This window comes from Megalops cyprinoides, chromosome 21 (assembly GCF_013368585.1).
Source record: "Megalops cyprinoides isolate fMegCyp1 chromosome 21, fMegCyp1.pri, whole genome shotgun sequence".
In the NCBI taxonomy this organism is placed as follows: Eukaryota; Metazoa; Chordata; class Actinopteri; order Elopiformes; family Megalopidae; genus Megalops; species Megalops cyprinoides.
The window spans coordinates 20,906,196-21,050,374 of record NC_050603.1 but is presented as its reverse complement, the minus strand read 5'-3'; the positions used below and the strand labels follow the sequence as shown (position 1 = coordinate 21,050,374).

General features: G+C 39.2%; 1 protein-coding gene across 1 annotated transcript; it reads right to left on the bottom strand.

The window, feature by feature from the left end:
* Positions 1-33,877: 33,877 nt before the first annotated feature.
* Positions 33,878-118,431, bottom strand: khdrbs3 (KH domain containing, RNA binding, signal transduction associated 3). Its single transcript, XM_036515940.1, has 9 exons — positions 118,076-118,431; positions 74,173-74,291; positions 65,293-65,409; positions 60,313-60,459; positions 58,931-59,070; positions 56,903-57,089; positions 47,558-47,640; positions 37,018-37,076; positions 33,878-34,750 (listed from the first exon to the last, which is right to left on the bottom strand). Exons 1-9 carry the CDS (start codon positions 118,164-118,166, stop codon positions 34,659-34,661), a joined length of 1,035 nt encoding a protein of 344 aa, XP_036371833.1. The 5' UTR covers positions 118,167-118,431; the 3' UTR covers positions 33,878-34,658.
* Positions 118,432-144,179: the final 25,748 nt, after the last annotated feature.

The following is a 144,179-nucleotide window of genomic DNA, read 5'->3' as shown; positions in this document are numbered from 1 at the left end:
GCAGAACAATCAGTGATTTAAAAGGCAGTGTTGGCATGACATGTTAGGCATTTAAAACTGTTCAAACATTTCCAGATTGTAATGAAAAGCACTCTCTACTGTAAATGTCGTTTGTTGTTACTGGTGCCAGTGGTGGCTGGTGAGCTGGAAACGGGGGAGGCTTAAACATTACCTTTAAATCTATCATTGCTTTCAACCTGTTCCCCTATATCTTCCTTGATTAACAATAAAACAAATAATTCACAGAATAATTGACACCAATCGCGTAAATGGAGTAAATGATTATGCTCGCGAAACAGCGCAGATTGTCTATAGTTTGTGTGCTTGCTAAAGCTACAACATGAGATTGTTTAATCAACAAGGATGGCATTTATCGATTTAAATTACATTAAATGCTCATGACACATCACAGCTTTTGTGAGGTATGTGTTCTAAATGTTATTGTTCATTTCACTCAACCTAACATAAAAGTTTATTCTCAGTAATTCAAATCGATCTAACTAAATTTAGCTCCGTTTTGTAATTTGAATTTTGTAACACAAGAAACATTTAAGAGAAAACTTTGGGATTACTTGACACATAATTGTTCAAATTGCCATCCTTGTTAATTAAACAACCTCATACTGTAGCTTTCGCAATAGCGCACAAACTACAGACAATCTGCGCTGTTTCGCGAGCATATCCATTTACTCTATTTACGCATTGGTGTCAATTATTCTGTGAATTATTTGTTTTATTGTTAGGAGGATAAAGGGGGACAGGCCGAAAGTAATGTTTCAGCCTCCCCTGTGTCCAGCTCACCAGTGGTGTTCATTCCAAGGCTCAATTCCAATGAAATATCCTGAGTGACACATTTTCAGAACTCAAACAACTATTATGACATCTGAAAAGGCAACAAAACTAAGATCAGTGTGTTGTCTTGGACCACTGACCCCGAATCTTCTAAAGTTGACCGTCACTCTTAACTCCTGCCTAGCGACCATGTTTCCCTGCAATCAGTTAATCCACTGCTTGCACTGGTCAGGGGAGAGAGGCAGGTGGCACACTATTGCCTTCAATGACTGCCCTAGGTCACATATATAAAAAAAAAAAATCAGGAGAAATCTCATCCCCCTTTTTTTTCAGATCCTGACACGTACATTTATATTAATGATGAGTCATGCCTCACAGTTGTGTCACCTGCTCATTAAAATTTCCTCCTTGACGCCAATGTAATGACATTTGACAAGATGAGTCACTAAATTGACAGGAACCCAGGAGGTGACCTTAAGCTCTGTTTTGGTTTTAAGAGCTCATGCTCTGACAAACATTAGGCCAAAACAGGACAGGCAAACAAAGGAGGCTAACAGTGCAGCTCAGCATCAGCTGAAAGGATTCTGCTGCACCCTAAAGCTACGACAGCAGCCCTGACAGGAAGTAGCCAGAGAGTACTTTTTAAATCTCTCTCTAATCCCTTTTACATGAGAAGTGTACCCTAGACCTTACCCCTCCAGGGTATGTGTGTGTGAGAGAGTGTATGTGTGTGTGTGTGTGTGTTTGAGGGGCGCTTTTAAATTCTACAAGAGGATGGGTAGGTAGCTGCTCAAAGCGATTGCACAAAATATACACAAGATCCGCAACTTCCCTGTGGATGACTAGCTGGACACCTATAAAGAATAAGCCTCAGCGGCAGCTGTGCATTTTAATGCTTTGCAGGGCCCAGCTTTCTTATAATGCCTACCCAGTGCTGCTCTTCTGCAGCCTGTTAGATCAGTGACCCCTCTTTATGACTAATTGATTTTGTCGCTGATCAAGCGTAGTGGTCCAACAGTGTGATGTCCAGCTGAATAATGTTAACCACAACCTGGCATGTCACTGGTGTTCTTGGAGCCCAATACTAATTGAGTTAGCAGTACAGTGTACAGAACAGTGCAATGTGAAGTATGGAGCCCCCGAGACACGCCTGTCATTAATTCGGTTGGAGTAGCAAAGTTAAGAACAATCTAATTCGGCACATCATATTCATCTGCCAAACGGTGAGATGGTAATCAGATGATTGATCGAGGACCATTTCATTCCTGACACAGGCTGACAAAGATGCAGCTGGCTGCACGTTGAATTTGATGGCTGAATGAAGCACGGGTATCAGGTTTCAAAACCGGCAACATGCATTCGGCGGACACACTCAGATGGATGTTATGGTAACGGGATACTCTGAAGCAACGTTTGTTTAGCCAAAGTCCGCGTTCAAGGTGATGCGCGTGGCTGTCGGTCGATAAACAGAGTGTGCATTTAATGTCTGACCCGATTTAGATTTGGCATCTGCGTCCCTAATTAGCATTTCCTCTTTATTCAGGGTCAGTTCGAACTCGTGCAGATCTTGAATGAGTCATCAACTCGACTTCCCTGGTGCTTCTTGAAAAACAAGACGAGGCACATATGAGGTTCCAGACTGGCCAAATGAGTCATAAATAATGCTAGTACAGATCAGTGGTGTTCCAGCTGGCGTTATGTCACGTCAATGCAGTGATAACACTGGGAATTAAAGCCCCACCAACAAACATGGCAGCATGGGGCCAACAACCCACATACTGCCCACATTCCCACCCCCCTCCCACATCCCTACACTGCCCAAAACCACCTCCACAACTCCTGGTGCAATGAGGTAAGACCACATGGAATAGTGGCAGTCAGAAGGCAGTCAGTTGTCGCATATAATTCTGCCTCTAAGACTTTACAATATCAAAATTTAATTACTGACAGAGGGCATCATCATTCTCAGTGAAGCATCTGTTTGTTTTGCTATGTGTAATTAATGCCATGGCAGCAGAGATTGGAAGATCTGTATGTATCTGTAGAGCAAGACAGTGAGACAGGCCGTAGAGTGAGATGGGCCCTGTAATAGAACATGACAGCCTAGCTCGTCAGACCATTTCAGAGAGGGGACCTGGAGGATCTACTGTGCTGTTGATCCAAGAAGGGCTGTTTTTCAGCTAAATGGAAGTTGCTTTGCCTTCAGATGGAATGGGTGTCTGTCTAACAGGGTGACAAAAAAGGGATTACCAAATCCAAAACATGACATGGGCCTCGTCAGGGCCACGCAAGTTGTGATCAAGGTGTTCTCAGCAACAAAAATAAGATTCTTTAGTCCATGGTCCTCAGTTCCCTACCATGAATCTTAAACATTATATACCCCACACACTTAGCTCTGGCTATCAAAATTTTTCCAAATTAGCATTAGATAACCTTAATAAATTGTAATAAAACTGTCCGGAGCACTGATGACTGGTCACGTTGTTTTGAATCTTGATTTTTGAGGAGAAAAAAAATAATACCTGCTGCCAGTAATGAAATATGAGGGCAGACGAAAAACAAAAATGTGAAAATATTGCTTCATAAAGCACGATTGCTCTAGCCCATTCAGCAGACTTCCAAAAGAACCATTATTTACTCAGGAGCAAAATGGAAGATGTCAGGGTGAATTATTTTTAGCATATTTCATGTAATAGAATAAGGCCCCGTGGGGGAAAAGTGTGTCTAGTATTATGTTTAAATAAAAAAGAATCAATAACCAATCTACGAAGAAAAGGCATCAGTTTCAACATGGAGAAAGGTTATCATAAAACAGGGCGCCGTAATGAAGGGTCTTTCAGAAACGGGGATTGCAAAGGGATGGAATTGGGACGAGAGAGAGGGTATAAAATGACCCCAAAATCACATGCCACCAGAGCCGGACAGAGGGGACAAAAATCTATTGGAACCTTATTAACAGAGCAGAAAATCAAAAATGGAGGCTTCGGCGATGATATTATTTGTGTGTAGGTCCCTCTATATGAAATCAATCACAGGTTGCCCTTGCCACCTTTTGAATTTTAACATAAATGGCCACACTTGTCTGTTTTTGTAACATGTGGTACATTTTGGACTTAAAGACGTGTTCCATCTCCACCCATTAGGGACCCTCATCATAAATTTATAACGTGGTAAAGCATATAATATTAATTGAATAATTAATCAATGGCTGTGACATGAATAAACCTTGAATGGTATTTAGGTGGTTTTACATAAACAGTCTCTCACTCTGAAAACATTTTATGGGAGTTTGCAGACGCTCCCTAAACAGCAGGTGTGTAAGATTAGATAATGTACAATAGAAAGCAGTGCCTCTCAATATTTTACATATAAAGTGCCTTAAAAACGAGTCACAATCAATTACACCTTAAAGCCCTAATAACCTTCTAATAATTTCATAACATCTGAATAACATTTTAATCGACTGATTCAAAGGAACGGAATGCAATGAAGATCACACCAAGAGAATGGTATATTTGACTAGCTGACAACAGCGATGCAGTCATATAACCATACAGGTGCACTACTGCTCTTACGATTTCTGCTGCCGCTATAATAATAATCATAAACATCATTATCAGTGTAATCATTATGAACACCTTCATCATCATCATAAAAATACAAAGCATGCAGTTAGGCGATCCTTGATGTGTAGTCTTAGCTACATGTAGAATAATTCACATAAAAGGATAGAAATCAAAGACCCATAACTCAACCTTGATGACATTGCTTTATCATGTCACTTAGCTAGTTTGGTTGTATAAGCTTGAGAGTACATCATAGACTGAATTACGTTACCTTGATGCTTGTAATGTATCATTCAGTGCAAGGTAAATCTCAACAGGGAATCAAAAGTTAATCATAGTTAATCATAGTTGTTCATGGCCTTTGTCTCAGTTTATAGAGTGACCATCACCATATTTGGTGTTAACAATTAAGTTAATGCAAGCTTAAGGCCAGTACTCAGCAGTCATTTTAGTCAATGGATCTGGATTCTTAAGTATTTGCATATTGTAAACATCATGTGTTTGAAACCTGATAAATGGTGTTAGTCACAGCCAATATGAATACATACACAGCAGCTACAGATAAAATCTACCCATTTCACCACATGCATTATTGAAGAACAACTATCCTTTTGTTGAACTGAAATGTTTTTCCTTCCATTGAATTTATGAGGTTAGTCATCTTGCGTGTATGTCATATTACCAGTGTAGAATTAAATCTTAAAATAAAATGGTGTTTTCAGGGTGCAGTTGACAGTGGCCATTTTTTGCCTTTTATTTGACAGGCGCCCTCATTTAGGGCAAAAAATTTGCATGTCAGCCGGCGCAGACTGCTGGAGGATATTTGTTTTTGTTGTTTTGACCATTTTTGTGAACATTTGTCAGTTAAGTGGCAACTTCTGTATTTATATTATGCTGCTGCTCCTTTTCTTTCACACATGTCCTTTGAGCACAAAAACACCCACACACAAAATGTTTGCAATCTAATGCTTGTGCGTGTGAGGAACTTTGCTCTGAAGCCGTCCTTCTGCATATTAACGCATGAGCTTTCTTTTACTACTGCAGGCCACTCCAAGCAGACCACGCAAAGGTCAAATGATATGTGGAAAGAGAACAATCCTATTGGTGACAAAGTTACAAAGTGACCAGGAAGCATTTGGGTTGTACCACCAAGAAGCACAGGCAAAACCTCTCATAAGTGTTATTGCAGTTAAAACTGCATGCTGGGCAATATGCTAATATCAGACGGTCTGAGGAAACACTTGAATGAATATTCATCAATGATAAATATGCTGATCATAATATATATTTGCAAATAATTTATGAATGAAGCACTAAAGGTTTTATATTTTTCCCCTGGGTCCCCTGAAAAAAGCACCCTTGAGGCTTCTATCAAATGAACCATTTCTATATGATTCTTTGTAGAACCATTAGGGATGATATACATGAGATGTGGAATGGAACCCTTAAAGGTTCACTATTGATGCATCTGTTCTTTGACTGAATCTGGTGCAAACAGTTTCCTTCATGTTCTTTTCTTTAACGACATCCTGGGTGATTCTAAAGAGTGACTCTGAGAAAGAACTCCAGGATTATGTTGTATTGAAATGTACAAATCAGGCACACGAGGACCTTTACCATTGGTTTGTAAGGGCATTTCTTACACTTTTACACTTACACTGAGATTCACTATCTTTTGACACTCTCTTTTTTCCACAATGCATAACAATACTTTCAAGTTCTAATTAAATTCATTAGAATAAAGATGTTAAAAGACAGCTTTAAACTAAACTGAAGCAGTCCTTGGTATTGTCTCTAAAGGACAAATGTCTGTTTAGCAAAGACCCCCCTCTAGCCACTGCAGTAAGTGTGAGAGAACCCTTCCAGACAGAGGGAAAAGGAAGGACAAAGAAAAAAAAGACCCCCGTTCCTCTGGGACGCTGAAATCCTAACACATATAGAGGGTCGATCCACTGAAAAAGTGTACTTTAATTCAGTGTTCTCTGCCTTCAAAACCTTTTGTACACTTGACTTGAATCACCCCGATACTGTAATGCTGAAAAGAGGCATGTCCACAAGGTATATTTGTCACAAAACAACAGGTTCCCTGAAGTACTGTGTTTTAGGTTACAGGGTGTGTTTTCATTTATTCCACTTTTTCCCTATTTTCACTGATGGTCAAACTTGTAATGTTTTGTAGAAAATGGGAAAAAAATGAGCAAAAACAAATTACATAACTTTAAGGACACATGACAATGTGTTAGAAATCAGGCTCTGATTGCTGCTGTGCAGAGGCTGTCTCTTAGTGACATAGATACTGTGTGAATGGCCTTTGGTTGAAGACTAGTCAAAATTAGCACAATTTTTCTCACTGGTCACAGACAACGTGTCAAATTTTTCTTTCTCATTCTTTTAAAATGCTCCTTAAATATAAAACTGAAAAATTACAGTATTTCCCAACACAGCAGGGATGCCCATTTTCGTAATTAAGATATGACTATGAATTAAATAAATCTGTCCCCTCTTGAATCTGAATGCAAAGTTGATTAAAAAATAATTGCTTTGAAAGACAGTTATTCGGTTATTAGTAACGAGACTGATGTTCAAGCTGAAAAAAGTGACTCTGGGATATTAAAACCACAACGTTGTCCTGGAACTTTCCACAGACCTTGTATGCCTATTTTTTTCAATGGAAGCTTCTAAAATTTATCTTAGATTTCGTCTACTGCAGTATGCTTCTTCAAAAACATGTTGGGATTCGTAAAGAGTAAAATAACTATGAATAAACTATGATCATGCTGTTCTGTTTCCTATCAAAATAAAACACTTATTGTAAAATATATAGATAAACAAAGCTGTAAAAAGGAAATTTGTGGTATTCACTTTTTTGCAAGCATGTTCCTTTCAATGATTCATTGACTTTGATCAGAAAACAGCAACCTGCAGTGTCCCTTCAGATGCAGTCCTGTCTCCTCCCCATATCACAGTCATGTTGGCCAAAGCTAATCCCTCACTTTACCGGAATGAAACTGTCCAGGAGGTGAAAAGCTGGAGTGCTCTCAGGCCTGCATCACCACAGAGGATACAGGAGAAGACTGTGGCCTTGCTACAACCTTGACCGCAATAAACCTAATATACTGTTCTTGGTTGTACTCTGGGGCAACTTTGTGTCAATGCAAGTCCTCTATGTCCTTTGCCATTACAGCACACAGAGGGCCCAATGGCAAAAATGAAATGTCAAATTAAGACAGGAAAGTACAGCTGAAAAACAGAGGTCATTGAAAGTTAGTACTCACTGCATGGCACATACAGTGCAAAATGTGGATGAGTAAACTTACTGTGTATTGTGTATTGTCTGACACTGTATTGTTAGAGTAATGGGTGACGGCTGCATTCTCTTTAAACTGATTCTGGAAAGCTAGGAACACACATTACTGTCAACTACTGACAGCTAAATACAAGTATATAAGCTAAATACATGTAAAAGTGTGGGTTTTGTTTAAGGACCAAACAGTAAATACAGTACAAATACAGTGAGTGCGTGTGTGTGTAGGTGTGTGTGCGTGTATGCGTGCGCATGTGTGTGTTTAAAAAAGTAATTCAAAACAAATCTGAGACCTACAAAACAAGAGGAGACATACATCAGTTCTTCCAAATGTGAATGCGCAGGTCATATGGAGTGTCTGAAATGACAAGTCATTGAACAAAGGCCCTTGTTGGGCCTGTGGCCCTATGACAGCAGTGTGTTGAAAATCAGCTCATAGTACCACCCTCAAATTTTCAAGTCCGTCTTGGTGTTTCAAACTTGGCCCCTGTGTTTGCGTTAGTAGAGACTCATGCAAAATCATTAAGCAAATGATATAAAGCAAATGATATAAAAATGTTTATATATGGAGTTATGTATAAAATCATTATATAAATGTAAAAGATTATGTGAGTATAGATCATGTGCATTGAATTCCACTGAAATGTAGCATATATACCCTCACATCAAAATGATTAACATCTTTCTTTAGCATGCATGAGCATTTGGCCTATTTTTTATAGTTTTAATTATAATGGAGAGCACAGTACATCGTGTGTGAAGCACTCAGTTCTTGGCTTTTGGGAACTGGGAGGAAGGGAGGATGAGGGTGTGGCCATCTGCTCTCCAATTAGAGTGCAGGCACATTACTTTTAATGGTTATAACAATTTGAGTTGAAATGACATGATGTGACGTGGAATTTACAGACATGAGGCTAGCTGTCATCTATTTGTCTGCATTTCTTTCCACAGCTGTCGCATATTTACTTTAGGTAGTAGAAAGAAGTTAATGTCTTCACACTTTCACTTGTTCATTTGTTTCTGATAACTCAATTATTAATGTTCTTGAATTGTAATAGAGATCATCATGATTATCTTTGTCTTTCAAACTTAGCATGAACACTGCTGATGTGTTTCAAGAGCGTTTGCCATTACATGCTACAAGGGGAAAAAAGAAATACCACGCATTCAGCTAACTTAGAAATCATTAAAGAGAGTTAACAGCTAATGATATTGAGAAAGATAAATTGGCTTATAGGCTCACTGTAGAATGAGGCCACAATGAATAATCACCACAGAAATACAGAAAAGAAAAAAGAACTGGCTTCTCTGCAATACATGTGAATAACATAATGTGTGTTGGTGGTACATAATTGACCACAGAACAATTATTGCCACTCATACAATTCTTCATGCTATCTTTTGTTGCTTTACATGTAACACATTTAGAAATGGAGTGAGAGTGAGATCCATCATATCCCTTGTTCTGCATGTGCTTTTCATTGGACGGCATTAAAGCATTAGTCATTTTAACCAGACAAAAACCATATATACCCATACATACCCATATATACAACCAGATTTGATCATATGGATGTACTGCAGACCTTTACAAACTTAGAAAGTGAAGATTACAGCCTCTGTTGCTTCTTAAAAAACATTTTTTTTTTAACTTTAATCATATGATAAAAATGTAAGTCCATTTGGGTTTTCAGGATGATTGCATCACTTGGGTGTTTTTCTGCAGTTGCTTGGAACAATTAAAATACTATTTTCTGCGGTGTTTGAAAAGGTGTTTTAATCACTGTGTTTTGAACTACATGGAAACAAAACATTATTTTCTGTTGTATTTGTAAGAGTGTATTAGTCATTTAAATTATGTGGATGCTTGTTACATTTTTTGCATTGGAAAAAAGTGGGTTTATTAACAGAATTAAGGGAGTGATTAATGTTTTAAATGGATTCTCTCTCTTTAAGTGTGTGCAGAATATATTATTGCAGAGTTGTTTTCCATTTAAATTTATTCCACTTAACGGAAATTGTAAAATACAGTATAACAACACCGTGGCACATTCTGACCTTTGTTTTTTGTGGTTATTTTTTTCTACTTTTGTCAAAATGTCAATGTAATGATGCTGGAATACAGCATATCTACATGGTTAGGACGCATTTCAAGCTGAGGAGAATCGCAGCTGTTAGAGGACAGGTATGGGTACTCCGGCTGACCTGGGAACAGGGCGACATCGCCCCCGCAGTGATGATCCCGGGCCATTTAGATGAGGTGTGGATAATGGCGAAGATTCTTCCACTGAAGGATGAGTCAATGTGGCATGAAGAGAGAAAAGAGTTTCCACCCCATTTCCTCTTCTGATTACCCCCACCACACACGGCTTCTTAATAGCTTGTTGTGTGCCATAAATCTCATTTTACTACTCCTGCATCACAGCCGTATTACAGTATATGCCTTACATATTAAAACCCAGGGGTGCTTTTGGTTCGCGGGCCTAAAGCGTGAAGATGTTGCACCAGCACTCCTACCATCCACAATGGCAGTCCACCGCAAGTCCACTCCAGTGTTTTGGTTTGGCGTGAAGGTCCTGACACTGGATGTTCTATTGAAAAGCACATAACTGCTGCAAACAGCCGCACAAAAGGGCAAAGTGGGTTAACATGTCACCCACATTCATATCTGAATATAATGTATGTAAAAGTCTTCCGCTGCATTTCTGTATGCTGTATTTCTCTTTCTGTCTCTCTCCCTCTCTCTCTCTCTCACACACACACACACACAGACAGACATAGACACACACAGACATACACACACGCACAGTAAGTCAAAATACATTTCCTTGTTGTCCGCAGTAAACAATTCCTGGAAAGCTACAGTGTTTTGTAAGCAAAGATCAGCCCCTGCTACAGCTAATCACAACATCCCAGCATCCAAAAGCCAGATGGATTGCCTCCAAACCGCTGCCAGAGCCTCTAAACCTCTCTGTTCTCTGCAATCACCCCTGTCTAATTGGCTACAGTTCTCGTATTAATGGGACCTCTACTGTCCCAAGCTTGGCTGGGAGTATGCCTCAAGGAATGATTCTTGACATCCTTCTTGCAATTTTATACCTGAATACATCTCTGTGCTGATGACTGTGTGTGTAGCATCTGTGCTACTGTGTATCAGCCAGAGCCTATGAATAAATTAAGCGCAGTTTTCTATAGTACTAAATTCCACAAAGGCCCAAACGTTTTCTTCTTTAAGTGATTCCATGACATTCATTTTATTACTGCTTCTACCGTAATAAAAGGGTGACTGGGCTATTTTAGAAGACACAGCACAGGCTGCCCTTTGCAATGTGCATTCAAATAAAAGAAATGTGCATAATGCAACTTACAATTAACCCTATTTGTTCTTTGGCACAGCTGTCTTTTGCAGTTTTGTTGAACAGTTTGTGTTTTAACTGTGAAGGCACGTGCAGACTTGCAGGGAGCTGAAAGTGAATCAGAAATTAAGTCTCAAATTTGCCCCAGCAGGACCAGTTCTAAAATCGCAGATACAATAGCTTTAATGTGACTGCTAAGTGAACTTGACGTGCTCTGCCTCGCTTGTGAGTCTCGGCTGGAGATAAATGTTCTATATTAAGCTGAAGTTGGTGATCACATATATCATAATCCAGTGCCCCTTTCAAAAAATAAATAGCATTTCTCAGGATGGTCAAGACAATTTTCAGGCGGCGGTTTTCTTGGCAACGGTAGCATAGTATCACAGGTAGAAGACCATTAATACAAATGGCCTTCAAATCACGGGCAAAAGTGTAATATATGGCTCATAGACCTAAAGCGGCAGTTGATTATTGATGTTTGGCATGACATATAAATGTATACAACAAATGGAACCAATTTCATCATTGTACAAATGTACATATTTCTATTTGAATAAGCTGGTTGCGTTGATTTTTCAAAGGTCATTTTTAAAACTTCAGCTTTCATTGGTTAGATGAAACAACAACAGATTGGCCAGGTAGAAGTGGTTTCTGTAAAAAAAAAAACCATGAACAGTACTTTCTTGGTGGCTTCTTTATCCTCCTTAGATGGTTTAAAGGACTTGCTGAACTCCATTTTGCCCCTGTGGAAATTAGTTTGTCAATGATTCTACTCTATAAGCACAGATCAACAATTTTTAACCATTGTTGACAAATATATGTGGTGTATTATATTAGTATTTTTTGGTTATGTTTGAAAAGAAACTGAAACTATGATTTTATGCCATTACACCTCCCTCACAACAAACATACATGAACTTGCCTGTTTTCATTTGGAAAATATTGTGCGTAGATGTTTGATTTGTTCATTTGAAAGGTGAATTTGCAAATATAAGTTGTAAAGAATGATCTACTGAAGGCAAAATCACACTTGCATTAGGATCACGAAGGCACGTTTCTCAATAGCACAAGCTGGTGATGGTAAAGGTGAAGATTGTTGCAGCAATAACCCATCTGAAGCAACATCTTTGAACAATGTTCAGTGGTTTTTAACATTCCGAAGCCCCACACACCACAGTGAAATCTCATTGCAGGCAAACACAGATGGCATTTTAGGTACTCAAAGCTTATATGAATAGGTGTGGAAAAGGTTACTATATAACCTTCAGCAGCGATAGGCAACTTCACCAGTCTTTACTGGCTTTATTATTAGCTTACTATAATCCTTGAGTTGGACTTGAGTCAGGCTCGGCACCAGGACAAAATACAGAGGGCTGCAACTGCAATCCACAGGGGTGCACAACAAGTCATAAATACTATCCAGACAGATACTATGCAACTGGGGGTGCACTGAGGTCCTTCTGGGGGTGCAATGCACCCCTAAGCACCCCCATAGTGCTGGGCCTGACTGGAGTAGTTACTGTGTGTACAGTGGTGTTGAATTAGATTATTATAACTCATTTCTTTACTCTGCTTATTATTTTGACATTAACACTGTTTGAGATTCATGAATATACAGTAACTGTCAGGTGGTATAGTTAAGATTTTGGTTGCACTCTCAACATAATGTTCCTATTTTATTTTAAATCTGCAAGAAATCACCCATTGTCAGGATTACTGACTTGGATATTTTTATTGCAGTCTATTAACTTAAGCATTGCCTCTGGGTTTACCTGCTTTACCTGAAATTTGTGTAGTTACGCATGTGAAAGTTGGAAATGTCTTTGTGGATCAATAAAATGCATCACAATTATTCAATTAAGTCATATCTCCTTTTCCAAAAAATTCAAATCATTGAAATGATGCAAAACTAATATAGAGCATTTCCCTCATACACTTTGAAACACTTGGAAAACATCCTGCTTGCACACAGGAACATATTAGAGTTGTAAATGCTCCTAACAATCTTTTCAGATTCCAGTGAGCTTATGTTAATTCTCTGAGGAAGGACATGACACTAATGCATGCTAAATGGTGAATGGCACAATATTAGCATTCAATCACTTCGGACACAAACCTTGGGCAGCCCGTGACGACTTCTTGTTTGTACTGAATGTTTGGGCCCACATCTGTTTAAGCATTGATGTGAACACAACATGGGACCTTGGAATCACGCTCATATTGGAAGAGGAAACTGCTGACAAAGGAATAACCTTGGGCCAAACCTCTCTATGGCTTATGCAATGAAAAAAAGAGGTTTTAGCTGTGGGTTGCAGCTGTGTGCGTGCCCCAATGAATACACAGTGCAACAAAGCACCTGTCCAATCATTGTCCTTCATTTTTGAGCTGATGAATTACACAGCTACTAAAAATAATATAGATGCTTGGCGCCTTCAAGCTTTGAAGTTCAATTTTACTTTTATTTTTTCATGAACTATACAGTACAGTTTTATTTTTTTTATTTAATAATGCACAGAAAATCTGCAATATTCATTTACAAGGTTATTTTTAAAAAAATAGTTTTCGTAACTGCACAGCAAAAAAAAAAAGTACAGTTGCATTTTGTTTGCCTTTTTCATCCCTCTGTTTTTTTTCTGTCGTATCTCTCTCTCTTTCTCTCATCGTATATAAAATTCAATTATTTCCATTCGCAAAAGTGCATGCTGCAGTTTCTAAATCGAAGATGTCTCTATTGAGCAATATTTTCATTTTTATAATCCTTTTAACATAACAGCCATACCTAAAGAAATTGAAAAAGGAAAACTAAGAGGCATGATTTCCATATTTTTAAATTATTTATCAATCCTCATTTACAATTTGTTTTCTTCCTCAAGGCACTATAAGATTGTGTTAAGACTGTCAAATGCATTAGCAGTCTTATGCAGTCCTTTTATCCTTGTGTACTTTTTTTTAGTACTAATGTTTTACCATTTTAATTCCAAGATTATATTTCATTGTATACTAAAATACAGATTAAATCTGGCTCCAGGATATTTTCTCTGTGACTTTGAATCAGTTATGGCCTCGTCTGTGAAGAAGAATATTTCATTCTCTTGCTCCAGTTGGTGATCTCTCGGCAGACTTTTAAAATCTCATTTTGAACAAAACATGGAATTAAGTGCCTAATTAGCGCCTAATCCAATAATTATCACAACATGTAATTAACAACACACTAGACAAGACATGGTTCAAGACAAGGTCTATGATGTAATAAAACAGATAAAAATAAGAAAAGAATAAATATTAAACTATTGACAAAAGCATTGACAAAACAGAGAAAGATACAGAAAACATTTTGATTGAAATTAAAGAATGACATGAGAGATGTCTATTGGCATTTAGGTTATATTATAGCTCGTAACCAGTTGAAGAAGGGCAGTCAGCAAAGAGAGGACTGCAATAGTAAAAACCAAAAACAGGACCAAATGCCAGACAAGAAGGGATGTTTGTAAATCATCTTATTAGGAAAGGGTAAATTCTGTGAATATTACATGAAATAAAGTAGTGTTCATGAATCAAAGTATATGATGAGAGAATGACAGGCAGGTTTCACATGACCCAGGATTTTTAGTGGAAAGGGATTAAAGCAATAAAAATGGATAACGTCAATAGAAAGGGATAGACCAACACAAATGGATGGGTTTATAACTAAATGCATCTAGGAGGAAATATTCACTTGCTGAAAAAAAAACTTCAGTGCAATCACAAAGAGAAAACAGAAATAACTGCATCATCTCCACAGAACTGAGGAAAGAGGACCTGCGGTGGGGAGCGATAAGAGCACCCATAGAGTGGGCGTAGAGAAACTGAAGTGGATCGAAAACAGAGCCTTGGGGTACTCCGGCAGAGGACGGGTAATGACCTCTCCAAATAACAGATAAGTGCACTCAGCGGGGTAAGAGGAGCATCAAACATAACTTTTACCAAAAGATTCCCAAATCAGCAGGAGTAGAAAGAAGAGCTGAGTGGCCTATTATATCAAAAGCAGCAGAGAGACTTGGAGGAATCAACAGAGAAAAATGAAAAAAGTAGTCTGAATAGAAAGGAGAGTTACGTATAGTGCAGTGCGTGACAAGCAAGAGGAATAAAACAGACTGGAGAGGATCCAGTGGAAAATTCCAAGAAAGAAACAGGGGGTTAGTGAAGGACAGCTTATTTAAGATTTTGGATGGGATGAGAAGTAAAGAAACCGGGCGGTAATTTTCGATTTTGAGGCTTGAAGATGCAAATTTTTGTGGGAAGAGATGCAGTGCAAACCAGTTTGAAAGCAAACCCGCAACCCACCTGAAATGAGGGGATGTGCTAACGAAAGAAGAAATTAAAGGCACACGATCAGTGCAAATGGCTTGGAAAAGATGAGCGGGTGTTAAGGCCCTTAAGACAGGTGGTAGGTTTATGGCCCTGAACTAAAGAGCAGAGCACAGAATCAGAAAGATGAGGGGAGACACTAAAAACAGGAGGGGACAAGCAGTCAGTCAGTCCAAGATGCAGGAAAGGTTTGTCTGTTACAAATCATTCACCTCAGCCCTGCAGAGGGGGGTTCACAGCACGGCCTTAAACTCATACATCGTACATAGACCTTTGTCTGTCATGTCATTTACATTTTTCACATTTTTTTTTACTTTTTTCACCTTCAACACATTTCCATGCCTCTATCTGCATTACAAATAGCATGTTCTTTTGAAAACAAATGTTAAATGATTGCTTTAGGGGAATGGTGATCCAATAACTCATCAAAAAAACCAGTCAAATGTTTGGACACACCTGATTTTTTACACAAATATAAACGGTGAAGTTGATGCCCATGTGTGAATTTCTTTCCAAAACAAAAAAAATAATAATTTAAAATATAAAATATATTATATATTATATATAAATATAATAAAAATATCTTTGGCTACTTTGAAGAATATAAAATATATGATCACTGGTCACTGCATAATTCCATTTGTGTTATTTTGTAGTTTTTATGTCTTTACTCTTATCCAAAAATGTGGAAAATAGTAAAAATAAAGAAAAACCTTTATATGAGTAGGTGTGTCCAGCTTTTTGACTGGTATTGTAGATATAGTTGAATGTTTGGATCTCTTTCTTTCGGATTTCTTTTCAGCAGAATGTACCAAGGATTTTATATTAAACAGGAAATCCCCTTGACAAGTAACCATGAAACTCCACACAAAGTATAACAGCTTTGTATTTGTACTATCAATACATATGAGAATGTAGAATAGCACTTGTCAATCTTAATTTCCAATAGCACTGTGAGGCTCATCCCAAAATGCCCTTTCAATGTGTAGAAATCATGTACCAGTTGACATGTTTATTTTGCATTTATTGGTGTAAGTAACTCATTTAAAATGTCCTCAAGAATCACTTTTCAGATTAACTCATGTATCTCAGTAAGGAACTGAGGCATTATTATTATTATTATTATTATTATTATTATTATTATTATTATTATTATTATATCTTTTTTTGTTTCGGTAGGTGGGTGGGTGGCAGGGTGTCCAGCTGTTTGTTTTGGATAGTCTTTTTTTGAATGTTTTCTCTTAAACCACCATGCATTTTATAAATGCAACATGTCATTTTGTCATGCAAATCATCATGTTACTCATGCAAAAATAACATAACTGTCAAAAAAGACTCACTACACATCCAAAGGCACAGCCAGTAAAATATATGCTGAATAAGACCAATCTACAGGCACTGAGCTTATATACAATTCAAACATTGAAGTCGAGATATATCCGTACACATCCTTGGCAAGCTATTATAATCCTCAAGAGACCATAAACATGATTAAAGACTAATTATGAGGAGGAGGATGGGATTAATTGCTATAGCTTTTTTTAATTAATAAATGCTAATGCTGTTGAATTTCATTCTGCAGTAGTGAGCTACTGTATGTGATTCTTAACAGGACATTCATACCAGCCCCTTTGAAAGATTATAGCATACTGTGTTGGAAACCATTGTTTTTAACATTGTGAATGTTTATGTGTAGTATATGAGAGTGCAGTGTTCTGTAACATGACACCTGGACACGGGTTCATTTCTGGCAAAGTCTGGTACAGGCCCTTTCAACCTGTAAGTCACCAAATGTCTTGAATGAGGAAGTAAAGTAAAATAACTTTATAGCTTTCACATCCAGTTAAATCAATGAATTTTTACCCTTGTTCTAAAAATATGGCGAAATTTGGCAAATATGTGAATACCTGGACTGTTGTTTTGTACAATGAGGTCGACAATGATTTTTTTTTAACGTTTGTTTTTGGTGGTGACACACATGTGTATACACAAATACATCTGTATTTGAACTCTGCATAAGAGACAAATAATGTTTACAATAAATTAATTAAGGTTGTGTGTTGATCCTATAAACTAGTTTCAAAGACATCATCTTGTTGTCAAGTTAAGGCAATCAAAGGAAGCAGACATTTTTTTGTGTTTAACCTTTATTTCCCAGCACATGGCTCTGCAGTCTCTTAAAGACCCCACACTTAAGGTTGTACAATCTTTGCATGTACCCTTGAACTCAGTACTTGACCTGTTTCATTGTTTTAACCATGTCAGTTGCAATCTCAGAATAAATGTATAATAGAATATAGAATAGAATATATAAAGGGAGCCCTAAAAGCATGGATGTCTGCTGAGAACATAAAAAATGAAACATAATTTTTATTTTTTACATGAAGTTTTGTTTTGACTAAAATATGAAGAAAAGACAGCCTCTTAACTATGTATATATTTGAATTCCAGGTTTATCCTTGTCAGGGTCAGTGCAAAATAGACCACTCTGGTTAGGAATCCTGGCGTCAGCTGTTGCATTCAACCCACTGCAGATTTAAACAGGAGGAATTAACCATCAAAAGGAATCATGAAATGTGCTTTGTGTCCTACTACGGCATTGAAAAATTCCATTCAATTGTAATGCCACTTCAGAGGCCAACAGTGGAAGGCCTCCTCTGAGAATGGCACTGTTATTTGAGTGCCTTTTTAGTGCTGTGATGGTTGCCCCGAGCAGAATGGCACTTGATGTCACATTACTCGTCACTTGTGCTCAAGGCTAAAAGCAATTTTGTGCTCAAAACAAAATAGTTTTTTTCTTGGTTTGAAACAAAAGGCTCACTGCTATCTATTATATGCTGATAGACAGATTTGGAGACCTTGCATAACTTGAGTACTGTAGTGAGATACAAGAGCACATTTAACTGCAACACAGGAGTGAAACATGTAATCGTGTTGATGGTGGGACTATCAGTCAAAACGTACTAATAGCATGCCTCTTGTTTAATGCAAAAGGAACCCCTAGTCCCTAAAAAGATCAAATTATTCATTTAAAGTTTAATAAGAGAAGAATAATTTTAAGTCAAATTTTAAGTCAATTTTGTGTACCCGGACTATAAAGGCAGATAGCATCAATATAATGGCATTCAGAATGGTTATGCTTTGTTTAGAATTTTAAAAGCCCCAGCTAGTGAAGCCCCTGTGGTAAAAGAGAATGGGTGAATCTGTGTATATTTAATGTTTGACCCAGAGAAGAAGGTGAGGCAACCACACTTAAATTCATCAGAAATCTGACTAAAACTGTACAACATGTGTCTGTCGCTGTCATGTCGACCTCATTGTACAAAACAACAGCCCAGGTATTCACAAGACCACAACAGTAAACAAACTATAACAGTCAAACTCCACTGAACATTAGTCACCTTTAGGGCCTGTTTCTCCTGGCAGAACTGGGCTGACCCACTGTACCTTCTGACCAATAACCTCACACACACATTTCCTCATGAAAACATTTGGGCCACTAAACTTTCTAAAACTGAGGGCCTGGGAAAATCAGAGGCAGCTCACAGAGCGTAGTGGGTTTGGCCAGCATTGGCCATTCAACCTTTTTCATGGATGAGTTTTCTCATTGAAGCCATTTATCCATGGCTCAGAATTGATTAACTCAGCCTGGATTGTGCATCAACATTTAGATAAGCACTGAACTCCCTGAAGTGTTTCTCTACAAGTCATAAAATACAATAATAAATGTCAGATTCAAGCATCTGAGATGAGACTCACATCAACAACTTTCCTGCTTTCTATGGACTGGGTAAAAGGTGCTCTTTGATGACAAATTGGGCAAAATTTGTATAGTGCTATACAATACAATACAATGTATATTGTGAAGTAAATTCCACTTACACAGAAAAACCCACACTGACTTACCGAACTATAATGAACAGAGGTCTCAGATAACATTATGGATGCATATTTTATTGCTAAACTTACTGGGTGATCATAATGAATGCAGGAATAAGAGATGTGACAGTTTGCAATGCACATATCACATCTGTACATCTTCAATCACAAAAAATCTCAGGACTCTGCTGGATTATGCTGGTGGGGGTTGTTGGAATTTTATGACTGGTTATGACCGCATGGGCCATCACTGAAAGAAACCCTGTGCTGGCTCAGCTAGTGAGCACAGCTGATGAAAGCAGAATATGCTACATGTAAAATAAGTAATGTAGTGTTCTGCTTCTGTAGGGTAATTTTGGTGGACACTGTCATTTTTGTACAGGGGGTAAAATGTAATGTGCAGCAGAACTATCAAATAACTCCCCAAGTAGCAGTGACTACTGGTACAGCATCTCAAGCATCACAGTTTCCCTGAAGGTGAGTCATTCACTGCACAAGCTTTTAATTTTACGTATTTATTTCTTCACCAAAGGTGGTCAAGCGGAAACTAACGTGACCGAGCAATTTGTCTGGTTGGGTTTCGGAATCGGCCTCATCGCCGAGTTACACATATCGCTCGTCGATCTGCTGCTCGTCTCCGTCGGCTTTCCCTCTCGTCCGCGTCTGGCTGTCACCTTGTGGCCGACCAGCTGCACCACTGCCAAGGCTGTCCTCCCTCTCCCGCGGAGGCCAGGCCCCAGGCACCAATTAGGATATAGCGCAGCCAACGAGCATGTATGACTTACTCCGGGGATCATAGCATGACACTAATGTGGCTGTACAGCCGCTGACGAGGAGGGCAGGGGGAAGTGCAACCTTTGGGGCGATGCCAATAAGTGTTTTCAGAATGAACACGACTCTTGTCGACTTTTATTGCCGAAGCTACGGAGGCTCGCAGGACGCTCGGAGGCGAGAGTCACATTACTCACCGTCTCGCTTTCTCTCTGTTATCGCTAAAGCCCTCTCTCTCTGTCCTTATTACCAGTCACTTTTGTCCCTTTTTCATGAAATTAATATTTCAGAACCAGTCCGGACACTAATGTAATGTCATATCCTTCGCATTCATGTATAAAAGGAAGTGCACGGCACACTCGCCGACATTCCCCTGTGTGTTTTTTACTGAGTGCCGTTTGTGTTCATCTACCTGATGTAAATTTCTCTTTACACAATGCTCGAGCAAAGCAGAGTGTTGAGAAATATATCGAACTGGCATACTGACAAAAGTGATTTTTATGTTCGAATTCCGGTGTGAACAAGGGCAAGTTGACTTCCCAATGAGGAAGGATGAACTGCAGAAAACTGCAGAAAATTCACAAAATTCACAATTCACATGCTTAAAGTTAATCATCAGATTGAGTTCATGGACAGGAAAGCTTCCTCACTGTTAATGCATTTCACGCTTATCGATAGATATTGCCTGATTAACTTGGAAGAAAAGGAGCAACCAATGTAGGACAAAATTGCAGAAGCTAAGTTTTTATTTTGGTTGTGTAGATTTGAGTTTGTGTAGTGTTTGTGTAAATTTGTGTTCAAGATACAAGGCTTGATTGCTTTGCAGGGGTGTCAAATAAATGTGTTTGTTGTAGCTGGAATACAGAGTTCCTGTTTAAAGAATTAGATTAATTGAAGCCTTATGGCATTTTCGATTTAAACCTTTTAAATGGCCTTTTCTGTTTTTGTGCTTTTATATTATATATTATATTATATTTTATATTTTATATTATATATTAATGAATAATGGCTTAGCAGAGGAAACAGTCCAGTTTGTTACGGGTTTGGGTGGAAACCCGACCTCATGTAGCATTAGGTGTTAAAGCTTATGAATGAATGCCTTCATCCTTTTGTTTGTTTGATGAGATATCTGTAAAAAAAAAAAATGTAATGGTTTTTGAAACTTGAATTAGACTGACTTTGGTCAGCTTGGCATCATTGTGAGTTGCCTGACAGTTAAAATGAATAGCATAGTCTTCAGCTCCTTTCCTCTCCTCCAGTAGAGTTTGTGTCAGGGGATTTGTGGCATTTTTTTCTTCACTGTTTGGTAAAGAAAAAATTATTTTTTGAAAGACCCGTTATGTTTCTGGGGGCTCCAACAAACCGTTTACAGTTCCTGATCTGCTATTCTGCCCTAACTGCCACTATGTATCTACATTACAGGGTCACAGTTATATTTTGGCACTTACTTATATTGCTCTTCAATCTTACAGTCCTAAGCAACCTACTCACCCTTCCAAGAAGGAGAAGCATGTGTGTTGTAAACCCATTACATTATCTTATGCAGTACCCAGTACATTAGTGTACACATTAGTAAAGCAGTGTGTCCTGGAAAGACTTGTCAGAACGCAGACATGCTCTTATTTGAATTTGAAGGGGTTTCTTGTGGAACATACTTTTCTGGTTTGTTTCATTGTTTCATTGTTTGTTTCATTTCTTCATTGTTTCAGAACTGGGGGGGGTGAATTTGAGAATTGACAGTATTGCCTTCTGAGATCATATTGTCAAGTCTAATCTTCAAAATGGAGTTAGGAGGGCATGACTGTACAATATATGAGAAGTTCTTCTGTGTGAGTTAATTTGAACTAAGAATTACTCAAAGTTTGAGCCTTGGAAAAAAAAAACAAGACATTGGCTTTCATATTTATTCCTTGTAATATATCATGATTTTTTCTCATACTGCAACCTACATCATTTTCCACCTGCTTTCATAGGACTTTCAAGTTCACCCTTGATAATTTGAGTCATATTTCAGAGGGCATCAAACCATGGTTTTAGGTTTTTTAGAGAATAATCCCCATCATTTCACATTTCATGGAGCCTTTAACATATGATTGTCCAATAAAGCCACATTGGGGGGGGGGGGTAGCCAACCCAATGTCTATACTGAGGCACAGCAATTTACACTCACATTTAGAATTTAATTATCTTGGGCAAAAAAAATTATTGTCATTTCCTGTGGCAAACAGCTAGATTAATCCAATGCTAATTTTAGTGTTCCTTGTTAAGACGCTGGTCGTCTTGAAAGTTCAGGGGGAGAGCCAAGTAGAAGGTAACCCTGAGAAGTTGTGTTCCCCCAAGTGATTCATTAAATGAGGATCACAATGTTCCTGTGAGCATCGGGCGACAGACAGGCTGGTACAATAACACACCCCCCCGGGATCTCCAGGCACATAGCTATGTGACAAATTAAAAGGCAAAAAAAGGCATATTGGTATGGAGTCGTGCAGGAGTAACCACTCTCTGTTTAATTACCTCACACTTTCATCCATTCGAAACTTCCATCCGATTGCTGCCAGTAGACCAGTACAGGTCTGTCCTTTTGAGGCAAATGGAGCAATTATTTAATTAAAGTATTTTTTACTCTTTACATTTGACTACCAAATTGACCCTCTGTCTTTTCCTTTTTTTAAACCCAAAACCAGGGCAATATGTTTCACGTAATAGCACAGTAAAGCAATCTGAGCACAGGCCATGGGGTTGTTCAATGATTACCAGCTTAGTTGGGGGGAGGGGGGTATGGAGTGGACTTTGATATGACCTTCAGATATCGCATATCTTGGACACACAATCTTTCAACCTATCCCTCTGCCCCGGTGGTCGTCGGATCAGAATGTTAGCCTTTTTTGTGAGTTTTTTTGTGTTTGCAAAAAACAGCATGTGGTGGTTTTCTAGTTTCTAGTTTTTTAGTTTATCAAGCTTAAATTGCCCCCCCCCCCACCCACCCCCAAAAAAAAGGTTCAGTGATTTTGACACAATTGCTATTTGCAGTTGAGCGGTTCGCTGCTATGTGTACAACTGTGAGGAATGATACAGACAATAGAAGTGTGATTGTTGAGCAGGTCTATTTAGTAATACACATCTGGCCTGGCAATGATAGGAGTTTCACTACATTTCCCAGTCTCAGGGACCAGCTTTGATTTGCTGAGTTACCAGCTAATTACACAGTGGCCATTAACCAGAAACCAACTGAGAATTAGACTGAACTCTCAGCATTCATAATCCTGATTTAAATTTCTCTGAATTAGATACGTCTCATGACTGACACGTTACTTAATTAAAAATGTCCGCAAAGCATGGACATTAATATCCAAGTAGATTTACATTTGTGTATGAAAAAAAACTAATTTCCATTGCATTTATCTGTTAGCTGCTCTCTACCAGTAAGCTTTAGATATTTTAATGATCTGGGTAAACAGAGGACTGTTATTTTCAACCTGTCTCACTCTGACACCCATGAGAGCATCACATGCCAGCTTCATTGACCTTAAAGAATTTAAATTGGGCTGGGTATCCAATTTAAATACACACATTTATTAATGCTTATTGAGCACTGTTGAGATGAGCTTTGCTGCTGGACCGATCTGTTGTCTAAAACTCTTCTGTAGAGTCTTTTACTGTCATAAATTTACTTTTATCGCATCGAGCCAAAAAGGCCAGAGGAAAGGCAGTGTTTTAGTGTGAGGGGTAAAGTTTCAAATGTCAAGCTGGGGAGTTAAACGAACCAAATGCCAGTGGTAAGGTCAGGACTCACTGAAAAGATTCTGTGTACAGTAATGGCAGGTTAAGCATTGCATTTATTTAACCTGTAACTGCACCGCAAACTTTCACAATCAGTGCAAGGGTGAGCGATGGGTTGTAATATGTCAAGTATTTTTAACATGAGCTATAAGTAAGGTTAGTATTAAAGTATTAAGTATTCATAGAAAGTAAATAGAAAAAAATATGAACTTCTTTAGCATGAGGTCTCCTGAATACGTTTTTTGCAGTCCATTTGTTTATTTTTTGTTTTTAAATGGGTTTCAGATCACTTGTGCAACCATTAGAGGAATGCATCAAGTGTAGATTTTAATGCATCATACAGCTAAATATGATTTCCTTTTCAATGTTTGTGGATTTCTGGATTCCATAGATTCCAGCCATACTGCAGAAGTCTTGTGTTTCAAATATACCATGAGAGGAGCTCATCAGAAATCATGCCTGACAACACTGATTGTGATAAATTCACCCACAGCTCTCATTTCCAGATATGTGGGATTTAAAACAGTTTTTGCTATTAAAGAACAGCTTGATTACAAAGAGTGTAGGATTTATAATAGTTACAAACATTTTAACACCTAATGGAGCACAGTTGTAACACAATTACATTATTTGCCATAGATGATGATGTAGTGCTTAAATAGCCTAATCCCTGTATAGACGTGAGTTCTGAGAATTATAGTTGTTTGCGGATGCTACCCTGAGTTGACTTGTGGAACCAACTGTCTCTTATCCCATAATAAATAAACCCTGGAGAAGATCACACACCCATGAATGACCCCTTGCCATTTCAGCAATTTGGCATATCACCTGCCTTCTCCCTCACTGGCCTCTATGAGGGCATGACATGAGTGGGTGTGCCCAGCTAATGCCTGCCAGTTACTGCTCTCCATCTACAGGCTATCCTCAGATCCCTTTTGAGTCAGATGTGAGCTGCACCAATACTGTTCCCCGTACATCACATCAGGACCCATTCCCAATAAAGCATTTTACTTTCAGAAGTTTGTCAGTTTGAGCTAAAGAATATAGCTCTGAGGCTTTAGTCACAAACTCAAAAGAAAAAAAAAAGTGAACTAACACCTTTTCTTTCTTAGCTTGTTAAAAGAAACTTTCCTATATCAGTAACATGAACATTTTTTTGTCTTACCTGATTTCTGACTAAAAAGAGAGAGGAGAAAACACCTCTAACCTTGTTATAGGGGGCTATGCCTGTAGTGTAGGCTTATATTTCTACTGTCCTTGAAATGGAAAGCACCAGAAAGTCTCAAAGTTCAAACTCTGTCAAACAGGCTGTTGCAGGTCTTTACCAGCGCCACTGTCAAAATTCAACCTGTGAAAAGGCCAACTTAACCACATCAGTGCAATGGAAATTAATACTACTACTTAATAGTAGGAGTTTAATAGGTGAGTTTTGTGTTTCTGTTCTCCCCTGTGCTCAGATAAGCATCTGGTCAGCAGGAGTGTTGATGGGAACCAAACAATGCATGCTTAGCGTGTGATAAGACAAAGCAGCCATTGTGGGGTCTGTATGCCACTTGCATTCATTATGCTGCCTATCGTGAATCCAAAACTGGGGTAACGCCGCTCATTCCTGTTCTCTGACGGAACATATAGAACAGGAAGAGCACAGTGCCGTGTGCTTCTAAGAACTGCCTCATTGTGTGAAGAAGAGTCATTTGAGGACCTCTGTTTTTTGGTATACATTGTCATCTCTCAAGCTTAATTAAACATCTGGCTCCTGATACCCGCAGAGTAGACTTCAGCACTGTACGCTCAAGGAGTCACAACAAAATTATTTTCGCTCTGCTGGAAAAGCAGATATCCTGGCAAAGGATGTTTTCATTTACTTAATGCCAGCATAACATAAATTGACCATTGGCTATGGATAAACGTTAGCACCCTTCAGGTGCAGCATCTAAACCTGGCAGTAGCAGGCTCTCTTGTGTACACAGTCAAAAAGCAAGCATTGTTTCAGCCTGGAATTCATGGATTATTCATACCGTTGAGAATTAAATGCAGGAAAGAGTGCCGTGAGTGGATTGGCAGCTGTGCTGTGTTACAGTGAGAGCAAACCCAAGGGCTAAATGAACACCTGCCTGCATCCTTCTTAGGATTTGGCATCTCCTGGCACTAACATGGTAAGGGTAGATCTGAGCACCATCATCCAGATTGAAAAATTTGGATGTAATTCCTGCAAAGTTGGTGGGAAAATATGATCTGATAATTCCATCTTTACAGCCAGAAAAGCAGCACTTTTTCAAAGACTTGGTTAGAATGTTGGATTCTATCACAATGTAGAATGCGTCGTTCAAAAGTAGATGGAGAATTTGTTAGATGTTCATGGAAAATGCTTGACTAGCTACCTAGCGTGTTGCATCTCAACTCTGTGACTATGATCGCAACATGAAAAGCATTGTGTTTGAGCTTACAGACTGCATTCAATCTATAAGCACTTATATGTTCTTAAACCTGAGTAATGAACCTCACGTCATTTTACATTTGTGGCCTAGGGGAAACATTCTGCTGAAGCTGTTGATGAAGCAAACAAACAACAATAGCAAAAAAATTGTTAGAAATGAAATAAATGCAATGCTGCCTATAGCACTGTTATATATTGATTTTGGGTGAAATGGTGACCAATGCCATTGGCCTTTTGCTTTTAAGCTTTCTCTACTTAATATCTAAATGATTCAAAATGGCCACCTCTCGTTGAGAGCCAGCTGGAGCTACAATGGAGCTACGAATGGAATGGAATACAGTGAGATTGTTTGATTTTACATTACAGAGAACGCTTGCTTGAAAGCAAACAGCGTGGGTCCCCAGAATAAGGTGCGTGGGTTGATTTATGCTTTTATGGCTGTCCCAAATGTTTCCCTTTTGTCCTGCACACCAAGATTTGGTGCAATTTTTGGGGTTGTTGAAGAGGCAGCAATAATTTTCTTTTGTCAATGGAAATAAAATGTCTGGTTGTCCTTTACGAAAAACACCATGCGCTGACCTTTCACTTCTGCTATTGAATATTTGGTGTTGTATTGAAAGGCTGCTTGTAGGCTTCATGTGTTCCCATCAACACCAACAAAAAAAAATTAAAGATTTTCTGAATCCCTGACAGCTTCTTGCTGTGCCTTTGTGGACTTATGTGTGACCGCCTGCTATGGACACATAATTGGGTCTTATTTTTTTCCACAATAAAATGGCTGTAGACCCTGGCTGTGCACCCCTCTAACCTTATATTTTGTTGTATTATGTTATTTTTTTTGCATGGGTTGTTTTTTTATTTGACAATATTATTATTATCATTACATTTCCCTAAAACATACATTTCATACCAGGTTAACTGTAAAAAAATAAATGCATTGGAACAGAGACGCCATCAATGAAGAAGTTCTGAAAGCAATCACCTGCTTTTTTGGTTGTCATCCACAATTTAATTTTTAAGAGCTCAACCTAATGTTAATGATGGCTGATTGTTGTAACTTTGAACATGAGAAATTTGTTCATTTCCTGTTGGAGCTCTAGTATATAATTATGACTTCAGAATGTGATAAGGTGCATACTGGAAATGTCATGAGTCATTCAGTCCAAGGAGTTTTTGTATTGGAGATTCTGATGAAAATTAGAAGGGTAATTGCATGGCATGGGCTCAGTAAACTATATACTCTTCTAAACAGGGCAATAAGACTTTCAATTAAGATGATCAATAAAGATCAATAAAGGTGGATTAAGATTTTAAAAGACTGGTCAAGACAGACTTTTTAATATACAGCTTTATTCAGAAATAGCATGTCCATTTTCCATTCCACTTTGTTTATACAGTTTGAATTCCAGATTTAAAGCAGCTACATGGTGTTCAATAGCTACCAATCATGTATACATGCATCATGGAGGAGAATATGTAGCAGCATAGCTCTGAATTATGAAGGAATGAAGGAATGAAGTCCATCCATGAACTGTTACTAGAGATTCCAGCCTGGTCAGGTAGCAGGATTCCATGTTGACAGGTAAGCAACTGCAAACCAACATATTTCACCATCTTTAATCTGATGGCATGCTACTGTTGTTTTTAACTCATCTTGGAAATGTTGGGATTGGGTTTCTACAAAATAAAATAAAAACAATTAATCCAGTGTGAGGCCAGGGTTTTTTTTTTTTATATTTGTGTCTGATTGGTCATTCTAAGTGCAAAGACAGAAATTCACACAATTCTATGCCGAGTATTAAAAGTAATGAATCCTTGACACCAACAACAAATTCTCAGAATCATCAGGAAAAATATCTCTTCTGAAGCAGGTGCACTGACATTTTATTGATATAAATGTCATAAGTAACTCATTATGCTGAAAAACATTTGTCATCAGCAGGGTTGATCAGAACAGAATTGATTATGAAAATCACACATTGACGTGTGTGTGTGCGTGTGTGTGTGTGTGACCATCACTGGATACAATACGGCTCATGCATCTGCGACTTATGCTGTACAGATACTGTCTTGCGGGATTCTGATCCTTTCCTTTTGTATGGCCCAGACAAGTCTGTTCACTGGTCTCTGAGCCATGGATGCCACATGCTATCCCCTTCTCATCCCAGAAACGTTCACTAGGCCTCAGGGTTGGACAATAGGGCGTGTGTGGCATAACTGTCACTTTCCCCTCCTGAGAGAAAGCCACCGTTGCATTAGCAGCAGTAAGGCCTGCATCGCCCTGCTGGGATGTTGGTGCATGAGGATGAGCCTGCAGGAAGGGCAGCAAGTGGAGGCCCCAGGACTTTATCAATGTAGCCTTCTGCTAAGAATCACTGCAAGTGAAGCGCTGTAGTGTATGTTCATGTATAGACCATATAACTTAGACCTCCACATTAATTAAACTGTTCTACACAACAATTTGCATATTTCTTCATATAGTATACATTCAGGGTGATTCATTGAACCAGCTGTCAGTTTTTTTTTTTATTTCCCACTACAGAGGATGACATTATCTCTAAATGCTTTTGTCTGATCCATTGCTCTACTGATACTAATAGGATGGATGATGATGACATCAAAGTCCCCACCCCTCCCCTCCATTTTCATGCTATAAAGCGAGTAATGTTTGTGACCAGTTAATTTCTGAGGATTAATTAATGCGTAGAACTTACACGCTGCCAATCTTTTATACCTTTTACCCTCCATGCCCACATTAACTGATATACCAGATAAAAGCAATTAAGATAACGTTAGTGTTGCGTTATTCCTCTTTTAACATTTCAACCATTTTAATTGAAAATACCTGTCCTTGCTAATACTGTACTGTGATGATGAACACAGTTCTCTTATTTTCTTAATTAGAACAATCAGCTATACTGTCAACAGTAATCGTCTGATGGAATGGAAAAAGCCCTTTTCATGTTTTAGCTGGTAAACTATGGCCTACTGTAGCTGTGATGAAGTACTTGTGATGCGTTCATACTGCTGCTACATTGTGTTAATAACATGAACAAACCAGGCACATCTGGCTCAAAAGCAGAGAGAAACGCCTTTGAGCTGAGGACTTCTGTGGCTGCAAATGTGGCAGTAGTTGAGACAGCACTGAGGGGCTGGGGACAAGTCACAGACCACATGTGTGATATGGGCAACTGTGGCCAAAAGACACCATTTTAAAAGGAACATCTATTTCCTTGTAAATAGTACAAAGTGAGTTGCCGTTGGACAGGGCAAAAAAGGAAAATGAGAGAAATGGCTTGCCACTACCGAATGTCATGTTACAGGATCAATAAAGTGTTTTTAAAACAACACTTCAAGGCACTTCAAGATGGTAACGGGATTTCTTGTGGTCTTTGCACAAGTGATACTGCCCATTCTATGAGAAATTAATTAGCATAGTTTTGCCAGAAGTATAATTTCCGATTACATTCCAACGCACATGTGCCAGTTTATGAAGCTCCAATCATTATATGCACTGTTTTCAGCTTGATTCAAGTAAACCATAATTCTGGCTATTCTGTAGCTCTGTTTTTGTGCTTTTTCTTTTTTTTTTACCTCCTGTGATACAGTATGTATCTGATATGTATGCGTAACATGTCAGCCATATTAACCTCATTAAGATGTTCTGGATAAGCCTGTCCATCAAATTCATAAATAGATAATCATGAATAAATCAATTAAATATATATTGCATGTATCTTGTGGTACTTTGCACCATGGTAACAAGGTGAGGGGTCATTTCTGAGATCTATGAGATTGAGTCCAGGAGTGAGCCGATTATCACTATCTACATGTTGCCTGTACTTTCCACTGCAACAATAATGACAGTAAACCAGCATATTAAATTTCCCAAATTTGAAAGGGCAATGTAACCAACCAAGTTTATTACTTTTTTATCATTGGCTTCCCCCAGACATATCATTGACATTTGACAGACTTTTCATTTTCTGACTGCAGTTTCATTAGTTATTTTTTCCTAAATTTACCCCTAACTACAACAATCTGTAGCAGCAGTGTTGATTTTACCTTGATGAACTGCCAAATCATATTATAGTATATCAAGTGGCATGAGAAGTTAGCTATTGTTATGAACCCAGATAGGCTCTTTATGAAATATAGAATGCCACTTGATATGTTACATTATGAATGATTTTCTAGATGGTTGTTATTACAGTACTATTTACAGGTGTGCTTAAATAGCAAAATGCAGTCTTAAAGGAACCTGACATTCAAGAGGGTGAAAAAAACAAGGTTTCTTATTAAGACTGAGCAAAAGAAAGGCATAAAAAAGGCATTGGACATTGTGGCATAACCTTTCAAATGCAAGAACATTGAGTATGCCTGATTAAAATGGAAGACATACTTAATAACCATCATCACCACTCAAACACTATACCCACCCATGTCAACATCAATGTTGAAATCACTTGCATGCAGGCACAGTACATAGCGTCTCCATGTACATACTGTAACATCTGATTTTTTTGCTAAGGACAATATGTTTTATTGACAATATGCTATTATTGTTCTCAATGAGGCTTCCCTGACACAATGAGTTATGTGCCAGATTACAATGACCCAAAAGCAAAGGTTACTCTCAGTGGGTTTTGTCTGCTTTAGATTGTTCCAATTAGCTCAGCTGTACTTTCACAAACCTGTTTCTAAGATCTATAGGGAATAAATCTTTCCCTTTTTTGGAGACACAGGAGGCATCTGTGGTCTTCTTGGGAATAACTGATTTCTAACATTGATTTAATGTTGGGAAATGCCAGATATTTCCTACTTGTGCAGGCTGTGTGTGACTAAACCCCAGTAAGACCACTGGGGAAAACCTTGTCTGTATGACTAGTCTGGCATACACTGGTGACCCTGTAAGGGAAAGAAAAACAAAACACTATTACCAGTAGTTGGAGGAATGAACAATGGTATCGCACACATGGTAACAATTTTTTAACATGCTTCTGTTGTAGATACATTTTGTGCAGTACCCTTTGAAGTAAATGGATTTTGTTGAAAGTGATCAATAAATCACTATCTCCTGGGTAACAATAGATACTCATTTGCTACATTTCAAAATGATGTCAGCTGGCAGGCCCTGCAGCGGTTCAGATGGCAGAGGCCTTTCTTTTCCTACAATGCCCTGTTACAGTAAATCGCTTTAGCAGGAAGGGGGCAAGCTCCACCGCCTGGCAGAGATACCCCAGAGAGAGCAGACTGAAGGAGGGTAGATTACGGCCGCGCTCCACGGAGACACCGTCCTTCCATCTGGAGAGAAGCTGGACGGCTTTCTCAAAGCTTCAGTCATTGATTGAGCAGCTCTGAACAGCTTTTCGTGTCTTTGTGCAGCCCCTACAGTTACAGTTTAAATGATTTTAGCCAGGCCAGTGTTCATTTGTATGTCAGGGTGGCTATGTTAAACAAACAGCGTGTCAGCGAATGTACAGACTTGTTCCTTATAAAGATATTTTCAGAGGTACCGAGGAGGCAGTGTCACTGCCCACTGGCAATCAGATTTCCCTAACAACAGCCTTTGCACATTAGCAATCCTGACTGACAAGAATGAGGATACAAATTTGCATGTTTTCTGGTTTTACTCTGATGTGGTAATGAGATGTGGCAAGCTGTAAAACTCACCTTAACTAATTAGTTTCACTCAATGGGTTTATTATGGATACTTCAGAGCAGCCAATGAAATCACTATTTGTGACTCAGAATTCCCACCCAGGATCACTTCTGATTGGATGCCGGAAGATTACTATGTCTTTTTCGTATCCCCACAGAACCGCTTTGCTTCTATGCCTAATTTAATGTGCCATGTTCGCTGCACAACGGCTTTTTTTCTCTATATGTGTCAAACATACCTCCTAGAGGAGCCAAGAAGAGAAGCAGAGCCAAGAGAGAAGCTCAGTCCCAGAGTCATCGCTAAGGTCCTACAACAGAAAAGCAACACAATTCAATGTGAACCACAATGGCCAGTACACAATCACTGCCAGCAAAGGTAACATCGTTTCTGTCAGATAGGACACTATCTTTTGGCACTTGTTATATTTAAACAAGTAATATGTTTAGCAATATCTCATAAGAATCATATGAGAACATGAGAAAAAAATGGCTATTTATGGTTCTTTTTACTTTTTAAGAAATTAATCTAACACCAGTATTGCCCCTCTACCCCTTTTTACGCCTCAAACATCAACATTTTTATCAAAGTTTAGAAAATTTACTTTTAATAGAGAGAAAGATAAATATATTATTAAGCTACTTTGGTTTTAAAGTTTAAGAACTGGTTTATGTCAATGTATATTAGGCGTGATTAAAATGGTTACTTGATTTATTTACCTTGTTGGAATGGAAGCCTTTTTTAACAGCTAGTGGCATCCTCTTTCGGGTGATGTAACCGTCATTTAGATTCTCTTTAATGCACAGAGCGTGGACAGGCTTGTTAACAGACTGGGAAAGTCTCACATGACCAAAAGGGAAAGAAAGGAAAGAACAAAAACGACAAACAACAAAAAACAACTCAACTGTACTATTGGGAAAAATCCATTATTAACATGAAATACTACTTACAGTCATTACAATTATTTTGATACTATTTTATGTGCATAATTCATCTTTTTGTACATACACACACAGTGAACGCAACTTCTGTGTCTTCTAGTGAATTGCTGTGATTTCCAAATTAATGGCAAGTAATGAAATGTTACAAAATAAAACGTCCTTCTGTGATACAGCTGAAAAGAAGCTATAATAATGCTGAAAAACTGAAGCTAGAATAGAACTCTTGATGAGTTGCCGTCTATATATGCAAATATGAATATTGAAGTTGAAGCAAAGTTCTACCCACTGAATACCACTGAAAGCAAATCTGTATTGTTTTCAAATGAACAATTGCCCATTAGCTAAAGCATAATGCACATAATTAATTAGAAAATAACATTAAAAAAATACTACTACTCAGGTCTGATTAAGCCAGGTCAATTATACATACCTATATAGCACATTGTCAGAACTGCATGCCAGGAGTGGTCAATGATACAATTTGAACACTACATGCTGTTAATAAACTGACATAGTGGAACAGGGAAGGCCCAGAATCTTGTTTGGGCAAGGTCCCAGTGCTTGGTTAAGCACTGATGATGGTTAGATTGTGTATTTGGAAAAAAAATCCTCTATTCCTCTTTAATTTGTATTTAATTCAGTTTTAAACTATCATTGCTTTTTGTGTTAAATAAGGTTAGTACAATTTGTTAATGAAATTCATTGCTTTATAGGAGAACTTTTAAGCGCTTTTTAAACTACACAATGTTATTTTTCATCAAAATTGAACAAGCACAGTGATGAGAGTTGTGATTCAGTGAAATGTATGCTTTTGGGGTTTAACTGCACCAAATAACTTTTTTGTACAACTTTTTGGGGTATTTTTAGTTTAGATTATTGCAGTTTTATAATATGCACAGCATACAATTATTGCCTCAAACACAAAGATTTCTTTCAAAAAGTTTATTTAGCATCACCCAAGAGGAAAATATTAAAGGGCTTACATAAGCTGATGATATCAATATTAATAATATACTACTTCTATTATCAGGTAGGAATCCTTGCTTGTTTTTTATTTTCTTTCTTGTTTCAAGGCCATGTGCTAAATGCCCAGAAACCAAATACAATTTTTGGAGCTTTTTAGCACTAGCAACCTTGTCTAGGGATAACACTTAAGGAGCTGAGCATGAAACGCCTATCACATTCTACAGTCTCCTCAACAGTTTTAGAACCACAGTGTACTTTCTTAAAAGGAAATTGCGATCAAACAAAATTGGGCGTTTAGAGCAAGCGAAGATTATTTCAAAGGAAAAAAATCTGTATTCTGCAATGTTTACATGGCATGCTTCTATAAGCCCTTTAATGCTAAAGAACTTTTAGTTACAAAAAAGGAAGGAATACAACATTATCTGTATCACGATTTTCTGTCTTCTGTTTCATTATGGTTGATTTACAAGGGACACAGGTATACCAATCACCCTTCAGAAATAGTACATACTTTACCCCCACCCCTTTACCCAGCAATAGAAATGAAATACTATACTAATTAGCTAACATTTAAAAGAAACAAAAGCCCTCCATCTAATATATCTGGCTTAGCAGTTTCAAATACTAGTTTATAAGGAAAAGGTAATTTACCTAGATTACAGACTTTAGGTTCTCCTGTAGATGGTGTCATTACATGTTACTGGTTTCTTCCACAGTTTTCACTGCTATGCTTAAACCAACATCACAACTGTATCAAGGTTTTTGTCCGACTTGCTTTTTTGTCATCTAAAAAGGAGGGATTGTCCATAGAAAATCCATAATCTTGGGACATAGGACACGGTGGCGTTTGTATAAACAGTTCAGTATCTGGAGTATGGCTGTTCCCTGTACACTCCTTTGGTTGTTCTTGCCGGCGGTGCTTTGTGTCGCTTGTTAGTCCACTCTTCCTGGCCTGAAAAGATAAAAAACAAACATACAAATAAGAGATATGGGTGGGGATGGCATTTCTTTTCAACTACGGCCTGCTGCCATTTGAACATGACCTAAACTTGACTCAAATAAATTTTAAAGGTTTTGTCACTGTCGTCTGTGGAGTGTACGTTAAGCATCGCATCATTCATTGTGTGGGGGTTTCTGGAGCTGGGAACATCCTTGTGTGGCATCTGATGCTTTGATTCTCCCTCCGCAAAGCAATTACCACAAGTTGAAGTTCAAACGGAAAGTTAACCAAGCCGCTGATCCTTCACCTGGAAGGGAGGCATTTATATAATTGAAATGGAACATCAAACGGCACTTGAAAAGAGACTGCTTGGTGTCTCCCGGCAAAAGGTCACAATCACCATTAGCCAAAATCAGCGTTCATTCAACCTCATCAATGTCAATGTGCAAGAGCCCGCATTGATCGCTTCTTTTGTCTGATCTCCTGCCAGTACAGACCCGTCCCCAGAGCTGGATCTTGTAAGTAGGTTTTTGAGGGGAAGAACATCTGTTTTTTTTCCCCTCTTTCTTTGTTTCTTTCTTTCTTTCTAAATGCTCTTTCTGCTGGTAGTCTATTACAAATCCCTTTTTTTGTTTAATTAAACCTGTCAACCTTTCACTATCTGTCACTTTAAAGAAAGGCTTGACCAAGGTAACCTTGCATTCGCGTTAGGAGAAGTGCATCAACATTCATTAGACCTTGTGTTTCGTTTGAAGTGTCAAGCAGTTTTTCTCGAACTTCCACAGGGCACCTCCACTCATACATTGGTGCAGTGGGTGCATTCACACTATTTCTTTACACTCAAATGCGACTATCCAGTACTAATAATACATAAAAATGCAGTTTGTATACACTAATAAGATGCATCACACCATTATTCAACTGCAAATGTTCAAAACTTCTCTCAGTTTTTGGGGAGTTAGTAGTACATGGACGTACAGTAGACAAACACAGACAGACATTTAAAATGATTTTCAATTTCGGAAGTGGAAGTTAAGTGTTCCCCTGTAGGAATTAGAACATGTCTGTTAGAGTCTGTATGATAATAAATAGAATATCTAAACCTTTGACATTGACCATTTCATTTTTTGACCTCTGCTTATAATTAGGGGGCAGACTTACTTAAAGTGAGCATTTTATAATTTGGCACTGATATACCCTGAATATAATCAACTCAAGAGGCTAGAGCCTCTGGCTGTTGTTAATTGGCTGTCATTGAATGTTTAATACCACACATGCAAGCAGCCTCTTGACTCTGAGAAAATGTCATCATCCTTTTAAAGCCATTTTGAAAATGCACTGTATAACTTAAGACACTATCAGTCCTTACTGACATTTTTCACTCATAGCTGAGGAGAAATGTATTCAGGTTGACATTGACAATCATAGGATTTTGTAATAGAATCAGTATAACACTGAAAAGCAACTTGAACTTTCAGAGTAACAGGTTCAACAGGAAAATGCATTCAGTTACCATATTGCAGATCAATCAGACATAGCAGGATTTCAGCTCTTCTAGACAAACTGGACTGTTTTTAAGAAATCAATTTTGACTAGACAGGAAAGACTGGGAATTTATCAATATCTCATCTGAGACACTTTAACCAAGTGCATCTTCCCCTGCATGTTACAAGCACTACTGGAGGTGTTTGTGAAGTAATAAGCACTTTTAAATGGTCTTTGTATTCCAATAAATTCAGTTATTTGGAAGAAAATGAAGGCATAGGCCACTATTTATGTAAACTACATTAAAATACACAATTGCAAGGGATTATTTTCAGGTTATCAGTATTGAGACCATGGAGTGTAGCTCAGGATTACTGACAGTATTGAATGTTTCACAATATACATTTAATACATCATATTATATTATATTATATTATATATATATACAAGCCCTGCTCTTCACCACTTATATTTTATTTTTCTAATATAAGTAAAGAGCAGGGGCAGGGCTTGTAAACCAAAGAATACTAGATTGATTCTATTATAGGCTATTACTATACTATAGTAAAAATTAGTTACATCATTCTGGATATTTCATTTATTTTTAAATTTTATTTAATCATGTATATTCAAATAAGAGCCAGTTTTCTTATACAATGACAACTGGAGAGTTTCGGGATAGTGTAGCTGCCAAGTAAACTAGATAGTTTGCTAAGCCAAACAACAAATCAAATGAGTTATTTTACACTCTACAATAGAAATGTACTTCGCATAAACCAGGTCACTGAACTCACCGTATGGCTCATAGGAGTCCTCACTTATGCCGTGTCCATATTCATAATAATCCTCTGAGCTGTGGAGAGGGGAAAAAAAGAACTCTTAGAACTCTCCTTTGTGTTAAATGGCCAAAGAAGTGAAATATTTTAATATTACACTTAGTAAATTACAGCAAAAGGAGATGAGAGTTAATGCCAAATAGAAAAAGACAATTTTGGGATGTGTCTCGGATGTTATGCTACATTACTGCGCTGATTTCCTGAAGGTAATGTGGGCTAACGATTACGCCAGACTGTTGTGCAGTAAAATGAAAGTGATCCACACTGGGAGAAGAGTCATTTCTCTTTCAGCAGCAATTTATATTTCACATTATTGAGTCACAGACGCGCTGGGAGACCGAGCAACTCAGGTGTACAGCAGCAATAAGAAGTTTCTCTGTTGTCTGATATGGTAAAACAAATACCTGATTATCTTTATGATATACCACGATGTCATTACTTTTCTTCTGGGTGAGAAATGTTGGAAATGTCTTCTTGAAAAATATATTACATATATATAATCTTTTTTCATTACTCTGATTGCATCATAATCTGGCTCTGCCACCCTAACCCCATGACCCCAGTTTCATTGAACTGGCACAGCTGAAGACAGAGGAGCTCATGCTCTGCATCTGCTGGTGGCACCCCAACGTCCAATCATTGTTACATCACCGCTAGATCACGAAGCACGACCCGAGGCAAGGTTTTGGGGTGCGTTCCATTAGTTATACGCCTGCAATAATAAAGGGAGCATCTCCATACACACATGATGGCTCCTTCCTGTTTGATACATTCCCAGGACTGCAGAATACTATATCGTAACCCCTGAGATATGAGGGATGACAGTGTTTATCAAAAACAATAATAAAAAAAAGGGGGGGGGGGGGTGTCCTACGTTTTGGTTGTGGGTCCCTTCGTGGCCTGCTGACAAAACAATCCAGTCCTGGCATCATTCAGCATTACCGCTATCATTCAGCCCAGAGTGGCAATTTATCGTAAAGCTGTCATCATGCCCGCGCGACCTATTGCAGCTGAGCCCATTCCTTTAGCTGTCAATCTTTTCTCCGATGGGAATGTTTCTCTCTCTCTCTCTCACTCTCTCCCCTTCCCTCTATCTGCTATCACTCTGTATAGAAGTCCGACCAGAAAAAAAAAGATAGCAGTGGGCAAAAGCACAGGAGCTTGTTAAATTAGTTCCCAGGGCTGCCTTGGCTGCGTTCATTACGTCTTCATTGGAGATTGGAAACCACTGCATGAGCCAACAGCAGTAAGACAATAAAGATGAAGAATTGGTTTAGATTAAATAACTTGAAGCTAAAAAACTTTTTTGCAAGAGATAGTAAAAATGTTCTTTTTCAGGAAAGTGTTATTTTAATTACATTTGTAATTGTTACAAGTACCACTGATTGTGGCTAAACTCAAAAAACAGGGTTAATACAGTCTTTTCCTGGAAAGCTGTGTTTATTGATATTCTTACGCCTGCTTCACATTACAGGGTTATCCCTGATTTGGCTCCTAATTGTTCTTCTAAGTTTTCTGTGACTTCTGTGACAAGAAAAAAGGGATAAAAAACTAGGGAAAATGTCACTTTTTCAGGAAAGCAAAAATAATGCTTTGCTGACCCGGCTGTTTTGTATCATTATTGTAAATCCAGCTGAAAACGACACGATAAGCAGCCGAACAAATGAGATTTAACAGCCGTGCTCCTCTGCTCAGAATGGCGCTCTTGATTTGTATGTGGATACTGGCGCTCCCCGCACAGGGATGCTGTCATTGTTATTCTGTGAGTGAAGTTCCAATCAGCCTCGCAGAAGAGGCACTTTCGAGAGTCTGCTGTTGGCCTCCAGTCAGAAACTTGCCTGTGACACTCAACTCATTGTGACTGGTGAGGAAAATCTGACAACCTGCATGAGCTGATGTACCTATGCTATGCTAGCTATGTCGTGCTCCGTATGCCACAACAACACTGACAGGGTAAATGGAACTAGGCCAGAACAGTTTTGCGCCGCTGGTGTCCATAAAAGAGAAGCACAAGTTAAAGACTGTATTATGTATGTATTGTAGAAATCTGACCTGTCCTGCCATTACCATCCCAAATTCGATCACCCAAATATTAAATGACTTCTGACACAGAGTGATGAAGTTCTTTCATATCTTTAGTCATTATGGGTGAGGTAATATGATGCAGGTTAACACTGCTTTAATGGATCACAGTTAAATATAATGTTAATAGTGCAATTTAAGGTAATGCTGCTTTTATAGACCATTGCTTGGCTCTACATTCACTTGGCATGATGTTTTTGCTCTTAAGGATTATTTTTAGGCGCTAATTACTTTTACTGTTATGCTTTATTGTAGCACTGACTTTCATCTTTATGCCAATTTACTGAAATTTTGGCTGTTCAGTGCCTATTATTGTTGTTATTGCTCCTGTGATATTTATTTAATGCATCATGCTATATTAACCTTGTAAGTCGCTCTGGATTAGAGTGTCTGCCAAATGAATGAAGAAATAAATAAACAAGTGAAACAATTACTCAGTGTTTTGCCACTGGTTTAAACACGAAAAAATAATCTGAGCCTAAAAAGTACAAAGAAGTGTTCCAGTCTCAAAGCCTTCCCAGTGGAAATTTAGACACTGAGGGCCGCAGAGGGATCTCAGGACTGCATCACATCATGTGGGGACAGAGAGAAGGATTTCGAATGCTGTTAGGAACTTCTAATTTCTGCTGTGACACTTTGTCGATATCCCTGCCCTGCTCCTCACAACCCCCCCCCCCCCACCCCCCAATCCTCTCTGCTCGATTACCCTGGTCAGTAACACCTTAGGAACAACCCGTGGGGGCAGGGTTCCAGGTGAAATGAACCATGGGAAAATGCTCTTTACTCAAATACAGCCACACACCCCCCAATTACTATAGTTAAATGAAACATTAGGGTGGCTGGTCAACCAAGCACAGCAAAGCACAAAACAGTACAAATGAACCCCTTACTCATAGGGATGAGGCCTCGGAGGAAAAGACCTACAATTTGTCACTTGATTTATATGTATTCATAATCACAAACGTTCTGCCATTACCTTTCCTTAACAGCTAATGATGGTGCTAGGAGATGCAGAGACCAGTGTGCTATGTACTGGGTAATTATTGTCTGTTACTTACTTTTTGAACCCCTGAGTGCCTCAGAAAAGACAGATTTGAGACTGTTTGCAGCCGGTGATATTACAATATTGAATTAAGCATGAATTAACTTTTCATAATGAGTTCGAATAAATAAAAAAAGAAAGAATCTGACAACTAGAGCTGATGCGTGTACAAGATAAACGCATTACTGATCTATCACTCACAATGGCCGCGGCGTATGCCGTTATAACAAGATTTGCGCACGTGCGCTAGCATAAAATGAGATAGCCAGTGCATTTTAAATCCCGCCAGAAACACAAACCTGCCATACTGGCAGCGGCACACTGGCTTTCTAAATAGGTCAGCCTTTGATTTGACATTCATTACCAAGTCATTGCTCTGTTCTCTCTCTCTCTCTCTCTCTCCCTTGGCACTCAGCTGGCGAAGACAAAGCGAACAATAATCTTTTTAACAATTGGTCCAGACCTTGAAAAATAAACGTCGCACCTATTTGAATAACCTTGTCTCGCAATAAGGAATCTGATTCCAAACCCACTTTCCTAAGCATGTTAACTCTCGGAAGCATCTGTCACGGCCATGAATGGCTGCTCTTAAGTACCTTCGTTGTCATCCTGGTACTATTAAACAGATGGCAGTGCTAAATCTGAATGATGTACTACATGTCCCAGGTGGACTTTGTTTTCTTATACCCTCATTACTCTTCAGCTCCTCTGTGATAAATCTCAGCAAGCAGGGAGAACATTAAGAAAGGTTGCAGAGACATCGGCATCCCAGCTTTGTTCCATTAGTGAGGACATCCTCTCAAAATCTTAAGGCTCTGAAACATTTTCAGATTTGTGGTCTGTTGCTCTCGCTCTCGCTCGCTCGCTCTCTCTCTCTCGCTCTCGCTCTCTCTCTCTCTCTCTCTCTCTCTCTCTCTCTCTCTCTGCATTTTTTGACCACGGTTTAATATTTTAACGACACTCCCTCACTGTGCATTTCTATGTTTTGCTATGAGTTGAATATGGCAGGATCACCACAGAACCCAGCTGTGATGTCACAAAGGGAGGGGAGGGGGGAAAATGGATTTGCCAGCATTAACAACAGTGAAATGTGTTGCTTTTTCCAATCACTGTGTCTTATTTCCTAAAAAGGAGACAATGAGTTTTCCTGCCATAGAAATTAGTGTGTTAAAAAGGGATACTCATCCATTATCTTGAATTCACTGAATTCGTACTGAAATTCATTCAGAACTTTTCACCAGTTTGTCAAGGTGCACTGACAGCCAAGAGTCTCACCTCAATGCTGCTGCAGTTCTGTGAAGACAGTTTGATTTATCGATTGCATTTCAAATGAAAGGGTCGTAGGATTGGTTTTTCCATTGTTATGAGCCACTCTCTGGCTCTTGGATGACTCTGAGGAACAAACACCAATACAGCTGAGAGGCCACCAGTGTCATGTCTTCCCACTGCATCTAAACACAAGCAACTGAAGTGCCTTTTTCATTACAAAAGAATGAGGACTAATCAGATGAGGGCATTTTTGGCAGTGCGCATTTTGCCATGAAGAGCTGGTAAATAAATGCTGGCACCAATAACAAAGGAAGAACTCATTCTGTGGAAGATTCAAGTCCCATCATGCAACAGTCCACTACCAGGCCTCAGGGAGTGCCCTGTTCCATCCGTCCCGAGAGAAGCCACAAAGGAGACATGTGCGAGCACTATGCTAATTACTTTTGCTTTCACAGCTACACCAGTCATCTGTCTAAGGGGCGAACAGTTCAATACTCAATTAATGGATGTGAAAGGGGTAAAAGCTCAAAGATCATGCTGAGGTGAGGGCACAGATTGGCAAGATACTAATGGCATGTACTAGCAGTGTGGCGGCTCTGGTGTGGCAAGCATCGGTCCAGTGGAGAGCACTGCCAAACTGCCTACAGTGTGTGAATGATCTAGAATGGTCTCACAGTTACCTTTTGAACTGCCTCTGATCGAGGTAGCAAACACTTTCCTCACAAAACACTCACATTCAGCCCCAGATTCAACCTAAATGCAGAATGCTTTGTCCTGAAGGTTAAATAATAGATTTCAGCAGGTGTACTTTTTTTCCCCATCTCTTACCAAACTAACAAATCTGTGAAAGCACAGCCGTAAGAAAAAAGTAATGTGTTACTCAGGATGAAGGACAAAGCATTTTCCAGACAAAGAATGTGGTGGTAAGATGGAGATTTGTCATGTCTCAACCCAAGAGGAGGACCTGCTATCAATATTAAACACAAGATAGCGTATTAAACTAAAGATATTATACTAAAATGACTAAATCATTAATTTAGAATGTGGTTGCACTGCATGCCTTTACCGACTGATCCACTTGGGAACCCCATGTTCGTCCATTCCTTCACTTATAATAGTACTTACCTGTAACTATCATGAGCTTAACTGACACTCATACAGTTGCTTACTTTTCAGTGGTTTTTTCACTGGGTGCACTTTAATTATAGCCAAGGTATTAAAAGGAATATTTAAATCTCACTGAGAATGATATTCCTTGTATCAATGTATATTATTCCCTCCTTTGGCCCCCTGATGCTGAAAACATAACGAAATGTGAGACATAAGTATTTCCTAGGCTCCTACTGCTGTCATTGGGGTTTGCACTATTGAGGCAAGTTCTGATAGTTGATCTTCCATATGTGCAGGCAGTCCCAGTGACAGTGGCACACAGAGAACTGGCACAGGAAGGGACCGGGTGAGGAGGGGTCTCAGAGGTGTCAGAATGAAATAATACTTGGATCATAACAGACTGCGGGCACCAAGCCCACAGGCGACCTTTCACATGTCCAGCAAGAGAAAGATTCACGTGTCATATTCTCCGCACATCTTCCGGGACTCATCCAATCTCCTGACAGACAGTAAAAATTAGAACTCTCCACCTCTCCAGCATACTGTTTCAGTGCCTGACCTTAGCAAATCCTTAGTCCACCAGTTATGTCCTGGTTCTCTTAGGATACTTCCACATTTATGGAAATAGTGACTTTCAATCTGCCCTCTGTTATAGTAGAATTTTTCCAAATGCAGTATATTATTTTTGTATGTTGCACAAAGCATACACTATGAGCTCCATCTCACAGACTGACCAGCTTCCATTTTTGCACTACCGATCGACGATTATATATCGAGAAATTGGATGCTCCTCACAGCCAAATTTCTGTTCCCTTAATGTTTGCTTTCTAAGTCACATAAAAGGTACACAACTGATAGCTTTGTTCCCTGTGGTCATAACCACCAAGTCTTTCCTGTCCCCAGCTCTACATTATTATTGAGTAAAGGACCACAGTGAATCATCTAAGACTGGATACTCTTCATTTCCATGTTCATTGTAATTTGACTCTGAAACCACTATTGCATCAACAAACCCTTAAGCACAGCATCCACCTGTGCTGTCACTCCTGTAATAGGCATCCATTGTTGGCATGCAATGTTCTGGTAAGGTTTATGCATTACATATCGTGTTCCACAGGGCTCTGTCCTTGGACCTATGAATTCTCAGTTAATATTGAGTGTTGTTTAAAAAATATTGAGTATAACTTTGGTATAATTTTACACAGTTTACTCTTTTTGTCACTCTAATCTACATCACCCCATAAACATGAAAAGAGTATCCAGTACGATTCTCAGAGGTATATACATCAACTCTCAGAACTTAATATTGAAATGATCCATACTGTCATCTCCATTTACAGTTGCAATATCTACAGCATTACATATCTGAAAATGATCACTTTTGCAGAACATGTTCAATAGAGTACAGCATAGTCCATCATTTGATTCTGCAAAACCTTTTTTTTACTTTAACAGTAGACTGCCAAAAATCCTTTCAGGATTCAGTCCAATAATAATCTGATGTATTATTGATTACACAAGACATTATTGAAAATAGAAGTATTGTAAATCATATCATAAAAAGATCTTACAGCTTATAATATATTAACAACCACTCATGAATTGAGGAAAATGTTAATATGATTACAGCGACATCATATATACATTCACTGGGTTGCTATAGGGATTAGTGTTCATATCACATTGCTGTAAATGCTACCGATGTCTAATTCTTCTTTTGTTTCATGATTGTAATGAACAAGTGTCCTCCTGAGCCTAATGATGAGAAACATGATATGATAAAAACATAAAAAAGGAGAAGCAGAACAAGGAAAACAACAGTGGAAAAAAAAGAAAAAAAGCCCTCCTTGCTTGCGGGTCACAGGTGTGACATCATGGTGGAGACATGGCAAATTACTGCGCTTGCTGTCCCTTAGCTACTGGACTGCTACTGGATGTCACGCATTCTGAGCTCAAAAAGGGTGGCTTCCGTTTCCTTGGGCTGCGTTAGGCATTGTTAGGACGTGGACAATCCCTCTATCCAACCACGCTTGCCCCTGAGTCATAAAGGGATGCTATTTTGACCTGCTGTAGAATTTTTGCTCGGGCCAAAAAGCCTTTTCACCCTGTCCATCAGCAGCTTAACTGGCTGACCTCAAAATGTTCTCTCAAAGTTAATCGTCAAAGTAGAACGCAGACATAGTTTTATGGCAGCACTGTATCTGTGGATCTTCTTTTTTGTTTTTGAACAGACATTTATTGATTTAGTGATTTCATTAAAGGTGACTTTTTTTCAGACAGAAAAAGGAGACGTGTATTGAAAAAGAGTGTGTGTGTGTGTGCGTGTGTGTGTGTGCGCGTGTGCGTATGTGTGTGTGTGTGTGCGTGTGTGTGTGTGTGTGTGTGAGTATGAGAGGGACAGACAGTGAGGGAAGATGTATCTGCATAGAATTCCATTCTGTATTGGACAATACCAGCCAATGTTTAGTCCTCATACGAGCTGCCTAGCTGACATTCATAACAAAGATATGTCTGCGGCTAACTGTCCAGCAATATTCCATTCAGCTTTTCTGACACGCCCTTGATTTGCACAGGAAAAAAGTACGGTCTTCAAGCTTTGTTCTAAAGGCTTCCCTCTGATGTATTTTTTAACACTGCACAGGGGAAGGCTTTCCTAGAGAAAGATTTTTTTTTCCAGAATGACCAGTTTCAAAGCACATCACTGAGTGCCAAGATTCCAAATTCCCTGTGCAATTTTCCCTTCCAGTTTTCTTATAAGATAATTTCAGAGAATATGTTTTCATGAGCTCTGAAACAGGCTCTACTGCCAACCTTAGAGAAGCATGAACCAATCTCTTCCGACAAATGCTAATAGCTGACTTCAAAGAATTCTCGAAGGGAAAATACCCTTATGTTGAGCATTCTTGGGCGTCCACTATTTCAAAGTGATGACTGGACTCCCTGCAATCAAAGTACACTCAAGTCTATTCATTTATTCTGTTATAGCACTTGTTACACTGACCATTCCCTTAAGCTGCCTTGGGGGTTTCTGCCAAACATAAACCTCTCTAACCCCTTAGTATGTACCCCCTTTCTCTTATTTGAAATCCATATCACAGTTTGAGCAACACAAGTAAACCAACAAGATTTTAATTACCATAGAAAAATACTGCAGCTCCTAAGTAAGAATACATATGAATAAATACATCACATCAACAGTCTCCAGAGAGGCAGCCATATTGCCCTAGCTCCATTAGCTGCCTACTCCCCGCCTGGATAACGGATCTGAAATCTTTTTGAGTCAGCTAGGCCTCTGGCTTGCGTCTTTCGCATGACAGACTCCATTTTTCTTCCGCCCTAAGCCGCGGGCATTATTCAAGACGCCGGTTTTAAAACAAATAGCGGCCCTCCCCGGGCACGTTTGCCACGGCGATGCTCACACCTCGGGCGCCTCGCTCTCTCCGAGACGTGCCCCCTCAGACTCCGCGCACCGCACGGAATGAATCTTTTCAAAATAAATAAAGAAATAAAGAAACAAACCACCACGCCAGGAGGCGGAGGCGTGGGGACACCATCGCTCACGGGGCCCTTTGCCACCGGATCCTGACATCGGCACAAAAGAAAACATCAAGCGGTGCTCGCACAAAAGCACAGAACGGGATAATACACCCTTTTGAGTTTCGTGGATGCCCCCAAATACAATTTTTTTGACATGTTAAGTGCAGTAACGATCATGCTCCTCGTCTTTTTTCCACTGAAAGAAGGCACGCAGACAGATGATAAATAAATAAATAAGCGGGCATACAAAAGCAGGATTGATTCAGCAGACGCACAAGCAAACAAGCACGCCTCCACCTACAGCGGAGCCTTTGACCTTATATGACATGAGGAGGGTGACGGCTCCCCGCGGCGGATCGATATCCCTGCATTCAGCGCTGCGAGGATCCTCGGCCGCACAATGCAACGTCCCCCCCGATGCCAAAGGCGGCGTTACACAGTGCTGTCACATTAGCGTGATCAGATATTGGCAGCTGTTATTCCTTACGTACCAGGAAACTCTGCCCCATTAAATGCAGCACATGAACCAAAGCAGCGTACGGGCGAGGGCAAATGAAAGCTGAGCGATGCGTCTGACTGCAGGAATCTCAAAGTAAGGTGAAAGCACCTGAAAATATGATGAAGCGATTCTGAAACGGATAACTGTATGCTGATGTTTCCCTGAAGAATGAGAAAGGAACAAATAAACCAAAAACAACTGGTCTCCATTTGTTTTCAATGCCTCTCACTGATTGGGTAATTAATTTTAAGCTGATATGAAGGTTATGACTGATTTATATTTAAATCACTTTCTGGCTGGCTTTCTAGTCAGGTAATTATGTTAGAGGTAGCATGAACCTTATGTATTATATATCCTGAGTGATATCCCCTGCTACCTTTTCCATTAAGCTGTGGATTGTCATGATTCATACTTCTTAGTGAAAATGTAACTACCCCTTGGCATATCAAACACCATTATTACTTGTTCTTGTATTTAACTGTCAGTCCTCCTAGACTACCTGTCTATAACACCTACACATGCTGCATTTATTACAGCTAGGAAAGAAAGAGTTGGAAATCTCTATCAATTAAAGCAAGACCACGACCAAAATAAAACCATGCCTCCCTTTCATTTTTCTCTGATGAAGGTCACCATTACTTTCAAATATATAATAAAGAAAGGATCACTCAAAATAATTGCAGGGCCCTTCAACCCAGAGAAATATTCTCTTTCATCTTAGATTGCAACTAAATGTATTAGGCCTTAAGATCGGAATATCTACAATATTGTAAAATAAAATGTAAAAAAAAAGCCTTGAAAAGAATGGCATGCTGAGATATGTCACCCACCTCATATATTCTATAAAATGAGCACGGAAGAGAATTTAAATATTAAAAGCACTACAGAGAGCTCAGATGGTATCAAGCGCAGGAGAACAAATTTATTTTCAAATTGGTGAAATCAAGGAGGGTACTTACTTTTGTCCTTGATTGTTGTAGCTGTTGTCGTAGGAGTCGTACCCTTGGTCATCGTAAGCCGTCCCATAGCCGTCATCATATTCCTAGAGCCATTGGGAACAAACAACCATGTCACCTTTATATTGTCATTATATTATCAGCAAGCACTTGTCTAGAAACAACATGGGAGGAAGACCAAAGGAGAAAAACTTTAAACTGTGAAAGATAGCTTTCCCCTGCCCAATCCCAAAAATCATACTTTTTACTAATGTATGTTATAAGAACTGTTAAACATTTTTATGTGTGTTTGAGTATCATCTATGTATACAATTTATCAGCTCACCAATAACTGATTAAATTAAATTAACATCATTTCATACAGGTTAATAACTATTGTGACCTGATCTAGAGACTTTTGCATTGTCTCAGTGATGTTTACAACAAGTTACTAATATAGTAAATTTATTATATGTGTATATATATATATATATGTACAGTCTTTTCCCTTTCCCAAATAGTCAAAAACAATTCTTGAATTATTTTTCTTTTGGATAAACTGCGTTACTTATTCTAGTGACATCTGTCTACAAAACATGATCTTTGGAGTAATTAGTGGGGCCATCATGTTCATTTCAGTTAGTCCTTCTTTATTACTGAATGGCAGGGAGCAGTCAAATGGACCAACGTCTTGTGCAATGACTGAATTTGATGAAAATGATTTGAAATTCAGCTCTGAACATCTGTTTATGTACCTCCCCCCCCCTCCACACACACACACACACACACATCCCACTCCCCCTTCCCCCCAGTAAAACTTCAAAGAGATACTGTGCTGCATCCGTCCTAATTTAGGATAAATGAGACTTATGTTTCATAAAATGCATCAACCCTCGCCACACATCTCTCACCGCGCACATTTTTATGCATTAATTCCATCTGCCGTCATTTCCACTCATGAAATGAATGGCTCTGAGATTTAGCGACTGAAAACTCTCCATATCCATGTATCATCATGGCTTTAATGTCTGATTAGACAGTACTTCTGCCAAATGACACACGCTGTTATTAAGTTAAGAAGTTTGGTCTTTCATCTCTAATCCTGCAGGGGAAAAAAACTGCAAGTGTGTGCATGAAATAGGAGTCTATCAAAACAGTGGTCTCAAAACACAAATAATACACTACACTGTTTTTGTCTTCTAAGGATGGAGCTAAGTTCTGTTTTGCATCAATTATCATATGTGGGGCTATCAATTCTTCATTTAGGGTTGCACTACAGTTCAGTCTTTTGAGTATGTCTGTAACTGCCATAATACTTATACTAAAAGGGTCAGAGGAGGTTAGGAACAGCTACCTGCTTTAGGATGGGTAAAAGGCTCTTTTAAAACAAAGTAATTTTTTTCTTTTCTTCACAACTCCATAGACTAGCTGCATCATGTCAAGTGCTTCACAAACCCATGAATATAGTATAGTCCCATGTGAACCACTGATTACCATTATTATGATTGTTATTGTTCTCATCTGAAAGTAGCACACATTAATATGAGGAAATGCTCACTGTAGAACAGGTGGAAAATGAAAATGAAGTCTGAGAATTTAGCAGGGCAATTGTTGCTCTCACTGTACCTGATAACCCAGCTATGTGGCAAGTGCACACACCAAATCCCTAACAAACCAAAACACATCACATGAAGATGTGCAACTTAGCCTCTTTTTAGAGCTTTGATCCTAGCTGCAACAAACATTTGACTAGTTTTGGTCAGATCAAACAACCCATATTAATTATGATATACTGTAGCTCTTGACTGGCCGATAGAGAAGACTAAAATACTGCAGAATTACCTGTGAATTACCTATGCACAAGACCTTTTTTTATCCATGTAGCTAATGTATTTAATGAGGAAACTTCCATAAAGAAACATACAAAATATGCATAGGTTTGCTTTTGGCACAGCACATCTGACTAATGTAAGCTCAATTTTGTCTAATGTCTATTAGACAAGCCATTTACATTTCCACTTTGTCTGTGAGCCGTCTGCTGTTTTCTTTTTTTCGACGGAACAACATTAGGATTCAACAAAGCAGCGTAGTGGCCATTAATTTGTATCGCACATTTGAGGTGCAGGCTGGCTTCAAATCTGCGTTTTCTTTTTTTTTTATTTTACTCAGATTGATAACACAAACATTTTCAACGATAATGGCACCTGTGGAGTTTTGGTGTTGACAGATATTATTTGTGTCTGAAGCAATGCAGGAAATGTTCTCTAGGATTTATAACATCAGCGTTAGTTAATGTTAGTGCATGAGTCCAATAAACAGCTCAATCCCTCTTTTAGAAACACAAATTAAACCTGTATTAAGAACAGAACAGCCACACAGGACTGATGAGTGATTATTCCAGGTCTTTGGAGCTAGGATTAAAATGAGAGAAGACACACTGATCCTGAGTGATTCTTTATCTCTTTGCCACTAGAGGCCTGAAAATCATGCTAACAGATTACAGTTGCTCTCTGATGCAGGCTGATATTTGCTGAGCGCCTGGCACTACTGAATAAGCCACAGTATTGTAGCGGGGGCAAAGTATGAAGTTAATGTTGCAACAATAAGGACTAGTCAGTGTAATTCATAAAATGCCTCATTTTTGATATGATCATTTCAAACCATTATGGTTCCTGGGGTGGGAGAGTGTGGGTGCAGATCACCACAGACCATGTCCTGGTGCTGAAACCAGTTCTAGCAAAACAACATGCCTTATAGGTTTGGTTACTACAACCATCTTTGAAGCTACATTTAAAGCTAAGCTGACTTGCTTCGGTTCACTACTTGTTTCAGTAGGAATGGAAATAACCATAAATACTGAAGTATTTGGTTAACCCATTTTAAGTGTTAAAGAGCTCAGAAATGTTCATCCTTTTCCAGCTGTAGAGGTACGAATAACTATTTCCATTATGATATGGGTGGAAGCGATCACAACGTAACATTCAAACCACATTAGGAGTCAAGGGAAAGAGGCAAAGGACAAGCCAGTGGTCAGGCAGATAAATAATTCTAACTTTCCTGAGCAACCTGAATTCATCTAACATCTCTCACAGCATACGCCATTAAATATAATAACAGGCACCTCTGTAGGTATTGTAGCAGAGACCATACGTGGCTGTCCGCATCTGACTGCAATCTTGTCAAAATCCCAGTCTGTTAGAGAATGTATTGGGGAAATTTGCTTTCATAACCATGCATGCCTATTTACAAAGCATACAAAAGTATTGCGCTGCCGTCGGCTACAATTAGCACACACCCACCGTCAGCCTTTAGCAGTCAGCCCAGCGAGAGAACATAATTCACAGCGTAAAGTAATGCACTCAAGAGGCATTAACATAAACAAAACTGATCTGCTTTCATTACGCCTTACTTAGCCCCTCATCCGCCACAACTTATAGTGATTACACGTTTCGCTCCGATTGAAAGAGATGGGTGTTGCCGGAGCCATTCAGGTGAAGTTCTCTTGCTCAAAGTCAGAGTGGCAGGGTCTCACCTCTCTACTACGCCTTTCAGGACTGCATACATATTCCGCTGTACGTTTCTGCTCCTCTCTGAAGCCTAAACCGTAAATTACATTTTTTTAAATGATAGGCATATGCAAAAATAACAAATGTTAATGGCTTTGTTAGACTTCTTTTTGTGGTGGAGGTGGTGGTGGGGGGTGGGGGGGGGGGGGGTCTGGGAATTCTGGCAGTTGGAGAATGGACCACTGCACCTGCCAACATACAGAAATGGTATATAGATACTGACATCTGAGAAGTAACTGCTGCAGAGATGTCAGATTGCGTACATATTTTCTGCCTGGGAGTTATTCCACATGCACAGCCGCAGGGACTAAAAACCAGAATCGAAATCCAATATGGCCCCCCAAGTTTCTTATTTTTCTGTGCTGTTTTGATGCTGATTTCAGCAGATTGCAAAGGCACAGTCTTCCTCTTGAAACGACCTCTGGCTATAATTGCATTTAAATTTAATTTTAATATTAACACACTACATAAGTGTTAAAACACTCATTTGCAAAGAACTGCATTAGTAGAGTAGAAATGCACATCATCAGCACATTTATTTGTTGCTATCCCTCAAAATATAGCATGTAAAATTACCTGATCTTTTTATGAAGTGCACCTTCTTGCTTCTACATTTTTGCCAATGTTGGTGCAATTTCACTGTGTCAACTGCTGTCAATTTCAGGTCAATCGGCCATGTGGTTTGTGAACTGTAAAGGTCAAAAGCTACAGAAAATGCCCTTTTCATGTGGAACTCTGGAGAGTGCACATAAGCCCTGGGGGTTCGAAGCAAGTAGACTGTAGACTGAATATAGCCTTTATGTCAAATCCTAAACTTGTAGGTCATATGGACCACTTGTGTTCTACTTACCCCAATCTGTTCGCATTCATTACTACAAAAAGTCATGGAACTATATGTTATTGTGGATTGATACTATTTCAGCAATGAAAATACAAATATTAAGTCTCTTTAGATGTTTTTGAAAAAGTTCTCAATCTCTGTGTGGGAAATTTGTTTAATAAAAAAGGTAAGCCACTTGAGATATACCAACAATATGGGCATGATTAAGGGTATAGACACATCACACTTTCTCACAGTCTATAATTTATTATCAATTTGTTATATTCCCCTGCAAGTGCAATTACACTAAAGTGATTAAAGGAATGTTCTCAACTGTGCTTGCACCCCAAAGTCATGTGAGAACAAAAGAAAGAAAAACCTTATTTTCAAGTATCCAGCTGCCTCCAACTCTTAAGAAGGAGGGTCAAAGTTTTTCGAAGCACTTCTGGGCTTCTCATTGTTAATGCAGTACTTCCTCTCTCACAATTAGATCAATTCCAGGAAAGAAAAGAGACCCTAAGTGTTTTCTATAATTTAATTAAATGTATTAAATATGATTTGGGAACAAATTAAGATGCAATCAGATTGAACAACCAGTCAATTATCCATAGCATATTATAATATCATTTAAGTTTATTTAATCCTAGCTATTGGATTTTCAGCAATTGGATATTACTACTCTCATAATATAGCGGATACACAACAATGAATGATATTATGGGGAAAAAATGAATGAAAATGTGTAAAACAATTAAAGTATTGAGAACTATAACACGTCCAGTCTTTTTCATAAGTCTTTTTCTTAAAGAATAAAGCATCAGTATCATCATTCCTAGACTACCAATATGCCCTTGGTAATGGTAGAGGACAGCACAGCAGGAAGTTACTTAAAATGTTGGATAAATATAATTACATAATGTAACTTCAAGCAGTAATTATGGGAGCCAACCACAAGCACAACCTCGAACTCAGCATGCAATAAAATGCATAAAAATGATATCCACATAATTAAAAAAAAAAAAATCTGTGCCCACATTTTACTGACACTAAACCACACGGTTAATCTATAAGAATTAAGTAGGAGAAATAACTACATAATCCAGTATGACAGCCAAACCATGTGACCTACTGATGAGAAATGCGCTGAACAGATACCTCCCTAAGCCCTCCACAATACAGTCATGTTTTCAACAGCCTAACAACTGCTGTGGGATTTATGGCCTATATCTGCAGTTCATTTGGCTCCTCACAGCCATTTTGTTGAACTTAAACACTTTTTAAGAACAAACTTCACCAACACAAATTGGTCCTGTGGTTCCTGAGAAGCTACATTTTCATCAGATGCTGTAAAATACAATATCGAAAATACAAAATTTCTTATTGCACACAGAAAGCTTTTTCTTAGTGAAACGTGTATTAGGCACACTGATAGGATACGGCGTTACTGTGGAACCACCCACTTGGCTCATGTAAAATGGGAGCTATTGCTATTATGTCCTGTCCATATGTAGACACCATTGTGCATTGTTCCTCACATGCTTCTGCCTGATTACCCTCCACAAGTAAGAAGAGACAAATAAAAAGGGTGTAAAAATAAAGGATGGATCTGTGGCAGGAAGTTAACAGCAGGGAAGCCCCTTCTACTCCGTTGTGGGGCACAGCTAGGGAATTATTAGAGACAGGGGCTGGGGTGGGTGAAGAAACCTCTTTGCTATCAAAAGAAGGAACCTAGCAGTGATTATCACATTACATTTGTTCTTTGCAGACGTGTACATTTTGTCACTCAGAAGACACTTTTTCTGGAATGACTTACAAAGCAAAGGTAAGAAAAATTGACATGATAAGGCTGCACAAGCAAAATGTGCGTACAGGAAACAACAGACCAAATCTGAACGTGTGTTAATCTGTCACAAATCACTATGGTACCCACTGCCATGCTTAATTCATAAGTTGAATAAAGAAAAAATTAAAACAATTTAAAAAAATCAACAGCAAGTTCAGTAATACACCACAGTAATATATAAGTATTTAATACATACGTAAGTACCCAGACATAATATATGTGCTTGAGACAGGCCTCTTTCAGTAATGATGCTGAACTAAAATCTCAGGACGTAGAATGTGCTGCTTGCTTTATGTGGTTGCATGCATTCCGCCAGCAATAGGCAGTGACTTCCTCAGATCCATCATCGGGCAGATGTTGCGGCTCACTCCAAAGTACAGGTGCACGTGTCACGGGAGCAGTTTACAACTGTGACAATGATGGGGAACAGCTGGTCCAGAAGGCATTTGCTATGACCTCCCGCCTTTGAATTGCTGCCTCCGAATAAAGCTGTCAGATGTTGTTAGGTATAGGCTAACGGGGCTATTTCCAGGTGAGGCAACCTTTTTCGCCCCTTGTCTATTAAATATGCAGTGTTTATGCCAATCTGCCTGGGCATCTGAGTTGACAGCAAGGTACAATCCTTCTTGGACTGTGCTTAAAGAATCTGACTGCTGTTTAAGCCAGATGTACTTGTGTTTTGAAGTCTTTTCTACAGTATAAATATTCAAATTGTTCATATATATGTCTATAATATGTAAAATATAATACGTAAAATATAAACCCTGTGGACTGATGGCAGATCAGTAAAAAAGTAGTGCTGTCAATATTAACATGATAACTCATCCAGTTAATTAAACAAACAAACAAACAAACAAAGCAATTATTTATGTTTAATCTGTCTCTATTTAATTATTGTTTTCACCAAGAATGTCCACGGAGCTCTTTTGCACAGCACTCCTGCAAAAACCTCATCTCATAAACAGCCTTTCATCACAAGTAACTTCATGTAACATTACATGTACAAAAGAATAGCAGATTATCCCTCGGCAGCTGGAACAACTCTGAAAGAGCATAATTTAACATTTGTTGAGAGCCAAGTTTTTAAATATTTTAGCATGGCAATACTGAAAAGGGCAGAGTACAAGGTTACAAGGGTGTGTTAACTTCCGCAAGGGTAACTAGTTGGTTTCAGAGACATCCAGTTTGTTATATTGATTTTTGGTTATTTTTAATAGATTACTTAATATGGACATGATCAGGTAATATGGCAGACCTGTTGGTTGGACATGTCTGAAAGCCTTTCACTCCTCATACAGAGGTGAGGAAACTCCCAAGCCAATTTTGCTTTCGCATTCAACAGACTTCATTTCACCACATATTCTGCAGGCATACTAGTTTCCTCCAGAGCTCTGTATGCTGCATAATGTGGTTCATCGTTTGTGACTCCATTTGGCTTTTGTTTTGTTTTCACGAAAAGCAAGGCAACTGTGATTTTTCACGAGCTTCAGAGAGAGTGACGAGCTGAAAGGAAGGATGTGTGCAACATATTGCGGAGTATCCTCCATCTGTGCCCTCACGAAGAGACAGGGCAGAGAGTTCTCCCTCACCGCGATCCTGAGCGACGTGACAAATCAACCGTCTCATGCAGGTGCATGTTACCATATCACAATAAGCAGGCCATAGCCTGACTGTCATAAAGCAAAGTGCTGATAGCTCGACAGAGGGGTCTCAATGCTGCTTGCATTTTTATGTTATGTTGTTTATTTATTTTTTGAGAAAGGGCACATCTGTAAAGCTAACTGTTTTCCATTACAAGTTGAAGTCATATGGCATATATTCCGTGTGTACAGTGCATCATTTTTATGCTTTTACATCTGTGCTCACATCTAACATTTATTCTGGACAGTCTTCAGGTAATTTTCTTACTCAATTCTCAGTTTTTAAATTGGCTCCAAAAACAATTGTGGTTGTACTCTATAGGGCTGAGGGGAAGTGGCTAAATGTATTGTTTGTAATGAAAACTATGAACCTTGTTTACTTTGTATTATGTATCACTGAAGTGGTGAAAACCATCCAAGTCAGCTAAACCAAATTCTTATTAATATTTAATGCCACAGCACCCAATTTTAGATGCTTTCTTTGTATTAAAGTATTTCTCAAAGTAAAACATTAAGCAAGATCTTTAAGTTTTGTGTTTCGTTTGAAACATATTCAGAAGTGATCTTGATCCCTCAATCTTTTTTTAATGGCTGAATATACAACATAGTCATTAAGCCTATCCTAACAATGAAAAGACTTTGCAATCAAATACATGAATTAAAGGATAATTAATGTCTTATGACATATTTTATGTCTCTAACTTGTGAATAGCTTTCAAAGCATCAAAAAATTGTTGATACAGATTTGTTGAGCTTCACATCACCTTATACTTCAGCCCTCCATTTCTACGTTTTGACTTGTTTTAAAATGGCCTCCCATGTGCCCCTGTGATTCACAGGACATGTTTATAGCCAATAAGAATGAACACCTGTCAGACGTGACATCAGAGGCAGTGGTTTACATCAGATAAATAATTTACTTGAGAGGCAAAGACAACAGCTGTGATTGGGTGAAACTCCCTCTTGTGACAGCATCTGACTGAGGGATTAAATGGGTGGGCTTCATTTTTTTAGGTTCACATCACAGCCCTGACCTTTCATGAGAAAAATAAAATCAAAAATAAATGGCTCAGGTCAGTCCTCCCCCATGAACATAAGGCAGATTTATAAGGGAAATCTGATTTTTTTTTTCTGCCATGTTACCTAATGCTGCATGACAGATGTGGCTAACATCTGTAATGCCGCTGCGGTCAAGTCCAACTGTTGAGCTGAATAATGTGCTTAGCCTGACAGGACATCGCCAGGGATGAGACGAGTCTGGAGAAGCAATGGGGGGGGGCGGGGCCTTGTGTGGTGCGCTTTGCTGCTGTGAATGGAATAAACGGCATGCCACTGCCTTTGTGGTGTGTGACAGTGATGATGGGCTAAGCTGGAGACACGATTCAAAGCCCGCTGTATCATTTCGACAGAGCGGGAGACCAACGCAGTCAGACGTGTTGCCTCGAGGGCGCTACTCGATCCCGCGCGCTGCGGTATTGACGTTTGTTTGAGCGTACTCACGTATTCTCCGTAGGAGTCCTGCACGATGGGCGGGGGGGCGCGGTATCCGGATGGGGGCGGCGCCCCGCGGGCCCTCTGTGCCGGGACACCTCTCCCTCTGCTGGCGGGGACTCGGCTAGGCGGGGCACCCCTGGGGGCCACGCCCCGGGGCACTGCGGCCTGTGGAGGGGGAACTCCTCCTCGACTCCTGCAACACAAAAACAGGGAACACGCTGCAGGACAAGGGGGACACCTTAACCATTCTCCCACACCTGTTAACCTTTGCACTGCAACATTAACATGTGTGCTTGACGCTATGTGGGTCTGTATTCAGGAATATTCCGGAATTCAGAATAAACAATCCCACTGGCCAAGATCACACAGATTATGACCATTGTGTCTCTAGACTGTTCCCCAAGAAGCCCCGCTGTCTGCACATAACAAAGCAAAGCAACATTTGCACAAATGTGTTATGGTAACGACTGAGGATTAACTGCCAAGCAGGAATATTGCATAGAACCTTTAGTCTTCCTTGTAGGCAAGTGAGTGCCTCCTTATTGCTAAATTCAATCTTTCTGCAAAGCCTTAACTCATATGTCTAGGACGGCTTACGATTTTCTGGAAGTGATTTTTTTCAGTGGACTGTGGCAGTTCCTTCCCGGCATGAGGTTATCAAGCTTTTCTGCATATATATCACGCATATTGGTAGCTCACCTTACAGTCTCTTGCTTGCGTGGGACTCCCTGGCCGGATAATGACATCTGAGATTGTTTCCCATTAGATGCTCCTGTAACCCTGCCTGGCACTTTTTGATTAGATGGAGACTGAATGCTGGGACTATATTTAGAAACATAACGATAACGGGGCTTTTTCCACCTGACATGAACTGGCTGAAATACGTCTGACAAGGGCAAAACTCCTCTAATAGCTGTGGAAAAGCTCATTCATAAGGAACTTCTTTAACTCACAGAGGTTCATTCATTAACAAAAATATATATAAAACCCTTGATGAGAATTTAAGCTAATTTTTGTGGGTTCTCACACTTGTTACTGCCTAGTTCACACATTGACTGTATATTTTACCAGAAAAATGTCTTATTTTATGATGACAATAACGATCAGCACAGTGCTCTTTTTACCACAATCATGCTTACATTGCTGGCTACAGTATTTTCTGAGTTCTTGCATTTCTGAGAATACTGAACAGTTTTATGCATGAGTATACAATCATTCAACAGGCCGTATGCTTGAGGACTGAATTATGACTACAACGAATTGATGAGCAATAATGCTTTAGCTTGTTGCGAAGCTGGAAGTTTGAACTACACCCTCATAAACCAATGCCGATAAAAGCACATCTGCGCCCTGTCTGGCCACCTATTCAATCCCCAGTTAATTGGCTCATTTATTTCTTGCTGGTCACCCAAGGTGAAGATCTTTTTCTTTGTTCCTTTGAAACCTACAAAAGCACTGTACAGTAATGTAGTGAACTATTAGTATTGCCACTATTGCAAAGGTACTCAATCAGTCACAAAAGGCTTAAACAAATTCATGTCATTAATTTTTTAATCACAATCAAATTAGTCATGGTAAACGCTAATTATAGTTTAATTTAAAAATGATCTAATTGTATTCTTTACTCTTAGCAGTAAAAACCTCTCATCTTGTTCATCTCATGACCCTGTGGTATTCATTTATTTAACATATGAGGAATACCACTTTAGTTTGAGGAAGCAAAATGGACTCTGCTAACCGCATTGAATATTCAACTCAAGAGAAAAGTAAAATGGTGCCGCTGGCAGTTGTAGGCCTGTTTCCCTGATGCTCATCAGACCTTACATACAGACCTTAGACCACTTTAAAACTCACTGTTTACTTTAGTGTGTGGCAGGCATACAGCGAAAACAAAGAGCCTTTGATGTTAAAGACCCATTGCTCTTGATGCCTTAATGTTTGCATGCCTCGATTCCTACAGTACTCCCCCCCCCCCCCCCCCCCCCCCACACACACAAAAACGGCGTCCCATTAACGAGCAGCTGCAGGTGGTACCTGGGCGGGCCGGAAGCAGGTGTTCCTCTTCCCCGCGCCGCGGGCTTCCCCCTCACCGCCGGCACCTTTGCCTCCTCCGAGCCCCCGTTCAGATACGTCAGCTCCTGCAGCTGCGCCTGTCTGATCTCATCGTTGTAATCCTGCAGACAAGGCGCGCCACCCCTTTCAATTACACCATATTAAATTACCTCCTTTATCTCCAGGTTACAGCCTGGGAATATCTAACTAATGCACTTACAGCCCTGTGACCGTTTCTCCTGAGGCAACGGATGCTTCTGATTCCTCCTGTGATAAAGCTCAGGATGGCGTTTGGATTTATCATCACATAACTCTTGTGTTGCATCACGCAATTAATATGTAAATAAAACTGAATTTCTTATTCATACAGTAATGGATCTCCCACTTTACTACTTATTGAAATACATAAGGGCCATAATGGATACTCATAAGATTCAGGAGATATCGGTGCTGTAGTGGATACTGGATCATACTTTTGTGTATTAAAACAGACTGGATTGCCATAATCCTCTTCATGGTACATCATACACAACAATCTGCAGTATACCTTTTGTTACAAAAAAGGTATGGGCACAAGTAATGATGAGGTTAAAAACCATCAGCAGTGTGTGTTTATGCTGGATCAGAAACAACCAAAAAATCATGCTAGCCTCAGCCCCACAGAACTGTCACCATGCTGTTAGTGATTACTGCACACATCTGGCACCCGAGCTTATGGTTTCACACACTGCGCTGGGGTCAGCTGATATCACCTTGAAACTCAAACAACATGTACAACTGCATCTTACTTCCACAAATCCAACTATCAGCCAGAATCTTGGGTTATTGATTGAAGAGCATGCGGTGCTATTCAATTCCAGATGAGCTTTTCCACTGGTAATAAAACAATTCCCTTATCTCCCTCTCGCCTCAATTCCTTTCGACCACACTGCATTTTGTCATTAGCTCCAACAAACAAATTTAAGCAAGTGCTCCATCCGCATTTGTCACCGATTTCAAGGGACCCTCGAGTCTCATGATGTCCTATGAGTATTCTCTCAGTGTACTTTGAGTACTGAAAACATGCGCGATTTGCTTAATTTTATCACTCAGATTTAAGGCGATGGTGCAGGGCCTTTGGAATGAAGAGCTGACTTTTTTCCACCCAAGTTTTTGCAGTCGCCAAGTATGCATTACACTCGTCCCACTGAGAGGCGATGTGTATGTACACATTACTTGTGTCCATAACTTTTTGTAACAAAAGAGATGACACGACCACATTCGAACATGAGCCACAGGGCTCAGCCTTCGCGTGAAACAGAGGACTTAATTCTCTGAGCCTCGGCTAACGTCGCTGAGCCAACACTGAAGCCCCGTGTACGCACCGGGATGAGGAACTTCTTGATCTCCTCCAGCGCATGACCCATTCTGGCGTAGGCCTCGGCCGGGGGGGCGAACACCTCGATCAGCACATGCAGGTCCTCGTTGAGGTGCTGGTATTTGGCCTCCCCGCTCTTCCGCAGCTCCTCCTCCTGAAACACAGTGGGTCAGAGGAATTACATGGTGCTGCTCATATACAGCCATCATATTAAAGAGTTACACTTCATTCCAGCTTAGCTAGTTTAACTCATTCTGTAAGAGCATAACTGCGTGCCATTACACATCTACTACACTGTAATTAATGTGCATACATTTATTAAATTGTTATTTATAGGGTTCATCAAGTTAGTTATGTAGTGTAAATAATTATGTAACAAGAGTGTAACTACTTGCCATTACATACTATTATTGCAATTGTTAGTTTGTGTAACTGCTTTGATATAGAGCAAAGTGCAACCCAACCATAATTTTAAATTTCACCATACATTTGGAAAAGAAAACAACTGAATGTGTGCATTTGTGTGCAATCTGGTAATGAGCCACCTGCCTGCTGTAGCTAATAGTCAAAAAGACGTAAGATGAAATGCATGAATGACTCACAGGGAGAAACAACTCGGAGACCAGAGCCATGTCTTTACTGTTGGCTACACAAAGCTCTTAAAATAGCTGCCATCTCCTAACATCATCCTCATGAACTATACATATTCAATTCTGGAGCTTAAGTTGATTAAAATAAGCAAAATAAACTGCAAGTGGATATAAATCAATAAATGTACAACCAAATTAAATGAAACGGCAATTCAGATATTATAAATCATGTTAGGTAATGAGAGGAATGACATACATCTTCCACAGACAAATAGCCTAACAAAAAAAAAAAAATCATGTTGTTATTTTGGTTCTCCAGGCAATAACCACAGACTGGTGGATCTTGTTAAAGTCTACATCACTGGGTGCTGGGCTCCCAGGAGAGGTATGTGTAATGCAACCTCCAGCATTATTTATTTCTGAATGCTGCTAAGCTATGGGCTTTGTGATGTTACCAGTCAACCTACCGTGCTGCAACAATCATACATATACCAACTATTATAAAGTTACAGGAGGACAAAAGAAAACCAGAGCTGTGTCGAAGGGCAAATTTTGGGCAAAACTGATCACAGCATAGGACATTTCACACCTTGATTTAAATAGGGTGCCTAAGAGAAACCTAAGAGTGCAGGGCTTTCATCAAGCCTTTGACTCAAATCTCTCATTTGTTTATACTCCATTAGGAACCCAGTGCTAAATGAGTTCATAATATGTGACTCCTTCCCATCTGCTTTACATATTGTACGATCGCATACAATTCAGATCCACTGACAGTATACAAGTGGACGTGCCCAGAGCACTCTGCGGCTCACGAGTCAGCACATCACCCATTCAGCACCATCGCTAAAAAGGCTGTGATGTCACATAATTATGATTAACCTCCTCTTAACGCGCCTCCATAAATTGCGCTTTATGGGAGGCATTTGCAGTCTGCGCGTACCCCCGCTGGTAGCGGGGTCTTACGGCGCCAGATGGTGGAGCGATCGTGTCCGCATTACTCCTGCCCTTACGCAGGCCCCGCGAATCAAGCCCATTGTGTATTCGAGATAACAGACATCAATAATCCGAAGGCTTCGCGCAGCATCTGTGGAGCCAATGGTGAGAGATTAGAGGTGTCTGGCCTGCCTATCTCCTGGCAGAATCTGCCGTTTTACTTCTCAGTGCAGATCTGTTTATCAAAAGTAATTCTCCTCTTGAAAATGAAACACGCAGCCACCTACAAAGGGCCACGCATTAGAGGGAAAAACTCAGTGTGAATCAGATAATGTGCAATCACAGTGCAATATACATTACATTTTATAGCGGTATGTTGGAGTAAAAAAGATGAATATTCATGCTTGTGACATTGTGCGCACTGACAATGTCATTACAAAATAGTCATTTTGTAAAATAATTTTCACCCTACTGATTTTTTTAAGGTGCTACTTCCACAAGAACAAAAACACTCAGCTGCCTTTACTATTATTATGTACAGATGATTTTATCTTTATAACTGGAAGCAAAGACCACGCAGTTAAAAACGGTTGAGTACTTGGTATTGTAAACACCAAACAAAAGTAATCCACTTCATTTGCTTCTGTGCATGCTGGCTCTTTCTCTCCTACTGCCTGTGGAGGGAACTGAACCAGGAAAACAGGACCAATCGAGAGTGTTTTCACTGGAGCTTCAAACAAGCTAGTTGGTTTATGTCCAGGAAGAAGGCGTAAGGGGGAGGGTGGCTGAAGGCGACTGGTCGTGGGGGCTCACAGTTTGGAGGTGTGGAGGAGCAGCTTTTGCTATAAGGTCAGTGGAGAGAGGATTGCTATTCCTGTGTTTGACAACCTGACGTTTGTGCCTATTAAGATGAGGATTTCTGCATTACAGCTCTCTCTCCATTTTACACAGGGGCCCTCTGGTCATACCAAAGCATAAAATTAAAGAGAATCTTGCACAAAAATAACTTACAAAGGCAATTTAAAATAATTGTTACATTCCGCTGTCTTTGTTGTTGTATTGCTGGTTGTTTCGTTTTGGTCCTTGTGCTGTGCTGTGTTTGGTTTTGTGTCCCCTTGTATACAGAGGAGAAGATGCATCTTCCTGTTTCTGCGCAACATCTTCAGGTGCCGTGCACCTGGACCATGATGACCGTTGCAGGGGAAAACCTCTTCAGGAGATGCAGGGAACCGAGGACGCCGCTGACCGTTGCTTAGCAAACGGAGGAGGGGACCCCGTTATAAAGGACGCCGGGAACCGTAGCGAAGAAGCATAATTCTAACAATGCCAGACTACTTATTGCCGTGTTGCCTGTTAACAGTGTTAGACCACCACTTTGCAAGCTACTAGAATCACAACTCTGTGCAATGCACAGATATCAAGTTATCCATGTTTTCTATTAATAACTTGAAGTATGCGCATGCCATAACCGGTAGTAGAGTAAATAGCAATTTCTTGAATTTAACACCTGGAAGAAGTCTGTTCCTGATCTACGTCACGAGGACTGACTTCAATACCATCTCAACAGACGCCACTGGATTTTGCTATACTGCCACCCAGTGAGGTTTTGCAGACCGTCTGTAATCATATTCAGAGTTATGTATTAGTTTAATTGATATTCTCCACTTGTAATAATAAATGCAAATTAGCTTGTATATAGCACTGTGTGGCTCACTGGGTGTGTTTGATTGTGATCGTGTGATATGGCTTAGTGTTATGACCAATTTCATCCTCTCTGTTATTGTAACATTGGTGGATTTTCGGGCCGTAACATAATCGACACAACAATGTTTTTGATCATTTCCCATCAAGACAAAAAATACCTCAGCCGGCAATCATCTCATTGGAACATTATTATCAGCAAATAAAGTGAAAAAAGAAAAAAATATATATGTACACATCACATTTAATTGTTGACAGCACAGACAGTTGCTACTGTAGACAGTGGCACTAAGTTGTCGTTTCTTTGACACAAACATGGCTTTAACAAGCGTAAATTTCAGATTAATTATGATCCTAAGCTGTCAGGTCCACACGCACTACAGTTTATATTACATTATTCATGTGCAGGCAGCCTTGTCCAGGGACACTTAAAATTCTTTGTCTCAAAGTGCATTTACACGGCTGGGCTTTTGAAGTGTGGAATGTTTCTGAAGCGTGCAAGGCCAGCATCCCACCCAAGATTCGAACCCTGGACCCTTTGTTAAAGCACACAGGGCCGCAACAATTAAACCGCATGGCACTCCATGTCCTTCTTTCGTGCGTGTCGTTCAGAGGGTTTTCGCCATGGCTGAGTGAATATGCAGCTGCAATCCCGCTGCTCTGCTGCTTTCCCCCGGCTTTGTGACAGTAACCTGCAGGTGAACCCCGCGCTCCCCTGTTTTAAGAGCCCCTCTGGGTGCTGGCCGGCTCCCTCTCTTGGTTTTGCGGAGCAGAGCTACAAAACAAATAGCCTTCATTTTCTTCGCTGTCATGCCCGTTACTCCAATATTTCACTATCTGCTGTCCTCGAAGGGTGCTCATGCTGAAATCCCGTAGGCTGCTTACTACTCCTGAGCTGACAGGTAATGTGGAGGAAACAAGCCAGATACTTTATTTAGTAAAACCACTCATTCCTTTTTTTTTCTTTTGTGGTGCAGTGCCTCCTCTTGCTCCACCGGGAGGGTTCGATATAAATCTTAATTGCTCTCAAAACAAATCAAATGAAATGAAAAGCAAAATAGGAATTCCCAGTATTAATAAATCACCCTGGCAAATGGACTCAGCTCTCAGGCTTCAGGCAAAGACTGCTGCTCCTGTGGCGCAAGTGGAATTTAAAGGCTCACTACAGGTGAACCCTCCCACTGAGGGAACCATGCGCAGAGCAACAGGGAAGCAATCATGCAAAAATATAATAATACAAAACCTTGAAGATTAACAATGCAGGAAGCAGTTTTATTAAATAAGTATATGCTTTTATTTTTCTTATAAATACTTCACTGTTGTTCAAAGATGTCGTAATGTGGTTAAACTCTGCGAATCAGCAGTATTTTTGGTATTATTATTATTTTTTTATTTAAACTGTTATTTTAAAAAAGAAACAGCTGAAGTAAAAGGCTGTTGCTCTTGATTATGCAGTTTAGCCTTTTTGCGTGTTGTTGAGGAAAAGATTTCCCCAGGTTAGAAAGCTGATTAGGCAAATAGATTTTTTCTGATCTTTTTTTGCCCGTCGATCAGGCATATGTCATTGTGGTGTATTGATTGTGACTATCAAAGAGGACAAAATGCATGATACCGATTAAAGCCACAAATCACCTGTGACAAACCAGCAGGAAAGACAAAGAGTGTCCCAGGTGACAACTCAGTCAAACATCATTATCTGTTTCCTTAGGTTGGACATGCTTCCATTTTACTGACACAAAAACAGAGGGGGAGAGAGATCTTACCTTATCTTTGTCTCTCATGGAACCCTTCCCGAGAATAGACATCTTTGTGAGGGTATCTTCTTGTAGCCTCTTTAAGGAGTTTCCACGCGGCCCAAGGAGTTTGCCAACAAAGTTAAACTGTAAAAAAAGAAAATCATTTGTTTAATAGGTGTTTTTGAGTCTAGAAATAAACATTGTGATTTTATAACCCACTCATACATGCATATGTATAGCACAGACTGACCAAATTGGCCTGGATTCCCTACACACACACAAATCCCAAAGGATAATCCAGGAACCTTTCCAAAGATAAGCTTTTATATACAGTCCATTTGGTGATGAGTACAACCTAAAGGCTGTGATTTCAAAATAAAATGGAGCCAACGGGAGATGGACACAGAGGAAAGAAATGGCCGTTTCATTTCCAGTTGGGTCCACTCCTAACCTACAAATTATGTCCCTGTCTGGCAGAACATCCCTGGTCATTAATTAGCGGGCATGGAAACAGAGTGGACTGTATTGTTTTACACATCACCCATGTCCATCGCCTTTTGTTTCCTCTCGGTTTGCTTATTACCAGTTTCCTGAAAACAGCAGATCTGAGCCTTCAGCTCCTCACTCTAACAAGCTATGGAGCCGCTATCCTGCTGCCAGCACAGAGAGAGCTGACTATTAAGGGTTGTTTTCAGGAGCTGTACGCCGTGAGCTTTTTTCCGCGTCATGAAAGGTTTAACAATTTTAGTAGTGTTAGCATCCAGGTTAGCATCAAAATATGCCTGTAACTGGGTTTGTAAATTCAGCAAGCAGACTTGGCTCTTATCGTGTGTGTAACATATTGTAATACAGATCATTGGAACTCACTTTTGGGAATTAAATAAGCCTCACTTACACTTACTTGCAAGTAAAGTAAGAAAGAGAGGATAGCATCCATGAAACAGATGAAAGCAACAACAAGAATAGGAATAATATTCCCACCCCCAGCATCAACCAACATTCTTCTTAACTTTGACTTAAGAATAGATGAAAGACGCACTCTTTTTCATTCATTTGGTGATTGCTTAAGTCATCAAAAAAATCTATTTGTGAAGAGCACAAAAGGAACACCAGTTGGCATTCAGCTGTGAGTCAAATTCAAGGAAAAATTTTGACTGAATCTAAGAGTAAGTGTTATAAACTTATTATATATACCTGTGTGCCTGTGTTTGAATGTCAGGTGATAATACAATAGTTCTTGTTTCCCAGTGTATGAATGGTGAGTTCAGAGAAGGACAGCGCACAGTTGTTTCTGCTGAAGAAGGCGGGACAGCCAGTGCAGAACACATTACTGGAAGATGAAACGCTATTACCTCTGAAAGATAAAGTGCGCTCTTAAGAGAAATGATACTAGAGGCCTTCCGATACTCTAGAATTGGCTACGATCCTCCAGGAGTCCCTAACGTCACCAATCCGCCAAAATGAATGCCTGACTTTAACTAAAAACTTTAGGTGTTTCTTTAAAGCATGCGGTATACTTCACCCAAAATTAACTAAGAGATTATTTTGTTATGGAACACTTCTAAATGTATATGGCAACTTACAGTAAACGGGAAAGATGAACGTTATAGCTCACTGTCTAAAATGAACTCGTACATGATGTAGGCAAAACTGGAATTCACAAGAGCATCCAGCAACTGGCCTCTTAAATCGGAGTGTCCTTTGAGAGCAAAAGCAGTTTTTGGTAAATGTTAGTGCCTGCAAAACAAATGGTGTTATGTAAGAAACAAGAAGAAAAAAAATCTGATATTTGTCTATTCAACTTGAAGACAAGGCCTATTGTATCTAGATATAATAAAGGCCACAAAATAATACAGAACTAGGTGTTCTAGGTGCATAAATCTGCCCAGTATCAGGCAACATCAATCTCTATTTTCTGCCCTGTTATTAATTAGTGATCTAGAAAAAACGTATCCAGCAAGGATTGAGAGAGAAACCTGAGGGGAACAGCTCTGATCGCTGTAATCTGTACAATAAATTTGAGTGTGTAAATGAGATCCATGGGTAGACGCTTTGGATAAAAGCATCTGCCAAATGAATAAATGTAATGTAAATGTATTCCACTGTCCACTGTCCAATCACCTAACATGGGTAGTAATGACACAGTAGAGGGTTGGAGTGAAGGTGAGCTTAAATTCTCATTTATAGAGACATAGGAGCTCCATGGTGGTTAGAACATGTTGAAAAAGATGGTCACTTTATGATAGGATGCTTCCCATGTAGTGTAAGGCCACACCCTTCAAAAATGCATTATCAGTAATGCACATCATTTACCAAGGCATCACATTTAGGTATTCAGTATTTAGGTATTTAGTCTCTGCATTACACCAAAGCAGTCAGAAAGAACTCCTGGTATGCAACTGTTTCACAAGGTTTAGCGTAACAGTCCATTTTTAATGCATAAGCCTAATTACCTTCTAAAATCATTAATGGACTAAATTGACAGTGGGTAACTGCAAACTTGACAGATAATGAACAAAAACCTGCAACTTTTTTTTCACGTTTCAAAGGAATTGTCAAAATATGATGAAAACAGTGAATAACTGCACAACCATCCAACAGCACTCACCAGGGACATAAAGGCAATGAAATTTTCCTGTTATTTTTAATTCGTTAGTGCACCGCAACCCTGAAGAAGATCAATGGCATGAGTCACACTGCAATTTTTGTGATTATGAATTCATTACTCACTGGCAGTGCCAATCAGGGGTGCACTCAGAGGAAGCATTTTGTCTGTTTGTTTGCCTTCTATTTGTCCAAAGCTGCCAGACATGCAGCATGCGTAAGCCGTTTCCAGGAATCTGCAATAGGTGATTATGACCAGAATAAAAGACTCTACGAATAGTTCAGTTCTTCCACCCTTGTTTGTCTGTAACTTTGTCTTCCAACAGCCATCTGTTACATTCTTCAGAATGCCAAGTGGACCCATACTCTACATCTGAACACGCTTTCAATATTTAAACTTCATTCATTGGTGTGCTACTATATTGATATTTTATAGACTGATTTCCAGTTATGCATTGTTGAGTAAAAACAGGTGCTGGTCATTTTGATTATACCATGCCATTTCATTATCTTTTATTAACAAATGATGAAAAAGGATATTTATATCTGTGTGTGTCTTAGTATGTCATATCATATTGAAGGCTATTGTGGCAAGGCACAAGTATGTTTGATCTGCCCAGTAAAATAAAGCCTTTTTATATTTTATCCAGTTGAGTGCCCTGATTTTTTGGGATCCTTTTCGCCATTTCCTACTTCACTGTTTTTGGAGTTTTTAATCCTCTTTCTTTTCCTTTTTTTTTGGGGGGGGGGGGGGGGGGGGGCATTTCAGCAATATTTTCTTTGGTGACTGCTTCTGTCATATTCATAATATTGTATGAGAACAATAGAGAAGAAAGATGAGGACGCCCACACTCAGTGGAATGACTTCTCTGCAGCTTCTGAACAGAGGCAGAAAAGGCCTTCAGCCAAAGCCTTCATTAGCACAATCTTTACTGTGCAGGTCATGAAGACAAAATAGCACTCGCTCAAATAGAAAGTGTGTTTGAGAGGTGAGCAGATACATTCATGGTACAGGATGACCTCGTTGCATGGGGTTTTAAATTATTAAGAAATATCTGCCAAGAAACAGTCAACGCTGCATCTGGAGTGTTCTTCTGGTGATACTGAGTGTGGTATGGAGTGGACTCCAAACTGCCGTCTGTCAACCTTTTTCAATTTCACAAGAAACAAAAAAGGAAGAGAGGAACTTTGTCTCCCACATTCAAAAAATGAGACTTTGCAACTGTTACATGAGCTGCAGCTAAGCTGAAAAATATAATGATGTTATCTGATTATTGTAGGCAAAGTATGGTGGAAGCAAAGGTCCATAGAAGGGAACACCACCAGGTTATTTGAAGAGAGAATCCACAACATCCTAGGCATAAACACTGACTTTGCCCTACACTAACACCTGCCACATACTTATGGCTAGGATCACAATTACATGTTAGGTAAGACTGTAGCCAGCTGGCTTGCAATATTCAGTCCTTTCAGGATCTCCAGAGAATCACTGACTTGCAAGTTTTTTGATACTTTAGTAAACTCTCCTAGATGACTTCAATTTGATTACAAGATTTTATTAATTTTGCAGTTTTACTCAGCTACCCCTTGGATTTAGATATTCTTTAAAAGGAAATACTGTATATAGCCTGTGAATGGCTAATTCACATGGAATGGACAATTATGTTGCATCCTCCTTGTATTTAAACAGACTCCTTCTCCTAGTCCAGCATCAAAAGAATGATTTGAGGTTCATCAGTTCCTCAGGTGTTATTTTAATAGGAAGCCTCATTACAGCATACCACCAAAGGTTTGTAGATTTTTCACTGAATCTTCCTCAACCATACGTGTGAGGAGGGAATAATTATCAGCAGATGTTTCTGTATGTCATACTGGGAGTTCTTCCTCATCCCTTCCATCATCCTCCCAGTCTGTTAAAAGAGAAGGATGAGGGATGACTGTTCCACCCTATCTAGTAATAGAAAATGCAGAACGTTTCCACCTAGGTGTAATTTTTCTTTTGCTGATTTATGATGGTATTCCTATTCCTATTATTACACTATTAATAGAGAATGGCATTGCAATTACCTGCAATGAGGAACTCATTACTGTTTCATACTAATTCTGTTTGTGAAAGAGAGCTTGTTGGGATATTTCTCTTTATTTTCTGGATATTTGGTAAATTGGCACCATTCTGAAGAACTGACATTACAATTTAAGTTTTTCTTTTATATCCTAGAATGGATCTGAATGACAGTTCACAGTATGTTTTAGCATAACCTTGACTGATTTCTGTTAATAAAAGAGCCCCGTATTTGAGAAGTGACTCAAACTAAATTGAATCATCTGAAAATGTGCACTGCATTGTTGCCAAGTGCCCAGAGCAAGCGTCTTTCACCGAGGAGGGAACCCGTACAAGTTGCTCTGTGAGCCAAAGGATCAGCCCAGCCATTGCACCCTGTCACATCTGACAAATTGAATTTGTCTTTCCTTTGGTTTGTGTGTTGAAGCTCTAAACAGTACATTAGTAGTTCCTCTTATCAAACCTGTCAATGGGGGCAGTAAATCTGTTTAGCAGCAGAGCTCTGAGATGTACAGATGCCTCCTGATGTCATTACTTTGCTTTTCACTGAACAATTTATTTTGTAGTACAATGCGCCTCTCGCATTCAGGGGAAAATAATGTCTGAACATTTTTTGATCTGAATGATAACATCTCTAATGTGCAAAAATACTCTGCTTGAACCAATACGAATAAAATGTAAAAAGAGAGAAAACATCTAAGCATATTCCATTTACAACAGTCCTGAATGAACTCCTGAATGAATATATCCAATATATGAGCAACACTGGTTGTGATTAAACAGAAGTAGACAGCTCACTTTAAATTCAATCATCATTACTGATGTTATTGTTCCTTGCTTTGATTTCCTTTCTTTGTTTGCTCCATGTTGTAATTAGAGGTTCTTCGTAGCAGATGAGATACTAGTCTCTTAATTATGTTAATAGTGTTACTTATTTGTAACAAAGGGCATTGGATTTACACTGAAAAGTGGGTCATTCTTTTTTTAACAAATCACATAACTGCAACATTTTAAAAATCTCCCTTATACTTCCTAAAAAACATTATGCAACAAGGCTTGCAACTGGTTAGAGAACTTATAAATATCCTTGATTTGCCCTATTTTGTGGCCTCATGTTGAAAATCCACAAATTAATATACAGTGCAAACATGTGAATATTATATGCTTTCAAGGCCTGCCATGCAAAGGAATAAAGTCCTTCCCAGAATGCTTTTCACAATGTATGCTAATGCCATGCTCTCAATAACCTCTGACAGTCTGGACCCCCTGAAAGCCAGTTTTGGGACGCGTGCACAAATGCATGATAACTCCCCTTCTGAAACCGCAGTATCTATTTTAGAATGTCAAGGCCAATGCAGTCCCCTTGGGGGAGTCAAACTACACCGACAGGATCCACCAGCACCCTCGAAGAGAACACTGCTGTCAGGATCTGCTCTAATTTTCAAACTTTCCTCAATAACTTTTTTTTTTTTAAGGTTGGCCATTTCAAAATAAGGCACATATAACACTTTTTTTCCCAAAAAGTGAGACAGGTGTATCGAAATATGTGATTCAGAGCCAAAATTAAAGAAACAAACGTTCCATCGACATTTGTATTTGACTTTGTGTGTACACACACACAGGTTCACATGAACACTGTGAATCAGAAGAAACTTACCAGTGTACATTAAAAAAATACATGCATAAAACTGTAATGTATACTGCACAGATTTTGGATATCGATTCAATTGTTTTAATTGACTGTTTATGAATGACCAAAAGAACTGGTTGACATAAGTACCACATCACCTCACCAGCCAGCACAGAGGGTGAGCTGATGTTACCTGTCATGATTGGTAAAAGTCCAGACAAAAACAAAAAACAAAAAAATGAACCAATCAGCCCCGTTCACAAGGGATTGAGCCCTTCATGTTATTGGTGAGTGGATGAGCATTGATGCAACTGGTAAGAAAGTGCATTGGACCCTTTGTAACCCCCACACCTACCCCCATGCCCACCCCCCGCCCAATGAAAGCACCCCTGCCTCACAGCTGCTGATGCGTGGGTTGTCACCTGGCACCTCTGCTGCAAACGGAACTGACGGCGCGAAAAACAATCTCAGAGACGGAGGATGATGACTCCGCCTCGGTGAGGCGTGGTGACTCTCGGGCTCCCAGACCACAGCTGACAGCGAGTTTGTTTCACTGGTTCAGGCTGTTGGCTGTAAACACCCCCGGCAGAAAGCAACAGTGCACTGTCGTAGACCAGGCTCCAAAACTCCGATGGTACTAAAGAGTCATCTCTGTTCCTTTTAATGTAGTTCTCTCTGTTCTTTTTCACTTCTGAATATTTGAGGATAATTTTGGTAGGCTTGCCTACAATAGTACTTGTTCAGTTTGTCTGATGTAATGTGCCCCAAATTTTTTAGCATAACATGACTTCATTTTGATATCAGTAATTTTGACAGCAGACTTATTTTTGCAAGTGTTGCTACAGACTTATACAGAGTAAGTCCTGGGTATGTGCAAGTAACCTGCTATTTTTGTTGGCTAAAAGTGTTGTTATGTAGACAAAATAATATGGGCACTCTGTGTGGAAGTGAAAGGTAGTAAGATAAAATGGAAAAAGGACATAGATTTTAATAAATCTTGCTTTGTTCTTAAGGGTCTGTTTTTGAAATTACTGTCAATCAACAGCTCCATTTGTATGATGTCATGTGAACAAATGACAAATTTATACAATATGAAATGTAAATTTTCTAACACTAATTTAAGCTGAATCCTGCCAAGCCTAGTTATACAAGCCTAGTTAAACAAAATATTTTTAAAATATATAGTTAAAATCATAATAAATACATTAATATAAAATAATGATAATGACATCAAAAACATTTCTATACATGTATTTGCATATTAATACTGCTCTGACAAGGCCAGTATTTCAAAGGGTAATCAAATGGTCTATGCGTCTCCAGTGAATTGTCTCCATTTACGAAACGGCTTTAAAAAATATGCCAAAAACTCCCCAAACCCAATACTCTACCAGGATAGTTTTGTTGGTGCTGTTTTTTTTTTTTTTTTAAACTAAAAAACTCCGGAGAGGAAAGTACCACCTGGCTGAATTGTCAATCCTATAAACACGTCTATAAAAAAAATTTTATAGCCAATGTTTTTGTAAATGCATATGTAGAATCGCCTTTGCACGCCTCAACCATCAGCGAAAATTGCCGCAGCAATCTATGATTTTCCTGGCTGGCCTGAAACCCAGATTGGCTGGGATAATTGATGTTTTTTTCAAGCTGGGGGTGAGGAGTGCAAGATGTCCCCATCTGAGCAGATCCACTTTGTGTTCGCTTCCTGGCCACCCTCCCGGAGGGACGTCTCGACCACGTTCGGAGCATACAGCCTACAAACCGCCAGTGGCTGGAGAGCTTTCTCTTGGCAGGGCTGAAACAGAGGCTGTCTCAAACGCTCATGTCACACGGGAAGAACGTTATTAAGTCAAACATGGGTTTTTTTTTTCCACCTAACACTGGCGTTCCTCCTAACCTAGCCTTTTGGTGGCGGAAAACAGTTTGCTGGTACTGCAGTAAGCAGTGGAGGTATCAAAGACCTTGTTGATATTCTTGACAGGTGCTCTTCCTGGCTAGAATGTGTCTGTACAAATGGCTGGAAACTCGTGGGATATGCTGTATGTAAATACGTCTGCTCAAGGTATGTTTGTATTTCAGCACAGACCTCGCATTTAACACCTGCAGACTTCACTGTTTGCTTTCCCAGCTGAGAAAACAAAATGCCTGCCATCAGAGAAGTAAAAAGAAGTTGATGAAATCTTTCATTTCATTTAAATCTTTCATTGTTGCAATTTAAGCTGGGGGGAAGGTTTAATTATTTACACAGTTTAATTAATATCTATTTACATTTAAGAATTTTTATGGATCCCCATAAACTGTAAATGTATGGACACACTTGAATGCCCATGTGACAATGATAATGTGCATGTCCTCCATCAAGGTCATTGTGACCTACAAACTTATGGGGGGAGGGGGGATTAATTAAATAATGTAGGGGCAGAATGCCATGAAATTAGGTGCAATCTGTGCAGGAGTGAAAATCACAGAAGGAAAAGCCAATGTTGGAGCTGACAAAATATATTTAGGTGTTGTCAGCCATTAAGCAGTGCTCTCTCATAGTGATACATGCAAAAATCTCTGATGCCATCGCCCCAGTTCCTATCCGAAGCATTTCTTCTGTGGTACTTACTTTAGGAAACTGCTTGACAGGTATTAACACTTTTTGTCCCAGTTTCATGTTCTTGTTGATGACGACGTCGATGAACTTCTCATCTTCTTTGCCTTCATCTTTCTGAATTTTCTCGATTTCTAAAAGAGAGACATCAAGGAGAAAGTCAACCACTCTGTCGTCAACACCAAAAGATGCTTGTACCGCCACAAACATTTGATAAACTTTCGTGAATACCCTGTAAGTCTGACAGCTTTTTGCAAGCGCTTGTACCTTTTTGTCTGCTCAGTTAACTGTGTAATTACCTCGTTTGGTCACGCTGTAATTAAATTAGATATGGATATAATCATATCAAATCCTTTCGATTTGCTCATTCAGTGTTTTTCTGGCTGCGTATACCACATCGAGCATTTTGATAGTGGGCTTCAGTTTAATTTTCTAGATGCTTTAATGTGTCATGCCAGTTATAACTGTTTGGCTGCTGATATAGCCTAACCTACTGATCCCTCTCATTGCAACTCTTTTGTTTAGTTTTAATGAAGTATGACACTTTAAAAGACTCTCTATGCCCCATGGATCTCCAGATGGCTTGGGCTAACAAAACTTATATGGCTGGGCCATGAATCATTTTCTGAAAATAGCTGCCAATGAATGCACAGTCATGAGGACAAACTTTCAAATAAATCAGTAATGACTACAATAAGTTCAACTCAGCTTGAAAATAAGCTCCTCGGAAGAGAACTAGCCTCATTCCAAAATGTATTCTTTAGAACTTGTCCTTAACTTGGTTGTCTTCTGAGGCAACAATACACCATGAACTTTTAACCATATCCCTAGCCCAGTAACACAACACAAACACATGCTAATTTGGCATGGTGGTAAACCCACATTCACACTGTGCACTGCGCATACCTTAGGCAGTTCACACTCCCAGTTCAGCTGTATGCATTATTTCGGTAGATACAGTTAAATAATGCAATCCTTGTGACGCTGATCCTTTAGATTTGTAATGCTAATCATCTTCCATTCAGGACAAAACAATAGCACTTCATATAAGGAAAAAAAGACATACTAATTTATCAAGACTGTCATGACTAGAAACTGTCATGAATAAGAGCTAATTCACTGCTAGTATTTAGAATGCATTTCGCTTACCAATTGAGAGAAGATTTCCAGTACAGACCAGACCATAGTGGGCTCTCTGCATACTGGTTAAACTAAACCAAACAGCATTTAGGAATGGTGGCTTGTTTAAGGCTCTCCTGAAAAACCTTGCCTTTGGACTCTCTCTTAACAAGGATAACAGATGTACACTTAAGCTGGTATATCTGTAAAGCCTGGGCATGTCCCCAAGGGAAGTAAATTCCACACATTCTGAGAAAAGCCAAGATTAATATACTTGCAGGACCACGCGAAAATGCCAAAAATAATTACTATTTAGATTCTCTGCTACTGCCTGGATAGCCTGCAGCATTTGCCCCAATGCATCACCAAATGGTTCACTGTAAGATGAAAAGCTAGTAGCAGCATATGGCACTATGTAAAATACCAAGTAAAAAAAACACATCTGCAAAATGATTTACCTTTTCTTTGTCTTTTTTTGAGGAATAGTGAACAACAACCTGCCCTTTGAAGTGAAGCAAAATATCGGACAAGTGCATCGCTATGGTTTCCGTGAAAGGACGCAATCAACAAAAATCATTTATTTCCGCTTTTACAAATGCAGAGAATGAGCGACATGATTGTACTGTCTGGAGACCTTATTTATCTGCTTTCTTCATTTTTTTGCATTTAAAATGCTGATGTGCTTTCCTAGTGAGATAAGAGGCAGCACAAAAACACTCATAAAAATTACCATTTATCCCTGATGGTACCCTTAGAAGGTGTGCTAAATAAGTTACTAAATTAACTTTCTCAGCAAGTAGCAAGGTATATATTAACTAGTATAATATGCTTCTTAGTATGACTTGTTTATGTTCAGTTAATAGGAAACTTAGAGGTTGCCTGAAGTCTGATTGGCTCCTTCTGCAGAAGTCAGGAATCTAATGCTGAGTATATGACTGTATAGGTATGCATTATAATAATACCAAGTTGAATCAAAGGCAATTTTTTTCAGGCACGATGTCTTGCTGAGCGAGCCTCAGTGTGCTCAGCTCTTTATGCAGTGGGTCCTCCATAAATCAGGAGGAAGACAGCCGAAGAAGTGGAGCTTCCTCAAGCCGGAGGCCTACGTCCCACAGGAGTCAAAGATAACAGCAGGTACATCCGGCGAGTCCTGTGAAGCCAAAGGGCCCACACACACATGACTGTTCAGCCACATAATGCTCACAGAGCATCCACAGAAGGACCTATCAGATGTAATATATTTTTGATGTCAGCAGCTTCAGCCAGCTAAAGCTGTATCATGCCACATTGGCTGAATTAAGCAATATCTATTTTTCATCACATTTCAAAGGAACCCTTAATATAGCAAGAGGGAATTATAAACAACTTCAAAGTAAAGAAAAATTAATCTGAACTGGCACTGCCAGCTCTGTAGAAACTTGTAAGGACTAAATCTACGGGGAATTGTATTTGTAAACAGCATTGATGAAATAAAATCATGGACAGTTAAGTAATAAGCAGTGACGATCACAAATGAACTACTGAAGAGATCATTTAGATCCAGATTGTCCTTTTCTGGTACATTTGGGTTTTTTGAATATTTTTAAAGGCAAAGCATAAAAGCATTGCATTTTGTTTTTAAAGAAGCTCTCGAAAATGTACAGAGAAGAGCAACTCAAACAATATTCAAATAATATTTGTCATGAAATTTGCTGACAAATAGATACAAATGTTATTTTTTTTTCAACACAAACACAACTTTGTCACTAATATTGGTGATCGCTCAATTTGCCAAACTGTGTTTGAAAACAGAAGTAACACTTCACTCTGAGCCAAAGATATGGGAAATGTTGAGCTGAATCCTGTGGGTAATTTATGTAGCCCTAACAAAAGGGACTTGTGAGAAGTTGATTGGGGTTTTTTATGTTATGGTAAATCAGTAGCATTACAAAACGTATTTCAAGTTCAGTTCTGCAAAACAAGAGGGTCAATGTGCTGTCAATTCTCACTGTCACTTTTTGTTGTTATTGTGGACACATGGTTATTAACATAGGAATTCTCCTACCATTGTTCACAGTGTAAGTGGGGCACTTTAGAGTGTTCAAGGCCAGGCTCAACACAGTGCAGGACGTACTAAAAACTACATTACATCCTGTTAAAAGAAGGAGAAACTGCTTTCTTTGGGTCAGTTAGATTGAGATTCCCCCGGGAAATTTAATATGCATTTTTATAGCAGAGGGATACTTTTTCCCGGTGTCTTTATTTTAGCTAGTTGGCAATCTACATATGTCATATGAAAAAATGTATTCAGTACACAGATTAACTGACATTGATATCTTATAATTGGTTCAACTTTTATCTATGTAAAGGCAAATCCTCTGGAAATATATGGCCATTCTTCATGCAGACTTCAAGCATTTTATTTTAATCTGCTGCATTTAACAAAGCTATCTGAAAAGCTCTAGGCCAGGAAAGGTCCCAAAGAGGAGATGAATGCAGCAGGTTTCACACCTATATTGAATGATAGTAATAATAATTGTTCAGGCAGCTAGGCTCTTTCACAACATGGTAAACTATGGCTAATTCCTAAGCATGGCAGATATTGAGTGACCCGTTGCAGGTTTTGAGGGAAAAATAACTATTGTGAGGCATTTTCTTTTGCCTTGGTGATACATTTTCATCCCACAGCAAAAACACATTAAAATTGTATTTATGGCTGAAAAATGCATGTGCCTTGGCAAGGGTAACACTCAGTGGGGGTCACGCTGGCTGTATACTTTTATATTAGATATGGAATCACTTAAGAACAGCCTTGTGATTTAAGTCCCACCATTTAAAATGCATAAGCTTGTGAGATTTGAAGGATTATACATAGCCTCTATGTCAGGCATGTGTTAGAGTTGAGCTGGAGGAAAATGCTTCATTTATCTCTTCTAATTTTGCATCATTTTTTTCACTTAAGCTCTGAAGTGAGCTTTTTTTCTACACAGTACACATCTACAACATGAGGCAGTGCATTAATGCTTCATTAAACCTCTTTAAAGTGACAGATTAGTTTTTGGGAAATGAACTACTGCTTGAACTCCTTTTCATAGTGTTTCAACGGGTTACCCTTGGTTAATTTTTATAAGACATTGACAAAACAAGGTTTTCCATCAAACTGAGATGTTTACAACTTTGTAAGTATCTGAAAGCTTTGGACAAAAAATGGCTGAGCTTTACAGAATTTTTGGTTTTTATGCTTTACTATCTTGTTTTTGGGTAGTGCTGTGAGAGGGTGATGTGAAAGAAGCCTTTATACCCAGTGTGCAATTTGAGATGTTTTAGGCTTTGAAGGAAAGCACAATTTCAAACATTTATGGCACCTTTATAATGCCCTTTTGAGAGGGTCTGCACAGCATAATGGGATGGTACCGACGTTTGGCTCTGTGAAAGTTTGTGTGTTTGACAGGATATAAAAGAATGTGACTCCTATGAAATATCGCCCTGGCCCTTGAATTCCATCGAGCAATAAGCACATACCTTGACAGGTGGACATTGCTGGGTTGTGGTTAAGAGTAATGAATTTCTCCACAAACAAGCTGAGACAAATTTCTTGAGGGTACTGGTCACGTATGATGAATCAGTTGACAAATGCTTTGCCATTTAAGCAATATGTTTGTTTTCTTTCCTTTGAGATGAAATAGGGTGCTTTTGTGCAATAGCCATATTGGTTTAAAAAAAACAATTATACATACAATGACAGCTATCACAGGGGAAAGGAAAAGCACTGAAAAATGTACACATCATGGAAGCATCACAGCATTCATGAAATTCCACAAGTATCAATGAAACCCCATTATTCATTTAAGCAGTTACTTAGAAGCTATAGAAAATGACTGGAAGAGAAATGCAACACACAGAATAAGCAATGCTCATCAGCCTTTTCAAGAAACCATTTCACAATCAGATAGTTCTAAAAAAATGCTGCTACATAATAGGTAGAAAAATAATGATCCAGAATGTAAATGCACACAAAGCAAAACTGATCTCCTTTTTATGACAGGCCTGTTAGACTAAAGACAGCCGAGGACAGTGGATCACTTGTGAGCAGCTGAATATTTTACAGAACATTCACGCAATTTGTCAGTCATATCACAGATTAGCATGGTAACCTGCCTGTCCTTTGGTTTAGCTCAGGTTAGGCCATTGCTCGATCTAATATCTTGCTTTAGTCTTTTATGTCTTTGAATGTCGACAGACTTTGATGGAAAGCTCCTGAACTCTCAATGCGCTCTAGTTCTACTACAGCTATGTGTTGACACCGTAGGTCCCACAGCACAAAGCATTATGAGAGTGTTCAATGTGGTTTTTCCTGTGTTCAACACATAATGTGTGGCTCGGGTATTCAGAATGTCACTACTGTGCAGTAGTGGAGTGGAGTTTTGCATTAGAATGAGAGAGGTGGACAGGAACTGTTACACTGTTGAGTCTGTGAGTGCTCTGGCAAATCAAAACTCAACAAAAACTACTGGAAATATCACAACATATTAAAGGGGATGATTAACTAAATGTTGAATGATTAGTGGTGAAGTCATTCTTTGAGGATACACACAGAAAGGATAAATGCCACAATTATGAATACATTTACACAAGTCATGCTACAATGAATGTAGATTTGACAGTTCTACGAGTCTGCTTAAGTCAATGCTATTTAAGAAACTCAGTGTAGCCAGGCGTGTTGGCAACATAGCCAGCAGTGTAACAAAACTGGCTTCATTAAGCCAGGGTAGGGTGGGTTTTGTCAGCAACAACGTGGTCTTTGTCATCGCTGTGGCACCCTGTAACAGCTTGTGAGGAGACTGCGAGTCACCCATATGACATCAGCAGAGATGTGTCTATCCCCCATTTGGCATTCACTTTGCTGTGGTGCACTATGGGACTTGTAGTGTGACAAGCTGCTCTTGGTTCCGGGCGTAATGGAGGATTGTTTTAATGCTCCTGTGCAGGCAAAGATGTTGATGCCTCTGATTATTTGCAAGTCAAATTGGAAGGACAACACATAAAAATTAATTGTATATTTGTATTTATGAAGAGGTGTTTCATCTGTGAAAAAGATTTTGGTCCTATTAACAGAATGGTAAATTATTATTAGTTTTCCAGTAGTCCCACTTTTAAAAAATGTGATATATTTTTTTCATTTAATGTTACAGTAATTTTTGGTTTTGATTGACATATCTTTTCACACTGAAAGTTACGGTATTTTCACTCTGATTGGTGAGCAGGTGTTCCCATGCTACTCAGAGTGAGTTAGAGTAGGGTGGCATGGTGGGCCAACTGTTTGCATTCTCCTATGATATGACTGTGTTACAGTGCTGGGGATCACAGAACTGATCCACTGTCACTTTAAGAGATCACTTCCTTTCATCCTGATTTACTTTTATATCTTCTGCCGGTCTGTAAAGAATCGCTGCTAATGCTCATGTATAATCCAGAAAGCAGAGCTCAGCCTCTTTCGGACGTTGCCCTCTCATTATGCAGCCTTATGAGTTTTAAGTGCGCTTCCACCAAGCCACGTTTAGCGTAAATCGATGGTGCACCAGACACTGACCTCAACAGAAACGTGTTCGCACTCAGACACAGAGTTGTGGTCTGGAGATGCTCGGCCTTACCTCCGGCTCCTCACTACTGTTGTCAAGGGCAGATGGGAAGCAAGAATTCGCCTGGCCCTAATCTTGAGATTACACTCAACGCTGCGGCTCTCCGCGTGCCAGCCAAGCTCTCAGCCGAGGAGTAATGAGCCAATGCATGATTACAGCCGCAGATAATTCCCAGGATTAAGATGCTGAGCCCCTAAGGCAGGCCTATATCGTATCAACATCCGGCCAAGGAGATACAGTACCTCCAACTAACCCTGGCTTCTCTTCAGCCTGTCCACTGTCTTAGCTTTTTTTGCCACAAGTGCACATTAAGACATTAAGAGACTCAAGTCTTTTTTTTTCTTTTTTTTTTTTTTTTGAAGCAGTGCATTTAATTTTTGACAGCTCTTCTATTCAGTTATGAAAAAAAAGAGAGACTGTGTGAATAGCCAAAGAAGGTTGCAAAGAACCAGGAGTTTATATTTTCCTTGGAATTTTTCAGGGATTATATCTCCCTCATAATAACTGTAAAATCTTGAGGCACTGAGCTTCTGCACTTCGTAAGTAAAACAAAGGAAGGAGAAGATTTGAATCAGCTTATGATGGATTTGTTTCTCATCAAAGAGAACAAAGAGATCGGGCATCTGTGCCTGCATTGATAATACTGTTGCCCCCCTTAAAGCACAGAAAAGGTACAAAAAACACACCCCTATTGTGTTGTGTGTTACAGGGAAATAAACTTTTCGTACTCATCAAACCACAGACACGCTGGGGTATAATGGCAAATGCTGGTAGTAATTTTCAAGTAAAAAAATACAATTATTAGTTGTGACATTGTGGTTGAAGTACTGGACAGGTCAAGAGGGTCAAAGGTTCAAATCTCAGCAGGGGTACTGCTGTTGGGCTAGCAACTCTCAGTTACTTCAGTAAATATACCCAGCTGCATAAACAGAAAATATGTAAACAATACAAATCAACCAAGATAAGGGTGTTTAAAAAAATTAAGCAAATAAAAAATGTAAATTGCAGGGGCTGCTTCTTGTAAGACAAGTTCCAGAGGATATATATATAGCCAATGACTTTTCCTGAAGCAGAGCATATCCAACTAGTGCACTTTTGCAAAGCAGCACAGCCAGTAGGTGGCCATATGCTTGATCAATGCCCAGACCTGACTATACTGTAGCTACATGGGTCATTCTCTACTTATACAGCAGTTGAAATTGTTTCAATTTAAGGTATTAACACCAATATTTTGTGTGATTTACAGTTAGTTGTCATATGAAAATCTGCATATAGTCTCATTTATGTTGAGTCTAGACCACGCTGAAAAACAGTTTACAATATTTAATACCACTTAACTGGAGTACATTTCAGAGGCAACATTAAATTTATAAGCAATACATTTTTGATGCACTAAGAAACCATGACATAAAAGCATAAAAGCAAAAAAAGAATACTGTTATTTGAAGTAGGCTGACAGCTCTATCCCTGTGCATATAGTTATGACTGAAACAATCTCTTCAGCTACATTTATCTTAAGATATGGTATCCAAATCTAAAATTCAACTATTTTTTTCATGTTTCACAGGCTGGATTTACAGTAGTTTAATCTAAGTCAGATCCCAAGGGCACAACGCCTGTTTTTCATAAAGAAATAAAATAATAACAGACTGGTAGACAAAGTCCATTCTTATTTCCATCATGGAAATTTCCCCTTTGCGATGCTTTAACTTGACAAAACCGTATCCTTCCAGCAGACATTCAGAATCTGCCTTCTAGCACTGACATCATTTTAATTGCTAGAAACAGTGGATTGCATTTAGCCAGATTCTGATATGTGTCTCTCTGTCAGATTCATTCTCATTTCAAGCTCGCCTAGTCCCTCTGACAACTTAAAACTAAAATTTACAACATTATTCCAACTATACCATGAGCATGACATGTCCTTTTATGCAATATTATGTTATATACTGCAGATGAGCTTTACACAAGAAAGGTCATAAATTAGGTCAGACATTAAACCAGGTCAATGATTTGTTCATATTTCTACATCTAGTTAATACGATACCTAGAACAAACAGTATGATATATTAACGACATTTCATTACATATAAAAAGTATTATTTTCTTTATTACAATTAAAGCTAGAAGTATTACATACATACAACACTGAAGCAAATTACAGAGTGAGAATATTTGAATATTCAGAGCAATCTTATTAAGTACAGCTGCTTTGAAAGTACAGACCAAAATGATGAGACAATTAATACAAATGAAGAAGTATGAGTATTTGTCGTAACATCCAATGCTTAGATAATATCCACAAAAATAGCTCCAGAAAATCATATGAATGTTTAGAAATCCAATGACATTTTTGAACACTTAATAAGTTTTCCTTTGACTGAGCTGTAGAGAGCACCTTGCTTCAGACCTTATTCAAAACAAATGCTGGGAATTATCTAATTAACCACTGCCCCTCTGTGGTACATTATGATTTCTTCCTTAGAGTCATAAAATAAAGGCTATCAGTGGACTGCCTTGTATGCAAATTAGTATGCATCTACACAGCATGCAATAGGACTAGAATTTCTGTTTTTTTTTTTTTTAATAATTGACTGCTTATGGCAAATGCAGCAGACGTTAGATAACATTTTTGTTTACGAAGTCATTTGACACACATTTAAATTCCAGACAGGATCTTTTTAAAAATTAAGTTTAATATCAAGAGAGATACCACCCCAGCATTAATTTAATACAGCTTTTGCAGTGTTAAATGTGTCAGTACGTTTTCATTGCTTTTAATAAGCCTAAGTGGCCTTGACACTTGGCAGATAGAATTATTTCAGGCCTTTGCCTCAAACCAGTTATATAGGTTAATGGGATTCCCCATACATAATTCAGAATAGTCAGCAATAAAATATTCAGTTTTGCTACAAAACAATAGATTAGCCATGGAGAAGCAGCACTGGGAGAACTTGAGAAATTCCAAAAAAATAAGAACTGTTTTCACAGGATAGCTGGCATGCATGTGTGGGGGAGAAATATTTCAGGCAAAGTTTGTGAGCTGGCTGGCTGAGGGACGTTGGAAGGATGTGCGTGTGAAAAGGCCTCCTCTTCTTCTCCACCAGTCTCCATATGCTTTGCATTTCCTTTGCAATTTCAGGGAATGTGATTAAAAATGCTCTTTTAAGCTTGCAGCCTATGATGGGTGTTGCGAGATATATGTGGATGTGTCTCATCAAGAAGCCTTTCTGGTCAAATTCAATCCCAATGAGCTGATATTTGTGTGTGACTGGTCACCCGCAGAGTCTGAAGGCAATACGCACAGTACATACTGATAAACATTTGCCTTTGATAGCCTGAGTGTGACGTCTGTCTGTCCTGTCTCTGTCTGTCTGCTGTTTAGACAGTCTTATGGAGACAAACGTCTGTTCAAAATGGCTGTATATCTTTGTGTAATGACGTTTGCCATAAATTTGTCATTAGTCTCTGCACAAGAGCTTCACAGAGGAAAATGGCACTGCTTAATGTACATCATTACCCAGACTTAATCTCAGGTTACATCATCAAAACGCACTAGATCATATTGATTTATATTGACTCACTCTCCTCATTATTACTATTTTTTTCTATAATTGCTCATGTGATGTTAGTCAGAAAGGGATGTGTATAACTGAAAGCTTTCCTCGGACTTAGATTTTGAAAGGGCAGTCCATTATGACTGGGTCACAATGAGGGGTTATGGTCCAACACACTGATTTAACCAATCAAACTCTCTGCTCTCTATCAGTAACAATGAAGAAATGGTCCAACACAGTTAAGTTAACCAATCATGCCCCCCCTATTAGTCACACTGAAGAAAAGGTCCAGAGTTAACCAATCAGATTTCACCTGTCAAGAAGAGCCCCTGCACGATCCAGCACTGCATCATTTATGATTCACAGGGATGTAAGTATTGGATTTGACTTCAAAGCATACTCGTCAAGCTAGAGCGACAACCATGAGGTGGCACCTTGCGTGAGCCACCGGACACCTTCGCATTCCTGTCAGGGATGAAGAACAAGCATGCAGTCCAGGTGGGTTAGGGACCATGTGCACTCAATTACTCCTGCAACCTTCATCCTCTAGTACAATAAGGAATGTTACCATACCAAGGTTACACTGATGTGCTTTATTAGATTGTGCAGGGTAATCAACTTAAAAATTCATTCCTGTTGTTTTTTTGTTTGTTTTTTTTTCTTGCTTTTACTCGCAAACTCTTTCATGAAAAAATATGACAAGGAGCATCAACCTCACCCTCTGTCATATTGTAATGATCAAACAAAAATAGAAGGGGAAAAAAGGCAACATAATTAGTTAGATATACTATGCTAATTAGCTCAGAAATACTTTGCACAACAGCGATCTCTAAAAATAGATTTCAGAAATATATTGTTTGAATCCGAAACTTTCAGCACGGTTTTGGGTGCAGTTTGTTGATATTCAAGTTTTCGAGTGATCTGACAGCTTTAATGTTGTACTTTTCTGTATAATGCAACGTCACAATATTTACTCACTGGTAATCAGATTTATTTTACAGTAACATTTACAAGCTCAGTATTTCATTACTTTGTAAACTGGTGAAATCATTTAAGCTTTAACAAGAACTGAATACACAATCTACTCTCTTCGCTTTAAAATGCAAAGTCAGAGATTATAGCACTTTCTCATTGTTAATATTTATTCATTTGTCTCTGCATATAAAGCTTTTTTTCCATAGACAATAAATAATTCAGTGCGCCTAATAGACTGAAATTCTACAGCGCTTGTCCTTTGAAAGCTGCAGGCTTTGGTTGTCATCTTCTCTTCCAGGACCGAATCTATTGGATTACGCAGAGTGGTTTTCGTGGCATTAAATATCAAACAAAGTAAGACTATAGAAATCAATAGCCTAATTGAAATGAACCATTTCATGTTCTCCCGTGATGCCGCACTAATGTAGATTCACAGATACGGCCAGTGTCGAGCCCGGGGCTCGCCGAGCACCGACAACGCTCAAGTATCCAACGCACAGGGCTTGCATCTTTGAGGGCTGTGGGTTTGATTCTCAGGCGGACAGCTGCTGTTGTACCCTTGGACTGAGTGGTTAACCTGTTTCAGATTAATGAAGGCCTGGCTTTATAAAATAATGTACACTTCATATGGGGATAACCTGTACAGGATAACCTGTACTGTGAGTGACAAGCTAAATGTAATGGGTCACTCGTTCAACATAGTGAACCTGCCAGCTAGATTTGCATTAGCAATTTATGCAACACAGTGCTAGTGGTGTGGTTGTGGACCAGGGGCCTAAGAAATGCATGTCTGGCAGCTGCTGTAAAGTTACAGACAGGGAGGTGACTGATACGGACTGCAAGGTGAACTATGAGTTGCTGATTTTAACTGAACTCAGCTGAAAGAAGTGAAGGCAGGGCTGGGGGCCACTTATGAGAATGGGGCTGACATAAAGTAGTAATTAGCTAAGCAGCTTGCTCTTGGTACTTAATCACTTTGATGAAGAGGAATGACATCACTGACAGCAGCAATTTTACTGTCAGGGTCTTGGACAGAAACCCTGCTGCAAGCAATCTGAAGTTGACACACTCACTCACTCACACACACACACTCTATATATACAATATACACATACACTATATACTTACACACTATATCACAATCACCATTATGAAAAATGACTTTTTTATGAAAAAGGTAGCTAAACTGGAAATTTTCTATACCACATTTTGGTCAGAAAGTGAGCAAATTGTTGAAGACTATCTGTGACTGTCTGTCTCTGACAAAATGTATCACAAATTCATAACATCAGAAAAGAACAAAAGAGAAGTACACTTTAAATACTACAGCAAATTGCAATTGTAAATGACATGAAGTCATATTAAAATGACACTAATATTATCACACATTTTTGCAGCTGAAATAGGCCTGGAGTGCTGGTGAGCACTCTCTGGTGTACCAGCACACCAGAGAGTGCTGGTACACCTACTCTACATATTTCAACTTTTGATAAGGTTGTTTATCAACATTTACTGATATCTGTATCCTGGCTAGCCTGCTTATGGGTTCCTTATTAGGAGCCATAAGCTAGCTTCAAATCAAAGCAGTCTAATAGAGGTAAAAGCCACCACTGCTGCAGATTGTTACTGTACTTCTAAAGAGCATAAAGGCTGCACGTGTAGCCAATATTTCACCGAAAGCTCTCAAACATATGAATGTAGTACACTACTGCTTTTTTCCAGAAATGTTTTAATCAAGCATACAAATGAACGTCTGTGGAAAGCATGAGGGAATTAGGTACTGTCTATACTGAGGGGGAAAAAAATATGTGAAACAAGACCTAAGAGCTAAAACAAGATGTCTTGATTAAGCACAGGTCAGACATTTTGAAATGTAGCCAGCACGCTAAAAGGATTCCGGTCTCCTCGCTTGGGGAATAGACCGCGACGAGTTTCGCATTTTATGAAAGCGAAGTTAACGAAGCTGAAAAAGAAAAAGTCAGCCGAAGAGCTGCAGCCGCTCCGACGTAACTGAAACATACCGTAGCACTTGTCTCCAGCAAATGAATGCTGGAATAATAGGTGAATGAAAGATGCATAGATGCTAAGTGGCCGTGACAAGGAATCATTTAACTGGGACAGTGCAGACATGGTAGGGCACAGAACAAACACTGTGTCTCTTTCATGTTGGTCCTCAATTTACTTTTGGATCCGACATCAGTGTCTCCGTTGCCCAGTGACTACGGCTCCCTGTGGAGTGCCGTGAAGGATCAGATTTGAAGAAGACGATTAATCTAACCATTTCATACAGCATGGCATATCTTTTTTTGCTCTTTTCTATTAATGTACATGAGCAATAATTTTTTGGCATTTGCTTTGCTCTACATTTGGTCTTACATCCAACTTTTTTTTTTTTTTCAAAACATAGTGATGAGTAATAAGAAATGTGAATTTACTTCATAATTTGTTTTGGCAAATATCTGCATGTGTTCTTAAAAGGGACAATTACACAAATTCCAGAGCTGCTTAATACTGAGAAAATAATTTGATTCATAAGCCACAAAAATATGGGCAAAACTGTTAAATTATTCCATGGTGATGATTAAAGGGTTATGGGATATTTTTAATACATTTTACAGATTGGCCATTAATGTGGTGTCAAAAGTTTAATTAAAGGAGGAGATTAAACTGATTCCATAATGATCAAATATTAATACAGGGATATTTTTCTTAGATTTTAATATGTCTTCATATGTACACTTGACAAGGGGATTCATGACTTCATATGTCTCTTTTTAAAGGAACTTTGTCCCTTCAAAAGGACTGACCAAATGAACTGTATGATTTAAACACCAAGTACTAAACACATTGAGTTAAACAATTAAATGGATCTAAGCACTAATCAGTGTGCTGTCAGATGGAGAAACAAAATATTTTAGTTTTTTTGTTCCCCTATTTCTACAAAATTGTTTCTCCACAAACTTTAGAATATACTGACATGTATATTACAAATTCAAGGAATCCATTTCTTGACTTCATTGTGTAAAACATACTGCAGTTCAAAAAAGTTGTACAAATTCCAGGACTAAAAACTTTAAATCAGTTGAGCTGCATAATTTATGATCTGAATATTCATTTCCCTCATATACTTGAAATTGCTGACATCTTAATTTCAGTCCTCTCACATTAATTTTACACATATAATAAATAAACCCTGAAATGGTAAAAAAAAAAAAAAACATTACATCAAAACACTAAAAAAAAGCATTACACACCATCACAACCCTAACAGAAAGGCAACCATTTCATTGAGCCACAAAATTGCATCTCTTTCAGCATATTTACAGTACGCTAATTTCAAGCCTGGTTATTCTCACTCTGATTAGACCAGAACCAATACTATCGGGCCTGCTGCTTTTTCATATTGATTGGCTGCTTTTCAACTGTGTGACATGCATATGAATACATAAATGAGTGACTGCATTTTTATTTAATTGCTTCTTTGAATGAAAAATGTTTCCATTGCCCTAAAGCTACATCAAGCTGACTTTGCTGTTTATTCATTAATTTGTTAATGCAGCTTCTAAAACATTTATACACAACAGTAATTGACAAAGTTTCACTACGAGGGGAAAAATTAGAGATAAAAAAGCACAAAGAAACAGGACCATGATATGAAAAATCTAATTATGGATTTAACGTTTAAACAATCCAGTTGCATGAAGTTCTTCATTGGCTCTGACATTCCTCAGCCCATGCGAAGACGAGGGCTGTATTTGTGTTGCGTTTTGCAACGCGCTCAAACATTGCCACGTCGCTCAGCGCCCACCGACACCAGATACTGCCCCGAGGTGGAAGTTACAGTAAGTGATATCGCTGAATGGACAAGAACCCGATACAAAGGTGCTCCAATTTCCATGTGCTTCCATTCAAAGCAGAAGCTCACATCTGCTCTCAGTGTCACTTTCACTTTCGAGCATGGGAGGGGTGGGCAGGGGGGACAATGAGTTCTAAGTATAGCGGCGAGCACGGAAGTTATTTCACGTCTAGGAAACTAATAAGATTGTACAGTCGACATGCAGGAAGCGGAGCCTAATCCCATTTCTGCTTTGCAGGATCATTAGGTCTGACTGGTAGCGGTTGGTGGAAAACTCTGAGAAGAGGAGGAAAAAAAAAACAGTGCGGTCTTTGAACTAGCGCTTGCAAGGAGCATAGAGTGGCTTCACTGAGAAAGAGTTGTGGGCCGTCTACAAAGACGAACCCTCTGAACTGTCCAATTTCCGCCTGAGCGCGCTCTCAAATTCAAATAGATCCCCCACAACAGTGAATATACAGTGTATCCCATTACCCCGCCAGGCTGCCTTACACAAACATTTATTTAAGCATGTGCATGCAGTAATACCAACGTAATTTGATCCTGGTTCATTTTAGACTTCCTCGACAGATGGATGTTGATGCAGTAGACCTCTTATGTTTTGACTACAGTATCTAAGCAAGGGGGACAGATATCGCAACAAATCTTTGCTATTACAAGTAACCACAGTAGACAAATACCCCTGGACTACAAGGCCAGCTACTGCAACTGTACACTTGCACAGCATGTCGAGTGTTATTTAAAACATGCTGGTAAAACTCATTTAGCACTTAGTCCATGGTAATGGGACCATCTACCATCATTAGTGGCAGAGCGATCTGCGAGTAGCATCAGGCCGGTGGTGTGGAGACAAATATGCATCTTATTATGTATGACATAATACAGAAAAATGGTTTCCCTGGAGCACTACTGTTGATAAAAATAAAAGGATCATCTCCATCCTAACCAGTGGATATTGTCATTTCTTTCTTTGCATGAGGGGGAGGTCCTGATGATCATTGGATAAATCACCGGATAAATTAAGTGCTCACCACATATGAATACCAACTGGCTGAAATGCAAAGTACATGATCCACAAAATATGACGGTGGCCCTGAGATGATACAAAGGGAGACACAGCCAGACCCTCACGTGGTGGAGCTGGGAGGTACTGATGGATTACAGCCCCCAGTGTAAGCCGACACCACCCAACTTCCCTTTCACAGCGTCTCAGGGTGCGCTGTCTTAAGGAGAGGAGCCTCAGAGACAGACCACTTAACCTGCATGTCTGAATTTCCACCACGGGAACTGCAGCAGAGGATCCCGTTCAAGATCGTTTCTAATCAAATCTAGTGTAGTTTTCACGAAAATGGCCCATCTACCAATACCAATCACGTCAGGGCCAGAAATAATGCCGAAAAGGCAATCCATCGTATTGTCTATTCAGAGTGGACGATAATGACTGGGCAGCAGCTGTCTCGGTTTCGCTGTGTACAGCCCATTAGCTTGTTTCATTCTGGCTTACCACATATGCATGCACATTCAAGTTTCAGGACCTTTGACCTTTTCCACCATGCTTTGCTTGAATTCTGTGTATGGTTTCCAGTTCTAGCTAAATCAACCTGTCGATAGTTCATATTCTGTTCATTTCATGTTAGGTTAACTATCGGTTTAATTTATTATGGATAATTTTTCAAGGATTGAGTATCAATGGGAGTGCTCCATGACATGATGACATGACAAAGAACATTTTTTTAATCCTGAAGGCTCAGTCTTTACTCAAAATTTTGTGACAGTTTCAGACTGGATGAGTTGCTCCTGAACCCCTCAAAGCTGTTCTTCTTCTTCAAAAAAAAACTGATTATTTATTTATCTTGTCACTCTCAAAGTGATTATGACATTGCATTGTCACCTTAACAAAGTGGAAGATTTTTAACATTTTTATCAAAGCGGGACTGGCTCACACAAACCAGATATTGCAGACAGGAAGTAGATAAAATTAAGCCAACATGTCGGCCCCCCATGGTTTCATAGAGAAACTCCTGGCAGCTTCTTGATGTTATGGTTTGCCTCACTGTGAAATAAATTATGACATCGGGGAAAGATTCCAAAGAGCGAATGAGAGCCAAACTTGACAAGCTACCTCGCAATGACAACTCACTACTCAATTTATTGTGTATTGTGTTTTGCGCTTATCATCGAGTACCAAATTTAAACAAGTCTCACTCTTCTCATGCTTAAAATGCTGTGTATGAGCAAACAAACAAAAAACTCAATATAATTTTGATTCATTAAGTTAAAAGATATGCTATGCTTAGCTTGCGCAGCCCTTTGACTGGCTTTGCATGATGTGACACTTTCTGCAGTGCCAAAGCAATTTCTCTTAAAGTGAAATTTTGCTTAAAACTAAAATTGCAAAATCAAAAAAAAAGATGACAATTTGCCAAACTAATCTGTCTGGCGATATTAAATTACCTCCAGAATCATCACTGCTAATGAGCTGCCCATGCTCAGCAGGGTAAAAAGCACTAAACAGTACATTCCTGCATTCTTCCCCCGGAGTGATTAAATCAGTCATGAGTACTTAGATTAACTTTAAGCCCTGCAGAAGGGGCGATAGTGTCAGTCTGGTAATTCTGTGTGTGCTGAGTCACACGGCGAACACTGCCAAGGCACTTACTGGTTCCCCAGAAAACATATCATCCTTGGATTTTATGAAAGAGGAGACAGAGGAAAAGTACCAGGGGGAGCCGTAATAGAGACAAGATCAACAAGGGGGAAGGCTGGGAGGTGGGGGGGACAAAAGAATATGCTGTCTCTGTTGATTGTGCGTTGTTAATTGTGAAACCGGGGAGGGGCTGAGCTGTGCGGCCACCAATCTGTGGTCATTTGAGGTCAATGATTACATAGTCAGTGGAATGGAGAAAACTTTTTTTTTTAATGATTATCCATAAAAATGGTCTTTAAAAGGAGATTATTTCTATTCATTTTTGGAGATCTCTCATTACAGTCCATTTAAGCTGTGCGGAGACTGATTTTCTCTTAATTATCCTCCTGAGAAAGAATGACACCTTATCAAGCTGAGAAAATTAGAAGAGGAAAAAAGTCTCCTTGTTGATACGAGACACTCTGCTTCAAGTTACCTCAGACAGAAAATTAATATCCTGGACATGCTTTCAGCACTGTATCCTATTATTTGGGAGAAACATTTAGAACAGAACATGTTACTGTAATTCTCTCAATTGTATCCCTCTCTTCACAATCAAGTCAGAAAGGCAAAGCAGTATAACACTGATTTTGCCATCATATAGTGCAAAATGTATAAATATTAACCTCTTTCAGCACAATCATTGTTTATTATCATACAATGCGGCCAAGGACCTATCGCACCGACTTTGCCACAATAAACCACAAAGGGAAGAGACACAGCAAATTTTCTACAGAAAATATCATTGTCTAATTCAGGTCAATCTAACTTTTGTGACAAGTTGCAGCCTGATTAATTATATTTCACCTGGAACTTTGAAAGTGCATGCTATGCTTGAACTTTCAATTTGCAATTAAATTAAATATACCCCCTACAACGTTTAGGATGACAGTGCCATTCCAAGTAGTATAATGGTCATATTTGAACTTTACTCATCCATTTTTACCACATGGCTCCCACAAATTGGAACACATGGAGACAGCCTCTTCTTGACCTGTGGCTTTTTCATTAATTAAAGGAGCATTATACTTGAAAGGTTACTTTCTCTACACTGTTCACAATACGAACAGATTTTCACAGTTTGACAGTAACGGTCTGAACCTTCAGGCAATCATTTTTTTTTTATTATCATTTTTGAATGTTGTCCTTGGAAGTTAGAGCTTTCTTCCAGTTACTACTTTGGCGTTTCCAGGTGTAAAGTAAAAAAAAAAAAAAAAAAAAAACATAAAAAGGTGAATTTCCATAAAACGGCAAACAGTCAATGCCTTGCATTCATTCTGTATGGAAAACTGAAATGTTCAAACCACAAGTCCTTTCAAATGCACCTAAACGCCATGCCACCTTTGTGTTACCTTTACAGCAAGAGCAAGGCTTTGAGCAATGAAAGTATGCCTGGATTCATTTAATACTGTGTAGAACCTGGGGACAAAAGGACCGTGTCCAGTTAATGGGCTGCATCATGACACAGCAGGCTGCCAGCTCAGCAATGACACTCACTCTAACTTCATGGCCTTCATTTTTTATATGTATATATGAAAAAAAAAAGTCCCAGACTTTTTTTTTGATACAGGAGCATGAGCACTTGCCCTTTTTTGGGATTACCATAAATGCTTATGAGAAATTAATGCACTCACCGAGTTTACCCCCATAACGAGAATGACTTTCAGATGCTTTGGGTCAAGTTGCAGTGAAGCCCTGCACTGGCCTAACTGCATTTAATTTATTATTAAAACAGGTTTTCTCTATGCATTTGTTTGTGTGGGTTTATGTGTTTGTCTTTGTGTGAGGTCACGCATAAGCATACATCCGCTGTACACTCCATTGGGAACGGGCACTGATCTGACTGGCAGAGTAAGTGGTTACTGCAACTGTGCTGATTGACATGAACGAAATTGAAGTGTCATTTTGCAAGGTGTAAAACAGATTTTGTATCATGTTACTTTAATCGACCTACAAAAAAATCACAAGGAAAAGAACCAAGATAAAAACTATAAGGAAATACTCTGAGGGATAATAATGTGACAGACTGTTAGAGGCACGGTTTATCTGTGTTCAGAGGGAGTGTTTTAGTGAAGTCTACTCACAGTAGCTCCCCTTGTTCTGTTGGTACATGGCCACTGCACAGATCCAGGAATTCTCTAATTTAATCAAGCTGTGTGTGGAATCATGTAGCCATTGCCAAAAGAGTTTTAAAAATTAAAAAGTTGAGACTATTACCAGTGTCTTCAGTGGCATTACTATGAATAGGTGCTAAATGATGTGCATCCTTTAACTAGAATTTGTGCTCATTAAATGCACTGTACCACAGTACAGTTAATTGAATTAATAAGGAAACAACAACTTTAAAAATCCTTAAAAAAGACAGAAACAGAAAGCTGACATAGAGGCGCAGACATTTCAGCAGATGAAAGAAAAGAATGTAAATTTCTGAATTTTATTCCATAAAGTAGTTAAAGCACTGTAGGTTGCTCATTGTCTACAGTTTGTCTTCCAATTCACATATTTCAGACATCAAGTTCATTTTCAAAATAGTGCTTGGAAAATCATTGAGTATGCAACAAGCAACAAGTATTCTTTCACATCATAAATCAAATATAAAAATCATCAAGCATTCACTGCAATCTGCTCTCAAAAGACAAAGCATTGATATACAGAAGAAGCAACTTTCAAGCCATTACTATGCCCCAGAAGCACTCACCATAGTTGGTAGCTTCAAGATCAACTTCAAAGTATGTATCTGTTTGCTATTACACAAACATCAGATGAGATGAACATGTTCATTAGTGGATTCATCTGAATTCTGTCTGATGTTAACTTCTCCATAATTCTGGAACTACCCAGGGAGAGAGAGCGCAAAGATGTCTTTGTGGAAATGACACGCAGAGGTTTGTCAATTTGTATTTATTTATTTATTACGTCCTAAGTTGAAGGGCAGTGGGAAATGTGACACTGACCCATGAGGAAATGTCACATTTACAGCAGCCCCATCAATGTCAAAGAGGATGGTCTGAAATACACACAGAGAGATGTATATACAGTATTTCAGTTATGGCTGTAAGTTCAAAACCCCCCAGACACACACGCACACACACTCACACACATCTTAAACCAGAGTACTTCATGTGCATTCATTAATGTAATCTTCTATGGTGTGAAAGGTATGCTTTGTAACACATGCATTGCAAATTCAAATAGACAGTATATGACAGTTATGGTATGTGACAAAATCCTGCTGAAGGGCATGTCCATATCTGCTTGTCTCTTCACCTTTTGAGAGGTATGTTCAAAATCACTCTAATGGTGAGGTACACCTGCACACTAGAAGAGCTAGACTGAATCTAATTCCATTGAAGGCTAATTTTTAACAATCACCACCTGTGATATGCACTTCAAAAAAATAGCTCTGCTCTTATCTGCCACTCTAATTTCTGATGAAGATTGCTGACATGCTAGCTGATATGTCGTGCTCATGAACTTTTAGACAAGCATTAAATACATGCCTGACTTTATATCATGCATATCTATCATGTTTTTTCCTTAACACGATACAGCGCTAGTAATATCAGAGAAATTACATAATACATTACTGATGTTGCAGCCCATAGTTCATGAGGTAATCAATAAATTGCAGAATGCCATCAGACATGTCCATCCTCTCTATAACAGATCTGTGGGCTGATTGGTGCTCAAAGGTCAGAGGATATCAATTACAATTTCCTGCCCCCTCGTTTTATATTTTCTGAATACGAAGGATATTTTGAAATAAAGACTGAAATCAGCTACTAGGTCTTTCTGATACACTGTTACTGGCCAAACTGTTTGCCTTCCAGGAGAAAGGTCATGGACAGCACACTTAGATGCTGAGTCAAAAGTAGTCGGTGAAGCCAAAGCACATACATTTCTCTAAAGCGTTGACATATTCGCGATGCAGGTTCAAGAAGGGAAAAATATGGTTCTACCATTGCCAGACCACAAAAAATGAGAACATTTCTTGTACCATAAAATATAACCTGCAACTGCCTTCGTTGAGCCTGAAATTTTGTGAATGCAGGTTTGCAATGGTGCAAAAGTGCTGAACCTCCACAGCTAGCTGACATTACACAAATATTAGGAACAAACGATGTATCTTGAAGGATGTGGTAGCAGTGACTCCTTCTCTAAACTGGAATGACCAAGATATTGAACCCGGGAACATTTTTTTATGTGTGGCAGACAAATGCTGTATGAAAAGTTGTGTGGTATTCTTTTTCAAGCAAATGGGTACAATTACATGGCAATGCCAGGGCAGGAGAGGAAGCAGGAGTACATTTGTGTCAAATAATGAAGAAAATGCACTCTGCGGTTTTTCATTAAAGCAAGGCGTAGTAATGTAATATACTGATGGCACTCTCTGGTACATAACCCACCTAAATGCAGACTATATTAATACCTTTATGTCATTGTCACCAAAAAAAAAAAAAAAAAAACACTGCCATGATGACATCCTTGTAATTTCTTTCTGTCCTCACAATGCAAGTCTTCTAACAGCACAAAAAGAATACTATGTATACCATCACACTATATATAGAATGTACAGTTGCTACCACTATACAACTGTAATGCTCAGCACCCTGTTTCTTCAAAGCAGGAAACATGGACAACAAGACTGTAGCTGATGACAAGAAGTAGCAGTTGATTTAGTCAGGCTTGACTGAGATTTTAACAGAGAATAATGTTTTGACAGGAGAGAGCCACCCTCAGGAACCTTTCTTGTCCTATCCCTGTAATTAAGCAGGGCCATATTAGACACCTTTGAGAGAGATACACTTGGTTGACAGTTGTGGCTCACTGTGGTAAGCCATCTTTGAAACATTAAGTCAGAGTGAGATATTGATGAGGCAAATCCCACGGCAGTCTTTGGGAATACATGTAATTCTACAAATGTCTTATTTTAACAGCAGATCTCTTAAATGAATCCCTGTGTCTCGGGGCTGGCATCACAGAAACAAGTCACCCATATGTGTTTTATCACTTTTACAAGAGTAATAAATACTACATGAACATCAACTTCTTCGCATCCAAGAAGTGATATTCGAAAACACTGTCCATTGCAGGCTTACTCAAAAATATATGACAAGGGAAATCCTATTTCTCTGGACACCATCCATTGTGGTACTCATGGAAACCCTCCCCACACCATTCCTACGCTGAGTTTTTTCAAGCCAAAGAGGGGCAATGAAGTCTTGAAGCAGGACAGAAAAGTTGCTGAGAGCGCGAGACGGATAGTTGCCGATCGCTCGCAAAATCAAAACTGACAGCGCATCGGCGGCTAACGCGATCACAACGGATGACGCGAATTTGCTGCTGAATAAAATGAATGATGCTTTCCTTAGCCAAAACGCGAGGTGGGATGGGTTTGTCCCTTAGCAACAGCGCTGCACCGTCACTACACCGCGGCAGGGGAAAAAAAACCTGCTGTGAGACTTTAGCAGCGTGAGAGCTGGGGTGTTTGTTTACTACGCATTTAGTCACACCAGCCGTGTACATATTGAAAACAGTGGGAGGTGCGGTGTTTCCTTTAATTCAGACATTTGCAAATCAACATCTGCTCCTTCTCTTTGTCATCCCTGGCCTGTTCACCAGCATGCGCTAACAGCACCCCCATACCATGGCTGCAGGTCTATGCCTCTACATTCATCAGGTATTTGTGGTGTTGTCGCCTTCGGCAACGCTAACGGAATCTGTCAGGGGGAGGGGGGGGGGGGGGGGGGGGGGGCATAAGCAGGGGAGTCAGCCTGAGTCCGCGATGCCGTTTGTTTAGAGATGGTTCTAATAAGGTGCGTTTTGCTCCCCAGCGCAAAGCCGCCAGAGGGACAAGGAGCCGCTCGGAGGAGCACGGATTTTCCGCCAGTCACAAGCACCAAGCGGCTAACCGTCGACATGACCCCGAAGCAGAGGACTAACCGCTGACTAAAATGCACACGCCGCAGAACAGATGACGACCCTGCCTTGATTTGTCTTCAACAATGACATTTGGACCCCCCTCCCTTCCCCCCACACACCCCGGCAGTAGAAAAGGAAAGTCATGCATACCTTATTGTTTTATGCCATAAGCAATTTGAGAGAAACCCATTAGGAAATATGAAACGGGACTTACAGGTGGTTGCACTGAATGGCAGAACAGGCCACGGCTGGCTCATTCATTAAGAGAACAAACCGTTGCGTGGCGAGCAGCCGTGAATCGCCTCTCATTAGCTGGAGGGCATGATGTGAATGCTGCGCGAACCCAAAATAATTGGTGACCCGGACATTGATTCACCATGTCGAAACCTGAAGCGCAAGACTGCAGTTTCAGAGGGAAGAATAGGACAGCGGATCCTGGAAGGCTCTTAACACTTTAGCTTCTGTTCGACGGGCTCTGATTAAGTCCTTCTGCAACCCTGAAATGTCACCTCTTAACCCTCAAGACGACCGCATTCACAGTCGTGAAATCAAATTGTGCTTTGATATTTACCGAGTACCTACGGCTGCCAAAACACGGGGTAGGCGTGTTAGACAGAAAGCCACTCTGATTAATTAAGGAGTGGGAGAATTCATGCTCTTTCATTGCTGAAAATGTACTTCAAAACCGACAACTTGTCTAATGCTGATGGAAATAGTGTTACTGACACATGCGGTGACAGTATTATAATATGAAATGCATGGGAGCGAAGCGACGTGGACTGCCCTGTATTGCACCCCAGAGAGTAATAAGTAATGTGTGTCTGCCAAGTACAGAGAATGATTAATCCACAACTGACAATGATGGTTTAAAATTATTTTTACCAGCTGAAGCAGCAATACATTTACAACCAGCAGATCAATACCATGGATGAAACCCAGGCTTGCAATGTGTCCAATGACATGTTTTAAAAATAGATTCATTGTTCTTTATCAGTTATTTAAAGTTTTTGATGATAACATTTTGCATTTGCATAACATTTCTTACACCAGATTTTTAGAAGCTTCCAGAAGAATTAGGACCGACTACCTACAGCAAGCCATAGTACCCCTAATGACCACACAAACAGCTCTGTGTAATATTGGTATATATACATATATATATATTGGTATATATATATTGGTATATATATCTGGATTCTCTGTGCCAACATGCCAGTTTAGTTTAATCTGAGGGAGAAACAATTCTCTTGATTCATATGGCCCTGAAAATTCCATCATGAATGCACTTATAAGTACATTGAAAATCTTATTTGCCCCATCACATACACAGATATGTGCATTTTAAACTTCTGTTTGTTTTCAATGCACTATTGCTATTTAAAAATGCAGAAGAGTCAACTATTTATGAACCTATGCATGCTGTCATGACAAGTGAGGCCTATTGCTACACACTGTTTACCAGGTGCTGTATCTGGTCAGGTGATTTATCCAAGTGTTCCATAGTATCTTGCATTTGAAAAAGTGAGGTGTTGATTTCTGACATGTGCAGAGCTGAAATAGTTGCCAACTACATCTCAAGTTGTATGTGAGGTACATTCTACTCTCTATGTCACAGCAGGACAACAAATAATTGTGCAGATCGTGGCACTATCAATGGACAACGTAACTTAACAGGAAAACTTAAAAACTTAACTGTTTTCAACCAGTTCTTTCCTAATTTGCTGAACAAAACATTAAATCACATTAATGTAGATAACTGGGTATATAATTTACCCAATGAAACAAACAGCCAGTTGGTAAGCTGGTGAGTTACAGCACAGCCTGTTTAAACCTTGTGAAATACAGTCAACTGAAAGAAATATCAAAACCTGCATTGTTTGTCTCATGCAAAGGGGACCAAGATCTCACACTCAGCATTTCCAGACAAAATATGCCCTTTACAAATGGAAAGGTTTTCTATTTTTGAGTGGTATCGATTCATTTGGTTTTGGTTCATATTCTAATTGAACTTTGATGTTCACACAGAAAAATTTCAAACTAAACCCTTGTGGGAATGCATTTCGTGTATATTTTAGATGACTTCTTTCTTTCAACCCACATCCTACCTGTGACATTTACAAAATGTTCTTGTGATAAAATCGTACACCTAACCGTAATATAACCTTGTAAGACAATCAATAGACAGAACAAGGGAATATTATCATCAGTTTTAATCTCTGAAACCACATGCCATAGGAGTTGAATGGATAAAAATTATATAGAATAGCATGGATTAAGACACTGGCTGTGTATAGAGCACATTGTGGAAAAAAATAAGCCATGGACTACAAATTTCAGTCCAACACTTTCATATTCACCCAACAGATGACTGCTGGTAAAATGTGGACTTCCAGTTTCAAATACATGCTAAACTAGCATGTTATGAAAATGGGTAAAAAATACTTTCTGATAAATTCAGATGAGTAAATAATTCATCATTCCCTTGTGCTGTTTTCATTCCTCTCACATATATTTATGGGTTTACTTTTCCTGTACTTGGTGGTTTTCTCAGTTCATGACCTTGTAAAATTTTATCGGTCATATGTGTCTGGTCTTTACCCATAATCTATGGAAACTTACATGTATACTGCTACATATATATATATATATATATATATATATATGCTATATATATATATATATATAGATATTGATATCTCAATATTGATATCTCAATATCAACTACTGTCGCTATACTTACTGTATGTACTTTTGTAAGTCGCTTTGGATAAAAGCGTCTGCTAAATAAATAAATGTAAATGTAAATGTAAACTAATATTATTTTGCTTTGAGTTCTAATATAAAGTTGCTTTCCCTCTATTTTAATGTCAATCAGACAATGCACAATTCTTGCATTAGAAAAAAGGAACTGCCCAATTCCTGGTTAACAAGACTCATAGGGGATTAGACAATCAATCCCTGGTTGCAATTATTCAGTAGTCAGTAATACCCCATTGCAATAAGGTTTGTGTCCAACGTTAAAAAATAGCTTGGTTGAAGAGGGCAGACCATTATCTCATATGAAATTGGAAAATACAGCTCTGAGCCATTTCCACTGAATCATTTATGACGGAAGAATCCTATGCAGACTTGCTTTTGGTCTGCTGCCTTTTTTTAACGGGAAGTAAAATGTTGAAACAAAGCTGCAAATGTTCAATTAAAAGAGTGGGAGGCGCCCCGCATTTGTTGTTGCCCACTCTCACCTTCGTTCGGTGTCATGACACAGGAAGCACTAATAATCAAACACTGTACTCGCTTCCCCCCGGAGAGGTGTTTAAAATGGAAGAGCACCCACTGAACTCTTGCTCTGAATTTTGAGCGGACCGTCTGGGTTGGTGCCTGGCTTCCCTTGAGACCGCTCTTAAGCGCGGAACTCCTCAATCACACCGAATGGGACAGCACAAGAACAAACTGGGTCATGGGGTACCTTAAATAAATATGATAATGACGCAGACACCACAGATAGCCCAGAGGATTATTTGTTTTATACTGGGGGGGGGGGGGCAGGCATCCGACTGCTTCCGTACGTTGAATTCAAATTACGTGAGAGTGGGGGTGTTGATTTGTGTCACACAGGAAACGAGCCCCATCTCGTTTGAGCATTTCACTAATTAATGAAGTCGAGTATTTTTGGAAACAAAAGCACGGAGGCAAAAACAAGTCTCCCACACGATATTTACTTTTGCAAATCATAGGACTCTCTTTGTGGCATGCTCCCGGATTTTAACATCCTTTTTGTGTTGGACCCCCCCCCCCCCCACACACACACACTCCCACCCACTTGGCTCCAGGGTCCAAGTCTTTCCACAGTTAGCAGGTGTTATATTTACCTCATGCTGTGCAACTTTAATGCTTGGATTGGCTCATGTATTTCTTGGGTGTTCACGTCCTGGGTTCTTATTCTAGAATGCGTCTCAGCCTCTTTCAGTCTGTCCATTTATCTGTTTGTTTATCCTACCATGGCTACATCTCTGATGAACAGCACAGCTGGCTCTAAGAATCACTGCTCTGCAAGTAATCTAATGGAGCATATGTACAAATGATAGATGGAGCGTTCATAAATATCATGGCTTTTTAAGTGTTTTTTTTTTCCTCTCAGTTAATGTAACAGCAATAACTAAATCAATTTTGTATTTAGTAAGTCAGATTAAAAACCCTCCTCTTGATGGGAAAAAAGTGTGTGAATGTGTTCCCATAATTCCATATTATATGCAGAAATGCTCCAGCTTCCATCATGGTTACCATTCCACATCTTAAATTCACACAAATAGACAAAAATGCTCACAAAATCTGCATTTTGTGCTGCTACATGCCAAATGGTTTCAGTCATTCACAGCTTAAGGTTGTTTTGCTCATATCAATAATCAATACGTAAGATTATTTCTTAGGTAAAGTTTTTTTTCGGCCTCATTGACTTTCAATTATGAATATGCCAAGTAGGGCCCCTGTTTCTTCTTCTTTTACATTTAGATATTTCTCACAGCCTGAGGCAGTGTTTTGATAGTCTTTTTAATCTATTTCTGCCACAACCATCTGCTGCGATTTCTTCTTGACCCGCATTGGATCCCTCACTGTACTTTGCAGTTCTGTCAGGTTTCAATTAGCACGGCACCTTTCTCCAAGCTTGGAGCATCTGACAGCCTGTGATGGCCCAGGACACGGACAGCTAAAGTTTCCGTGCCTGAAATGTGATCTACTCTCTTCCATGACTTCTTGCCCCCGCCTTAGTTATCATCCCTCCTGGAGATAAGCTGTCAATACAACAGCCATTGTGGAAATGAAACCCTTCCCACCATGTTGTTCTCACAATACCGAACCACACAGCCCCACAACAATTAAGAGGCGGCCGCATGTGTGAACACACGTGAACCGCCAATCTATAATCTTGATTTTTTTTCCCCACAGTCTCAATTACAGTTTTATTAGGAGGTCTTTCTTTGTTTGGATTGCATGCTGAATGCCATAATCATCACTCTCCCAATCTCCTGAGACGTGGTAAACGATTGAGCCGCCAGAGCAGAATGGTGAGCTTTTTACCTTGAAAACGCTTCCTGTGTCGCATGTAATTTCTCGAGCCGAGCAGCGTTGAAAGCAGGATTGAGACCACACTCCCCGGGTCTCCGGAAAAGGCTGGGGGGGGGGATTTCTCTCACAGCATTGTGTGAAATGAACACCTTCGGAGAAAAATTTTGCTCTCAGCAGAAACGTGAAAGGAGCAGTTGCCCTCTGTCGCCAGCTAAGAGCACAAAGAAATGATTCTGGGACAAGGTGCGAATGGAGTGAATGTTTATGCTAACTGCGATAACAGCCAGTGCTATTGGAAATGGGGTTCCCCCAGAAAAGGGAAAGACAGAGCAAAACTGCACCTTCTTGTGAAGAGATGGAGAGCAACTGGCACTGACCATGTTGGTACACCTGCTCCCTTTAATTTTTGTGTGCCATACATATATAAAAATCATGGGTGTATGTTTAACAACTCTACTGTACATTTACTTTATTCTCACTTACTGCTGTTTACAAGTCAATTAGTAGCTTAACAGTGAGACTCTCACACACTGTTTTCAGTTGTCTGAGGAAGAGCAAGCTAATTACTTAGGAACATGTCAGGCCAGATGACTGGGGAGTGATGACAGGCATCATGTTATTTTTAATTACCAATCTCATTTCACAGTTATGCACTCTGTTGTGAATGGGTCCCGCACTGTAGAATGTACTGTGAGTAGCTAGCTAAATCTGCACTGAAAACAATGGTGGCTGGACCTATTTGCAAATCTAGATTTCTCAACGTTAAACATAAACAACATTCGGCAACGTTAAAAATAAACAAATAAAATTGGCCCCTGTGAGTAGAGGAACTCTCTCTATGTTTTTTGGGGGAAGTTAACTCTTGGTTGTTTAAATCCGACATATTTTAGTTAGCTAGGCAGATCTGTCACTCTTTCTCCCGGTCTCTCCCTCCTAGACAGCGAAGTTGGTTCACTGTCAATTTGCATTATTAGCCACCCCTGTGACTCTCAGTCTAGTTTGTTTTTTATAATGTGAATGCTGCCACATTCACAGTCGTGTTCTCTGGGGAGAATTTAGTCCGTGTCTTCTCCTCCGCACGACTCCCATGGGATGCTGAAGGTTGTTGCTCTTACTTCACTCACCGGTGTCAGCTAATCCTTCCTGTCAAACCTTGACACCGAAGCTTCGGCCGTCTCTCTTGTAACCTTGCCGGATTCCCGCTTCACACTGCTGATTGACTTCTCTTCTGCAGACTCGGGGTGGGGGGGAGCTGGATTTAAATGCAAATTGTCAATATGTTTTTTTGCGCTTGCTGTCGACACTCAATTGGAATATCTCTCTCGACCACCTGAACCTCACTTGAGACAATCCGTTCTTTGCACGTCCTGATGCACTTGGGCCACTGATGACGAATGCCATTCTCTAGCTGTCAGACAGCATGCCAACTGTAGGTAATTCGCACCCCCACCCTCCCCCAAGCAATCCACCCCCACAATACAGTAGCAGACAGGAGTCCACTGAAAGCTGAAGAAATCCAGGAGATGAAGACCTGTTTGACCTGATTACATCGCATATCTCATTATACATGGCCTTACGTTCATTACATTTAAGCAGAGGAGAAAATAAATTAAATATGACAGATAAGACTAACGGTAAATAGGCACACATTTAATTTGCATCTATGAAATCTGAGCATTACATTTTACTTTGGGAGGGCTTAACTCTTAGCCTGCTGAAACTGGCCACCTTTTATTCTATATACTCAAAAGATTTGCAGACACGTGTGTGTGTGTGTGTGTGTGTGTGTGTGTGTGTGTGAGAGAGAGAGAGAGAGCGCGTGCACGTGTGTGCGTGCATGCCTGATTTATTCATTGACTTTGCAGACATAACTTTACAAATGTGCAGCATTAATATCAAGCACCGTTGAGCGCTCACTAAAAATGCAGCTGTCTGCAAGCATGCACAGCCTCTTAACTAGCAGAAAAGAGACTTCAAAAAATCTGAATACAATTAAGTATAACAGCCTTTAAAAATAGACACGGGTGATGAATACAAGAACACTGCCCAGCAGGATACAGCCTCCCTTGGGACAGACATAAACGAACATCCACCTTCTCTGTACATTACTGAATATCAGACCTGCTCCAAAAACCCAGAAAATCCACTTAACTTTCATTTACTGATATCCTATTACCTCTGCTGTTTGACATTAAAGATTCATAACCTTCACCATCTCTAGTCACCATGTTTGGAGTCTACAGGCAATTCCATTGTATGTACAGATCTCTGAGAGCACTAAGAGGGTTTGTGTTGTCCACAGGCCATGGGGGAAAAAAAAAACATCAAACCCCACGTGCCAAAATGATTCCCGATATGTTTGTATGTACTTATTTTTAACACTGATGCACAGGAGCTGCGTGGATGAAGACATGCCAACAGATGTTTGCTTGTTGTTTTTTTCTTTGCATTTTCGAGTGTAGCATCTGGTGTTTAGTATACATGACTACACCAGCGTTGGCACTGGGCAAGAGAGGACAGAGGCGCTTCCGATGCGCAGAGGGAGTGAAATCTGGGGTGCAGTAGCAGGAAGGCTTGAATACATTTCATCTCATAATCATTTCCTATGCTGTCTGCAGAGCAACCAGAGAGCCCCCCCCCCCCCCCCCCATCCTCACTGTAATAAAATAAATTTTCCTTCAGGGTCACAGTGGAGCTTATTTAATTCATTTCGACTGGCTACCTGGCGGTAATGTCTTACGTCGCTATTATTAGGTTTATATTGTGAGGTCTGTATTATATGCTGGGATTAAGCACACAGAGGTAATAAAGGAGTCTGTATACGCTTTACAACCTTCCACAGTCTAATATGAAGCATTTGGCCTCACTCACCTACAGCGACAAAACACATGCTGTCTGGGTCTCGCTCTGAAGGATCCGGGAGCGAGGGATAAGTTTTCTGATACCGCCGTGCCATGTCTGACCGCTCAAAGCGAGTGAAGTCGACCATTGTTTTGATGACCAGAGCTTCCCATGTGATTCGCCGTGTAGATTTATTTGCCATTGGAATGATGCCACTGGATATAAAGCAGCCCTTTATTGGGAGATTATCCCCATTGTAAGGTATCTACCAGAGGCTAAGCAACTGCTCAGTCCTTATATGGCAAAGCTCATCACCCAAAGCCGCTTGCAACTCAACAAGGCACTGTTACTTATCTCTTGAGATGTGCCACTGACGGGTGGGGGGGGGGGGGGGGGGTTTCGGTGAGGTTGAATGATAAATATAATTAAATTGAGTTGGATTACACCAAATGGATCGGATCAACCAGGGGTGGGTGGGGGCGTGGAGGATGGCTAATCCAATGCAATCCCTTCAGCGACAAGGTGGTGTGCATGAAACCGGAGAGGAGAACTGTCACTTCGCCCAACCGGGAGATCGGGTTGAGGTTGATTGCAGGGGGAGTGGGGTGGAGGGGGGAGACCTGCCCGGAGAGGACAGAAACAAAACTGCACCAGCCTTACACCGACTCAGCGATGGTCCATTCTGTTGGGTTATCTTCACACAAGGAGTGGCTACACGTGGCCATGCACAAAATTTGGGATTTCTGAAATGGCTGGGTTGGTTGGCTGGGGCAGATGGTGTTTGGGCACGCTGTTTTTGCATTATGTGCCAGGAAATCATGGATTTAAAAGGTATTGACGTGATCACCTGCCACAACGCTCATTGATATTCATAACTTTGCCTTCACTGGTGGAATAATCTACATGGTGGAGTCATAACAGACTGAGCTTGTTGCTCACCACTTTACAGCCCTCTGTGGATCAAACTATAATCTCCCTGCTGACACTTAACTGTGTGTTGTTATACTGGTATTGTTACCAATACACCAAGCCCTATTGCTTGATGGAAACTTAACAAGAATTCCCTGTAGCCTTGTTTCGCAGTAACAGAATTATATTCTGTAATTGCACCTCACAAGTTGTATTTTCAATTTTTGAGTTTAAACTGACAAAACAATGGACGTTTGCTGTAGACTCACATTAAAAAAAGTAAAAGTTTAAAACGTGTTTGCTAAAGTGGGTGCCAAACAGGAAATTACAGGTAAATGGCTTTTCATTTTGAACAACTATTGTTTCTTTTTGGTCAGGAAATAAGATAAAAGTATTGGGCAGTAGCATGGCACTGTGACGGGGGAACTGGTCTTCTAGTACATTTACATTTATTTATTTGGCAGACGCTTTTATCCAAAGCAACTTACAAAAGTGCATACAGTAAGTATAGCGACAGATAGTAGCAGGAAAGAAAGAGTGAAGGAGGTTCTAATGGCAGTTAGGGCCTTACTGTGGTACCCCTGAGCAAAATACATGAATTGCTTTGGGATAAATGAATTACAATTGTCATTTGATGTGGGTGAGAAAAATCTAAATCATTCATAATTGCCATGACAAAGGCTATCAATGAGTCATTATATATATTTTTGGATTGTAAAGAACTGCTATACTTCATAACAAAATGTAAATACTGTCCCTGCTTTTCATGCTGGATGGCAATAGAGAAATAATATTAAATTTAAGCCTGACTCAAAGTAATGTCAGACAGCTTCCACACACAAGCCAGGTCGTGAGCATGATTATATTAGATTGAACAAATGCAGGTGTTTGGGTACACTAGGGATGACGCGTGAATAATGTGTTTGTGCCAGTTCAGACTGAGGTAGCTATGCAAAGAATATAGTCTTGTACTGAATAAATCTGTGAACTAGTTATTTCCCACCGAGTGGCACCTTATACTCATACAGTGCATTCATTTTACAGGTTCGTTTTGTTGTGGTTTTCAGCAGATGACAAGGTTATGTCACAAAATAATGTTGTCCCACAAGTGCTCTTCGTTGTCCTTTGCCATTTTCCCCATTTTAAAAACCAGGACATTCGAGTTTTTCATAAGTCTTTTTTTAACAATACACAGAGAAGAAGGGAGACATTGAAAAACAGTCAAAAAAATTGGAAAGGGCCACTTTAACACCCTAATCCAAGCGATGGGGACACGTTGTAGTGTGCTGATAAGCTCGGTGGAACAGTCTTGCATGTGTACCCACCGACTCTCTGGGGTTATCTTCAATCCTCTAACGCTGTGCAAACAGACTTAGAAGAATTCATTTTTTCCCAAGAATCTGGACAGATTGAGAGGACGCTGTAATAAAGGTTTCAGAAAGTAGCTGTTACTGTCTTTTGTTGTCTGCGATAGTTGTGGATGTAAACAAGCAATCCGAGCTATGTGGATTAAAATATCACAGTAAACATGCTTTAATTTACTGGACGGTTGCATGCAGAAGAATTTTGAATAATTATTTACTTAAGTGACATCATATTACAAAATTGCTCATGAATATATGAGACTTAAATGCCAAAAGTGAGAACTAACAAGGCAGGGAAGATGAACAAAATGTAATCAAATTATGAACATTCTGTAATGTCTCATGTTGTTTTTATTCACTGTCCCTTAGTACAGCGCATTCCCTTTTCACATCTTGATAGTAGATGTAGACACCATAATTTCCAAACCAGAATACTGTTCCTAAAAGGAAGAACAGATGAAAACTCAGCTATACCACATTGTAGAGTATATTGTCCTATAAAATGGTTTAGTAAATATTAAAATAGTTAACAAATCAGATGAGCAATCAAATGATCAGTTAGCCAGCCAATGAAAGCTCTTGGACGTCCTTCCACATAATTGTAATCACTCCAGAACAAGTGAGAACAGGACAGAATGAAAGGATCATCTCTCCGAGTCAGCATATCTCACTCCCATGCTCCACCCCAGAGAAGTGATTGACAGGTAAGAAAACGGTAAACCACTCACTGCAGAAAACAGGAAGTATGGCATGGAAAAAAAGGGAAATTTGGACAGAAATGGCTCCTCCCATTTTTACTGCCTTTTTTGCCTTATTCCTTTTTATTGTCTGTTTCCTCCACATTGTCTGTTTTATCTCTCATTAATGTTAACTGTATGTTGAGACAACAGCTCCCCTGTAATATATACATATTTCCCTCTGAGCCTAAAGGTTTGTTCCTATACCAGTGTAATCACTGTTTGCTTTGGCTGCACATGTTTAATCCATTGTAATCAAGCAGTGTCTTTATAGTATCTTGTAATGTATAGTACATTAACATCCAAGAGAAAATGATTAATGGATCTATGATCCTAGTAGGAGCGCCAGAGGGAATAAGAGGCAGCCCTGGACTAATAAAGGAATTAGCAAACTGACAGGGAGAGCACAGCAAGGGGGTAAGAGTACAACTGCTACATCTTTGCCCTGCACTTAAAAGGTCTCTTCAGCAGGTTTAGCTGGAGGTTTCACGACAAGCTTATAATAAGGTATCTAATTGCTGCAGCTGCAAATGCGATATTTTTGAATGCCATACCTTGGTCAGTGTAAACAAACAGGATGTACTCTCTTTACTGTACTGTATTTAAATTACGGGGGAATAGAACTTGCCTTTAGTAATGGTCTTAATAGTGAAGAAAACACATTTTAACCACAACATGCTGTAATTATGCTGTAATCATATACTTTTGTTGTAATTACTGTATTTTTTTGTCATTAATAGTGTGTTGAAATTTAATCTCTGTATCCTGGCAGATGGTGGGTGGATGTTGCTTTTTCTAGCCAATCAAAACATGATTCACTTTTGCTAAAGTATGACTATAGTCATAAGGCCTTGCTTTCACCAATCTGAGACATTGCCCCATGCAACTACTGTATTGGAAAAATGATTCTCTTAGTGGAACCTGTATTAGTCCAAGGGAGTGTTTGTCATCACAGTGGAATACTACTGGCTACAATGGCTCTACTATGTGAAACAGTCTAGAGAAGGTGTAGATCGTATCTTAGTGGCAAACATGTTTCTCTGGGTGAATCTGTGTCATGAACAGTTAACATTGCTTGTGGGGTCCCACGGGGCTCAGTTCTTGGCCCTTTACTGTTCTCAATTTACATGCTCCCACTTGGTGATATTGTTAATAGTAATGGTGTGTCCTTCCATAGGTTATGCTGTTGATTCTCAACTGTAACTGTTAAGCAGTTAGATCAGAGCAGAAACTTCTTCAATTGTGGTCTTCACTAAATGTCTGTCAGACATAAAAATGTGGATGTTGCAATTAAAAAAAGACAGAAGTGCTTTTAGTTTGTCTCAAGAGGCAGGGAGCATTGTTTTACATGGATTTCTATCTCAAATACTAAACTTGAAGTCTGAGGTTTGAAATCTGGGGGTAATCTTAGACTCATATCTTCAGATCTTCAGATTACTAAAATTTCCTTTCATCACCTCTGAAATACTGAAAAAGTGAGGTGATTTTTATCTCTCGCTGATACCAGAAAGATTACCCATACCTTTGTTTCACCTAGATTGGACTAGTGCAATCGTTTGTTCTCTGGCCTCCCCAACTATGTTATTGGAAAGTTACAGATTGTCTTGAATGCAGCAGCCAGGGTACTGACTAGGACAAAAAAGGTCGAGCATATTACCCTAGTGCTGAAATCCTTGCATTGGCTCCCTGATGGTTTTATAATTTATTTTAAAATTATTTTGTTAAATGTAAAAAGGGGTTGCACCTGAGTACATATTGGACATGCTTCTACCACATGAACCAGAGAGAGCACCTGGGACAGCCAGTGCTGTTCCAGATACCCGTTTTCAGAGTAAGGGACAGACTGCCTTTATGTTTTATGCCCCCAAACTCTGGAATGCACTTACTCAATTCTAGTGAGTTTCCCTCTTCCAGGGAGCTGCTTGTATTTTTATTTTACTTTTAATTATTGCTTATTTATGCATTGTTGTTCTCAATATTTTATGGGTTTATGCCGTTTCCTTATTTATTTAATTAATTATAATTGATTCTGGATATCACTTCAGTTTCTTTTTTCTCCTTCTTTTTCATGAGAATATGGGTAAATGTTTCAGTGAAATGTTTCATTAAAAGAATAAACTATAATGCTGTACTTTTGGAAAGCTGCTATTGTTTTAAAACCCTCAGAATATTCTTTTATTTACTGACATGATCTGCTGGGCATTCTGAGTATAGGTTTTAATACAATAAGCAATGCACATAAAAACCACATAACAAGTGACAGCTAATTTATTTGGGTTTCCTATATAGTGTAAGTACCTATGAGATGCCTGTAGAATGAACAAGCACATAGCCCTTCTCCTCATTTTATCGGGCAAAAGTTTTTCCAGTCCACTCTGTATTACATTTTTTGCTGTGAATTAACTTTTACTGTGAGTTATATTACATGGAGCGAGAAAGATACTTGATTCTGTTTTGAAAAGCCCAATTCTGTTAAAAAAATTCAAATTATATTTCTAAAGGTCAATTACGCAATGCCATCAACTGCAGAGGAGAATAAGGGCTCTACACAAAGCAGGAAATGTCATTCACCTCCATACACTAATAATAGTCTTTTTATAACCCAATCTGTCATTTCAAAGCTTGTTGAAAATGGGTTTTATCCCCTTTTAAGCCACTTACAAGCCATCCCTAGGGTTTCTGTGACAGCCCTTGCCCTTTTAGGTAATCTTCCATTGACCAATCACATCCCACTTTCATAAGTGACATCAGTGTTGATTAGAGAGATTGCAGTTACGTAGAGGGGAGCCTGGAAAACCTTAATTGATAATTAATGTTACGCTCAACCTGTGTTGATTGTTTTGTGTGATTAACAAGCATGTCAGTTTTAATAAGGATCACACATTAGCTGCTGATTTTTGTTTTACCTTACTGCATCTGTTATGAAAGCTCTGCCCTTGCGCATGGAATCATTTTAGTTGGAACTAAAAAATAGTTTTCATGTTAAGACCTGTTCTCCTATCTCTGCCTTAATTTGAATAATTTTATTGTAACCGAATGCATATAATATAATGTAAATGGTGTGTTGAGCATGAAGGTAATGCAACCATATTTGGCTAATTAATTAAAATGTGGCAGGCTTTTGATGGGCAGTACCTGCAAAACCGGTGAACTTGCAATACATTATGTAAAGATTTAACCTGTGTGGTTGACGAATGTTCAGAAATACAGAGAAATGTATCAAGTAAGTTATAAAGCATTTTAAAATTGGAAAAGGTGGTTTGCTTGCTTGCTTGGCATATGGCACCATAAGTGTATTTAACCTTAAGGCAACTGTATTAATGGCGACAGAACATTTTGCTTTTTATGTCAATGTTATGCATTTTATGCTTTTGATTTAGTACAGTTATTACCTGTTTCTTATGTCTATGAGTTATTTGCAATATAGCAAACAACTCTGTGCTACAAATGTAATATTATTTTTCTGTCAAAGATTAGTGTTATTTTTCATACTATGCTTTTTAGTGATTTTAGTGCTCTTTAGTACAGGATTCTTACATGTCACATCTTTTAGATGTTATGAAAACTATTATGTAAGTCTGCAAATGACAAACGGTTTAAAACTACGTGTATGTATGTTTGTGTGTACAAAATAAATATGCACAGTCTTACTCATTACAGTAAATTAAAGTTATATAATTTTAGCTCTACCAGAGCATTATAACAGTTTGGATTGTAACAGTCAGGCCATGGTATAATAAAAGCCAGACCCTGCTGATATTTTCATAAAATTATGGCATCATCTTCCCATTACTGTTCGCATAAAGAGCATGTATGAGCAAGACAGCAACAGTAAAATCAATGCAGCCACGTTAACTAATACAGCCTGAAACAACCTGCCATAAAATTTTATGATTAGGCATATCCATGTTTACTGTGGCCCACATTTCATCTTAGCATCCTCTGGGACCCACGAGACAAATGCTCCTCTCACAAAGCCTTCAAACAGCGACGTCTATCCGGATCAACACTGCAATGCTGAAGAGTTCCTACACCTTTCATTCACACATTGCAGATGTGTGGACCCACCAAACAGGGGCATTTTAGTATAGTTGTGGGCTCCAATTCCTATTCCCTACAGCTAGCCTCGAGCATTTATTACTTGCACACACAGCACATATCTACACCCATTGAGGGTAAATTTAGGCCAAATCTAGTATACTTCTCTAGAAACACAACCAAGGTAATTTGATCCAATTACCTTTAAAAACCGAGGCAGCTGATTACCATTTTAAAGCACAAAGCACACATTCATCTGGGCCTGTTCTGTCTTCTTTGCCAGAAACACATGAAAAGAAACCCACCCCCAATCCTTCAAATATGTTAAGCAATGCTATATATCTCTCTGTCTTGTCTGTGCCTCTGTCTATCTTAGACCATATCGCGTCTTTTTCATCCTTTGTCAGTGGAACCGTACACACTGGGTTTTAAATGTAAGCAAAACATTTTCAAGAAGCCCTGCTGTGGAACATCCAATTACCAGACAGTGGAAAGAGCCGCAGTACACAGTACACATGGGGCAAATTTAAGCTAAGCAATAGCTAATACTAATGTCACGCAATTCTGGAGCCATCTGCACCTTTACAGATAATTATTGTACGTCAAGTGTAGCACAATTAACAGATCTAAATAAAAATGTGCATTATGTGTGGCACTCCGCAGCTGGTTCTAGTTCAGAAACAAAGGAGAGCAATGTGCACTCTCTTCATGAACCCAATATTTTTTACTGCCATGAAGCACATTTCACATTGGGTTCTCTTTCAGCAATATTTTTAAATTATTTAACTTGCAATGGCAATTCCTCCTCTGCCCTAGATCATAACACATTTTTTCAATTCATAAAAGCAAAGCTAAAACAGTTTTGTTCCTTTCCAAATAGTTTTCCGTTATTACGAAGACAGTGTGTTGTACCATCATATTTAAAATTCAGAATTTTCTCTTATAATTTTCCTACAGGCCATAGTTGTGCGTGTGTTGAGGGGAAGCACATAAACATTTGGCTGTTATTTGTGACTACCACATCTTCCATTACAATGCACACGTATGTACTGTGCTGTGTCTCACTTCTGTTCCTTTCCTTTTTTGGGCAATCTGCATAATGCTAGCCCTCCAGCGAGGGGCATCACACTCTATCAAGCACCATTGCTGTTAAAGGGAGGCAGCTGAGCGGCATTTGCGCTGACAAAGTCACTGCCTTCTCTGCCAATAGCGTAATCAAGTGTAATCAAGTTTTTCTTTGATCGTCAGGACGCCAAGAGAAGTCCTATGTTAAATTGCATCAAGTCCCATCTGTTACCCAAGAAGCAAACTGCAGTTCTGGCATGCTGAGAAAGTCATAGCTTTGAAGATGCAGCGCTCATCTCCACCAAAGTGGACTTAATTTCAAGTCCTCTAATGCATGTAAAGATTTCTTCTGACTTTAATTAATGCATGAATTTTTGTCTTACTGGTTACCCAGGTGTCAGTGTTCAAAATGGTCAATACTGCAGTACTGCTAGCACAGCATCGGACACACCTTAAACTTGTAGCCATAATTGTTAGTCATTATCTGTGATGGAAAACAGGTGACAGGGGTTGGCTCATTGTTCCACACCTGATTTCAATGAAATTAGCCACACTGTCATGCAGGTATTTGAGGGTAAACATGGTTTTGTTTTTGGAGGCCACAGTGTATAGTAATGAGGAATTGCGTATTGCTCTATAAATACTGAAAATGTTTATGCCACATCAGTGAAATGGGGATTTTTCTTGTTTTGCTTTTGTTAAAACTATTCTTTGTATTAGAAATAACTTTTGAATGATAATCTACATCTATTAAAAATTTTTGAACGTGAAAAGCGCTGGACAGCTGCTTCACAACAGTATGTATTTAATGTGTATCTCACACAATGCCATCATTGTGTTGGGTTTAAAAAAAAATCAGACATTTTGCCAAGATTGTTTTGACATCATCAGCATCCATTGTTGGGTTTGTTAAAACTTCCTGATCCAAAGCTTCTGTATTTTTGACTGATTTGAAGGGATGTTTAATGTCTTACATTCTACTGAGACATGTTTCTGTTTATTTGCTTTTGAAGAAACTCAAATCATTTAAGATGGAATACACAAAATGATACAAATTCATGGAAAATTGTGAAAAGCTCAGCATTACATTTCCACTGTCTATGGTGCACACATTGACAGGAATGCATCCCTAATGGCTACTCCAAAGATGACAGCTGACATGTTCCCATTAATGCCAGAGCACTTTACAATCAAGCGGCCTTTTGCCATAATTTATTGATCAGTGTCAATGTCAATACATTATCTTACACCAACAAACATCTAAATGGGGGAGATAAAATTGCATAGTCTAAATATCAATTTTCACTTCATGCTAAAATAATAGATGACAAATTTGTCAAATTACATATGTAAATCAATTAGTAAGGTATATCTGCACAAGTGTTTCTCCACAATTTATGCATACCCTGTGGTTATGAATGGGAGTGTGACTCTGTGAGCTTGAAATACTCTGAAAAGAACTCCGTGTCAATTACATTTGTCAAGATTTCTATCTCCCAGACAAGAATAATAATAAAATTGCATTAAACGGAAATGTTCAGCTGATTTAAATGACAGATGGCAGCTTTTGTTGAATTTAAAATTTTATTAAAATGAAGAGAAAACAGTGACCAAACTATGATTATAAAAAATAACAAAAAACACATAAAATTAGTGTAACATAAATAACTCTGAGAATAAGCTTTTCAAAGTTCTTCTCTATCATCAGCCCAGTGCCCCAGTCTGACAGCTCTGAAATGCATTCTGGGATGGTTCAAAATAATTGCAAAGCAAACGGAAGCCATCGGTCTGCATTAGAAATTAAAATGACACCCCCCCCCCCCCCCCCATGCCTGTTCTCCATTTCCCACCCCCACAACAGTGATTGTCAGATATACCCCTACCAACCCTTCTTATTATTCATCCAGTCTTAATTGCTTCAGTGTAACCCCCTGTTGGAGACTGGCAGGGCTTTTATGCACTGGCTTAGAGGAACAATATAAATAATTTCAATTAAAGTCAAACATCAAGGCTATTTTAAAAGGATAGAGGTTATGCCCCAGGAAGTACAGTATTTTTTGTTTGTTTGTTTTAGAGGGAGTGGGTTGTCATGGTTCCACAGGTTTGCCTGCTTCTTAATGAGTATCCCTTCAGAGAAGGCAGATAAACTGTTCTTTATACTGTCAGAATGAGAGGATACTGAGTACAGATTAGACTACTATGCCAGTACAGTATAAAGATTAGTGGATCTGTGTAACTCCTGCTGTGAACGTTGCGAGATAATGAAGTGGGGTGTGGTTATGTGGCATGATGCAACAAACAGCACATGCTTCAACTGCTGTCTGTGACATTTTATGTAAAATCTTTGACCCCCTTTTTCATAACCTGACTTCCTAAGATGCGGTCCTGATTTGTTAATAATGTGGTTCGATGGCCACCATCAACATGTACACCAGAAGGTTGCTGGATCAGTCCCCCCAAACCGTATCTCAGCCCTCTCTGCTTCTCTGCTTTGTGCTCATTGTTACTAAGTTATGTTACTAAGTTATGTCGTCAGGTTATGTGTAAAGCTAACTGACATACGGCACTTGAACCTGCCCCTTCACATACTACAGATATTGAAACTTCAGTCGCATCTTAACATCGCCACATAATCCATAGTACGGAGAATGCATCAGCATACACTTCTCTCTTAAGACCACAGAGTATTTTTGCAGATGCCAAGTTCATCTATCAACAAAAACTTGCCTTCACCTTTAATATAAATACTTGAAATTAGGTTTAGGAAAGAGTTCTACAATTAACTGGCTGCCAAAGTTTTTCAAATCCAGAAGGTCTTACAATTCAGAAGGAAGCAGGGTTCTTGTATGTGCAAAAACAAAACAAAAAAAAAACTAATTACGTAAGTGAATGCTAAGTGGTCTGAATTTGAGCACATGTTTTTGGAGTAAATTGTAACTGAACTTGCCTTCAATAAATGTGTCAAAGATCCGGCACCAAGCTACAATAGCACAGCATCTGTTTGCTTGCTTGTCCTTCCTCATGGCGCACTCATTAAACTGCATGCACGGGAGTCATCGAGCACGTCAGAGCTCAGTTTAAGCGTGGCCAGACTAAACCGTTATGTCAGTCTTAATCACTTTTGAATCCAGGCAGACGATTCATTTACACTTCCTGCACATTGAGAAAATGTTACTCAAGGTCTGTCAGCACTCGACTTCTCCAAAGCACTCGGGATGCGAGGGAAATCAAAGAGACCCGTCTAACAACATTTGGCAAACTCAACAGCTTTAAAGAAAGTGGCTGCCCTGTGTAGCAGCGGAAGCTGCGGTTTAATTAACGCGTTTTCAAATCGATGTGGACAGTGTTGCTGTCTTCTGTCAAGCTAGAGACCATTCAACTCTTATAATAGAAAACATAAATCTACCCATGTGTACTAGGGATTGAGAAATGTCGTTGTAAACAGTATGTATGACACCACATACACATATGCACACACACACGGTGTATTTCTATATGTATTTCTAATACACACACGGTGTATTTCTATATGTATTTCTATTTCTATATGATTATGTTATATATAGGTTGTGTATGCGCTCCATTGATCTTAAATAAATCCGTAGAATTTAGGATTAGCTCAGATGTTTCACAATTCATATTTTGAATGTCGACTGCGAGATGAAAACAGATGTAACACCTTGTTCAAAGTTTCAACTATATCCGATATTCAGTGCTGTTTGTTGAACTGATGATGTCTACACTCATGATGTCTACGACAGATTATATCAACTACCGAGCACGTTATGATCGTATCAATCAACTCAGCCATACAATTAAAAGTTCTTCCTGGTCCGTCAGAATGGGTGAAAAGGGAAGATGAATAACTTTTTGTAAAAATGTACATTTCCAAAAGCCTCGATCTTGTACACTCACAAACGATACCCATCAAATTAAAGCATTCCTGTCTTGATAAATGCACGACCCTTAAGATGCAGAGACGCAGCTACAATTTATTAAGCGCGGCGTTGAGAGTTTTAAAAAGGCGTGGGAGAGCGCCCGTAGTGATAAGACATCTATATCGGCATTAGCAATTTGTTTCTCAAATGACTGTACTGTGAGTCACAAAACCTACTGTAGCGCAGCACTGGGGTCCCGTCTATATTCTGTGTATATGCCCGACGTATTTACCTTGATCTAGTAGCCGTAAAGAATGTTGGAAAGAGGGATCGAGTGAGTCCTTCTCTGCCATAAGCTCCGGCAAGTACTTTTCGCTATCCATTTCCTCTTGTCCCTTTGGTCCACACACAGAAAAAAGATTAAGTCAAAATGTAATTCAACAGTAAAAATATTCCGTTTTCTCCCGGCTACTACCCCACCAAAAATAACACAAACTGGATTTTGTAAAATAAAAAATAAAAACAATTGTGTAATTCAAAACCCAGAATTACAACATAACCGTTACTGGTTATGTTGTGTCAGGAATGAAAATTGCCCGTGTGCTTCAGCAGAATCCCCTTTATCCCATCGGAGGGTTGTTCACGAAACAGCGCCTGACTTACAACAGAGCAAACCTCGAGATCCCTCTCGTCTGTAAACAGGCTTTGTAGCTCCTCCCGTTGTTTCCCTTAGCAACGAAGGGACAGCCCAGTTCCTGTTACAATTGGTTGTTGTTCGAGCCGGGCTCGACTCAAATTAAGCAATTTAAACGTCCATCACTGAAAGAGGCGGGATAAAAACGCCGAAACGAGAGCAGCTGGAGTTGTCCATGGTGCTGCTGCGAGGATACTGTACCTCGGGCATGCCAGGGGTGCAGTGAAATCTATTTAGGAATTTTCGAAGCCTCTTAAAATTTCAATCAAGCGTCAGGGCGCTGCGTTGAAGGTATACCGATTCTGTATATCATTCATGAACAGCGAGTTAGAACCATGACTGCACACAAAACTTTTATCATCACGTTAAAACAGACTGAAAACTGACCGTGAACATATAGAGGACAAAACGAAAAAATGTCAGCCTTGGAATCACTTGCAATAATCGCGCCTCAGTTATGGCTGGTTCTGTATTAATTGCATGTCAGAAACGCAAGTTGACGAAAGAATTTCCACGATTTAATGTTACATAAAATCCAGCAGTCTGCACTGAATCAACATGAGATCAGTGTGAATAACATTCATGAATAGTAATATTTTAAGCACCGTGTATAATCCAAAATCAAAGCAGACATTGAAACAGTGCCATCTCTTCGGCTGTTGATAATATTAAATATGGCTGCCTAACCTTGCTGAAAGTGGACCATAAAGTAGGTAAAATAATTGGAAAAGGACATTGCTCTGCTCCACAAAGCCATTCCCAGTGTCACCACACAATGCTCCATTATGACCAGATATTCAGCACTCCCCTTCATCTTCCATCTAGGAGGTTCTGGGCTGTTTGCATTGCTGTGCTGAGTCTGGATTTTCTGTCTCAGACCACACCCCCACCAAGAATGTTCATAACAAGCCAGCAAATCCGAACACTTGTAGCATCAATGATGGCAAAGACAGAGTCTTCAATGTGATGCACACAGAGCTGACTATCTGAGCCATGCATAAATAATCTGTGGCTGCGCTTGGATACCACTGTGTTGCCTGAAAGACTCAGAGGATCGAGGGTCAAAGTTCATTTCGGACTGCGGGCCAACACGTGTTCTTTGGACCACTCTGACCCTAGACTGCAAGTGGGCCAACCATAATTGTTAATGGATAGGAAAAACCCGACATGTAGCCAATGGGGACGTTTGTTCGGGTTGCATTTGCAGTTACAATGGGACAAGAACACCAGGTGCATAACCAGAGACAGTGGTAGCAAAACCCTTAGACTCAGATGAGCTTGAATGAGCTTTGGCTTGAATTAGGAGGTCTGAATGAATATTGGCTCAAGGGATCCACATCTGCTGTGAGACAGACTGATGTTACCAGGGGGGCACAGACACAAAGAGGGTATCATATAATCTGTCTGTTTTTTTATCTGAAAACGAACAGCGTGGCAGCACACTCAGAGAGGTCCTGGTCTATTGTTTGGTGAACACTATATGACTGCAGATAAATGCCATTTTCGTAAAGAAAACTTTATTAAAAATGGATTGTTTTGATACAAGAGTCCTTGGGTTTCTTTCACTGAAGACAGCCAGTCAATAGTTCAGTGACATCCATTCGCCCAATTTAAGGTCACTGCACTCCATCCAGAAAGCCATTTTGATGGGCATCTGACATTTCATAAGAATAATTTCAGAAGGTGCCATCCACCTGACATTATGAAATAATTTCTAATTTTCCAAACTGCAGGCAGTGTATAAGGTATAAGGTATAATTCAGAATTTAGAAGTTGTTGTATTCATTTAAAAATTGATGAACGACACGGGACACACTCCAAAGATAAGGTGTTTCAATATATTTTCATGGTTCACCTGTGAATAAATGAAAATTAACATAAATGTAATATTTTTGAATTCGCTCTTTGTAACAGAATTTTGTCACGTTAATTCCTGTCTGAAATAAACAATGTATTCTGTTGTTAACAATGACTGTCTAATATAAAAAGAAATACAGTGATGTTCCTGACAGGTAATCCCTGAGTGATGAGATGAGGCCAGTACGTTAATTAAGGGCAACTCTTGACACATTTACCTCTCTTTTTACAGTCATTGCTAAAATCATTATAAAGCTTTTACCTAAAACCACTCTGAATTTCTTTTCGATGTTAAATTGTTCAGTTTCTTCCAGCTTAGCCTCATTCCTTTTATCAGTTTGACCAAATTCTATGCATTGAATGATACCAATATAGGCATAACTGATTGTGATTGAGTAGAAAACCAGAATAGGGGTCACTGTCCTATTGCACCTGCCAGGCTGGTAAATGGTGCAAATGGTAAATCATCTTTGCAGGAGAGTCAGTGCATCATTTCATTGTGTTATCATTATGTGCATTTGCATTCTGACAGTACTTGCCTTTACACCTCTACCATGTAATTGACTCCCTGGAAAAAGAACTACTATTACTTTTGGCTGTGACGCACCAGAGCTATGACAAGCACAGACGGTTATCAACCTAGAGAAACAATAACACCAGTGGTCAGGAACTGTGCACACTGTCTAGCATTGCCAATGAGTCAAGGTTATATCCCAGTGTAATTTGCAACATTACCTTTTCTTTGCAACCAAAATGTCTGAGAGATACAAGAAGGAACTACCTTGCAGATAGCTCCAGAAAAATCATTACTTTGTGGGAGATGTAGGGAAAAAATAAAGTTTTTGCATTGATATCCGGAAAGACAGCAAAGGTGGGGGCCCTGGTGGGCACTGTGGGCTGATGTGGACTGCTTATATAATTCACATTACCAGAGGTTGGGAGATGCATTTTCATTTCAAGAACTGTGCGGAGTGACCAGAGGCTAGACGCAGGAACATTTTCATGTATATTTATCCATGTTTTATGTATATCCTTGACAAACTCCGGAAAAGCCAGCGTTTATCTATTTTTACAGTTTGTATATTCTACTGCTTAGGGCAATCAATAATAGGTTTATAAATAAGCACTAGGACTTCAGAGATTTCACACAATCCAATTTTGCATTCTAAGACACCATACTTCATGCAAACATAACAATGCCCAACACAAAAAAGCAGTGGTATTTAAATGTGGAGTTCAGTTCCCATTCAATAAAGTCTTAATGTTTGAAAATCAAAGGGCCAATAACAGTAAGCAGCTGCAAGATCTGACAGAGACAGAAATAACAGTAAATTCAATCAGATGCTGAAATATTACTCCATGCTGATATCAGAATAGAAAATGGTAATTTACATTACCATGTAAGATTGTAATGTATTTGTTGTATCTGCCTTTACATATTCATAACATCACAACCTTGTCAGATAATTGTTTCAACACCTGTTTCCTAATGTTTTGCTGTAAAAAAAAAAACCGTTATGAAACAGTTTAGATTGTAATCTGTTTCATGGAATGTTAAAAACAGACTCAAATGGAATAATCTCCTTTTCAGAGGAGGGACTTATTTATATATGTACTTACCATCTGTTACTTTCCGTAGTCTTCTCAGACAAGGTATCTCTTTGTGTCATGACACCTGAGGACAATATATGTGTTGCTGCTACATTCCTCTGTGAATATGCTCAAAGATGCTGTACATGCAGTGCATTTCAGGTCCAGATTGAAAGTTGCGTTACTGTGAAGTTTGTTTACAACCAGTTATGCAGCAGCGCCCATATTTTTCTACAGAGAGCCATGAAAACTAGAGGGTGCAGTCAAGTACGTTTGATGAAGGTGGACCCAGGAGCAATTACATTGACAAAAAGCCATGTTTTTCACCAGAAGTGCTTTTCACCTGTTCCCAGCAACCATTAAGTGGCCTCACATTTAATACTTGTCCCATAAATACAATATCAATTACACTGTGCGTGCTTGGTTGAATAAGGCCTGAAGCACACACACACACACACACACACACACACACACACACACACACACACACACACACACACACACACACACATGCACACACACACACACACACAATTCCAATTTCCCCCAGAGGCAACATTAACTGAAGAGATGTAGGAGCTGTTTTGGTTCAGAATAACTTGTTTTGTTTCTCATCAGTTTTCATCTTATTAATATGTGATTTTTTTCATTTCTGGAATGCTATTTTGTTAACCACCTTAAACATGCATCCCTGCCAATGCAATGTGGAAGGGAAAAACAAATAGCAGCAGTACAACAGGACTCGGGGAGCAATCCCGCTGCCCTTGTGGAGACTTTGACTTGACTTGAAATGGCATGATAAAAAACTACAATTTCAGCCTGTGGTGTTTTTTTTTTCTTTTTGTAGTATATATTAGTCTTTTCTTTTGCTTTCTAATGCACTCATGGTGCCTGCATAGGGAAGCATCATTTATTACCTGTCTGTCTTGCACCTCTATAAATGGATGAAATCAATAAAAAAATCCTTTTTTCTACAGAAAACAATTTCTTTCATGTTCTTTTTGTTACTCTAGTAAAAAATAAAATGAAATTAAAAAAACTGCAAATGCATTTTAAAGGTTCTGTGGTGTTTGGGTCATCTAGGGCTAACCACACAGACAGTGAACAAGAAAGAAGCATATATGTAAAATATGTAACACTGCTATGTATCTTGTATGATAATTTTTAATCATTACTGGGAAAGGTAGAAGAATGGCAGAAGAAAAGGCAAGGACCTGTGTTATTGTGTGTGGATTAAAAATTATGTAATGCATCTTTGCATCATTTACAGTTCCATTCATGCACATAAATATTCACACATATATTTGCATAAATACAGGTACATACAGGTACATACAGACATGGACACATACATACATACATGTCTGCAAGCCAGCAGAGAATCTTAGCTGCACAGCCGCCAGCATTGAGAACAAAACAGATTCCTTGCATTGCTTGGTGGCGCTTTCTCTCCTGTAATGAAATTCCTCAACATGCCCCTTCGCCCACTGGAAGCGATTGTCTTGCCCAAAGCGGTCTCAGGAGTCATTATTGTGTGATGTGCCTTGAAGCTCATTGGCATGTTTGCTCATGGGGCAGGATGCTGATAGGTTGTTGTCGTCGTTGTTTTTGTGCTATGTTTCTTTGTCTTGTTTCAAACTCTTTACATTAAACCAATGGAACTTCAAGTCTGCGAATTTCACAAAATCTGGAATTAAGCACAAGTCAGATCTCCCAGACACAAGGAAAAAAAAAACATGATGCATCTGTGTGGTACTGATTGCCATGTTGTTTGTGGCAATGCTGCCTCTTAGTGGCTGCAGGAATGACAGTGAGAGATCAACATGGGCAAGCCTCATATCCAGGGCCGCAGAATCAACACCAACAAGAAAATGTCGCAATTTTTTAGGGGACTCTGCTATCTAGGGTGTTACTGAGTTATTCAGTTTTTGTATACATTTAGTTGTATCACATGTATGAGATATCAGAACATCATGTTGTGATGTGTACATAAATGTATTACATACATACATACATACATGCATATATTTATGCAAAACAACTGAATGTATACAAATTTATCTTAATGTATATGTTGTGAGGATGTTGGGAAAGATCTCTTCATTGATCAACATTTTTGTTAGTTTTTTCTAACTTCATAACTTTCCAAAGTAATTGATGCTTATGTTTATTTATATAAACAAGTGATTCTGTAATATGTGTATTTTAAATGGAAATTGAATTATTTGCAGGATTCTTTTCCACACATCACCTACAGACAGCACAACTGCAGTGAACAAATTGTTTATCTCTCTCAACTGAGATCTTACTGCTGAACGTAATCAGTTTTTTTCAGTGTACTTAAATGTAATACAGCTTCGTCTCAGCTCAGGCGGCAGACTGTAGAGGTAAGGGCCCTAAAGGTCACATGTTGCATGCCTGCATAATGCTTTAATCCTACAAAGAAATGATAGTGTTTCAGGTTGGCCACATAGCAGGCAATGTGGGTATTTCTGTAGCATCCTGCCAGAATGTATTCCTGCCTTATAAAAGATTTGATGGTCCTGTGCACAGGACAGTGCGCACCACCGCCACCCCCCCCACCCACCCACTGCCCCAAAACACTGGGGGGGCTAGCTAGTCAGGCGGAACAATGAAGCAGCACAATTTTGGAGGGGGGGGGGGGGTGCTGGTGGCTGAGCAGGCAAAGCATAAGAGCACAAGGTCAAATTATTCAAGCCTCTAACAGCTTCCTCTCTAGGTATTCGCATAGTGATCTCTGTTCAAGCAAATTCAATGTGATATCCTCCTTCACATTTCAATAACAGCAATTTCACCACATTCTTCAAATCGTTGCTGGGCTTTCAAGCCGTCGTGTTGTCCCTAGAAAAAGATTCACTAATATTTCACATGAACAAGGGTTACCGTTGAAGAATTGGGGGGGGGTGGCGTTGCGGTAGGGACAGTACATCGATGATGCGTACACATGCGCGAGGCGGGCACTCGACGGGCTGGCACTGCCAGCGCGGATCCATCAGCCGCATTGATCAGACACCCTGCTCCTGCAGACGGACTCACCTTTCCCCTCCTGGAAGTGTGCGTAAAAGAAACCTAATGAGAACCTGTCAGCCAAGTCCAGGTAAACAAATCAATCGCACCGGCAAAAGTGCTCCCAAGGTCGCCGTCTTTCGCCCACCAAACCTCCTACGCCAGAGAGCATCCGGAGACAACCCTGTCCTCAACGCTTAGAAAGACAGGAGAGGGAACTGAAACCAATGGACCAAGCGGTGTTCCTACTACTGTATGCCCTCTCACCGATGCAACCCAGTACTACTCCCATACAGCATCGCATAGCATTTGTTGGCTTTAAGGATTTCTCATATAAGACAAACTTGCCTCATCAACCATCTTGACTGGCAGCAGACAACAGGACATTACTATGTATATAAGGTCGTGATAACATTGTGACACAGTTGTGATGATAACAATTATTAGGGATCTAACTGTAAATTTGCACATTTGCACCAGCTCCTAAAATTTATAGCCAGCAACAGTACCCCAGTTCACATAAACAACACCTTCAAAAATTGCAAATACCAAATATCTTATTAAACGCATCTGAACCATAAAACAGTCTGAATGTTTGTCCTGAGCACTGCAGGTTCAAAATGTCTCTGAAAGTTACACCAAATCTGACAAAATGTATAGCTTAGCAGAGACACTCATAACTACTAATAATAACAACAGAAAATGACTGAGTTCCTGTGTTTAAGAGCCGTTGCCATGAAAGCAGGACCTTACATCAATGTTTTGATACTGACTGGCATAATGGACTTAAGAACACAATCATATTCTGTGAAGATAATCAAGGCCATTGTTTGAAAGTGCACATCACATCATTTGTTATACTCTGCATCCTGTTTTCGGAACCTACAGAGGTTGATACAGTGGACTGACAACTTGCTTGAAAACCCACAAATTGAAGGGTTGCGAGTCTAAATCAAGTCTTCTGGGAAAAAATAAAAAATAAAAACCTTAAGGGAACATCACTATTTCATAATCTGTTCTATTTCTATTATACTATTTTTGTTTGTATCGTGGGTGTCTGCTTCGAATGTCACTCTAACTCTGCCTACTTTTCACTGGTGTATTGCAAACTGTTATCCTGGTGTCATTGTGATGCTGTTTCTCACAGGTAAACATGAAGTGCAATCTACAGACAACCATTAAAATAATTATACTGGTAATTATGACAACTACATGCCTGTATTTTTACCAAGATTGCCATTAATGTTACATTGCTGAGTTATATGCGCCAGACATGAGGTGGAAGCCAGACTGACACGTTTCATTATGGAAAACATTCGCCGCTCTCAAAATAATGCCTCGGGCCGACCCATCACTTTTTATTGTGCAATATTACACAATTATCACAATAAACCTGCCATAAGCAACATTTTTTCAACACAACAATTTTTTCTTGTGAGCAAGTATTACCAAGATGTCCAACCATGTCAGATGATTCATATCATCAAAGGATCCGGTCATGTGACTAGCTGCATTTGTTTTGCATCTGTGCTGTCAAAGGATACCCAACTTCTCAAACCTCAAAGCCATTAGGTAATAGCGGTGTTTTGCAAAAAAAAAAATAATTACAAACTTGATCTTTATACATAATATTTCAGAACTCAGAAATTAAAATTCAAGTATCCTAATGGACATGCCTTAACTGTAACCACTCCAGTACATTTGTTCAATACATCTTAGGCCAGACAGCTATGGCTGCCTCTCCTTATTCTTGCATAGATGTGGTTCATAATCCTTGCCAATATGACTCACTCATGGTTTTCCAGTGTACAGTGGAATTCTCTCTGTAACAATGTGTAAACACAACCTTTCTCACGGGTGCCAAAAGGGTTCCCTCTCTCCAGGATTTAAAATTATATGAAGATAACGACGAATCAGAGTATAATCACAATGCAGCAACAGCACCAGCAGCACCTGCGGTGCAGTAGTTGTGCTGCTGACGTGGAGCGGCTGTTGAGATGGCTAAATGAAAGCTTCAGGAGGATTCTTGTAACCTCTCTGACTGGAAACTAACACTCTCACAACCCTCTCCTTCAAAAGCATCTTCAGCACATGGAATTCTTGTTCCTTTTTACAAATCAGCTGCCAGCAGTATTGGGCTATCTCGAAAGGAAGAGGGCAGAGTGTTCATTATCAAATCACCAGTTCTATTAATGCTTAGGCCCCTGTAGTCCCCTTTTAGTTTCTCAGCTGACCAGTAACCCGACACAAAGCAAGTTTTGTCAAAATGGCAGCCTCTGCTAGAAAGAAAAGTAAAAAAGAATGGATTTTGCAATGTATTTTTCAGTATGCAGAACCTCGCTGAGCAGATAAGGACATTTGACATTGCAGGGGGATTTCACTGTCACATCTTGCTGTGTCACAATAATGACTTTATGCATGATGCAGCCCCACCTGCAAAAGAGCATAATTGCATTTCATCTCTACCACATCCATCAAAGTTCCATCAAAAGCAACTGTAAATGGAGTATTTTGTTTGCTTTGGGAAATTCCCACTTGTAGCTAATTGGCATATCAATCCCTTGCTGATACACTTCCCCTGAGCAATCATTTACTCACGTAGCAAGCAGATAACTAGGTACTTTATCTCATTGAAAGCTATCAAGTCTATATAATATCTAAAGAATTTTTTCAGTGGTATCAGTTGATAGGGTTATTGTACATGTTTTATTTGTGTGAATTTTTTTTGTGAAAAATTGTAGATCACGAAAGTTATTCCATAGCATTCCCGTACCAATCTCTGATTGCATGCTTGTAATAAAAAAAATAGTTCATAGTATATAGAAAATTGATTGAACAGTCAGTCAGTGTTGTACAGTTGTACAGTTGAAAAATGGCTTTATCTCCTGCCTTTGCTTGGCTTCCCTCCTTGGACAAAAATAGGAAAGAAAGCAGTGCTGCCACTGTTTTTGTGTTACACACCAAATGCAACCTGTTTGACTCATGCCTCATGCAATTATTGGTTTACTTTGGACATTGTCAGTTACTTTCTACCCAACCAGACTACCCCTGGGCCTTTAGTAATGAGCACAGCACATCAATCTCCCTCCTCGAAGAACACCGGCAGGTCCTCACCTCGGTTGTGAGTCGGGCCAATTTATTCCGGAATGCTCTCCATGTATGTGATGTTGAGAGACTTGCTTTTCTAAGATTTCGCCCTTGTGTTGCCTGCTGTAGTTTTACAGGCAATGGGGGATGGGACAATTTTTTAGCCGAGTAAAATGTTGTTTAATTTATTTAGGTCATGCTTAAAATATTTTGAAAAGAGGGTGGAGGGTGTTTTCAAAACTCCTTCATTGATATGGACAAATCAACAAACCAAACAAATATGGAATTTAGGTTTTTAGAGTTGTCTGGTAATAATAAAAAAAAGCAAAACACAATATGTAACTGTATGAGGAAATTTCTCGGATGGTTAAAAAACTTTAAAGAGTTTAGAAAGGAAGTTAAAAAACTGAGAATCCAGTCATCAGCGCCTTACCATTCCCACAATGGTGTCACTCAATATGTTGCCTATAAGAATGGCTCTGACTCATTCATTATTTTTTCCAAATTTTTTTTTTTTTTACATGAATTTCTTTCATTACAGCTGATAAAAATAGTCCTGGCATCAACATTGTTATCATAGCCATTTCTTAACCCCTAACTGTGTGCTGAAATTACAATGGCCTACCAAAGCCGTACCACTGAGGTCTGGAATTGTTCTTGCCATATTGTAATGTCTCTGTTGGAATATCAACATTCCTTATTTGCACTTTATTTTGCCCCATTTTCAGTGACTGCTGTACTCATGATTTTGTCATAAAATAAAATAACATATGCTTAGAGGCCTTTTTATAATACTACTACTACTAGTAGTAGTAGTAGTAGTAGTAATAATATCTTGCAAATGTAATATTTCATCTAATGTTTTGGTGGCCAGCAATAAACCCTACTACAAGTGATTTATTTAATTAAAAATTATCAGCCAAATTCAAAATGTTGTGTCAGTAAAAAACTATGAAAAATGACTAGATTTTCCCTTTTTCAGTCAAGACAAAATGCAACCATGTGGACTGGGAAGCCCCCTAAGACTTCCTGCTATGCAATGTCATTAGCTGAGCATATACACAAATGAGTCTGGTCGTTAATTTTAATTATAAAATGGAAAGATGGGATCTGTGGATACTGAATTAATCCCCCCCCCCCCCTTTAAATTAAAAAGCATTATGATTCACATCTGACCCCATGGGCATTCCTTCCATAGCAGCATTCCTTTCAACAGATGAGAGCAGCATGTCACTTTTTCCTTTTTAATTAAGACCACACACGTGCACTGCCATGGATCTGTGGAATGGAATCACTGCATAACACCTGTACAATTTTCTGCATCTGAATGCAATTAAAATACCTCCACAGAGGTGTGTAATTCATGCCTCAATGAATTTGTAACTGAAATATCCCAGCCGATTTATTCACAGATTGAAACTCTATCTTCTTATTACGCTTTTTTAAATGCTAATTTATTATGCTGCGCGTCAGCTGAATAATAATGTGCCTGGATCATCAGCTGAGCCTACTCCTTGATAGTACATGCATCTCTGTCGTATAATGTATGCAGATGATACCATGCATGCCTGACTTTGGTACTCTGGGTCTTGTATGTCCTTGTACTGAACTAAACAGTTTTATGTTAGTGACTGAGTGGCAGGAGAACTGTAATCACAGTAATAGGTTACATTTTATATAACACCTTCAAGTTATTCTTAGTGCTTAACAATGAACTCAACCACCATTACTATGTAGCACCCACCTGGGTGATGCACAGCAGTCAGAACACTCACTTAACACATTACCTGCTGTGGAGATGGAGTTATTTCCTCAATGAAACTGGGGAATTAGTAGTTGGCCGGGTCGAGAGAATGATTGGGAATTTAGCCAGGGCACCAGGGAACTCCATACTCTTTGTAAAAAGTGCCATGGGATCTTTAACGACCACAGAGAGTCAGGACCTTGGTATAACATACAAAAGATGATGTTTCCTACAGCACTGGGGCATTGGCCTCCTGTTAGGTCCAGGGGGAAGGCTGGCCCCTACATGCCTGTCAACACCACTTCTAATAGGACCTTTTTTCTTCCTAGGAGGCTTCCTGTCTCCCAGGAGTCATCATCTCCATATAAACTGCAGTACTGGAATGCATAGTTCAGCAGAGACACAAAGGACCAAAAGGTACCAAAGTGAGGTATGCAAGATGATGCCTGAATGGATTGTGTGTTGGAGATGTATATAGTTACTCCTCAAACAATGCTCTAAACACACATATATGACTGTTATGTTACTCATATGTAGTTACTCATATGTAAAAAGCAGATATTTCAGTGGAAAAAACAACAATTGGGACCCTATTTCTCCACATAATGTGCCATAAAATGAAGTTCTGTTAGCTGCCTAGGCAGCTAATTTTATTTTGAACCTATTTTGTAGCAAGCATTAAGTTAGAAAAGTATGGTAACCTGTTTTGAATCTTACCAGTTACATATCTAGCAGCACTATTAACTTATTCAATTTTAACCATACCATCAAATTATTTAGCAACTAGGCTAATTAGCTATACGGCAAGCTTTATCAAATTCTACTCATTTCTACTCATTTTCTACTCATTTTCTGAATACAATGAACACATATTTCTGTTGAGTGACTATAGGCGCAACCAGTTGTGGCAAGTATAATAAAGGTAGCCTACAAGAGAATGTACTAGAGGATTTCTAATGACATGATGTGGCAGGAAAATTAAGTTGGATGCCAAACAAATAAGTAGGAATAAAATGCAAAACGGTCCAAGTTTTGGCCTTTATTGTGTTTCTGTTTTTAAATTGAGACAAATGTTGTTCCTGGAGACCACTGCATCTACACCACTCATGCTGAGAAAACCGAAAGAATCTGCCAATTTGTTGACTTTGACAAATTTGTACAGCGCTGTACTGAGTCGGACAATGCCTCTCTTTTGGACTGGCTACAGACAGAATTTTCGATGGACTCAAAGCCTATTATCTCTCAAGAAAATATGCATGAATCCTCTTCTATGAAACTGCTGCTTCCTTTTGCCAGTCAGCAAAAGTGGCCCATCGGAGGAAAATGAAGGCGTTTAAAGGAGAAAGATTTGTGTGTTACAAAAGAAGCGCTGCATTCGTAGCCCAAAAGAGTTTCTAGCAGGGGAGGCTAAGGAGGAGATTTTGTTAAATCCAACATAAAGATCTGAGTGCAGCCTTTGGTCGCGGGTGGTGAGATTAAATGAGATGGATTTTTATAATGGGGTCGGAATTTGTGCTCATCTGCGAACTAGCTGAAGCAGAAGGGAAAACTTAATTTGGGGTGCGCATGAAGGCTGTAGGCCTTGCTGAAAAGGTTGTTATTGTGGGATCACACAGGCTAACCTTTACTCACGCCACATTCAAAGCCTGGGTATGATTGAGTTCTCTTCGATGAATAGGAAGGGATATTCTTTCAGGTTTCACTGCACTGAAATAACTGTCTGAACACAGGCACAACTTTTGTTTAACAAATTGAAGTCCATACTACAGTAGAGGACACAGATCTATGAGGGTTTCCTGATCAGTTAGTGACAGATACACCCTCTTCCCCTTCCCTTGATAATTTTGTCATTCAATAATGAACGGTATTGTCGCCTGAAAAATCTCGCCTCAGTGTTTCAGCCGTGAAGGTTACTCTGTCCATGTGAGCCAATTTTTAAATTAATGTTCTTGTGTTGTATAGCAAGCAGCTGAAAGACAGACAGGTGCAGTACAAATACATGCCCAAATATTCCAAATAATTTAGTATTTAGTGAATCTTCAATTATATATATATATAAAAAATCTTTATCCAAGGCATATGTAGGGATAGAATAGTAGATTGACTGATCATTTATTACAATATCCAAACAACAGGTTACATTAACATTCTCTGCATCCTACTTCAGTAAACTTATCATATTTTCATGATACTGGAATTGAAAAATGATATCTGGATATGAGCAAAACTTGATTGAGTAAATAAGGCAATATTCAGCCGAGCAGTTTTTTACCCAGCACTGCCTCTTCTGAAGCAGGGGGTGGGGTCATCTGTAGGTGGGACGACCTCCACCCTTTTACCACAGGAGTGGTACTATTCCTGTGAGAGAATGCAGAGGGATGGACTCCCACACTACCAAAGACTGGAGATGTGGTGTTACTTGCCAAATGCTCCAGTGCTCCAGTCCAGCAAAGTTTTGCTAAAGCAATGAAAAGGCTGGCAAATATAACACTGTAAATATTTAATGTATCTTATTTTGGATGATTCCAGCTAGTATCGCACCCCCCCCCCCCCCCCCCCCCCACATACACACACACACACACACTCATTTGTTTAATTAGAAAAGGGACTAATGATCAAAATATACTCACCTCTCTAAACAAATCAGTTCCCTGCAACCCACTAAAATCCACAGGGCTTACCTGCAAATGACTTTTATGTGTGTTTAGCATCTTATGGTGATTGATTTGATTGACTTAGTATATTAAAAGATATAGTTAGAACTGCTTGTCAAATTAATTACACAGATTAAATGCAATGACATACATTAAAAACAACACTGATAATGCTTGACTGTCAATATGATTCTACATGTGTGTACTTATTTTAGGCCTCAAATTCTGTTACTGGGTCAAGCTATTCCCCTGTAACTTTGTGTGTGTGTGTGTGTGTGTGTGTGTGTGTGTGTGTGTCTACACACAAACACACACACAAAAGCCACAGTCAGAGGGTGAAGGGGGGCATGGGGGTTTATTCACACCTTCAGTCTGCTCAAAAAGAGTTAGAAGGCAGAATAGAGATTATAAAACCTGTGTTCATCTGTGCTCCTTGAACCCTTAAATAAAGATGATGGCATTATTAGACCCAATACAAAACTCTTAAGCAGGAAATATTCTTGTTCTGAAAAAAAGAAAGATATTTAATTTTTAAAACTTAACGTTTGGTCTGGTGTAACCATCTGATCACAGGCAAAAAATAAATAAAGGCTCCAAAATATCTAAAACATGAGATTTGGAAGGCACAAAAAGCATATTGGCTTCCATCCAGCAGTAAAAGTTTAGCTTGTCAAGATACATACATGCTTTGAAAACACAACTCTTTAAAGCCTTGAGCACATCACATACTGTAGTTACTATGTCATTTTACCTTATTATGAGGGAATATGTGCAGGCTTTATCTGAACAGCAAGATTACAGTGAAATGTGTACTACAGCTGTAGAGCCTGAGCGTCCTGCCTCCACCGCCGCCGAATGTCAGATCAAAGACGCTCCCGGGGCAGCGGAGGAGGAGAGGGACGCCCGGGTCTCACCTGCCCATGCGCGGCTGCTGATCTGGGGGGATAAAAAGGGCCGCGCCTGGCAGGCTCATCCATCTCCCTCCATGCCATTAGCGCTGTCCACACAGTGCCTTTGTCATGCAAGAGAACACACATCTAGCCCTCAGCTCCCCACCGAGCTCGGCAACTGGGCTCCTGGGCTTTCCTCTGAACAAAAAAAATAATGCTGACAGGTCCGCACGTCCTAGAAAAGAGGAAAAAAGGAATAAGAGCAGGAACAGAGAGAGAGGGAGGGAGAGAGAGAAAGAAAGAAAGGGACACGACCCCAGGCGTTCTCCACCGCGTGCGTTTGAAATTTCGCACATGCTGCTCAGAGAGCAGTCCCCTCCTCTCTGTGTCCCTGTAGAAGGCACTACATTTTTATGGGGAGGGAGCTCTGGCAGATGGCGGCAGAAACGACGTATTTTACTTTTGAAATGTCAGCAATCGGCTGGAGACTTGAGGGGAAAGAGTAAGCCGTTTCTGGTTCCGGGTGAAAGTCTGACAATTTCACTTTATTCTTTTTGTGACAAGGTATGAATTTTAAAAAGTGCAAGCTGGTTTTGAAGACAATGTGTCTCTTAAATTGTAGGGGAAACATTCACGCTGGGACACTACAGATGCAAATTTTGTTTTCATGCAAATTGTCCTCTGTGACCTTATAAAAAAGACACTTCATTTTGATAAGCTATTCAAAAAGACCACATGAAATTGCAAACAATAACAATAATAATAACAATTACTATTTCAGTTTTACATTCTTTACACATATCATATCATACTAACAGGAGACTCACATTTTAAACTGAGCCAAAAACCACTGCTAATCATTGTTCTCCTCACATAATAGCCATCATGCCCATAATTTCTACATGGATGAAAATGTCCACATTAAAACTGTTTTATTACATATTACATGTATTCCTGTAAGTCCCAAAGAAGTACTGTGGGAAATCTAAGGCAAACAAAAAAAAAAAAATCTGCCATCTAACTTCATTAACACTGCACAGCAGAGTAGATTTGGATCTGAGGACAAATGAAGCCTAGTAAAATGATCACTTAGACATGGCTGATTGGATATGAAATTAGCCTTCTGAGGTAACCTGTGTTTGCTTGGTTTGTCAAACTATACATTCCCTATGAGTTCATTTTCAAATACAAATCACCCTTTTACAAAAAGTGTTTAATACATATTGGAACTGTAGATGTAAGGTACAGTATTAATACTTCTTTTCCACTGAATAGCCTCAGCTGTGTTGTAATGGCTTTGCTTTCAGAGCTCCTCACCCTCCCTGGCTAAGTTCCCAGTGTCCTTTCAGTCAAAGAGGACAGGTTTGCTTTGATAGGCATTTTGTCTCTCCTTTTTCACCTTGGTCAAACGGACTCCCTGTTCCAATCAGCCTCAGAAATACATCCCAGGGCAGTCCGGGTAAGCGTTTAGAGCCGGCATGCTCTCAGGGCCGTCTGGCGATATTTACATTTACATTTACATTTATTTATTTAGCAGACGCTTTTATCCAAAGCAACGTACAAAAGTGCAAAAGTGCATACAGTAAGTATAGCAACAGTACGGAGACAGGATGTGTACAGTTCCACAATGAGACAGTAGTTCTCAGCTGAGAGCAAGGTCTATTTGAGAACACAGTACTATCTAATTTATACAGCTACAGGGTATAGGGCAACTAATAAGATCCAACTTCAAACAGCGCAATGAGTGCCAGAGTAAAGGCGGTAACAAGAAAACAAAACACAAAAAGCACACAGCAATTTATAACAGCACTGATCCTTTGGGGGGGGGGGGGGGGGGGGGGATTGTGTGATAGGTCAGTCCAGGTAGAGTCTGAAGAAATGTGTCTTTAGACCACGTCTATTTACCTGCATCTGCTCACACAGTTAACACCCAAGGTCCCCAACTGCTTAGCTCACGAGGGAGTTGTTCGTTATTGCACCATTGTGGAATCCCGCTAAAAGAAAAATCCGTCCATCTGGGTCAGGAAGCACCCCAACTCCTTACCATCGATGATGAATAACACGTTTTTCAACCCCCCGCCCCCAAACAAACCGTCAAGAGGGCAAAAAACTGGTGGGCTTCGTTCACAGCCATCCCTGGACTTCCAAACAGATATCCGCATTAAAATGGATATTTCAACAAATACAGTTTGAACATTAGCTTATTAAGTGTGTCACTTGACAGCTAGCTAGCTACCTTTTGATACCTTTTAAAGTACCTGCAATAACCTAGCAATCACTTGCTACTGTAGTCTCCACCCTTACCAAGATAATCTATAATTTTACCTTCAAGAATGGTGAACATTTGTAACTGGTGTTTTAATATCTGTACAGGTTAACTATATGAAAACTTAATGATGTTGTGATAAACATTAGTGATGTTTGGTACATTGATTGATATAGCTGGTCCACTTGTCCACTGGCAGCCTGAACTGACATTTAGAGTCATGATAATACTTCTTTCTAACTCTAATGGCGTGCCATTGAAATCTATAGGTTTTTAGCTCCCTGTCTCTCGTTGCCATGGGATTCATATGACTCCCAATGTGACTCCCTTCTCTCATTCTCTGCATCAGAAAATGCCCTGGGAGACAATCGTGTGAATTCTCATGGAGCCTCTATTTCAATGACCAATCCCCCTCACAGGAAACATTGCAACAATACAGCCAGCAGAAGCTGTGTTTTAAAAGCAAGCAGCATGATTAAAGAGAAGTGCTTCTCTGTATATCTTGGTGAATCATATTATAAAGGTACATCAAAGCGCCCAGATGCACAAATGTATCTGAGCCCTTTGAGTTGCGTATCTGAGCCCTATGAATTATGCAGCCAATGGTAATGAAAATTAATGTCACTGAAAGAGAGTGATGTATGCAGTAAGCATGTTATCACCACCACCTGTATTGAAGGGAGAATGTTGAGAATATAAATATAAAACTACTGTCAGCAAATTAAAAAAATTATTTCAAAAACAAGTTACCCAATAGAACAGGAGTACTTCTATACAGTATCTTGGTGGATCACATTATAAAGGTACATCAAAGGAGCTTATATGTATTCATATAATTATTGGAATTATGCAGGCATCATTAAAACTACTGTCTACACCATTCTCCTTTCATTAATATTAAATCAGAATTAGAATCAGGTTTATTGGCCAAGTATGTTAGCACACACAAGGACGTTGGTTCAGGCCGTTGGTGTCTCTCAGCAGTACTGACAATATACAGAATATACAGAGACAATGTACATAAATATGATGATAATAATGTACATAAATATGATGTTATCAGTACCATAAATTCAAGGTACCATCAATGGTAGAATATTTGACAGTGGGTAAATATATAATGAATGCAACACGTTTCATGTACTGATGAACACTGAAATTTATGGTTACATTTAAAATTATGTCTAATTCATTAATTCCAAAAGTACAATTCCTCTTAATTTGAAACTAAGAAAACTTCTTAAAAGTACTGCTGAAAAGGTTGTGCTTGTGGTAGTTTCAGAAAGTGATAAGATGTGATAATCAGACGTGTTTTCTCAACTTGTTTTCTAAACTTGTTTTCACAAAATTCTCACCCCTTCTATCATCTCTGGGCTAAAAACAATCAGCCAATTAACAAAGAATTATTTTGCATATTAGAATGTCAGCGCTAATGCACGAAACTTTTCAAGGCTTTTCCCAGCCATATGGTGTGCCATATTCTTTTTGCATTTTGTTGCATTTGATAAAGCCATGATCACAATATGATTACAGGGGTGTTTTCCATTAAACATGTAAAAAACATGTTACATGAAATGTTTTAACACCTAAATATATTCACAAAAACTGACATAGCAGTTGCTGTTCTGTAATACTAGTACAGCTGATGTAATGGTGGATAGTTGAGACGTAACTGTGAATGAGGATTCATATCAGATAGTCAAAGCAGGCGCTATAAGGCAAAACCCCTTCCCAGCTGTAAAGGAGGCTTTCTTTTTTTTACTGGGCACTAAAGGAACAATGGACTGACAGAATAGCTCAGTTGGTCAGTATTGATTATGGGATATAATGGGTATATAACCTTTATTTTGATACATCTGTGAGATACCAAGAAAGTAAAAACATTTGAGGCATTTGAAACATTTTAAAACAGAAACAGGAAAGTGTTAAAATTCTCTGGGCTGGAAATTGCCAAAGATGTGGGTGACTGTTATGCAGTCTTGTCTCTCCTTCCTCCAGGCCATTGTGTGCTTTGCGTTGACCTTTGTGTTCTCTCCCTCGCCAGACTTCAAGTTAGAGCACCGCTCTTTGGAGGAGGCTGGGTGCACGCCACTCTCATGCCTGAATTCACAATAACTTGAATTTACAGAGGAAACAGAAGTGTTAATATACTGCGAAACCACATTCCTGCACTAACATATTCAGTGCTTTTGTTCAAAACTCCAGCTCAGTGTTCTGAGGGTTTTAATCCGATAAGATATACTTTGTTGGACATGAAACGTTAGTCATGTTGTTCATCTCAACATCGCTTATTGCATGAAGCTGACAGGAAATGAAAGATGTGGCATAACTTTCTACAGGTGTTCTACAGGGCGGACATCTGCGCTAGAAAAACATGCGAGGCTGTCTCTTCTAAGAAAACACACCAGGCTAAATTGAGCAGCAGATGTGGCCTCCTACCTTTTTGTTCAGTCATTTATTTTCTTACACTCTTTCCTTCATTTCTATAGTATGAGCTCCATATGTAATCTAAGCATTCTGATTTTAAAGATGATGCTAAGGCTGTGTGTCACAATTTCCAACAGCAGCCCATTGATACATGTTATTATCTCTGTGAACTTAGTTTTTATGAAAAAGCATAATGTTACTATGCTGCTTTCATTTGGGTCTTAAAACATGTGCCAAATTTACTCTTGAAGTTTCAGCTTAGAGGTAATGTTGTGGCATGTTGTTTCTGGTAGCCAAATGGTCAAGCTGAAGCTTGCTCATGAAAAAGTGCTGTTCTAAATTGCATTTTTTTTTTGTTCCGCTCTAACAATTTAGTACCATTACAGATCTGCTACAGTATGACTTGCTTATAGTAAGATATGGAAAATGAATAGCATAACAAGGTGTTTAAGCCTCTCCTTGACTAATGGTAGCTCATTTCAATTTACACTGTATTCATCTCAAAAACTCCAAATAAGATGGAAATGATTTGGCAGAATAGACTTTTATTCACTTGATAATAGCAAATACATTTCATGCTATTCAATTCACAGAGAAAACATGCCTCCTTCACCCTGGTGTAGTGCAACCATAGAAACTAGCTATGCCCTTTGGTTTTCGAGATAACAGTATCAGCTCTCTGCTGAGTTATTTCATGCAGTGGGGGTCAGGGGAGTCAAATGCTTAATTTAACAGAATGATTGGAGGAGAGCTAAACCGTGGCCACCAGCTTTCAGTGGGTGAACTATCCAGTGGTGTTCTGAGTCACCATGTATGTGACTGTGTGTGAGCAAAAATGTGACTTACAGCTGGGAATTTCATGGACAAAAAGGAGCACAGTTTAATGGAGAAAAAAAAAACATTACAATTTCAATACAGTGTGTCCCTTGTCTCACAAAATGTTGTGCAATTTAGCTACGCATCTGTATGCCAAGCAAGAAATAAGAAAATGCTTTCTACGGATAAAAAACACTGCCTTCTTGAGTCTTGTGATAGTCTTAAGACCAATGAAAGAAATGCAGTTGACAGATTGGGCGTTCCATAGCTTGCACTAATATTCTGTGAAGAACTAAGCACACGTTGCTTCAGGAAAACAAATTTGAACAGATAAGGCACCACAACACCTCTCATGGAGACACACAAAAAATAAGCAACTTGAGTCAAATTATTATAGTATACTTTAATTAAGTTGACCAGGCAGTGACAGGATTTTGGCATTGCAACTCAAAACAGCACCAGGAATTTGCACTATGAGATTCAAATAAGTGATATGAGTCATGTAATTTTTTAGGTAATAAAAATGCCAAACAACTTCCAAAATATTTTGCACTGTCTGAAGAATTTCGCCAATGACACTTCCCAATTAAGAGAACGTTGTTTAAAACACAAACATCCACCTTGCCCCCTTCATCTGGCCTTTAAAAAGACCACTTATAAGATTCAAGTCATCCTGGAAGGATATGATTCTTATGAGTGGAGTGCACTGTATCAGAAATGAGCTGCCTCATCTTTAGAGTCACCTATTTTGAGGAAAAGTTTGGTCATGCTCAATTTAATTTAGTTTGCTTTCAAAAGGTAGACACACACTGTCTCAGACAGATGTTTCAGACATCTAGATCCGGCCTCCACATCCACAGTGGGAAAACACAGAGGGAAAAACTGCGGTCTCAAAGCCAGAAGCAGAAAAAGAGAACTTTGAAGAAAACACACTTTGGTCCCCGCTGGGAAAATGCTCTCTGGCGTGTCACACTTTGTTCCACCAACAGTGGCCAAAAAGACCTTTAAAACATCGAAAGATCTTAAAGCAGGGTGAAAATTCAGCTTTTGTTAAAAAGTTCACTCCTGTGATTCCTTGCTGTCAAAGGTGTTCTTGTGCAGCTCCTGAGCAACAGTATCCTTTCACCCCTTAATTCTCTCTCTAACATTTCAAAGTCCCCTCTGTATACAGCATGTTGTTTTCATTGCCTATATTGCATTCCTTGCACTACTTTGTACACTGGCACATTTGTACATTTGCACACCAGCATATTTATTTATTTTTATCTTGGTATGAACTTCCATTCCCTGTACTAGGTGTACTATGTACTGTACTATGATTATTGTACTGATGTTCTAATCGATGTTGTCCTTTTGTATTCTGTTGGATGTGAGGTGAACACTGGCTGCAAAACATTTTTCCCCTAGCGGGATAACAAAGATTACCTAAACCTAAACCTAACCTAAAACCTAAACTTAGCTCACTTGCATAACAGCAATGTCACACACTGTTGTGAATATGACCCTCCAATGTAGCAAGACACAGTATAAAATGGTGTATTATTGAATAAACCTTGCCAAAACAGTGTTTCTTTGTCAATAAGAATGACAGACTTGTGTGTTTTTGTATTTTTCTTGACCAAGCTGGACTGACAAATGAGACAAGCAAATCAGCCAACCACAGGAGGCCTGACACATCAGAGATCCAGTGGTAGCTTCCTGTTGATGCTCATTCTCTGCAGCAGGTAAACATTTGCACACAGGTAAGACCCCTCACCAACTGGGCAGAAACTTCTGTTTCATCTAGGGCTCAGGGTTAGGATGTGGAGGCCAGACCATTCACATGGAAAGTGTCAGTTAAGTCAGTTAAGTGTGTAAGTTCCTCTGAATGGAATGAGGTATATATTACAAATTACTGAGTTAATTAACAAATGTTAGTGGACATTCTGAACATTTTATGATTACATTACCACCAACTGAGTGGCTGCACTATTTGGAGAACATATTGCTGCCTTTGTCCACTATAGTTTTTTTTTTTTGGACTCTACCTTTTAAGTATTAGAGCTAAGAAAGCATGCAAATCCACTTTGCAAGTCTTAAAGGTTATGCCTTTTTCAGAATGTAGTCTACAAGGCTAATAGAAAAAAAGATATTATCTGAAAACAGTCTGTCCCAATGCAAGTCTTTCATTGTAGAATGCTTTAGCTAGTGTAAAGGCATGGTGGAGGACAAAAAAATTACAATTCATGATCCTTTCTCAACCTTAGAGACCAACAACCTATATTGCCGTGCAAAGAAAAAAAAAACACTCCATGTAAGAAAGTATATATTCAGAAATATATTTTAGAGCATGTATTTTTAGATCAATCAATATATTTTAAATATGTAAATTATTGCCATTTTGGCATTGCAATATATTTCTGATGTGCAGTAATATTTTTTCATTGTGTTTGTAATATATTGTTGGGCTGAACAACATTTCAACAACAATGTATTACAATATTTAATTTCTGTATGGTACCATGGAAATTGCTTCATTAACTTTAACTGGGGGGAAAGTTTAAAAAATACAGTGCATTTACTTATATATTTCATGTCAAACACCTGTGTCATTAGTCATTTTCACATATACTGTAGCAGCTCCTGCCGCATAATATTCCAGTTTATAACAAGCTCTAAATACAGTGTTGCATGAGCAATAATTTATGAATCATTGCTGTTGAATTGCAAGAACAGCTTGCTTGAGCATTGATTCAAGAACAGTATGTGTTGGTTGTATTTTATCATCTCATTAAACTCCTATGAAAAAAATAGTTCCAAGTGACATTACAAGTTTCAGATCATTTGCAGGCGATTTTAATTTTACATGAAAAGTTCAGTTAAGCTCCATTTCATTTTCTGAATCAGGAAAGAGGCACGCATTTTGAAACATAATTATGCCGCATATGCACCTAATGATTCTCTTGCTCGGGTCTTATTTTGCCTGCTATTTCTGAAAGTGTCAGGAGAGACACACACTCCCTCTGATCCCCGTTCAGAAGGGAGATAATAACAAAAAAAAGTAATTGGCCCGAACTGCAAAAAAAGCCTTTTCCTCCCATGCCAGAGGCACTGATGTCTGCTTCTTGCTGTGTGGGGTTTGTAGGAGCAGGAAAGTACATGTAATCACAGGGTAGTCTTCAGGTAATTGTGGGCAAGTGTCTTGGTGCGAGTGTATGAATGACAGAGAGCACTCACTGTTTGATAAAGATCTTTCCAGCTCACACGTTTCTTGCTAATGGTCTTGAGAGGTGCAGAAGCTGCTTGCCAGGACCAGGGGGCTTTTGCAATGAAAAGGAAAGGAGGAGAACAGATAGATGGCTGAATGAGTGTTATAGACTGTACAACATACAGACAAAAATAAGTGAATGGACAAATGGCCACTATACCAGAGCACTCCTGCAACCTTTGGTCAGTCTGAAGTTGGCCATTTAGGTTTCATAGCAAAGTGTGAAACATTATAATAGAAGACAATATTGTTACTAAGGTATCTGGCTGACTGGATGAGCAAGCTAAGTGTCATAACATTTCAGGGCCACTTTTAGCAATAAGCTCAAAATCCACCACTTCATATAGTAACAACTGTCACTGAAAGATGTGGGAACGTGGGTTAGAGAAACTGTAGTGACTATCTTAAATTAGCGAGTTAGCTATGTTGCACTGGCTATCCCCATAGTGTTAGCTAGCAAATCAGGTACAAACCTATTTAGCGAGGATTGACTACAATAGCACAATAAATCAGAATAAAAAGCAACATTGACATTAATAAATAATTAACAAATGCTATATTCTCAGAGTTTAAATTCATGGCTTCAGTTAATACTATGGTGCTACTTTACACAGTAACTTCAGTACTTCAAGCCAGAGGTCTATGCTACAACATATTGACAACTCTGTTTTTTTTATAAAATAAAAAAATGACTGAAGTTTGGAAGATGTTTGGTGCCATAGTTGATATAAGTTGTATGAAATACAAACAGAAGCTACTTAAGTAGCTAGCCTTTATAAACAGACTACATGCTAAGCTGCCGCTGAGATATCTCCATGCTTCTGGGCATTGTGTCTGCTTATTACTGTTTTGTCAGTAAGTGAACATGGAAAAACATATAAAACCCCCGTATGATTCAGATGTGGCTGGCATTAATATTTCCAGCAATGAGAACCATTTAGTTCACCATCATCCTGCATACTTTCACCAGCTGTCAAGAGCAGAGGTTGGCTATTAAGCTGCATGATCAGCCCAGCCCTCTATTAAGCTGTCATCTGCAGCAAAAAAGCTCTTTTTAATCACTTGAAATGTCATTTAACACAAGGAATTCTAATCCCTTCAGCGCAAGAAGGAGACCAAAACAAAATGCTAGACCACAGCCATGCGAATATATCACAATCTTGGGTGAATTTAACCTTTTAGCTGGAGGATGGAGAATTCTCATTCTAGAAGTTGCAACCTTTTGTTAATATTTGTGAGCATTTGTTTCATGTGTAGAAATGTTGACTGTTTCTCTTCTTCAGCTGTAGCACCGGATTTTCACATGATACAGCAGCCAAATGGGGGTATTAAAGTATTAAATGATGACAAAATTTAAAGAATCTTCAGAACGGAGCTAAAATATGCATGTGCAAGTTTCTGCTTTTGACTACAGCCACTAAAATTATTAACACAATGCAGGGAGTAACACATAATAATTGATGCATAGTCAGTTGAGTCATACTTTTGTCTGGTTGTGTGTTTTGACATTTGGTACAGGCTTCATGATTCTGAGGAAATAATGGCCCTTAAGTGAGTAATGAGACTATGAGGACTATACTTGGAAAAATGTTGTTAATTTACTCATTATTAATTTTCTTTTGTAACCATCCTTCACATTTGTCTGTTTTAAACAACCAGTGCACATGCATCTTCATATCGACACATTTCAGCCCATAGTTTGCTGACAATAAATGTAATAAATGAGGCACTTTATTCATATAGAAACAATAGAAACTTGTAGGCAGTTACCTCTGGGACTCTTTCATTATCTTTATATTATTATTATAGTTGTAATTATAATGTTGGAAACAGAAATTGGATCTTTGTTCCCAGATCATGCTGTAATCATATAACTAAGCTGTGCAAAAAGTCGTCAGGTAACCGATATTCATTCAGGTTTGAAATACCTATCATATACAGCTCCTGGCCAGACACCAGCTGAGCTGCCAAAATTTGCTGACACTTTAATGTTTCTAAGAGGATGATTATTTGATAATTGATTATGATCTGCTGTTGTTTCAGTTTAGCCCAGCAGCAAGTTGGTTAAGTTGTATTACAGTAGGCTGTTTCATTCAG

What these genes read in the sequence shown, in the direction of transcription:
- khdrbs3 (XM_036515940.1), bottom strand. Translation starts at nt 118,166, where the DNA reads ATGGATAGCGAAAAGTACTTGCCGGAGCTTATGGCAGAGAAGGACTCA. An exon ending in CCTGCTTCCGGCCCGCCCAG is followed by an intron (nt 57,090 to 58,930) that starts GTACCACCTGCA and finishes TTTGTGTTGCAG; the next exon opens with GAGTCGAGGAGGAGTTCCCC. An exon ending in AGGACTCCTACGGAGAATAC is followed by an intron (nt 47,641 to 56,902) that starts GTGAGTACGCTC and finishes CAATGGCTCTAG; the next exon opens with GAATATGATGACGGCTATGG.